This window comes from Hylobates moloch, unplaced genomic scaffold (genome assembly GCF_009828535.3).
Source record: "Hylobates moloch isolate HMO894 unplaced genomic scaffold, HMol_V3 SCAFFOLD_19, whole genome shotgun sequence".
NCBI lineage: Eukaryota > Metazoa > Chordata > Mammalia > Primates > Hylobatidae > Hylobates > Hylobates moloch.
In genome coordinates this window covers 46,030,907-46,175,085 of record NW_026652294.1, presented here as the reverse complement: position 1 = coordinate 46,175,085, position 144,179 = coordinate 46,030,907, and the positions used below count along the sequence as shown (strand labels likewise).

The 144,179-nt window shown below is 41.1% G+C and overlaps 3 protein-coding genes, 1 non-coding gene and 1 pseudogene across 26 annotated transcripts in view; 4 read left to right on the top strand and 1 right to left on the bottom strand.

The window, feature by feature from the left end:
* LOC116458374 (uncharacterized) overlaps window positions 1-4,587 on the bottom strand; it is a 13,165-nt gene extending 8,578 nt beyond the window's left edge. Inside the window, 1 exon segment of the mRNA XM_032137994.2 lies at window positions 4,488-4,587. Coding sequence (XP_031993885.2) covers window positions 4,488-4,587 — 100 coding nt within the window.
* Window positions 4,588-4,593: 6 nt separating this feature from the next.
* On the top strand, window positions 4,594-24,854 carry ZNF286A (zinc finger protein 286A). 3 transcript variants are annotated; one of them, XM_032138078.2, is made up of 7 exons: window positions 4,594-4,644; window positions 5,003-5,234; window positions 6,023-6,111; window positions 10,221-10,335; window positions 11,996-12,088; window positions 19,874-21,128; window positions 24,251-24,854. In XM_032138078.2, exons 2-6 carry the CDS (start codon window positions 5,198-5,200, stop codon window positions 21,103-21,105), a joined length of 1,566 nt encoding a protein of 521 aa, XP_031993969.1. In that variant the 5' UTR covers window positions 4,594-4,644; window positions 5,003-5,197; the 3' UTR covers window positions 21,106-21,128; window positions 24,251-24,854. The 3 variants fall into 3 exon arrangements, with proteins under 3 accessions (XP_031993969.1, XP_031993968.1, XP_031993970.1); XM_032138077.2 differs by having other exon boundaries at window positions 4,609-4,644; window positions 5,076-5,234; XM_032138079.2 differs by having other exon boundaries at window positions 4,621-4,644; window positions 4,916-5,234.
* Window positions 24,855-36,561: 11,707 nt separating this feature from the next.
* Window positions 36,562-133,716, top strand: LOC116458447 (coiled-coil domain-containing protein 144A). 21 transcript variants are annotated; one of them, XM_058431244.1, is made up of 21 exons: window positions 36,562-36,658; window positions 39,197-39,337; window positions 39,616-39,690; window positions 39,864-39,937; window positions 45,335-45,405; window positions 49,162-49,410; window positions 51,476-51,549; window positions 52,781-53,620; window positions 55,662-55,783; window positions 65,515-65,548; window positions 65,833-65,974; window positions 74,625-74,838; window positions 79,144-79,327; window positions 79,883-80,011; window positions 82,011-82,964; window positions 84,532-84,669; window positions 95,906-96,199; window positions 96,794-97,014; window positions 98,445-98,655; window positions 106,483-106,525; window positions 108,014-108,646. In XM_058431244.1, the coding sequence occupies exons 4-21, from the start codon at window positions 39,882-39,884 to the stop codon at window positions 108,154-108,156; spliced, it is 4,119 nt and encodes a 1,372-aa protein (XP_058287227.1). In that variant the 5' UTR covers window positions 36,562-36,658; window positions 39,197-39,337; window positions 39,616-39,690; window positions 39,864-39,881; the 3' UTR covers window positions 108,157-108,646. The 21 variants fall into 21 exon arrangements, 13 of the variants coding, with proteins under 13 accessions (XP_058287227.1, XP_058287226.1, XP_058287228.1 ...); XR_009211035.1 differs by lacking the exons at window positions 36,562-36,658; window positions 39,197-39,337; window positions 39,616-39,690; window positions 39,864-39,937; window positions 108,014-108,646 and adding exons at window positions 42,828-43,278; window positions 116,478-116,592; window positions 116,876-117,011; window positions 117,727-120,430; window positions 122,363-125,255; XR_004245326.2 differs by lacking the exons at window positions 36,562-36,658; window positions 39,197-39,337; window positions 39,616-39,690; window positions 39,864-39,937; window positions 108,014-108,646 and adding exons at window positions 42,828-43,278; window positions 116,478-117,011; window positions 117,727-117,797; window positions 120,272-120,430; window positions 122,363-125,255.
* Window positions 44,151-44,258, top strand: LOC116459585 (U6 spliceosomal RNA). Its single transcript, XR_004245623.1, has one exon. It is a non-coding gene; the product is annotated as a U6 spliceosomal RNA (small nuclear RNA).
* LOC116458449 (torsin-4A-like) lies at window positions 60,765-62,033 on the top strand (annotated as a pseudogene).
* Window positions 133,717-144,179: the final 10,463 nt, after the last annotated feature.

The window sequence follows — 144,179 nt, the reverse complement described above, 5'->3', positions numbered from 1 at the left end:
TGTTTTGTATTTTTAGTAGAGATGGAGTTTCACCATATTGGCCAGGCTGGTCTTGAACTCGTGACCTCAAGTGATCCACCCACCTTAACCTCCCAAAATGCTGGGATTATAGGTGTGAGCCACCACACCCGGCCTAAAAACTAAAAATAGAACTACCATATGATTCAGCAATCCCATGACTGAGCATTTATCCAAAGGAAAGGAAATTGGTGTATCACAGGGATACATGCACTTCCATGTTTATTGCAGCCATATTCACAATTGCAACTTAAGTGTCCATCAATGGATGAATGGATAAAGAAAATGTGGTATATATACATAATGCAACACTATTTGGCCATAATGAAAAATGAAATACTATCATTTGCAGCAAGATGGATGTAACTGAAGATCATCATGTTAAGTGAAATAAACCAGGCATAAAAAGACAAGTACTACATGTTCTCAGCCGTATGTGGTAGCCAATAAAGTTCATCTTATGGAGGTAGAGAATAGAGTGATGATTGCCAGAGGCTGGGAAGGATGTGGAGGGTGATGAAAAAGGGTTGGTTAACAGGTACAAACACACAGTTAGATGGAAGGAATAAGTTAGAATGTTTAATAACACAGTTAACAACAATATATCGTATATTTCAAAATCACTAGAAAAGAACATTTCAAATTTCCCCAACGCAAAGAAATGATAAATGTTGAAGGTGATGGATATCCCAAATGCCCTGACTTGATTATTACATGTATTATGCTTGTATCAAAATATCACATGTACCCCATAAATATGTACAAACATTATTTATCAATATTACATTTTCTTCTTGTAATCAGTCCTGCTATTGACAAATCAGATTTATTTATTTAATTATTATTTGTTGAGAAGCCACAAAATGCCAGGCACTGTTTTTTTTTCCACATTGATACTTTTTTTTCTTCTCAACAATCAAAATACAAAGTTAAACACAATCGAGCCATTGTTTTGGTTATGCATAATGTGTATGCCTCCAAAAACAGAAGAAAAATAGGAAGAAGTACCCTCACTAAAGGTTCCCTGACAAGTCTTCCGGCAGATCCAACGAAGGGAGACTCAGGAAAAATCACACTTAGAAAGCTGCCCAGTGAGGTATTTATGCAAAAAGAGTGGTTCTGGAATTAAGAACACACTTTTATATTTCTGTATTTCTCAAAGAGGTCAGAAAAGTAAATCACACACATTGAATTTTATTATTTTCTAAAAGAGGCCTCTGCCCCTTTAGAAAAATGAAATGAGGGGAGACAGCCCATGGTGGGGGTTTTCATTGGAAGAAGTCCTTGGCCAGAAACCGTCCTGAGTGTTTAACTTCTGCCTTTCAGGAGAGAGGTCTGAATTTTATCACCTGGGGGGTGGGATGAAGGTTGGGGACTGAGCTGGAGGTCTTTAGGCTTGGTCAGATGACAACACAAACCAAGGTGTTGCTCAGGCTCCATAGCTGTGGATGGCTTTTAGGGTGTCAGATGTTTGGGGAGACAGAGGGAACAGAGCACTGCAAAGATACTTTATTCCCATCTACACCCTGAACGAATTTGCTGGAAGTATTCAGCTTCAGGTCATGAATTTGACCTGCTGTAGAGGTGTAGGTTTTTTTTTTTTTTTTTTTTTTTTTTTTGAGATAGGGTCTCACTCTGTCCCCAGGCTGGAGTGCAGTGGCGCGATGGTAGCTCACTGCAAGCTCTGCCTCCCGGGTTCACGCCATTCTCCTGCCTCAGCCTCCCGAGTAGCTGGGACTACAGGCGCCCGCCACCACGCCCGGCTAATTTTTTGTATTTTTAGTAGAGACGGGGTTTCACCGTGTTAGCTAGGATGGTCTCGTTCTCCTGACCTTGTGATCTGCCCGCCTCGGCCTCCCAAAGTGCTGGAATTACAGGCGTGGGCCACCGCGCCCGGCCGAGGTATAGGTTTTTTCAGGTTCTCTCATCAGCAACCCACCGGAAGGTAAGTGTGGGGAATGCACCAGTTAGTTCCCACTGTCTGGACTGATGGAGATCTGACACTACCTGGTACTATTCCAGGCACTGTTTTTAACACTGAGAATTTTTTTTTAAATTGCGATTGTTTTCTTTTGTAGGTGATCTATGTTTTGTTTCTGGAAGGCTTTAGAATGTCTTCGTTAGATTTCACTGTAATATGTGGTGTCTTTTCTTTTTTTTTTTTTTTTTTTTGAGACGGAGTCTTGCTCTGTCGCCCAGGCTGGAGTGCAGTGGCGCGATCTCGGCTCACTGCAACGTCCCCTCCCGGGGTTCACGCCATTCTCCTGCCTCAGCCTCTCCAAGTAGCTGGGACTACAGGCGCCCGCCACCACGCCCGGCTAATTTTTTGTATTTTTGGTAGAGACGGGGTTTCACCGTGGTCTCGATCTCCTGACCTCGTGATCTGCCCGCCTCGGCCTCCCAAAGTGCTGGGATTACGAGCGTGAGCCACCGCGCCCGGCCTTGTGGTGTCTTTTCATAATTTTGTTTGACTCTCTATGAATACTTTAGATATGAAGTCTTTAATTTTTTTATTTTTCCATAATTCTTGATTATTTCTTAAAATAGTTCCTCTTCTCTGTTTTTCTTTCCTTCTGGATTCTCATAAAATCTAGTCAGCCTCCATACTGCTTAACATTTCTTTCATATTTTTCAACTTTTTCTCCCTTCCTGATATCTTCTGGAAGTGTAGAGTTCCCTAGCCTGATATTGTAGCCTCACTAGAATATTCTGGATATTCACTTTTCAATTTTACACATTCTGCTACCCAATATAGTATTAACCATCATATTTTGACACAGTTTTGTTGTTTTTATTTTTATGACAAGTTCTTGCTTGATATTTCCTGTATCCTCCTTTATCATTCTTAGGATAGCTTTTTAAAAGTACATGTACAGGCCACACACCTCCTAGGACCAACTGTGCCATTTGTCTTCCTGTGGGTTTCAAATCAACTTTTCAATAGTTGCTCAATCCAACAATTTTCCCTCTTCCAGACAATCCCCAGATTGGATTTTGACAAAGAAGATCTTCTTTTATGTTAGAAAGTGGAATTAAATTTTCCTGCGTAACAATATGACCACATACTTAGTGGTGCAAAATAGCACACGTTTATTATCTCATAGTTTCTATAGGTGAGAGTCTGAACACAGCTTAAGTGAGTCCTTTGCAGCCAGCTATCAAGATGTCAGGCAAGACAGAGTTCTCATGGGAAGACTCTACAAAGAATGATTCACTTCCAAGCACACAGAGCTGTCCAAAGGGTTCAGCTCCTTGCAGGTTGTGGGACCAAGGGCCTTCGGTTCTTGCAGGCTGTTGGCTGGAGGCCATCCTCAGTTCCTTGTCATACGGGCCTCCCCAACATCACCACACCGCTTCATCAAAGCCAGCAAGAGAGGAGTCTCCTAGCAAGACACACGTTAGACTTTTATGTCACCTTTATTGTACTGTATTGGTTATAAGCAAGTCCCAGTCCATACACAAGAGGGGATTGCACAAAGGTGTAACTACCAGGTGGCTGAGATAACGGGAGTTACAGATCCCTTCTGGGAGCTGGAAATCATCTTTCCTTGAAGTTTCTAAAAGCCACTGAACGGTTTGAAGCAGTAAAGTAATAGCATATTCTTGTTTTAGAATGAGCACTAGCCAGAAAGTGTCGAGAACAGATTGGTGGTAGAGAAAACCTTAGTTAGGGAATCCAGTTATCAGGCTGCAATGGCAATCCTAGTGAAATGGTGGTGGCCCCAACTAAGGTAATGCTACTGGGAATAGAGAAAGATGGAAACAATGGAGTTAAGATATAATGAATAGGACTTGGTTATAAATAGATGGTGAGATTAAAGAGTTAAGAATATTCAGGCTCTGGTTTGTGCAAATGAGTGAGTGGGCAGTAATGTCATTCACTGAGAAAAGGAGGGCAGTCTAGACACGAAGCTGGAGGTGGATGGGTTAGTCCCCTAACAGAATTGGAGAGACTGAATAACGCTCCCTTGAAAGAATCACCTTTTATGATACATTTAAACTAATGTTTATGTCTGCAAAGAACCTGTTGCTTAAATTTGTTAAAACAGGTTCAATCTTTTCAACTCATTTTAAATACATGAATTTTTAGGATTACAAGTAGTCTGTGGATACAGGAACATCCGACTGAGTGTACAAAGAGGGACCTGCTCTTCCTAAAAACATCCTTCGTATGTTTTGAAAGCAAAAGGATGAGTTCTGGGAGCACAAAATACGGATAAAAGCTATTTATTTTAACGTATTTTACACCGGAGTAATTTGGGTTGAACTTAGCAGCCCTAAGCACTGTGCCGCAGGAACTTGTGCAGACAAAGAGCGCGGACGGACCCTGACTCAGGTCCGCGTCTCCGCTGCTCCCTCCCTCCCTCGCCCCGAGGATTAGACACAGGAGATGCTGCCTCATACTCTCCCGAGACGGACGGAGCTCTTCGATCCTCGGATTCTCCCAGCCACACCACGGGCGCTCCCACCTGCGGAGAACCGGAGTCTGGCGATGCCAAGGGTCTTCTGGGAATTGTAGTTCCGGGCGGGATGAGGGCGGCACGCCTGGCTCCGCTCCTTCTTACGCATGCGCGACTCCGAGCTGGCCAAAGAAGTTCGTACCCTTTGTGAGGCCCGGGATGGGAGGTGAGTTGGTTGTGGTGATGTCGCTCGTCTCCGCTCCGCCTCGGCGGTGGTTCCCCGGGTCGTTCTGTGCCGAGTCGGGGCTAGAGTGCGCGTTTGTTAAAGGGGCCTCGAGGGCAGACCATGAGCCCTGTCCCTTCTCACTCTGGCCTGATCGTCTCTTCGGGGGGACGCGGTTGTGCGACGGGCGGGGCGGTCGCGGGGTCCTGGGCCAGTGCCCCGAGCGCGGCAGAATTTGTCCAAACTCCTGATGCCCCAGCGTCACCTCTTCCAGGCGCCCAGTTTCCCCAGGGACAGCTTCAAGCGGTAGGGACAGACATCTGAGGACCCAGCCTCAGGGATGCTGTCCCCGGGCTTCCAGGCTCCAGCGCCGTAGGACTGAGGCAGACTCCACGGTGAGAAAGAGACCCGATCTAACCCAGGCCTTTCATCAGAGCCCAGGAGGAAAGGCAGGAAGTGGGACCACGAGGCCCGGGAGGCTTCTGATTCGTCTGGCCAGGGAGATCTGAATTGGGGTGAAGAGCAGAATCTCCAGAACAAGGAGGAGGTGGTGATCATGGAGACAGATTTGGCTGAAATGCCTGAGAAAAGAGGTGAGAATTGCGGACGTGTTGAACTTGTGGCGTGGAAGGACGAAATTCCTGCTCCTGAAGGGAAAACGGTCGGCTCAGGGGAGGTGGCTCTTGGCTGGCTGTCTCCATTGTCTTGGGGATGGATGGGCTTTTTAAGTGAGACTGAAGGGCTTGGTATGGGAGCACCGCCCTTTCCATGGCAGCTGGGCACACAGTGGACCCTTCAAAGCTACCCCCAAAATGTGAGTGAAATGTTAACTTCTGTGGCAAGAATCCACCTCTTTGGTTGTCAAAAATGTTTTGTTTTACATAGGAGAAAACAGGCATAGTAGTTAATGACTGACTTCCGTTCTACCTGACCAGTTTCATGAAGGTTGTGCTGTGACCTCCTACACCAGAATTCCCCCTGGGGTGGTTGTTAGATTTCTGGATTGTACCCCAGGCTCAACTAATGCTTATTACTTTGAGGTGGGGGTCCAGCAATCTACATTATAAATAAGCTTTCAGAGTGAGAACCAATGAGTATAGATTAAGCTGGGAAATTTACTGACATATTCTAATTTCTAGATCAGAGGATGCCATCTTACAGAATGTGTTATGATTATAGCAACTGAATTCCAGCCCAGAGTAGTAGCAATATTCCCGCACATCTTGGGACGAGGGTCCTGGGAGGAGGTCGGTTGTTTTGGGGTACCTTCAGTTTCTGTGTTTGTAGGCAGCACGTATAGTATGTTGAAGCGGTTTTTAGACTTTAAATCTGAGTGGCAAGTTAAGCCTAGGTCTCATCATTGCTGCTTTCTTGTCGTTAGCTCTGTCTTCCCAGGATTCTCCCCATTTCCAAGAGAAGATCACAGAAGAGGGAGAAGTGGCTGCTCTGCACCTCACGGCCAGATCCCAGGTAAGTGAGTCTGCTGATTATTGGAATTACACCTTGTTTCTTAGAGTACGGATGCACTCCCTTCTTTGTGATATGGAGTTTCTTTATCCACTAAAGCCCATCTGCAGAGCTGAGTTCTAAATCTGAGAGACTAGTCAGGAGACTAATGGACTCAGAAGAAAATGTTTTCTACTTATAACACTGGATGGATTTCTTCCCTATTTAGTGTTTATTGTCCTTCAACAGACAAGTAAGCAGCATTTCCCTTTCTTAGCCTACTGTGCTCATTTCTGTGCTTGGTAATGTGAGAAACTATTTTAAATATAATGTGGTACATACCTCTTAAAACTTGTTTCTCTAGAGGAAACAGCATGTATGTGACTTTAAGTAGCAATTTCAGAAAGCGCTTAAATGCTGAAGTCATTGTAAAAATAATAAGTCCTCACATAGTTCAAAGAAATACTGGAAAAAGAAAGCCTATGAAGGCATAATTTAAAGAGTTACAGTTAGAATCCAGCCCTCTGAGATGATGAAAGCTAAAGTATGATCACGTCTGCAGCAACTTACTTTTATATTATCGGCCCCTCTCTCCCAAAAGGTAAATATGACAAATATTATGAATGTTTGGCTGGGCGTGGTGGCTCATGCCTGTAATTCCAGCACTTTGGGAGGCCGAGGCAAGTGGATCACTAGGTCAGGAGATTGAGACCATCCTGGCTAACACAGTGAAACCCCGTCTCTACTAAAAACACAAAAAATTAGCCAGGCCTGGTGGCACACATCTGTAGTCCCCGCTAGTCCGGAGGCTGAGGCAGGAGAATCACTTGAATGTGGAAGGTGGAGGTTGCAGTAAGCCAAGATCGCACCACTGTACTCCAGCCTGGGCAATGAGGGAAACTCTGTCTCAACAACAACAACAAAAAAATTTGAATTTAGGTGGTGATTGTACTGTATCAGTGATTATTGCATTCATCTTTCAACTTTTGTATGTTTGAAACTTTTATTAAAATAAGTTAGGGCTGGGCATGGTGGCTCATGCCTGTAATCCCAGCACTTTGGGAGGCCGAGGCGGGCAGATCACCTGAGGTCAGGAGTTCAAGACCAGCCTGACCAACATGGTGAAACTTCGTCTCTACTTAAAATACAAAAATTAGCTGGGCATGGTGGCGCACGCTTATAATCCCAGCTACTCCGAAGACATGAGAATCACTTGAACCCAGGAGGCAGAGGTTGCAGTGAGCCCAGATAGGGCTACTGCACTCCAGCCTGGGTGAGAGTGAAACTGTCTCAAAAAAAAAAAAAAAAAAAAGAAGAAGTTGAGTAGGCAAAAAGGAGCTTTCCATGATGTATGTGGCATACCACAACCCAGAGATTCCTCCGTCAGCCTTTCTCTTTGCTTCTGTAATCCAAGGTGTAGAAAATAGATACTGCACGTTCATAGTGTTTGTAAAAGTGACTTTTCAGGGTCCTTTATGTACTTGCCTGTCTCCATTGGCTTCCCAACTGTCTTACATTAGTCATGAAGACTTTATTAGTCAAGAAGCTTTAAGTTGCAGCTGATAAAATCAATTCAAATGGGTCTAAGTGAAAAGAAGTAACTATTGACTAACAAACTGAAAAATCTAGGTCTGGCTAAATATAGGGCTCAAACAAGAATGTTAAAACCTATTCTTCATTTTACTGACCTTTTCTTTTCTCTCCATGGGTTTTATGGCCAAACAGGTTTTTCTCCTAGTGTTAGCCTCTAACGAGTTTAGGCTTTCATCTTCCTGTGTTAAAGGAGAGAGAAAAAGGGCAGATTCTCTTCTAGTCATTCTTCCAGAAGTGCTGGGATTGACTCTAATGGAGTATTAGGCCCATTCCTGGATGAGATATTGGCCAAATCTAAGTGTAATTCTCTATAGAATATACCTACACACACACATACACACACACGTGTACACGCGCACACATCCCACCCAAGAGTCAAAGATGGCGTCAATACTACCTGAACTACACAGATTCAAAGTGGCCAGGCATAGTAGCTAGGGGAAAATTAGGGCACAGTTACCAGAAGCGTGAATATATATTTCAATACTTTGATATCAGCTTCAACACTGTTAACAGCATCAAGGTGATTGAACCTATTATGGAAAATTTTAAAAACTCTCTTTGTTCTTTGTGCGTTTTATTAGATTTTTAAAATGCAATATTGGAGCTTTTTTTCTTCTTAGAATTTGCCTGGGCTATTTTTTACCTTTGATTTATTAGATTTTTAAAAATATTAAAAGTTTTAGTTCTTCTTCAGTGTAACAAAGTGAACAACACAGACATACAGAAATGTAAAGGTAATGCTACTTCCCCCTCAAATTCAGTCCCTGCCTCTCTCTACTATGTATATTTTTTCACACTTTTTGTTGTGCTGGCACTACTGTATTCATACATACGGCATACTATATTTCCTTCCATTTACCCACCAGTACCCAACCTAGCAATAATATTTTGTTTGGATGGCCTATTCTGTATATAGGATGTGGCTTTTTAAAAAAACCTTTTTATAAGGAAATTTGCTCATTCACATATAATACATGTGTTTCAAACTTTTCTTGCCATGTGATTTTTATAATTCTGTTTCCTATGCTTTATTGTTTCCTCTTTTGTAGTTTTCCTGTGGTTTGTGCAATGGTTTGCATTTTTTGTTGTTCTGGCTTTTTCTTCTAATTGTGGGGCACTTAATCCCCACTGAATGTTGATTTAGTTATGTATATGCAGATTCTAGGCTAAAGGTCATTTTTCCTCATAATGTCTTTTCTACTTAGGGGCCACTTAGTGATTTTTACATATTATTTTATCTTAAGGGAATAATTCTCTTATTTCTTAAATCTTAGATTATTTTCCACATAGTAGCTTTACTTTGAGATAATTTTAGACATACGAAGTGTTGCAAATAGCACAAAGAACTTGTATATGCTTCACCCAGATTTTGCAAAAATTTATATTTTACTTTGCTTTGTTATTATTTTTTCAAAATCAGGACATTCACATTGGCATAATACTATAACCTACTGACCTTATTCAGATTTTCCAGCTGCCTTATTTTTCTCTTTTTAAAATTTCTGCTTTTATATTGTAAATATTTCTCTTTTCCTTTGTTTTTTGTTCTAACTTGATTTGTGTGCTCTGGTCATTTATTTACATTTTTAAAAAATGAAATGAAAGTGTTTAAAGCTACAGAATTTCCTCTGAGTATAGTTTTAGCCATTTGGCATTTTTTTTTCCTATTTTATTTCATTATTTTCATATTTTGATATATTTTCTCAGTTATTATAAATTATTCTGTTCTATTTTTGGAATGTACGGAAATTTACTTTGTTACTTTTTGCAAATGCTACATGAATGTTTAAACAGAAGGTGTTTTCTATCCAGTTAGAGCATTTGATTCATATTTATTTCAGTAACCTTGAAATATTCCTGTTGTCTATGGGTTTACTTAAAGGTGCATGTTCAATGCAGATATGTATCTGTCTCCTTGTGGTTTTTGTATTTTTTGTCTTATAGAAGTATAATCTTATGATATTTTATACATAAGTATTTATGAATTGTATGTCATAAATTGGAGCTATTTTCCAATTTAATGCTCTTTGCTTTGAATTAATTCATGTTTAACTGGATTGGTTTTTGCTGTCTTTTCTTTCCATGACTTCTCCATTTACAAGTTCTGTATTGCAGTTCATCTTGTGATTGGCTAGATTGACTCTTCAATTTTTTATTGAGGACTCAGAGAAGCATTATGTAGACGTGACTTTTTTTCTCTCTGCTTATATTTTATTTTAATCAAACTACATTGTTGACTCATTGGTTCATATTTTAATACTTTATTCCCCAGAAAAATTGTAGTCTCTCAATGGAGAAACCAGAGTCATCTTTTGGTTCTCATATTGAATCTAGCATAGTGTGCCTGGCACATAATTGATAGTTACCCTTTACATAAAATACTCCGAATCTGACGACCATTAGAATACTTGTCATTTATCATAGTCCGTTTCCCTGTTAAGTGCATCTCAGGCTTTTGCTTCAGGGCCAGCAGAAACTGGGGGATGAAAGAGAAGTTGTCAAGGGAAAGATGTTGAAAAAAATGTTTTATGTCTTAGGAAACGGTGACATTCAAGGATGTGGCCATGGACTTTACACCAGAGGAGTGGGGGAAGCTGGATCCTGAACAAAGGGATGTGATGCTGGAGAACTATAGGAACCTGGTCTCACTTTGTAAGAATGGATTGTGATTCTAGAATCTGCTTATGGGAGCATCATTACTTTAATGAAAGTGAAATAGCTTAACAAAGCCTTCACCTTTGCATTCAGGAGTCAAAAAGTGTTAATTCTTTTTGGCCTGTGTAGAAAATCTGTTTTTGCTCTAGATTCTTGATGAAATGTCTATGCTTGTTTTATATCAGGATTCTTTGGGTTTAAGTGACAAAAACTTAACTCACACTCTTATAGGGGAAAAAAATCTTGATTTTTCAGGGATCCAAATATATTATCAAGAATTTCCTTTATTCATTGATTTATTTTTAATCAATTGGCTTGGTTTTGCTCTGTATTAGCTTTATTCCTAGGATTTCCCCATGTGGCAAAGATGGCCAGTGGCAGTCCCGGGGTTACGTTATTCTTCCAGTTAGATAGCTAAGCTAAAAAAGAAAATGCTTCTTTCCTGAGAGTTTCAGCAAATAAGGTCACAGGCCCATCAGTGAAACAATCTCTAGAGCCAGTGAAATTGAGTACTCTGTGGCCAGTTTTAGATCCTGGGCCTACTAGCATGCACACATACACACATGCATGCATATGATTGTATGAGGGGTGGAGGGGACTGTTAGCCCCTCCCAAACCTCATGTAAAAAAAATCCCCTAAGAAAGTGACTTCTAAGGCTGGGCGCAGTGGCTCACACCTGTAATCCCAGCACTTTGGGAGGCCGAGGTGGGTTGATCACGAGGTCAGGAGATCGAGACCATCCTGGCTAACATGGTGAAACCTTGTCTCTACTAAAAATACAAAAAATTAGCCGGGCGTGGTGGCGGGCGCCTGTAGTCCCAGCTACTCGGGAGGCTGAGGCAGGAGAATGGCGTGAACCCGGGAGGTGGAGCTTGCAGTGAGCCGAGATTGCGCCACTGCACTCCAGCCTGGGCGAAAGAGCGAGACTCTGTCTAAAAAAAAAAAAGAAAAGAAAGTGACTTCTAGTAACTGAAGAAGGAAAGGAAAAACATTCGAAGATGAAACTTCAGTTACCACTGTTACAGTTATGTGGTGCTGCCATTGAGGTCCCACTTTTTCCTCCTTCCCTGAGGTAAGGACTAATTTGCAACATCTCTCTGAAGTTTCCTCACACAATGAGGAAACAAAGAGAAATTCCTTTCTTTTCTAACAGTTGAAAATACTTATATTTACAAATCCAATTGAACTCTTTACCAGGCCCAGACTCTTGCTGCAGATATTTTAAGCTTCATTTAGAGGTCCACCCTCCCTTACTTCAGCTCTTCCTGTAATACTTTGTCTTTGTAGATCAGGAGGTTGAGAGCATATTCTGGTTTAGATCTTTATACCCATTACAAATAACTAAGTCCAGCAGGACAGTGGCCATGAAAGTTGGGCGTGGTGGCTCCCACCTGTAATCCCAGCACTTAGGGAGGCAGAGGTGGGAGGATAGCTTGAGCCCAGGAGTTCGAGACCTGCCTGGGCAATATAGTGAGATCCCATTAACTTTAAAAATAAAAAATAAAAAGTAAATTTTTATAAATTAAAAAAATAAGAAAGAAAGTTGGAATTCACTAAGGAATATGTAACAATTCAACCTGCTGGAAGAAAACTTCCACAAATAACTTACTCACATTACATTCTCCTTTCTGTCTTTTTCTTTTTTTAAATGAATAGGGCTTCCAGTTTCCAGACCTGAGAACCACAACTTGGAGCATGGAAAAGAACCATTGAAGCTTGAGAGAAAAGCCCCCAAAAGCAGCTATTCAGGTGAGCCAGATAGATGGGAGTCTTCAGAAATGATAGCCCAGCAGGACAATGAAGAACTTTTCAGTGCTTAAGAAAGTGCCTGTGTGCCCTTATTTTTTAATTTTTTTTAAATTCTAAAACATTTAAAATATATACAGAAGTCCAGAAAATAAAATAACATTCATGTATCCATCACTGAGATTAGACGTACCAATATTTTGCTTCGTTTGCCTCTTTCCTTTCTTCCTTTCTTTTTCTTACAATATAAAACTAATAATTGGCCGGGCGCGGTGGCTCACACTTGTAATCCCAGCACTTTGGCAGGCTGAGGCGGGCGGATCACGAGGTCAGGAGATCGAGACCATGGTGAAACCCCGTCTCTACTAAAAATACCAAAAAATTAGCTGGGCGTGGTGGCGGGTGCCTGTAGTCCCAGCTACTTGGAGAGGCTGAGGCAGGAGAATGGTGTGAACCTGGGAGGCGGAGCTTGCAGTGAGCCAAGATTGCGCCACTGCACTCCAGCCTGGGCGACAGAGCGAGACTCCGTCTCAAAAAACAAAATAAAATTTAAAAAAACCTAATAATTAAACAGTTGGATGAATTTTCACAAATTTAGCACATTCATGTAACGATTGCCCAAATCAAGAAAATAGCCTTACCAGCGTCTCTAGAAGCACCCTTGTGCCCTCTTTGAGGCCCCTCCCTCCTCCCAAGGGTAACCTTATCCTAACTTACAGCACCAAGTTTTGACAGTTCTTGAACTTTCTATAAATGGAATCGTATTGTATATATATACTCTTGTGTCTGGCTTCCTTCACTGAACATTAGCTGTGAGATACATCTATGTTGTTGCATATCATCGTAATTTATTCATTGTCATTGTTGTATAGTTTTTCATTTTGTTAATATACCAGTTTATTCTTCTGAAGATGAGTATTTGGATAGTTTCCAGTTTTTAGCTGTCTGAGTAATGCCGTTATGTACAGTTTTTTAATGCCTTTTGGTGAACAAATATATGCATTTCTTCTGGATATATACATACAAGTAGACTTGTTTTATCATAGGATAGATGCATACTCACTTTTGGTAGATAGTGCCAAAGAGGTTTCTAGAGTCATTGTACCAATTACATTCCCAGCAGCAGAGTATGTGCGTTCTAGTTGTTCCACATGCTTGTCAACACTTAATATTGCTTGTTTTCATTTTAGCCATCCTTTTGAGGTGTGTGATATCTTTTATTTTTTAAGAAATAAAAAATATCCTATATTCAGTTAAAGCCCTTTTATTCTCAGCTGGGTGTGGTGGCTCACGCCTGTAATCCCAGCACTTTGGGAGGCCAAGTTGGGTGGATCACCTGAGGTCAGGAGTTTGAGACCAGCCTGGCCAACATGGTGAAACCCTATCTCCACTATAAATACAAAAAAATTAGCTGGGCATGGTGACAGGCACCTGTAATCCGAGCTACTTGGGAGGCTGAGGCAGGAGAATTGCTTGAACCCAGGAGGCAGAGGTTGCAGTGAGCCGAGATCGTGCCATTGCACTCCAGCCTGGGCGACAGAGGGAGACTCTGTCTCAAAAAACAAAAAAAAGAAACCCTTTTATTCTCTTTCTCCTCTAGAAGTAACCATTATATCTTGAAATTGGTGTGAATCATTTCGGTGTTTGTGTATGTGTGTGTATACACAGAGACATATACAGATGTATATAAAACAATATGTATGTTTTATTGTTACACTTTTTGTTATGTGGTCTGATTTTTTAAAGTTCACATTGTATTTTGATATTAACCTATGTTAATATATATGAATTATGTTTATGCATTTTAACTACTATGGAGTAATAAGTCCACTGTATGAATAAACTGAACAGTTTATTTTTTTGCCATTAGTAACAGTTGCAGTGATCATCCTTTTTTTGATTCCTTATGCTCATCTTGAGAGCTGGTTTAGGGAGATAACTGGAAGAAGAATTAGTAGGTCTTAAATCATCACATGTTTAGCTTTACTAGGAACTGCCAACAGTTGAGTTATCAGACTTGTTAATTTTTATCAATCTGACGGATGCAAAATGATGTTTTAAAATTTTCATTTCTCTGAGTGATAAATACAAGTTTGAGCATTTCATGTTTGTTGGCTATTCAAGTTTCTTCTTGTGAGTTACCTGTTGATACCCTTTGCCTGTTTTTTGAGATTGGGCTGTTTATATCTTTTCTCTTGATTTGGTGGAGTTCTTCATATATTTTAGGTACTAATCTATGACAGAAGTAGCATTGCAAGTTAGTGAGAAGAAATTGGTTCTTCTAATCTTTGGCTTATTTTATTTTCTGGTGTGTTAGGCATATAGAATTAAACATTTTTAATAACAGACTTTTTTTAAGTATTGCTTTTTGTGAATTGTCTATCTACTTTATCCCAGTGTCAGAAAGATTATTTTATTCCAAAATGTTCAATTTTGTCTTACAGGTATTTATTTTTGTATATGATGAAATGGGAAAACTCATTTTGTCTTTTTCCATGCTGAAAGCCAGTAAGTCCAGCATTGTTCATGGAATAATCTTATGTTACTGATTTGTAATGCTAGCTGTGGTAAACCCAGTTCCCCTGCATACTTAGTTCTGTTTCTTGTCTCTCTGGTTTACTTGTCTGTCTATGTCCAATACCATACTGTTTTAATTACTATACTTAGTATTATGTATAGCTCATAAAGAAAATCCTTCCTGGATATTCTTATTTTTTAAAAAATTATACTTTTGAATATTGAAAGAGTTTTAAAATCTTTCCCTGTGATTATGGATATGTCTGTTTCACCTCAGAGAGCTATCAGTTTCTGTGACTTACCCATTCACCACCCATCTCCCTTTTTTGGGGTATTGCAGTTTTCATAGTGATCTGTTAAGAGGTCCTTCTATATGAGGTTTTTACCTTTTGTTATATTACAGATATTTTTTCTAGTTTTTGACTTCCAGTTTTGCTATGCATTTTGATGTACAAGTTTAATTTTTTACAATCTTTTTTTTCTGCCTTTTCAGTGCTGCTTAAAACGTTTTTCAGTAACCCAAGGTTATATATATATTTGCCTCTGTTTCCTAGTATATTCTTTAATTTTTTCTTTAGATTCTTAATCCATTTGGAATTGCTTCTTACTTCTCTGAGTGTATCTTCTTAGCCTTCTTTTTTGAACAATTAAATATTCTAATTGCTCAAAATTTGATTTTAATCTCCCTTCCTTTTGTATACCTGGAGTCATAAACTTGAGTACTTATATGGGCCAGGAGGTAATATCACTGAGTTAAGCAAGCAAGGTGGAAACTGGTGAACCAGAGGAGTACAGGCCTCAACTGAAAGGAGTAGCTCTAGCTCAAGGGCTGGCAAGCTTTTTATGTAAATGGTTAGATAGTAAATAATTAGGCTTTGTGGGACATGGTCTCTCTGCAGCCATTCAATCTGCCACAGTAGTATGAAAGCAGCCCTAGAAAATACATACATGAATGGGTATGTTCCAGTAAAAATTTATTTAGCAAAGTAGGCAGCAGGCTGTAGTTGCCAATCCCTGCTCTAAATGGTGGTTGTCGTTCAGTATGCTTCTAGTTTTTTTCAAGAGAGAAACCCTAAATTTGCATTTATCTGTAATCTCCTTTTTTTTTGAGATGGAGTCTCGCTCTTTCGCCCAGGCTGGAGCGCGGTGGCGCCATCTCGGCTCACTGCAAGCTCTGCCTCCCGGGTTCACGCCATTCTCCTGCCTCAGCCTCCTGAGTAGCTGGGACTACAGGTGCCTGCCACCACACCCAGTTAATTTTTTTGTATTTTTAGTAGAAATGGGGTTTCACCGTGTTAGCCAGGATGATCTCAATTTCCTGACCTCGTGATCTGCCTGCCTCGGCCTCCCAAAGTGCTGGGATTACAGGCGTGAGCCACTGCGCCCAGCCATAATCTCCCTATTTTTAACTGTGTGTAACTAGTTTTAAAAGTTTGTATAAACAGTATGGCCCAAAGAAAATGTGTCTAAGGTCCAATTTGGCCAACTGATCAACTGTTTGCAGCCTCTACTTACTACTTCATTAGTCTCATCATTCCCACAACCAGTTACCTTCTATCAAGATGAGTCCCAAATTGGTATTCCCATCCTAGAGCTCTCCTCAGGGCTGTTCTCAACATCTTAACTATTTGATTCCTTTGTTTGCTTATGTCAACGATACTTCAATACAACATGTTTAAAACTGAATGCCTAAAATAAGTCTAAATTTCCCATCTCCCCAACAGCATCCTTTTCCAGTAATTGTTTTAATGGTAGTTATTGTCATCAAATTGTACGTGGCGGAAATCTATGCACAGTCTTTACATCTCCCCCTCTCTCCTTTATCCAATTCATCACTGTATTTACCTAATTATATTCTAAGTATTTCTTCACTGTTAATTTTCCTTTATATATTTTTTGTTTTCCTAGATTACTGTGATAATCTTTCTGATTCTGCCTTTGCCCCCATATACTTCATTCTCAACATTGTAGTGAGACTGATATTTTCATAATCAAATCTGATCTTGTCATCACTCTGCTTGAAACATTTGAATGGCTTCTTACTGCCTTCAGGGTAACAGACAAAATCCTGGAGGTCTGCAAAATCTTGTGAAATCTGGCTTTTACTCGTTATCCCAACCTCATTTCACAGCTACTCTTCTTCCATCTCTGTGCTCTAGTGTAGCAGTTCTTAATGCTTTGGCATCAAAGGACCTACTATAACTATAAAAATTATTAAAGACCCTAAAGATGTTTCATTTATGTGGGTTATATCTACCAATAGTTACTATACTACAAGTTAAAACAAAAATTTTAAGCTGTTAGCTAATTCATTTAAAAATAATTGGCCGGGTGTGGTGGTCCACACTTGTAATCCCAGTGCCTTGGGAGGCCAAGGTGGGTGGGTCGATTGAGCCCAGCAGTTAGAGACCAGCCTGAGCAATAAAGTGTTACCCCATCTCTTAAAAGAAAAATACAAATAAAAAATTATAAACCTGTTATGTGTTAGCACAGTATATTTTTTATGAAATAACATCTATTTTCTTTAACCAAAAAATATTATTAAGAAGTATGGCATTGTTTTACACTTTTGCCAATCTCTTTAATGTATGACATAATAGAAAGTAGCTATATTCTTACAACTGCTTCTGAATGCAACTTGATATGACATGTTGTTTTGGTTGCCTCGCATGGAGAAAATCCAGCATCACACAGATATAAGTTGGAAAAGGAAGGAGTACTTTATAGTCTTTTCAGGTAATTATGGCTATTCTTCTTTGAAACAGCTCCATAACTGAACAAGTGGTACCTTCTGAAAGATTAGGTACAATGTAGAATCTGAAACCACATCCATGAATTTTTCATATATTGAAAATCTATCAATCTTTTGGACAATATTGGTTCACTAAGTTATGCAAATCTTTTTTGTTGGCACTTTATATTGTGCAACATTTTTTAATATTATAACTTTTAGTATCACAACTGACCTTATCAGAAAAGCCTTTAAGTTTTAGGAAGCCATCAAGCTCTTGGTGGTAAATAGAAGTTTTCCAAAACTTGTAATTTCTGACTGAAAGCTCAGATTTTATAAACAACTCATTGTCCTTGATACGACAGGTTCACTTCGTTCATTTTTGAGAAACTGTCTGCCAGATACCCAAGTTAGATAACATAGTTTGCCATTCAGTCATCCTTTCAGGTAAAATGGTGGTCTGTGAAACAAGTGGCTGGTTTGGCTCACAACTCAAATGATTGCATGGTGTGTTTCCTCAAGACGACCATTGTTGTTTGGTATAAACAGAATTGCCTTATGAATATTTCCTGTTTCATTAACCCTGAATATTAAAAAGGCACTTCAGGGGTTAAAATTCAATGAAATTAATGTTTATGCTTCCTTAGACATTTTTAAATAAAACTGGCCTTTTTTTTTTAAACCAAGAGTACATGATGGGGAAGAATACAAGGACGACTAGTAAGTTTAGTATTGTGTTGATTTGTGTGAAGTTGTAAGCAAGTTTACCATTACTTTTACGACATCATTGAAAATGCTGACACAATGAAAAAGGCAAATAACATCTAAATGTTATTTTGAAAGCAGTTTTGAACTTAACAGTTTCCCAGGGGTTCATGAACCATACTTGAGGATCTTTACCTCTACCTACTTACACAAGCCTAATATCAATTTATGTTTTGTTTATTTAACAAGCACTTAATGTGGCACTTAATGCTGCGTCAGAATTTTAAGTGCTTCATAGATATTCGCATTTAATGCTTATTACGGTAGGTATTGCTATCATTCCTTGCCAGATGGGTACTGTTATTGCCCCCTCTTAGTAAGGAAACCGAAGTAAAGAGGTTAAATAACTTACCCAGTATCACACGGCTAGTAAGTGGCAGAACTACAATTCAGAGTTTGCTTGTGAATGTTAGATTAAATTTTTTCTTTCTCTACATGTATAGTGACTGTTTTTTCCCAGTGACTAGTTCAGAGCCTAGCACATGGAAGATATTCTATAAATATTTGTTGAATAAAATGGTTAGAAGATGAATAGATAGATGAATGAATATAATTTATTTGAGTGTATGAAATGAGTGACTCATCTAACTTAATTTTCTTCTAATAGTTAATCAGTTGCCATGGCATCATTGGAAAAACAAATCTATGTTTTGTTCACTGACTGAAATACCACCTTCATATTATCTTTAATTCTTACGTATACTTTATTTCTGTATTTGCTCTTCTATTTTACTCCTCTGTTTATTTCTTTGAACTACACTGCTTAAAATATTTTGTCTCTATATAAATTAGCTTTATATTGGATATAAAAATTCTACTATATTTATATTAGGTATATTTAGAGAGATTAAGCTTCCATCTCGGCCTTCTCTCCCTTGTTCTGATGTTTTCCCTATAGGTACAAATTTTTATTAGTTTTCCATTTATCCTTTTTTTGTTGTTGTTTTTTAAAATGTAAGCAAATAGTATATGTATTTGTACCCCTTTTTTTCTTTGTAAAAAAGTAGCAAACTGCATGCTTATTTACATCTTGCTTTTGCTTTTTAAACTTAATATGTCTTGGTGGGCACCTTAAAGCAATATGTGAAGATCTTTGTCATTTTTTAAGGAGTTGCATAGTACTCCATTGTATGTATCCACTATATGTTCAGTCATTTCTGTATAGTAGGATATGTGAGATGTTATCAGTCTTTTGCTACCTCAGTTAGTGTTTCAACAAATAGCCTTGTGCATATATCATTTCATATACTTGTCATTATGCCTTTGGGAGATCATAGGAGGTTTTTGATCAGCAAAATGTTATAAAAGCATTGTTAGGAAGATTAAACTGGCAGTGGAATACATATTTGGATGTGAGTAGGATTGGAACAGTGAAAATTTAGAAGCCATAACTGTACTCTACACTAAGATGGTTGTGTGCCTAGAAATTTATTACAAGTAGGTATTCTATAAAAAGTTATTTCTTCCCATCCTGATCTGTGTACTCATTGTCTGCTCATCTGTGGATATATTGCTTCATCAGCATCTCTACTCTTATATTTCTTGTCACCTTTCCCCTTTTCTGACTCTCCTGGATAGGATGTACTCATTTTCTCTGCATATTCTGAGCATTTGTTTCCCTCCATTTGTTTCTCTTTGCAAATCATCTGAAAGAGTCAAATCCACTTGCTCCTTGAAGGCATGCTTTTCACTTTCATTAACTCTTACCTATTACAGAACTGCCTTTTTGTTGAGCACAGAAAACGAAGGAAATTTGCATTTCCAATGTCTTTCAGACGTGGAGACTAGACCACAGAGCAAGGATTCAACTTCAGTGCAAGATTTTTCCAAAGCAGAATCATGCAAAGTTGCAATAACAGACAGACTGACACGGAATAGTGTCTATGACTCCAACTTGGAAGCAGCCCTTGAATGTGAAAATTGGTTAGAGAATCAGCAAGGAAATCAGGAGAGACATTTGAGAGAAATGTTCACTCGCATGAATCCACTCTCTGAGGAAACAGGCCATGAGCATGATGTATACTGGAAAAGCTTCAATCAGAAATCTGTCCTTATCACCGAAGACAGAGTTCCTAAAGGATCTTATGCCTTCCATACACTTGAAAAAAGCTTGAAACAAAAATCAAACTTAATGAAAAAGCAGAGAACTTATAAAGAGAAAAAACCTCATAAATGTAATGATTGTGGTGAACTCTTCACCTACCATTCAGTGCTTATTCGACACCAGAGAGTCCATACTGGAGAGAAACCCTATACCTGCAATGAATGTGGGAAATCTTTTAGCCATAGAGCTAATTTAACTAAACACCAGAGAACTCATACTAGAATTCTCTTTGAATGCAGTGAATGCAAGAAAACCTTCACAGAAAGCTCATCCCTTGCAACACATCAGAGAATTCACGTTGGAGAGAGACCTTATGAATGCAATGAATGTGGGAAAGGTTTTAATCGAAGTACACATCTTGTGCAGCATCAGTTGATTCATACTGGAGTGAAGCCTTATGAATGTAATGAATGTGATAAAGCTTTTATTCATTCATCAGCACTCATTAAACATCAAAGAACTCATACTGGAGAGAAACCTTATAAATGTCAAGAATGTGGGAAAGCCTTTAGCCATTGCTCATCCCTAACTAAGCATCAGAGAGTTCATACTGGAGAAAAGCCATATGAATGCAGTGAATGTGGAAAAACTTTTAGTCAGAGCACACATCTTGTTCAACATCAGAGAATTCATACTGGAGAGAAACCCTATGAGTGTAATGAATGTGGGAAAACCTTCAGCCGGAGCTCCAATTTTGCTAAACATCAAAGAATTCATATTGGAAAGAAACCGTACAAATGTAGCGAGTGTGGAAAAGCCTTCATTCATTCATCAGCTCTTATTCAACATCAGAGAACTCATACCGGAGAGAAACCCTTTAGATGTAATGAGTGTGGGAAAAGCTTTAAGTGCAGTTCATCTCTCATCAGACATCAAAGAATTCACACTGAAGAGCAACCCTGAAAAATTACTGAATGTGAAGAAATGTAAGTTGGTTTTGTCACTATATTAAATACTTGAGTGTTTAGGTGGAAGGCTCATCCATAATATGCATGTGAGGACCAATTCTGTATGCATCTAATTTCATTTGTGTAATACATAGTTTTGAGCCATAGGCAGGTTCCTTATGTCCGTTAATTTGATAATTACAAAATCTAGCCAGCGATTTCAAAATTTTAATCTCCGACCTCCCAAACAGCTATTTGTGGAAATTCAAGAAGTCCCTGAGAGTGGGTAGCAGTACAAACATTGTGAAATCCAGTTTTCCCCTTTCTTGGTTATGTCAGAGCTTTGTTGTAAGCCTCTCGCTTTGCAAGGAAATTCTTATCAGGTAGGTTAGGCTGAGGGCTTACATCCTTATCATCAGGAAGACACAATGTTGTTATTTATTACTCTTTGAGTCCCAAGTAGAGATCTAGATACACATATGGTGTAATTCCTGTAGAGTGTCATTTCTTTTATATTAGCCATAAAAACCAAAAAGGCTGAGTTGAAAGTCCTTAGAATTCCCTTCCTCCCTCAACAAGCTGCTGTCTAATTTGATGACCATAACTAGGATGTATAATATTTACAGACAATTCTAAGTTATGTTCACATGGATTATGTTCATCATTGATTTTGTTTTTTGTTTTTTGAGATGGAGTCTTGCTCTGTTGCCCTGGCTGGAGTGCAGTGGCGCGATCTTGGCTCGCTGCAACCTCTGCCTCCTGGGTTCATGCCATTCTCCTGCCTCAGCCTCCTGGGTAGCTGGGACTACAGGCGCCCGCCACTATGCCTGGCTAATTTTGTTTGTATTTTTAGTAGAGACGGGGTTTCATCATGTTAGCCAGGATGGTCTTGATCTCCTGACCAAGTGATCTGCCCGCCTCGGCCTCCCAAAGTGCTGGGATTACAGGCATGAGCCACTGCGCCTGGTGTCATCATTGATTTATATCATTGTTGTCCCTCTACTGCGGAGACCTTCTTTCATTTTCCATTTCCCTGGGAGTTTATGTGAAGTAGTGAATGGGTCAAAATCTTAACAGTGGTTTTTGATCAAGTCCCTCCTTTCTTATCCTTGGCACTGAATGAATCCTTGGTTTTCTATAATCAAAGAGTCAGGGAGACTTCCTTTGTCTACATTATTCAGCTTTCTGTAAGCTATGCTGTGTCCGTTTGAGAAAAAGCCCCAGGGATATTGAGGGTCTGAGAAGTTGAGTGGTTCAGTGTGTTATTATATTTAGGGTCCCAGTAAAGAAGAACTGAAACAATTGTGAGACACCAAGGCATACTTCCCTGTATGAGTGGAAAACAGGTACGGAAAATAACTCACAGGATAGTCCTCAACTGACTTGCTTGAGGATAAGCATCTTTCCCTCATGAAGAAGTTGCCATTTCTCTGGCCTTCATATTCACCTACTTTTTGTTGTCATCTGTATTAGTTCAATCTCACACTGCTATAAAGAAATGCCTGAGACTGAGTAACTTATAAAGAAAAAAGGTTTAATTGGCTCATGGTTCTATGGGCTGTACAGGAAGTATGACTGGGGAGGTCTCAGGGAGCTTTTACTCATGGCAAAAGGCAAAGCCAGAGCAGGTATCTTCACAGGGCTGGAGCAGGAGGAAGAGAGAGAGGGGAGGTGCTACACACTTTTTATACAACCAAATCTCATGAGAACTCTATCACGAGACAGCACTAGGGGGATGGTACTAAATCATTCATGAGAAACTACCCACATGGTCCAGTCACCTTGCACCACGCCCCACATCCAACATTGGGGATTACAATTCAACATGAGATTTGGGTGGGGATACAGATCTAAACCATATCATTTCTCAAAAAAAAAAAAAAGAAAAGGCACAGGAAAAGGAACTCACCTCTTTTATCATCTTAGTATTTAGTACTAATGGTTTAGAGCAGGAATTGACAAACTGTGGCCTGGACTCATGGACCAACTCTGGCCCACCACCTGCTTCTCAGAAGAAAATTTTGTTGGAACTCAGCCACATTTACTCGTTTACATGTCCTTGACAGCTTTTGTGTCCAGTGTCAGAACTGAGTAGCTGCAGCAGAGGTTGTGCCTTTGGGCTTTAATATCACAAACAGAGCAGCTCATAAACAACAGAAACTTACTTCTCACAGTTTTGGAGGCTGGGAAGTCCAAGATCAAGGTGTCAACAGATTTAGAGAAGGTCTGCATCTTGGTTAATAGAAAGCATCTTTCACTGTGTCTTCACATAGTAGAAGGGGAGAGCTCTGGTATCTTTAGCCCCTTATAAGGGCACTAATCCCATTCATGAGAGCTCATGACCTAATCACCTCCAAAAGGCCCCATTTCGAAATACCATCAGTTAAGTTTCTTTCTTTTTTTTTTTTTGAGACGGAGTCTCACTCTGTCGCCCAGGCTGGAGTGCAGTGGTGCAATCTCCGCTCACTGCAAGCTCCGCCTCCCGGGTTCACGCCATTCTCCTGCCTCAGCCTCTCTGAGTAGCTGGGACTACAGGCGCCCACCACCACGCCCGGCTAACTTTTTGTATTTTTTTTAGTAGAGACGGGGTTTCACCGTGGTCTCGATCTCCTGACCTTGTGATCCGCCCGCCTCGGCCTCCCAAAGTGCTGGGATTACAAGCGTGAGCCACCGCGCCCGGCCTTAAGTTTCATTATATGACTTTGGTGGGGATGTAGCCCATAGTAGATTGTATGTCCCCGAAAGCCTAAAATATTTACTATTTGGCTCTTTACAGAAAATATTTGCTTGGCCCCTGTTCTAGAGCATTCATCAGGAAGTGGGATAAAGGGTTTAAACCAGTCAGAGAAACTAGGTGGAATGGAAAAGTTGAACTTACTGAGAGATAATTGGGGTCAGAAAAATAAAAGAGATGGGAAATGATGCATCAAAATACTCCTACCTCTAGGATGTTACTATGTATTGTCAGGAGAATTCAAGTTATTGGAACTTGCCAAATTCTTGAGTGAAAAGAAATGCATTTGAGGACCAAAATTTGACTAAGGAAAGAAGACCAACATGGGCTTTCCAAAGTTGAGTTTGAATTCTGCCACCCCGACTAAGCAGTCATGTGACCTTGAAAAACTCCCTGCTCTGAGTCTCAGTTTCTTTATCTGTATTAGGTTTCAACAAAGAGAATAAATCATTGGCTTCTCATGAGGTTGTCCTAAGGATTAAACAAGACAATGCATATAAAAGAACTGGCAGACAATAAATATAGAGTCCCCCATTCCTGCTTGGTGCTCTCTTTCTCTCCTTCTCTACATAGAGAAGTGCCGGAGCATCCATCAGTAGAAGTTACTTAAGGGTGGCTGTGTCTTCCACATCATTTGTTTACCCATGAAGAACTGTGACCATCCTGTTCTCTGGCTTATCATAAAGATGGGACTTGACTTCTTTCTGCTCTTGCTTCCATCTGGTGCTGTTTTCTGCACAGCCTCCTTGAGACCTTCCAGAACCTTCTTTTTTCCTAGTTCGTATCACTTAACCAGTAGCTATCTGGGATGGTTCCAGAGGCTGAAGTTTGCAGTTGAATAGCATTTTAAATAGTGTTAAGGGACTTGGGATCTCTGGCCCTTTGCGTTTCAGTATTTGTCCTTTTTATGCCTGGTGTTTAACCTGCCACATGTTTGTACTGCAACATGAATCTTGGAAATTTTAATGTTATGCATTTCAAATGTTTTTGGTTATCTGTAAACTAAATGTGCCCTTATTGACTCACTTGTCAATAAAGATGTTTGTATATGTATTGTCAGAAACTCTTGTAAATTACTTTTAAATTCTTCCTTTTTTAAAGCGTATTTTAAGATGTAATGAAGGACCAACCAAAAAATATCTCCATATCATTCAGGATACCAATCCGATTTCTAACTGTTCATCTGGCTTCACAACTTCTGGACAGATGGGATGGGAGATACCTTCAGCAGCCCAAGTATCTGCAAGAAGGTTAAGGAGTAGAGGAAGATAGTTTCTAACAAGTAGTGCTGAGTCCCCAGGCCAGGTTTAGGCACTACTCAATAGGGCTAATTGGGGTGAAAGGGAGGGAATAACTTCGAATAAAAAGCACAGTTAATATTAGGCAAAATGGGCCAGGTGCGGTGGCTCAAGCCTGTAATCCCAGCACTTTGGGAGGCTGAGGGAGGCAGATCACCTGAGGTCGGGAGCTCGAGACCAGCCTGACTAACATGGAGAAACCCCATCTCTACTAAAAATACAAAATTAGCCAGGCATGGTGGCGCATGCTTGTAATCCCAGCTACTTGGGAGGCTGAGTCAGGAGAATCACTTGAACCCGAACTCAACCCCGGGGAGCCAGAGGTTGAAGAGAGCAAAAATAGTCCCATTCCACCCCAGCCTGGGCAACAAGAGCGAAACGCCATCAAAAAAAAAAAAAAAAAAAAAATTAGGTAAAATGTCATAAAAATCTGATTTTGTGTAAGTTTTCAATTATATCTGGTTTGGGGGAAGACAATGTAATATCACCCAAAAGTATAAAAGTGATAATGTAAGAATACTAAACATTCAAGTTGATTGGCAATTAACTAGATCAATTATCTATTGAAAATCTGTCATAGTTTTTATTTTCTTAGATGTGTTCTCACTTTTAAAAATATGTGTTTATCGGCTGGGTGCAGTGGCTCACGCCTGTAATCACAGCACTTTGGGAAGCTGAGGTGGGTGGATCATGAGGTCAAGAGGTCGAGACCATCCTGGCCAACATGGTGAAACCCCGTCTCTACTAAAAATGCAAAAATTAGCTGGGCGTGGTGGCGTGCACCTGTAGTCTCAGCTACTAGGGAGGCTGAGGCAGGAGAATCGCTTGAACCCAGGAGGTGCAGGTTGCAGTGAGCTGAGATTGAGTCACTGCGCTCCAGCCTGGCAACAGACCAAGACTCCATCTCAAAAAAAATAAAATGTGTTTATCAGAAGATGACTCAAGTTGGAAGCCTACTTTCTTCCCTTCCTTGTGTAATTCTTTCTGGGCCCCAACTAGGCAGTCTTGGGACCGCTGTCCCTCTCCATAAGTTTTATTGACAAGGCAGAAGGCTATTCCCCTGTAGTAATATATATAATGTGGCATCTGGTCCTACTGTGTAGTTTCCACTGATACCCTCAAAAAATTAGCTGTTTTCACTGAATTGTTTTTTATTTTTTTCATGATGTAACCTCTGTTTATAAATCCCTTAGATTGAGTGGACTATATAAAAACATGGTGCATGCTTCACCTCCCTCCCACTCCCACCAATTCATAAAACACATCATCATCATGTCAGCAAAGTTCACATACCTGGGGCAATCCGTGTAGTCAAACTAGAGATTCACGCTTTGCTATTAATAGATGAAGGACTGTCCGCCTCCATCTCTGCTCTGGCTTCCTCTCTGTTGGCTGTGCTTTCCTTAGTCTCTTGCAGCGACAAATAGCCTACTGGCACTTGGAAGTTATATTATGGTTCTTGGCATTCACAATTCCAAGGAAAGTACCGCTTTCCAAATAGCTCCAGCAAAATCCCTGAGGCTGCTTCTCCACTTTGCTTGAGTCATGCTGATCACTGAGCCTTTTATAATACCACCCTGGAAATGGGGTCCTTTCATCGACCAGGCTTGAGTCTATGTAAAACCCTGGAGGAAGAGAGGGTGGAGTCCATCCCACTGATGCAATTTGCACTGTGGGTGGGAAAGGGGTGCTTCCCTAAAATAAATCCAAAGATGCTTTGCAGGTAAAACAAACACTGCTATTGAAGTTAACTTCAGCATGAATAAGACAATCTGGCCTCCTGCTCCCCATCTATTCCCCCCAAAAGAGCAGTTTTTCAAAGATCAAACAGTGATAACATTGACAGAAGCCTAAAACCTAAGAAAGTTGGGTGCTGTAGCTCATGCCTGTAATCCCAGCACTTTGGGAGGCCGAGGCGGGCGGATCACGAGGTCAGGAGATCGAGACCATCCTGGCAACACGGTGAAACCCCGTCTCTACTAAAAATACAAAAAAATTAGCTGGGCGTGGTGGCTGACGCCTGTAGTCCCAGTTACTCGGAGGCTGAGGCAGGAGAATGGCGTGAACCTGGGAGGCGGAGCTTGCAGTGAGCCGAGATGGTGCCACTGCACTCCAGCCTGGGTGACACAGTGAGACTCCATCTCAAAAAAAAAAAAAAAAAAAAAACTAAGAAAGTATTTCCAACATTGATTTCATAGAGTTTCTGTGAAGGTTACGTGAAATTATATATGTGAAAGGGCTTTGTTGCAGATTGCTGAGTCATATTTTGATGATAATTTTCTATTCTTTGATGCCAGGCTCTAGTATACAAAAAGCATGGACCTCTCACCAGGGTGCCAGTTCTTAATGCTAACTTGTGCCACCTGTCCTTTGTGGCCTGGCAGGGAGTCTTTGCTCATCAGTAGTGATTTAGGGACCCGAGATGGTATAGGGCAGCCACCACCATAAATATTACTTTTGCCATATCAAAAACATAATTTTCTGTATGGTTGATTCAATTCCCAGTCTTGTGACCTATGCATCTCATGTTGTAGTGACTCAAACTTGCTGGGTTATCCAGGACTGTAATTTTTTTTTTTTTTTTTTTTTGAGACGGAGTCTCCCTCGTCACCTAGGCTGGAGTGCAGTGGTGCGATCTCGGCTCAGTGCAAGCTCCACCTCCCAGGTTCACGCCATTCTCCTGCCTCAGCCTCCTGAGTAGCTGGGACTACAGGCGCCTGCCACCACGCCCGGCTAATTTTTTGCATTTTTAGTTGAGACGGGGTTTCACCATGCTAGCCAGGATGGTCTCGATCTCCTGACCTCATGATCCGCCCACCTCGGCCTCCCAAAGTGCTGGGATTACAAGCGTGAGCCACCGTGCCCAGCCCAGGACTGTAATTTTTAAAAACCCATGGTGAGATCTGGCTTCAGATATGACTGGATTCAGATATTCAGAAGATGTCATCAGCTCATTGTCTTGCTATCTCAGCACCATTTAATTCCATCTGAATTTATAATTAACACTTTATAATTTATTATAATAACTATCAGAATGAAGGAGAGTAAAATCCTGTATTGGAGTATAACACATGATTATTTCAAAGAGGAGTTGGTCAGTGTTCCCCTGAGAGTACGAATGCATTATATACAGTGTGGATATCTCCAGGGCCTTCCAAACATCAGTAAGTATACAGTTTCTGAAACATTTATTTTTAGTAACATCTATACAAAATTAAACTAGGGAAGGTTTCCCTTCTCTTTGGTCTGACACCTCTTCCCATAAACAGAGCAGCTCTTACAATCATTTTGAATTAATTAATAACTATAGGACATACCAAACAAACCCATGTATTTCTTACATTTTCGTGTTTATGAGTGCCATATCATAAGCTCCAAGATAAGGGTCTGTTTTGGCTTTGTTCATTTATATAAATGTATATATATATAATGAAAAGCATAACAGAACAAAGCACAAAACTGTAGTTCTGATGAGAGACAATTTCTACTATTTGGGCAGATTACACAGAAGGTAAAGAATGATCTTTCCCTTTCTCTTGTTGAACAAACTATCACTTAAGCAAAGATAACCAAAGTTTTAATCTTTTTAAATATAATATTTTGAATTAAAGATTTCATAAAGATTTTAATGAATAAACCCATCAAAATCAAGCCAACTTTTGTCAAAATTTTAATACATTTTCCTTCTTCTTTTCAGAATTCACAGCTATTATAAAGCACAAGTAAAGTTCACTTTCCCCCAAACCTTCCAGAACTTACAGCATCCTCTCCAGTTTTATGCTTTAACTATCTTTTGCATTCTGCAACAACCACACATTTCACTCTAAGAGAAAAATAGTCCTGTTTTCTTTTGATAAACAAAAACATCACATTTTCTTTTTACATGTTTAGGGATCCCCAAGACCACCCCCAGGTTCAATGATTCACTAGAAGGATTCCCAGGACTCAGCATGTTGTCATTTTCTTGGCTGTGGTTTATTATAGTGAAAGGACACACAGCAAAACCAGTAAAGAGAAAAGGCTCACGGGGCGGCAAGGTCTGGAGGAAACAAGGAACAAGCTTCCCCGAGTCCTCTCCCAGTGAAGTCACACAAGACTTGCTCATTTCCCCCAGCAAGGAGTTGTGACAGGATGTGTGAAATGTGATCTATCAGGGAAGCTCAGTAGAGATTGAAATCCCAAGGTTTGTACTGGGTGCTAGTCACATAGGCACTCTCTGTCTAGCATGTACCAAAACTCCAGACTTCCAGAAGGAAAGGCGATGTTCAGCATAAGCTGCATTGTTTTTACAGACAGTTTAGGAGCAGTGATCCACTTTAATTCTGGAATTAGTGGGAACGATCCCAAAGTTATACTTCCCAGATGCCCGCCTGTGGCCAACCTTGTAGGCAAGTCTTTCTAAAGATAGCAGGCTCGGGCTTGCTATGTTAACTTTTCTGCACAGTTTCGTTGCCACTATTGTTTTCATACAGCCTCCCAGCCACTCATATTAATCACAAATTTGCTGACCAAAGAAATTAACTGGGATGTGGATAATCAGAACTCTCTACATTAGACAGGCAACTTAGCAGATGAGCAAAACTCACAAACACACATAAAATGACCTCCTGCAGCCACACATCCCTTTTATACCTTCTTAGCACACACATTTCCTAGCTCTGTCTACTGAAACGGGCTAAAAGCAATGACACCTCAGTTGCAATGAGCCCAGATCTTGGTTTCTGATATTGTTCTCTGCTAAAAGGAACTAAGGCTCCTCAGAAACATGGCTGATTGCAGGTCTGAAGGAAGGAAACTCCAAGAAGATCCTAGAACATCTTATTCCAGAAGAAAAAAAAAAAATTAGTACTCAAAAAAATGATGAGGGTAGGTCACAAAGACACAGGTAGCAGTCCTCACTGACTAAATCCGGAACAATTTGAGCAGCAAAACAAGAAAATGATGAATTGTAAACCATTGAAAAGTAGTAGTCCATGAGTTCACATTGATAATAAGTAAATAAATGAACGATAACAGAGGACCCTTGCTTACCGCAGAATACCCTATGCCAATGGGTAAATGCAAAGGGAATGTTGGAGCTGGAAAACCATCATTTTGTAGCCATAACAGTAAAGACTGATTCAAGCAAGAATAATCAATGGATGCTAAATCTAAGGGGAAGTTTTGATGAGGAACAGGATATTTGCATAGAATTGAAGTATCTTTTCCAGAGATTGCATGTTATGATTAGCAATTGCAAGGCAAAAAATAATTATATAGTGGAAGAACTGGAAAAAACTTTGATTTCATGATCAAAATTAATATAATGAGTAAGCGGCACATGGACATTATGTGCCTCAGATGTGATACCATGAGAAGGACACAACATAATGTGTGTACTATTCTGGCTGGGAATGCATAACTGGAATCTAATCATGAGGAAATATTTGACAAACTCCAAAATGAGGACTATTAAAAGGAGTGCATTCTTCAAAAACATTAATGTCACACAAGACAAGGAAAAGCTGAATAACTGTTCCAAATTAAAAGAGACTAAACATCATAACAACCAAATACAATACAGGATCTTTGACTAGGTCTTGTGTGAGAGAAAATCTCCTAAAGACATTACTGGTTCAATTTTTCAAAACTGGAATACAAGCAATAGAATAGATAAAAGTAATGTATTGATGTTAAATTTACTGCAGTTGATAACTATATCATGGTTGTGTAAAGTAAAAATAATATCCTCATTATTGAGAAATGCATATTGAAGTATTTATAGAGGTAAAGAAGAGTAATGTATGAAATTTATTCTGAAATGATTCAAGAAAAATTTGTATATAGAAAGAGCAAATGATAAAACAAGCAGGATTAAACGTTAACTGTGGGTCAGTCTAAGAGGAACCTGGCTATCCTTTTTAATTCTATTGCAGTCTTTGTGTAAATTTCAGGTTACTTCCAAATTTAAAAAAAAGTAAGTGAACACATATATTGACCCAAAGTTAGACCCATTCTGTAACATGAAAATACAAGGCAAAAATATATATAATACAACTATGTTAAAAGACCCTTTTTTCTATCTTACCTAAAACTTAACGTCTCCAATGATTATCCATTAATAAGCTCTTTTTATTTTGTTTTATTATTATTATTATTTTTTGAGATGGAGTCTCACTCTGTAGTGCAGGCTGGAGTGCAGTGGCGCCATCTCGGCTCACTGCAACCTCCAACTCCTGGGTTCAAGCGATTCTCCTGCCTCAGCCTCCCTAGTAGCTGAGATTACAGGCGCCTGCCACCACGCTTGGCTGATTTTTTTTTGAGACGGAGTCTCGCTCTGTCGCCCAGGCTGGAGTGCAGTGGCGCAATCTCCGCTCACTGCAAGCTCCGCCTCCCGGGTTCATGCCATTCTCCTGCCTCAGCCTCCCGAGTAGCTGGGACTACAGGCGCCCGCCACCACGCCCGGCTAATTGTTTGTATTTTTAGTAGAGACGGGGTTTCACTGTGTTAGCCAGGATGGTCTCGATCTCCTGACCTTGTGATCCGCCCACCTCTGCCTCCCAAAGTGCTGAGATTACAGGCGTGAGCTACCGCGCCCGGCCGATTTTTTATATTTTTAGTAGAGATAGGGTTTCACCATGTTAGCCAGGATGGTCTCAATCTCCTGCCCTGGTGATCCGCCAGCCTTGGCCTCCCAAAGCGCTAGGATTACAGGCGTGAGCCACCGTGCCCGGCCTAATAAGCTCTTTCTTTTTTCCTTTTCTTTTTTTTTTTTTGAGGCTGAGTCTGGCTCTATCACTCAGGCTGGAGTGCCCTGGCGCGATCTCGGCTCACTGCAAGCTCCGCCTCCCGGGCTCACGTCATTCTCCTGGAGCCATTCTCCTGTCTCAGCCTCCTCTCCTGTCTCCTGTCTCAGCCTGTAGCTGGGACTACAGGCGCCTGCCACCACGCCTGGCTAAATTTTTTTTTTTATTTTTAGTAGAAACGGGGTTTCACCGTGTTAGCCACCATGGTCTTGATCTGACCTCGTGATCAGCCCACCTCGGCCTCCCAAAATGCTGGGATTACAGGCGTGAGCCACCGCGCGCAGCCAAGCTCTTTCTTAAAGGGAAGATATTTGCACCTTTAACTAACAAAATCCCAAAAGTTTATGTCAAGAATTTATTTTTAAAAACTTCTCGAAGATCATTTAGAAAGATTGATACCACATCGGAAAAAGTATAAAAAATTGCATAGACCCCTGAAAATATGATTATATACATTTTCTTTTTTTGTTGTTTTTTTGAGACGGAGTTTCGCTCTTGAAGCACAGGCTGGAGTGCAATGGCGCAATCGGCTCACTGCAACCTCTGCCTCCCAGGTTCAAGCGATTCTCCTGCCTCAGCCTCCCGAGTAGCTGGGATTACAGGCGCCTGCCACCATGGCGAGCTAATTTTTTTGTATTTTTAGTAGAGACGGGGTTTCATGATGTTACCCAGGCTGGTCTCGAACTCCGGACCTCAAGAGATCCGCCCACCTTGGACTCCTAAAGTACTGGGATTACAAGCATGAGCCACCGTGCCCAGCCTGATTATATACATTTTCAATAAACATTTATGAAAGTGGTATCAGGCCCTTTAATAATCAGATGACCAAAATAAATAAAAACAAAATAACATTATCCACTAACCAGAATATATAAAAGGAAGACTGACAAAATCAAGTGTTGGAAAGGACATCTAATTAGAACTCTCAAACTTGTGGTTGGGTTATATATTAGTCAAAAAAATCTTTGGAATTTAAATTTAACTGATAAATTGTATGTATTTGTGCTATACCACATTTTACACACATATATACACAAACACACACACACAGACGCACACTGTAGAATAGCTAAATCTGTGTATATGTATGGCCACAGACATACATTGTAGAATGGCTAAATCAAGCTACCTAGCATATCAGTTACCTCAGATACTTATCTTTTTTTGTGTGGTGAGAACATTTAAAATCTGCTGTCTCAACAATTTCAAGTATTACCACATTGTTATTAACTGTAGTCAACATGTTGTACAATAGAGGTCTTGAGCTTTCCCTCCTAGCTGAAATTTTTAGTGACATGCATTGCATTTGAACATATGCAGTTACTATGACCAAGCTATTTTATTTGTAGGGCTGTGCTTAACTAAAATATCTATACATGTGTACCAAAAGAAATTACAAGAATATTCATAGTGGCTTTATTTCTAGTAGTCCCAAAATGAAAACAAACCAATGTCCATCAACAGTAGAATTGATAGATGTGCCATATTCATACAGAGCACCACCGAGCAGGGAAAAGAAATGAACTGCTTGGGCCAGGCACGGTGGCTCACGCCTGTAATCCCAGCACTTTGGGAGGCCAAGGCGGATGGATCACTAGGTCAGGAGATTGAGACCATCCTGGCTAACACAGTGAAACCTCATCTCTGCTACAAATACAAAAAAATTAGCTGGGCATGGTGGCAGGCGCCTGTAGTCCCAGCTACTCGGGAGGCTGAGGCAGGAGAATGGCGTGAACCTGGGAGGCAGAGCTTGCAGTGAGCCGAGATCGCACCACTGCACTCCAGCCTGGCCGACAGAGCGAAACTCGGTCTTAAAAAAAAAAAAAAAAAAAAGAACTGCTTCATAAAACCACCTGAAGGAGTGTCACAAATGTAATGCTAGGCCAAAGAAGCCACACACAAAACCATTCCTACTGAATGGCCCTCCATGCATCCATTTATGAAACAGACAACACTAATTGGGGCTGCTAAAAACCAGGTGACTGCTTTGGCAAGACAGATGGGCAGTGGTTAGGGAGCAGATCTTCAGGAGAGGGATTTCCAGATTGTTATTTTTATTTCATTTTCTTGGACTGTGTGGTAGCTCCAAGCAGGTGTCCTCTTTGTGATAAATCACTGAGTAGTAGAATAATAGGATTCCTGTGTATATTATACTTTAATAAATGTATTTGAATTCATTTTTGCCATTAGTACAAATAATATAAATCATAATAAATCTTTGCAATTTTAATATTATTTCTAGTTGATGAAAAATAAGTCACCCGAAGGATTCCGAACTTGGGTATTTCAATATAGAACTTATGTGTTCTAACATATATTTCTAGAGATCCAAAACTATCTGATTAATGTCATTTGAGTGTAAAAAAGCACAGTTGTGTTTACAATTTGCTCTCTAATCTTTTACTTGAAGTTAAGCTAATTATCCCCATCCATCAGTGAAACTGCTTTCATAGAAGAGTCCAATCCATGGCATAAATGACAGGAACTTTGGAAAAGTCATTTCTTCTTCATTATTTATGTAAAAACATTAAATTTCTTAGAAACATAGGCTAGCAAACTCTCAGTTTAGTGTTGCTTTCATTGCTTTCTGTAGTCTTGTTACCAGAGAAGATTTTTATGTTCCAGAATTGCACAGAGGGAAAAATTGACTATTATGATTACCACTGTGGCCATCAAGACAAGGCACTTGATTCCTAGGATCCCAGCAATGACCCTCCCTGGAGGTGATGGGAATTAAGAGACCTGCTATGGAAATTGTGGGGGCTGAGTAAACAGTCTCTACAAATCTTTCTCTGTGTCTGATACTTGAAGTCCACAGGCAGTAAACAAGGGAAGATTACAGAACAGGCAGGGAGGGATTCCATGAGCAACAGCTGGAACCCCATAAAAATAAAGTGAAACCCATGTTCATGAAGCTAAACACAGGCCAGTAACCCAGCAGTCAGAGAAACTAAAGGAAAAATCCAGGGAAAGGCAGAGCAATTACAGGCTTAGCTGCTGTTTCATGCCAATGAGATAAGTCAGCAGATCAGCAACAAGTGTGTGTATGTGTGTGTGTGTGTGCGCGCGCACGTGGACACTTGCGACAAAATTCAATTCATTTTATTCCAGTGTGTGAGTGTGCACATGTGTGCATGTGTGGACTCCTGTTGACCCAGTTTCTGCTCTGTGGCCAGGTCCATGACCCTGGACGACCCCAGGTGTGCCCTCGATGATGTCTGCAGGGATGGAGCACTGCCCCTGCCATTGGGTATTGCACTGTGTGATGCCATCCTCAGGGCCCTCAGGGTGATGGAACCCAATAAGCTTCCTTAGGCTTTCCTTTTAGCTGGACAGGAAATAGATGATGTTCCATTGTCATTTTGTTTTCTTTCTTTCAACGGATTCTGTGACCATCTTCCTCTCCTCATTGACTCTGCCAGAAGGGGATTCCTGGTGGGGCAAGGGTAGCTGGTGGGAAATGAGGTACCAGGAAATTAGCAAAGGGTCTTCTGGCCAGCTGGGGACAGTTCTCATGTGGTCCCCAGCCCAGTCTCGAGGGTTCTGGGCCGGTCACCCTGCAGCCTCGGTGCTGTGCCTCTGGATCCAGCCTCCGCAGGAAGAACCCTGGGAGACCCAGCAAAACGGGGTGCCTGGTCTGACAAACATCCCACTGTTCCTCTGGCTCTGCGGCTCAGGAGTAGGCTGAGATATCATGTCCAGGCAGTGCCAGGCCACCTCATTGCCCCCTTTGAGGTGAGCCCAGAGGGCTTTTGGGGGCGAGCATGAAGCACCCAGTGCCTGAGGCCAGGCACCCAGAGCCTGAGGCCGACTGTCTCTCCCTGTGTCCTGGAATGGGGGCCTTGACCCGAGAAGACCCTCAGGGGATGGCCTGTGGGTGCTGATGCGGGGAGGGGAGGTCTGTGGACTGAGGGGGGTCATTGGCAGGGGACATTGAGCACCGCGGCTCAGGGTTCTGCTCAGTGGGGTCAGTGGGAACGTAGTCAGTGAAGGCCTGGTCAGTGGGGGCCTGGTCAGTGGGGGTCTGGCTGGCAGAAGCCTAGCCAGGTGGCCGCTAGGTGACGTCAGGCAGGGTTTGTCCTTGGAGTCTCCTTGCCACCATCTGTAGTGGGAACGAATCATGGCACTCCGGAGGGCTGCTGGGAAGAGGAGGTGAGCAGGTGTGTGGAATCCAGCCCTGCCAAACAGATCTAGCACTTTACAGCGTAGCTGAGTCCCCTGCTAGGGAGGGGACCTGCCCTTTGTCTTTTGCCCCCAACCGTCAACCTTCTGCCCCCTACCTCCATCTGCAATCCCAAGAATGCCCTGTATGGGGAGGTCTGAGTTTAGGGAGCACCCGTGGATGCTCTGATGATGGCCATGGGTCCCGAGAGGGGAGAGAGTGACAAGGGTGACCCAGTGTCCTGGGTGCACATATGAGTGGGGCAGCCGGGCCTAGCCAGAGCAGTGACAAACGCATGCACACATGTGTTCACCCACATACACGTGCATGCTCACATGCACAAACACTGCACACACGCATGTTGACACTTCAGGGGGTGGAGGGTGCTGACTCTGGTCCCGGGTGACCCAGGCAGGGGCCCATTGTGATGGGTGTCATGACCTCACAATGTCACTGGTGCTGAGCACTCTCCCACCTGCCCGCCTGCCGTCTCTATGTCAGGAGCTCCTGGAGATAAGACCTAGAGGTGTCTGGTTCTGAGAAGAGGAAGTTTTGCTAAGTGAGAGACACAGCTGACTCAACTGACTCAGGTGAGTGTGACCTGCTCTGTTCCCCGCCTGCTGACCTGGGGACAGTCATTACCTGATGGGCAGTGCTAGCCTCTGGGCAGGTGCCGAGGAGGGTCATCCCTGAGCACTCACCAGGTGCCTGTTCTGCACTGACCTGGTGGACTCTGTGGGGTGGGTGCTGTCCCCAAATGTACCCATTCCACAAGTGAGATGTCTAGGGTCAGAGAGGAGGTGACTGGCCAAGGGACCCAGATGTGATCCTGGGCTGTGCTCTCAGCCCTGCCCTGTGCATGCCCTGACCTCTGTGGCCCTAGATTCCAAATCTGCCCAGGGTTTTCTGGCTCCTGATGGGGCAGAGTCTGGCCCTAAAAGAGCCACTGGGATGGAACTCCTATGGGTGTGGTGGAGGGAGGTGCTACTCAGTCCAAGTCTGTGTCCTAAGCTGGGTCTCCGCAGGAGGAGGTCTCACCAACTCAGACTTCACGTGCGGTCACTGAGGGTCTCCGTGGGACCCACTGGACACATGGGGTCCCTTGTCTGGGAGTAGGGAGCCCTCTGCCTGTGGGCAGTTGTGGTGGAGGACCTTGAACACTGCTGCTCTGGGGCCTGGGCAGGGAGGACTTGGACAGTGGGGACCTGTTCGGGAAGGCCTGGTCACTGGGGGACTGGTCAGTGAGGACATGGTCAGCGGGGAATTGGTCATCAGGGGCCTGGTCAGCAGAGGCTTGGTCACTGGGGCTTAGTGAAAACCTCGTCAGTGGGGACATGGTCAGTTGGAGCCTGGTCATCAGGGGCCTGATCAGTAAGGACCTAGTCAGAAGGCCTGGTCACTGGGAAAACGGCCAGTGAAAGCCTGGCCAGTAGGGGTCTGGTTAGTGGGGGCCTGGCCAGATGGTTGCTGGGTGACCTCAGGCACGGGGTTTCTCCTTAGAACCTCCTTGCCTCCATCCATAGCAGAAATGAGTCATGGCACCCTGGAAGGCTACTGGGAGGAGGAGGTGAAAAGATGTGTGGAATCCGACCTTGCCACTCACACCCAGCATTTTACAGTCTAGATGAGTTCCCCCTAATGAGAGGCCCTGTCCTGTGCCCTCTACCCCCTAGCCCCCATCTGCATCTTCAGGACTGCCCCGTGTGGGGAGGTCTGAGGTTGGGGAGGACCCATGGATGCTCTGATGCTGGCCACAGGCCTCAAGGGAAGGTGACGCTGATTAAGACTTGATGAGTACTTGGGTGCACATGTAAGTGGGACAGCCAGCCCTGGCCAGAGACGTTACTCGTGCACACACATGTTCACCCACATAAACGTGCATGCTCACCTGCACAAACACATTTTGACACCTTAGGGGCTGGAGGACACTGACTCTGGGCCCTCTTGACCTGGGCAATGGCCCATTGTGATGGCTGCCATGACCTCACAATGTCACTGGTGCTGAGTGACCGCCCACCTGCCCACCCGCCCACCTCTGTGTTGTGCAGCATTTGCACACAAGACACACACAGGTGTCTGGTTCTGTGCATAAACGACTTTTCTAAGTGAGAGACACAGCGGCCTGAGCAGACTCAGGTGAGTGACCTCTGGGCAGATGCCGAGGAGGGTCATCCCTGAGCACTCACCGGGTGCATGTTCTGCACTGACGGCGTGGACCATCCTCTCCTTTGTCCTCACAGCGACTCTGTGGCGATGGGTGCTGTCCCCAAATGTAGCCATTCCACAGGTGAGATGTGTATAGAGTCAGAGAGGCGGTGACTGGCCCAGAGACCCAGATGTGACCTGGGCCGTGCACTCAGCCCTACCCTTTGCCATGCTGGACTTGAGCTTTGACCGCTGAGGCCTCCCTACCCTAGATTCCAAATCCTCCTGGAGTTCTGGAATTCAATGATGCAGGGTCTGGTCCTGGAAGAGCCACTGGGACAGAGCCCCTGTGGGTGGGGTGGAGGGTCCAATTCTTGGTCCAAGTCTGTGCCCTAAGCTGGGTCCCCACAGGAGGAGGTCTCACCAACTCAGACTTAAGGTACGATCACTGATGGTTGCTGTGGGACCCACTGCACACATGGGGTCCTTTGTCTAGGAGTAGGGTGGGGAGCCCTCTGCCCTCGGGCAGTTGTGGAAAATGAAGGAGCCCTGGAGGGCTGCCCGGAGGGTGATGATCATCTCTCCTGGTCAAAGGGGCTTGGGGACTGGAACCCTCCTGCAGCGTCCCATTCTCTCTGTCTGATCCTCTAGAGGCCTTGCCCTCCATTTGCCCCGAGTATTCCTGGAGGGGACAGTCTCCCTGGGTGTTCTCTAGGACTAAGGCCCCAGCGTTCTCTTGTTCTTTCTTGGTGACCCAGGAAAACAAAGTCCCCTCCTGTATTGACAGCTGGAAATTGTGGTGTCCACCGTCCTCGACCTGAGACGGGGTCTCCACGAGCACAGAGGCTGCTCTGGAGTCAACAGATATCTTTTCACCAAACCAAACTGCTTGGCTGGTGTTGTTCCTGAAGCGGCTTCACCGGCCAGAGTGAGTGAGAATTGGGGTAGAACGGAGCAGTCACCAGATGTCTTGCTTCCTACAGAAAATTGAGTATCTTCCTGGTCCCTGAACGATCCTATAGAGACATCCAGTCCCTGACTCCACCTGCCTCCAGGTGCCCAGAACAGCCCATCGTGGGGACTTCACCCTCAGCAAGTGGACACCGTTTGTCCTGCCGGGGCAGGTGTGTGTCTGCCTTGGGGTGTTTGGGGACAATAGGCCTCTATGTGCAGGTCCCCATGTGCTCAAATCCTCAGGAGGGAGCCCACCACTGGTTGGAGGCAAGGACTTCAGAGATCCAGTCAGGGGTGGGGCCACTGAGTCTGGCCCCTTGTCCTCTGGGAGGGGTAGTGGAATGGGGCTCACCAGACTGGAGTGTGTCTGGGAGTGCAGCGCACGTGGTTTGGCTGTTCTCTGGAGCTCTTGGGTGCGGGAGAGCCTTGGGATGACTTTGCCTGGCAGGATGGAGATGGATGAGGACCCGGATAACCTGCCTGCCCGGGGCAAGGCAACATCATCATCACTAAGTATGAGCAGGTACAGGTTGGGCCGCTCCCTCGAGGGAGGCAGGGCCTCGCCTCTCCCGCTGTAACCTGGTCACAGGGCCCTGGGCTTCCTAAGATCACAGGGTGGGGAGGGGCTGCCCACCTCCCTGGGCCTCCCACACCTCTCACCTTGCCCCCCCTACCCTGGCCTCCTCTGGGTTTCAGGGACACCGAGCTGGAGACATGGGGCATGAGCAGGTTGATGTTGGGAAATACACCAATCACCTCGGGATTGTGCAGTAAGTCCTCTGTCCCCCCAACCCCAGCCACCAGTCTCACCTCAGGGATGGGTTTTGTTTTTAGAAAGGCCTCTCTGAAGCAGGACATGTCTCCCTGGCTGGGCCAACCTCCTCTCCAGGGTGAGAACTCCTCCCAGGCTCTCCTGCATGTCCAGCCTGTGGTCAGGGTTAGGGCACAGCCTCATGATACATTTAGGAAGCTCAGGAGAGGGGGTAGGGAGAGAGAGGGGACTACAGCAGGCCCGTGGGCTCTCAGCACTGTCGTCTCCAAGTAAGCCCGAGAGGAGGGGGCAGCCTGAGGATCTGGCCCTGTTCCCTTGGGGCCTGCCTTGGTGAGATCTGAGGGTTGTGGCCATAGGGCAAAGGGGCACCTGGCCTGGCCTTTGGGCAGTTGTATAGCAGATCTCTGAGGGCTCAAGGGGCTCAGCCATGAGGAAGGGGCACAGGGACTGTGAGGGCCTTGGCCCTGGCCCTGGTAGGTTGTGGAAGAAGAAGGGCAGGGCCCTGGCCTGGGCTTCTCACTGAGGCCAGGGTGACAACAGAGCATGCAACTGAAGGCCCCGGGAGTGGTGCAGGGAAGGGACCTGGGCCTGGTAATGGGAGCCCAGCCTGAAGCCGGCCCCTCAGGACTCACAGGATGGAGAGAGAGAGGAGCCTGGGGGAGGGGGGCAGGGTGAGCTCCTGAGACCTGCCACTTCTGGAAGGTACCTTGAAACCTTTGCCCTTGGCTGGGTGTGGTAGCTAGTGGCTGTAATCCCAGCACTTTAGGAAGCCAAGGCAGTAGTATCGTTTGAGCCCAGGAGTTCAAGGCTGCAGTGAGCTATGAGCATACCACTGCACTCCAGCCTGTGCGAAAGACCCAGACCCTGTCTCAAAAAAAAAAATAAACAAAACCCAAAACTTTGCCCTTGTTAATCCTCCCTTCCCCCCTCCCCCAAAACAACAACAACAACAACAACAACAACAACAAACCACAAAAAATAAACATTTGTTCTAGGGCAACCTGGCACTCAGCCTTTTGGGGAAAGATGGGAGTTCTAGGTAACAATGTTAACACCTAGAACTTGATTCACTTTTAGATTTCACAGGCCTTTATTTGATTCATCGTAGCAAAAGGAAAGCCTGTGAGAATGCAAGGGAGCCCCTGGCTGCTTTGCTGGAGCCCCTGGGAGGCACCCCACACCTCTGCCACTGCAGTCTGTGTGCTCCCAAGCAGCTGATGGCCTTCACACTAGGGAAACTGCAGTCCTCGTCACCCATGCCTTTGTCCTCCCATTCCTTCACACTCCCATTCACACCCACACAGGCTTGTCCCCCACAGAACTTGATAGGAGGTCACATGTGTGTGAATTGCCTGTGTCTGCTTTGCAGGGTTGAGCAGGCTGAGGGTGTGCGCCTCTGGGGACGCTGGGCTGACAGCAAATCCCGACAATATTTCAGCTCTAGACTGACTGGGCCTTCAGTGCTTCCCCAGGCCTCTGACATAACATGGGAAAAAGAAGCCCTTAGGGGTGGGACGTGAAGGCCCATTTATAATTAACAAAGAAGAATGCAGTTGCCCCCGCACCCTACTGGTCACCTCAAGTTGGTCAGAGAGATGGATTTGAGACTGAGCTCCCATCTCCTCGGCTCAGCACCTGATGAAAGCCTTCTTCCTTTGCAATACTCACCTCAGTGATTGGCTTTCTGTGGGTGAGCAGCGCAGGATCTAGGCTGAAGCCCTGAGGCTTCAGTGACAAAATCTGTTTTTCATAATGCGATCTGTCTTAATTGTCCTCAGGAATTAGTATTTGAGTGCTCTCTAGATTCTCCTTTGTCTGTCTCCCTCCCTCCCTTCCTTCCTTCCTTCTCTCTTTCCTTCGTTCTCTCCTTCCTTCTTTTCTTTCTTTTTTTGAGACGGAGTCTTGCTCTGTTGCCCAGGCTGGAGTTTGGTGGTACCATATCAGCTCACTGCAACGTCCACCTCCCGGGTTCAAGCGATTCTCCTGTCTCAGCCTCTGGAGTAGCTGGGACTACAGGCGCGCGCCACCACGCCCAACTAATTTTTGTATTTTTAGTAGAGACAGGGTTTCACCATGTTGGCCAGGCTGGCCTCGAACTCCTGACCTCTAGTGATCTGCCCACCTCGACCTCCCAAAGTGCTGGGATTACAGGTGTGAGCCACCGCGCCCGGCCGTCACTTTTCTTAAATCTCACTGGTGCTCGCGGGCTGAAGGGTCAGGACCGACGAGAGGCGAGCAATCCCGGTGGCACCAGGCATTCCCCACCCGCCCGGGTCGCCAGCAGAACGGACCCTAGGCAAATGCGCGCGGCGGCTGCGGCACAGGGCGGTGAGCGGCTGCTCGGCCCCATCCTAAGGCAGCAGAATGCCCAGAGCTGGTCCCTGGCTCCGGGCGCAGGCCGAGTAGGAGCTGGGCGAACGGAGGCGTCGGGCAGGCCCTTCCAGCCGGGCGGACAGCCCGCTCTCACCCAGCCATCCGACTCCGCTTGCGTCCTGGCAGCGCGGACCCTGGGGCAACTTCGCTGCGGTGGCCAAGCCCGGGGCGGAGCTGGCCCGCACCCCTGAACCGAGCAAGCCTAGGAGCAGGTGCGCCGGCGGCGCTGTGAAGCGGCACTCATGACAGGTAGGCTGGGCGCCGCCACCCGGAAACCTCCGAAATACCACCAGCCAGCCCAGGCCGGCGCTGGAGCTGCAGCGCCACCTGCAGGCCAAGGAGTTTTTTTCTGGGAGGCTGGAACTGCGGATGCAGTGAAGGCACAGGTTCGGTGACGTCACAGGTACGCAGGCGCACTGGTGTGTAACGGATTGGCTTGGCCTTACCCGCGTGGCTTGGCCTTACCCGCGAGGCTTTGCGGTGGTTGCTTGGTTTGGCGGTGGTCGCTTGGCTTGGCGGTGGTCGCTTGGCTTGGCGTGGCAGTGATCGCTTGGCTTGGCATTTCTGGCTTGGCGGTGCTCTTTTGGCAGATTGGAAACCGCGGGCTATCCTGCTGGGAGGTTGTGGCCGAGGCAGTAGCTCGCTACTGATGGCCTCCTGGGGTGGAGAAAAGCGAGGAGGGGCTGAGGGGTCTCCGAAGCCGGCAGTCTCCGCCATGAGGAAGACCCCTAGCGTCGGGAGCCAGGAGGACCAGTGGTCCTCGGACTTCTCCTCCAGCTGGTGGACAAACAGCGCCAGCAGCGAGAGCAAGCACGATGAGGGCGCCTTAGACCAGCCCCAGCATGACGGCTGCCTGGAAGATCTTGGCGAGCTCCACAGAGCTGCGCGGTCGGGCGACGTCCCTGGGGTGGAGGGCATCCTGGCTCCTGGAGACACTGGCGTGGACAAGAGGGATGGGAAGAAGAGGTAATGGCCAGGCGAAGGAGGCGGGCGCGCCGTCCTGTCGAGGACACTGGCTTTCTGGTGCCCGCAGGCCCCACGGCACCCGGGATGGGGAAACGTCAGAGGGGTCAGGGGCCCAGGCCTCTTAGTGAGACGGGATCAAATATAAATGATTATCACTATTGCAAAAGTGTTCGTCTACTTTACAGGAGTTTCCTTTAAAAATATTGCACTTCCCAACTGTGTTTATCCATTTTCTCAATTTATTCATCAAACATAAGCTGAATATCTATTATACAGCAGACATATTCTACTGAATATAATTAGAACAAGATGTGTTTTTCTACCTGCTGGTTAATTGTTACGTTAACAGTAATTTTATTAGAACAAGATATGCTGTTACCATTAGCCAAAAGATTATCATAATAAATATTCTGTATGCTGAGGACCCTTTTCTTAGATCATGGAATGTCCCATATTATCCTTTCCCAGATTTGTGGCAGGAAGCCATCACCAGAATTCTGAGTCTCAAGTATGTTAGTTGGATTTAACAGAGCTAAGCCTCATCCGTGACTCATGATATCCATGTATAAAAGGAGAGCTTTGGCAGGGCGCAGTGGCTCATGCCTGTAATCCCAGCAATTGGGGAGCCTGAGGTGGGCGGATCACGAGGTCAGGTGATCGAGAGCATCCTGGCTAACACGGTGAAACTCCGTCACTACTAAAAATACAAAAAAAATTATCGGGCGCCTGTAGTCCCAGCTACTCAGGAGGCTAAGGCAGGAGAATGGCATGAACCTGGGAGGCGGAGCTTGCAGTGAGCCGAGATCGCGCCACTGCACTCCAGCCTGGGTGACAGAGCGAGACTCCGTCTCAAACAAACAAACAAAAAACTTGCTTCAGCAGCAAACATATACTAAAATCGGAACAAAATGGAGAGAAATTAGCATGGCCCCTGCCTGCATAAGGATGATGCACAGATTTTTGAAGTGGTCCCTATTTTGCGCAGTCACTAGAAGTTCATTTGACTATTTGCTGACTAGCTCCAAAGAAACAATGTGAGTCAAAGCAAACTGAGTATCACCTAATATTAAAATTGTGATTTTTCACTACAAAAATATTCAGTAAGGTGATCAATGGAGCTGAGTAACGGGTGGGATGTTGTGTGCAAATACATTGTTAGTATGTATCTCAGAAATGAGAGAATGTCAACTTGGATCTCTTTCATGGAAATGAAAAAAAAAAAAGTAGAATATTGTTTTCCATGTCAGTTGGAGATGAACATGGGGACTGAGCATCGTTCTAACAAAGATCTGCCGATTCAGAGTTGGAGTCTGTATGGAACAGTAGTCCAAGCTAGGTCTTGACATCTATTAGTTTTCTCCCCTTGGTGTGATTGATGAGCTCAGTAATAGTGGACAGTGATGTTATCTAGTTTGATGAAATAATATATTTATAAGTAAATTTAGTTACAAACTATGAAATAGCTGTGATGCCCCAAATTATAAGCCACAAAAAATAGAACTAATAAAACTAGAACTTAATAACAGTTTTGGAAAACTGCAACATTTGAATATTAGAACCTCTGGAAAAAATACACATTGGGTTTTATTTGTGATTCCAAAACCATTTCGGCAATAAAACTGAAAAGCAAATTATTTCATTGCTTCACTGTTTCTCTGAGCATTTACAAAACGTTATCTCGTTAAATCTTTAACAACCTAGTGAAATAAGGCAGTAAAATCCTTGCTTTTTAGAAGAATACATTGAGCCTAAGAGAAGCGACTTGTCAGAGAACAAATAGGTGCTGGTAATAGAGCTAGGACGCTTTCCATTATGCCAAGCTAATGTGAATTAATTTACTGAGCTATACTCCCTTCAATTCATGAGTACTTCATCTTTTTTTCTTCTTTAGAAGCTTAAAGAGAAGTTGGTAGAACTCACAAATTGAAGTATATGGGATAATTAAAGTTCTGATATTAACTCTGATATTGTTTGAAATACTCTAAAAATTTAATATATATGGTATTTTTCATTTGTTTTAAAATAGTAATTTCATTTATTACATTTTTATCCATAGCATTCAGCAACTAGTTCCTGAATATAAGGAAAAACAGACACCTGAAATTCTTCCTCAAAATAACAATCCAGGTAAGACTTATGATAGTGAATTATTTTTGGTGGTCCTACCATAGATAAAAAAGAAGTAAGAGTAAGGAAGTTTTGATCATGAAAGAGCAGTTTAAAAAAATCTTTATTTCTTTCTTGGTAGGTTAGATTTCTTGGTAGGTTAGATTTCACAATTATTTAAAAAGTTAATTGTAGGTCATTTATTTTTTCAAACAATCTGGTCTGAAAAAAATTTAATTATGGTCCCTAAAATCCTATGTGATATATTTGTATAAATAAGAAAAAGATATTTTTAAGTTAGTAAGTTGTGTTTTCTTTGTAGTCACATTATAATGAATGAGACTTGTTATGAAATTGGAACTTCTGTTTAATTTTTAAAATAAATGACTTATGTTTAGTAAATGAATATCAATCACAGTTGACCCTTAGCAACATGGAATTTAGGGATGCTTGATTCCCTCTGCAGTCAAACATCTGTGTATAACTTTTGACTCCCCCAGGAATGTAACTACTAATAGCCAACTGTTGACCAGCAGCCTTACTGATAACATAAACAGTCAATTAAGATATGTTTGGTATGGTATATGTATTAATATGCCGTATTCTTACAATAAAGGAAGCTAGGGAAATAAACTGTTAAGAAAGTCATAAGGCAGAAAAAATACGCTTACTGTTCATTACATGCAAGTGGATCATTATATAACTCTTCATCATAGTCTTCAAGTTGAGCGGGCTAAGGAGAAGGAGGAAGAGGAAGATTGGTCTTCGCTGTCTCAGGTGGTAGAGGTGGGAGAAAATCTGCTTATAAGTAGACCCCTGCAGTTCAAATCCATGTCATTCAAAGGCTAACTATATTACACAGTGATTTATGTCACTTAAAAAAAGAAATTAGTTTGAAAACTGGAAACTCAGCATACCTTTCTGGCACCATAAACAAATGGCAGTAAGAACTGTGAAATGGCTAGGTGTGCTGCCCACACCTGTAGTCCCAGCAAGTTGGGAGGCCTAGGCAGGAGGATCGCTTGTGTCCAGAAGTTCCAGACTAGCCTGGGCAACATAGTGAGACCACATCTCTACAAAAACAAATAAAAAATTAGCTGGGTGTTTTGGTGCACACCTGTAATCCCAGCTACTTGGGAGACTGAGATGGGAGAATCGCTTGAGCCTGGGAGTCAAGGCTGTGGTGAGCTGTGATCATGATCACAACCTGGATGACAGAGTGAGACCCTGTATCAGAAAAAAACAAAAACAAAACCCTGCCAAACATACCCAATGTGCACTAATACTAATGGGAAATTATTTTTTAAAGATACTTTCTGAGTGCAGAAGTCAGAAAAGCAATTCCTTGTTGAGAAGAACAGGTCATGTTACATACTTATAAACCAACAAAGTGTCACTATTATTGACTTTCCCCCTAATCTGAAATCGAATGAGGTATATTTACTTCATTAGAACAAGATGTGTTCTTCTACCTGCTGGTTAGTTGTTATGTTAACAGTAATTTTGTTAGAACAAGATATGCTGTTACCATTAGCCAAAAGATTATCATAATAAATATTCAAATAGCCCAACTCTAGGCTCAACAAATTATAATAAAAGTATGAAAACGTTTCACAATAACAAAAAATGCTTCTGTGCTACCAAGATGTGATGCCTAATGCATTGGACAATCTGAACTGTAAGAGGACACCTTTAATTTAGTACATATTAATCAAAGAACTTCTCTAAGTTAGGTTTTGCATGTTATGGGAGACAAACATGAAATAGACATAGTTTTGGTCTTTGAGGTGCTCATAATAGAATAGAGCTTTCTCTATTTAATTTCTGTTTTTTCAACAGAATTTTCAAGGAAATCATTTATTCATTTGTCCACTTAACAAATAATTATCAAATGTCTTTTAGGTACTAAGCATTTTTTTTCTAATGTTACAGAATACAAACATTCAAAAATACTGTTGGGGCCAGCCACAGTGGTGCATGCCTGCAATCTCAGCACTTTGGGAGGCTGAGATGGGAGGATCACTTGATCCCAGAAGTTCAAGACCAGCCCAGGCAACATGACAAGACCTCATCTCTACTAAAAAAAAAAAAAAAAAAATTATCTGGGCATGGTGCCAAGTGCCTGTACTTCCAGCTACTTGGGAGGCTGAGGTGGGAGGATTGCTTGAGCCTGGGTGTTTGAGGCTACAGTGAGCTATGATCATGCCACTGCACTCCTGTCTGGGTAACAGAGTGAGACCCTGTCTCAAAAAAGAAAAAAACGAACAAACCAACAAAACCCAGGAGCTTGTTATTATCATTGTCATTTTAATTATTTGCTGAATTATTTATTCAGCATGAATCTCTGTACCTTCTCGATTTTGCTGTGAATCTAAAACTGCTCGGAAAATAATATTATTAATTTTAAAGCACATACTCACTGAACTTGCTATTACCCTAAATTATAAAAAGACAGAGTCACCTTGAAAATTGCAAATCACCAAAGATCAAGGTAACAGAATATGAGTACTATCTCCAAAATTGAAGCATATAAAAACACATAAAGCAATTAATTTTAATTGCATACTTAGACAAAAAGATTCACAAAAATGATTGAATATCTAATCTTATTTCATAATTGTAAACAGGGATTTAGTACAATATGAATCAAAACTGGTCCATCCATGAAAATAAAATGAAAGACAATTTTTATTCTAATTTTAAATCAGAACTTATTATGCCTACTTTATCCCACAATTTTACTGAAAGGTTAATCAGATAAGAAGGACAGCTTATAATTACTTAATATTGCCATAGTAACTTATGTACCAATACCTGTTAAGTATTCACCAAATGTCAAAACTGTAAGCAGCCTTGCTATTTAATATGAATGATGCAACTGAAACCAGTACCATGTTATGGTCTATCATATTATTTGCTATTATATTACATAAAATTTTAAGATAAAACCAAAAATTTAGTCAGGGGCATAGCTGCTGGGCAGCAAAGAGGCAGAAGGATGATGTGGGCAGAAGATGGTGTGTTTGGCAGAAGGAGCAGCGAGTGCAAAAGTAAGATGCTTGAGTGAACTTTGCAGGGTTTATGAGCAGTTCAGTTTTGCCAGTGCAAAACGTATGAGATGTGAATGGTTGCGAATGAAGTGAATACCTAAGGCAAGCTCATGACGGACTTTTTTTTGAGACAAAGTCTCACTCTGTCACCCAGGCTGCAGTGCAGTGGCATTCTCTTGGCTCACTGCAACCCTGCCCTTACAGCTCTTATTTTGCAAATAAATGTATGAAGTTTATCCAAGTATTTGAAAGTAAATTCTGAAGATAGTGGTGCATTGAGGAAAGACCATCTCATTATAATTAAAATAGTTTTAAAAGTGTATTTATTATGTTTTTATAAATCCTGTGTCTCTACAATACATACATACAATGCTGTCATGTATATTTAAGCTTAAAATGGTTAGACATAAATTCTGTTTTAAAAAATTTATATCCATGAAGAATCTTAATGGAAAGCAAAATATATAATAGAGATTGCTGAGTGAATGAAAGTAAGTAATAGTAAACAGTAAAAATGTAGAAAAGTGAGAGATGATAGTTAATTAAACTTACCTGAATGAATTGTAAGCATAGGACATGTAAAATATAATAAGCCTGAATGCGTAGCGTGTTGTGGGAGAGAGCAGGATGTGGGACTGTTTCTGTAAAGAAAGCATGTATACAAGTTAGTCGAATTATTGTGTTATTTACATCCTAAAAATGAAAACTTCATTTTCAGATTTTTCAGATTGGCATCCTACTAATTTGACCCTTAGTGATGAGACTTGTCAGAGATCCAAGAATCTGAAAGTTGATGATAAATGTCCATCTGTATCACCATCAATGCCTGAAAATCAGTCAGCAACCAAAGAATTGGGACAGATGAACTTAACAGAACGAAGAAAGATGAACATTGGAGTTGTACTTCTCTTAGGGAATGATACTTCCCATGACCTGTGCCAATCACAGCTACCAGAAAACAAAGAGAGCAAAGAAGGTAACAAAGAAGCATAGAGAATTCAGTCGTAGAGTGCCTCTGCTTGGCTGCATAGTGCTATAGTTCTGACTTAAAAAAACTTTTTCTGGTGAAATGTGCTTTGTGTTTACTCACCTTTTGCACTGAACAGAATACCTTTTGGCAGGATATTTGTATTCTTCCTTTAACCAAAGCAACATCTAGATAACAGAGAATTAGGGGAAAGCATGATTTTCTTTAGGAAGTAGGATTATATTTAGAATGTAGGGACTAAGTATGTTTAGGGACTAACATAGGATTATATTTAGGATAACTTAGTAGAGACCTAAAGATTGCTGACTCAAACACAATGTGGTTTCTTTGCTTTATTTTTACAGCTCTGAATTCACAGCTGTTAGTTACAACTATATGCACTATAACTTAAAAGACACCTTCCCACGCCTGTAATCTCAGCACTTCAGGAGGCTGAGGCGGGTGGATCACGAGGTCAGGAGTTTGAGACCAGCCTGGCCAATATGGTGAAACCCCATCTGTACTAAAAATACAAAAAAAACTAGCCGGGCTTGGTGGTGAACGCCTGTAATCCCAGCTACTCAGGAGGCTGAGGCAGGAGAATCGCTTGAACCCAGAAGGTGGAGGTTGCAGTGAGCCGAGATTGCGCCACTGCACTCCAGCCTGGGCAATAGAGGGAGACTCCGTCTCAAAAAACAAAAACAAAAACAAAAAAACACCTTCCAAAAGCAAATATTAAGTGACTTCCTATCGTTTCTATGACTTTATGTATTATATAATTGACCTTTCAAGTCAGTAATTAATGAGACTTATTGAGAATTTGCTGCACAGTATCTCCTTGGCTGCGTCCACATGAGCTACCACCTTGCGTTAATAAATGTGTTCGCTAGGGATGTTGGTTTTGGCATTGACAGTGTTCTATCACCAATGCAAATAAGACCAGGGACCACTCTTGAGAATATTAATGTCCAAGCATCTTAAAATTATACATAAGGCTTTCATAATGTGACTTCTGCTCAGCTCTCCATCTTTAGCCCTTTCCCCCGTGTGCCCTTTCTCTGGCCTTACTGAACTGCTGGTCCTGTCCTGCTGACCCATCCTTTGATTGCAGGCAAACACATACACTCTTTCAGGCCTCTTTCTGCCTTTCGTTGCTGCCTCTCATGCTCTCACTCTTTCCTGTCCCCTACCCCTTCTAATTAGGCTAGCCTCACTCTTTAAGCCTCAGCTCGGGCAGGATCTCTAGAAAAGTCATCTCTGACATGCTTTCTTTTCACTCTTTAAATCCTAGTGCCTAGCACATAGCAAGACTCAATACATAATTGCTGAGTAAAATAGATAATGACTCTTCGTACAAAAATGATTTTCAAGATTGTTCCCTACAGTCAAGGAGCAAAGGGAATAGATGTGTAAAGCAATAATTGACAGTTCGGGTGGTGGAGATGCAGTAGAAAAATCAGTAAAGTTCTAGGGCAGCCCTAAGGAAGATACCTGTTTACCTGGGGAAAGATAGCCAAGATGAGGGTCAACTTCACCTAGCAGTCTGTTTTTTATTTTATGTATTTTATTTATTTATTTTTAGCAGTCTGTTTTAAAAGACGAAAACATTAATACATTTGTCAGAATAATACAGGGAAACATTTCAGATGTTAGGAAGAGGTTGTACACCAATAAAGGTGTCCACAGTCATTTTGGAAATCATTAATAAGGTACTATTATGAAGTGGAGAACAGTATGCAGCATTGCCTAATAATATTGCTACTGCATTCCAAAATTTTGTTTTGTTTGTGATGGCTTTGTTCATTGATGTTGGGTGGATGAATCCGTGAGTGAATCTTCAACATGATTGTATATCTTTAACCTGGTGGCATCTAGTGTCTCCCAGAAAGTGGTTTGTTGAAGTTTTGGAGAATTAGAAGTATTTCTTAACTAAGTATTCCACCAAAGATCAAGCTTCATTTAAACTCTCAATTTATGAAATAAAATGAAATGTAATTTAAAATCTATTTTTATAAAGACTATGTCTTTTATCTAACTGTTCTAAGTAGTTTAACTGAACATTTGGATTTTGCAGCAGAACAAGACTTGGAGCTGATATCAGGGGAAGCGCAAGAAAGACTTAAAGGATGTGAAAATAAGCAGCCACAGGTGTGGAAACATTTAAACTAAAATCTAAATTTCTGGTTTAATAGTCTTTTTTTTTTGCTTTAATAATATAAGCTAGCCCAAATGAAATTACCTCTCAGACTAGCCTTTGAGAATCAATAGATCCTTACTTAATATTTAATTTTAAATACATTTAAACTAGTTATAAAACACAATATTGTTAGAATCTATCATAACTTATAGCTAATCTTTACCCTTGGAGTAGAGGCAAACATTCCAGAATTTTGTTTGCTCTTCCATTCTTACAATATCCTTACAGGATAAAGAAGGTAATGTCAATTATTGACTTATATTATTAAGCAACAGAAATTACGAACAATTTAACAGTGATGGCCACTGAGTTGGATTCATGGTAAAAGAGTAATCATGGCCAGTGGCTCAAATTTTGCAGTTTTATATTGCCAGTTACTAATGCCTAGGTTAAAGATGTATTCTGCCTTGTGGCCTTTCATTGACTTCACAGTCTACATTCAGTGAGAGTGGGGTTATGAAATCAACCCAACTGCCTATTAAGGGAATCATACCTTACAGAATGGGATCTTTGGTGTTAGGGTACAAACAATAACTTTCTAACTTTTTAGATGCAGAAACTTAGTAAGAACTATCTTTAAAGTTTTAGTTAGTGTTATTAGGGGATCGTAGTATATATTAGAACTGAACTGAAGAAGATAGTCTAGATATATAACCCTATGATGTTACAGTATATAATTTGAACGAAAACTTAAGAACTTGCTTTTCTTTCTGATTGGTGTTGATTCGGGCTCCTAATAATTTACAGATTGCCTACACTCCAGTTAGTAATCTATAGAAAGAGTACTTTACATGTACTGTAGGGGCTCACTTTTCAAGTGAGGAAGCCTTTGTAACACTAGAAATCATCTGCTAATTCATTTTTGGTAGATTTAACACATAATGAATTAAGTTTATTCCAAACAAACAGTGGCAAAGTTAAGTTTGCTGGTTCATATTTTTCTCCTCCTTTCAGCTAAGACAATTTTTTTTTTAACTTCTTAGTTACAAGCCAGTGATATGGGAGTAGCTAAACCTAGATGAAGAAGTTTAACAGTTAAATTTTCATTTTAATTATTTGTGAATTTTTCTTTGTTCATACCTGTTATTTAGAGGCAAAGCTATTTTTAAAACATGTAGCCCAACAGAGAAGACACCCAAGAAACAAAGCAAGCAAATTAATCTTCCACTTTTGCATCTGCAGAAAACGTCTCAAGAACCAGAAATGGCTAAGGATTGTGATAGAGAGGATATACCAATATATCCAGTACTTTCTCATGTGCAAAAATCTGAGGAAATATGGATTGAACAAGGCAAATTAGAGTGGAAAAACCAATTAAAACTCATCACAAATGAGTTAAAGCAGAGGTTTGGTGAAATTTGTGAAAAATACAAAATTCCGCCTTGTCCTGAGGAAGAGCCACTACTTGATAACTCTACAAGGGGAACAGATGTAAAGGATATTCCCTTTAATTTGACAAATAACATACCTGGTTGTGAGGAAGAAGATGCATCTGAAGTATCTGTCTCACTGGTATTCGAGACATTTCCTGAACAAAAAGAACCCAGCCTCAAAAATATCATCCATCCATACTATCATCCATACTCTGGGTCCCAGAAACATGCTTGCCAGTTATCTTCTGAGCCTCATGTACATGAAAATAAATTAGACTGTGACAATGATAACAAACCAGGCATTGGACATATTTTTAGTATAGATAAGAACATTCATAGTGATGCAGGCACTAAGAAAGCAAGGAACCCAGAAGTGGTTACAGTTGAAATGAAAGAAGACCAAGAGTTTGATTTGCAAATGACAAAAAATATGAACCAAAATAGTGACAGTGGCAGTACAAATAACTATAAAAGCCTGAAACCTAAATTAGAAAATCTGAGTTCTTTACCACCAGATTCTGACAGAACATCAGAAGTATATCTACATGAAGAATTACAGCAAGACATGCAACAGTCTAAGAATGAGGTCGACACATTAGAAGAAGAGTTCCTGACTTTGAAGAAAGAAAATGTTCAACTTCATAAAGAGGTAGGGTTTTACTTGCTGCCACTCTTTGTTTTTTCTCTATCAATTATCTGGTCCATTCTGATTTTCCACTTAGGAAAAGCATATGAAAAGCATACAGTTTGGTTGTCTACATCTGTAATTGTGTGTAGAAACAGATGATTTCTAAGTAATGGGAGTTTAGGAAAATTTTCTCATAATCTTTGTTTCTTAATCGACTTAAGTCTCTCTGTCAGTCTTCCAAGTGGCGTATGGATTGTGAAACTCATTTAGCCATATATCATGTGACCTTCAGAACCAGGAGAGGCGTCAAGAAAATCGATAAAGGAAATGTGATGAGCTTGAGGGCTTTTTCCTTTTACTGACTTAAAGATGAGTTGTGTCTGACAATAAGATGGGAATACAGTAGAAAGGAACCAATGACTAAGAAGAGATATAAAAATGTATCTAGCAGGCATGGTGGCAAACACCTGTAGTCTCAGCTACTTGGGAGCCTGAGGCAGGAGGATCATTTGAGGCCAGGTGTTCTGGGCCGTAGTGTGCTATGCCGATCAGGTGTTCACACTAAGTTCGGCATCAATATGGTGACCTCCTGGGAGCAAGGCACCACCAGATTTGCTAAGGAAGGGTGAACCAGCCCAGGTCGGAAATGGAGCAGGTCATAAGTAACTCCCGTGCTGATCAGTAGTGGGATCGTGCCTGTGAATAACTACTGCATTCCAGGCTGGGCAACATAGTGAGACCTCATCTCTTACTAAAAAAAAAAAAAAAAAAAAAAAAGAAAAGAAAAGTATCCAGCCCTGAGAGCTGCAGCAAATATTCCTGGCCACTGAATCTGTTTATTGTGCTTTTCAGGTTTATCTGTTTAACTCAAACTGTTGGAACTTAGAATTGCATCATGACCACTTTAAATATTTTTCAACAACAAGTATATACACTTTAATATATTTGTTAATATAACCACTCTCCACTGTTTCTGTTGAATCAGACCTTTATGTTGCTTAATAAAGTACAGTAAGTTTTGGCATATATATTTTTTTCCATATAAGTAGCATAAATGCTCAGCCAAACACTTAGTATATGATGCCAAAGTAGAAAGCTGAGTCTTCTACATTGATTAGGGCAGTTCTCCCACCCTCTACTAAGGCATTAAATTATTTTGCCCAAGTCACACTTTTAACCTATCTGATTAATTTGCTGAATTTGTCTGATTCAGCATTATGGAATTGTATTGTCTCTTTTGGTGCCACAAAATGCTAGGTAATGGCACTTTAGGGGTTTTGGATCAAGCATTTTAATCTTTTTTGGCTTTAGCCCAGTTATCAATAGACAGTGAGCTAAAGTGGATTTTATACTGTATATCCTCCAGCTATAAACTTTTATGGCTATTGAATGTGAAATTTGGGAAGCATCTCATTTTCAGAATTCCACCCTAGCTCAGCAGTTTCACTCTGCTTTTTGTGTTGTGGCAGACTTGTATTTCAGTAAGCACCTTCACCTTTTTGATATACCAGGATTCAAATGAAAAAAAAAAAAAAAAAAAAGACAAAAGTTAGTGGGGGAAAAGAATAGCTTAGTGCAGAAAAGGGAAAGCTTCCTTTCTTTTCCTGAAACCCCACAGTGTCGTATCCTCTCAGTCTGGCTGTTTAATATGAAAGTCAAGTGGCAAACACAGAAGAAGACATGCTTTGTGTCTTTGTCTTCTTATTTCCATGTTTGTGCCAGTCAAATGAGGTAAAACTTCATAATACATAGTGAAGGGTGGTTGGGATAAAAGCACAAAATTAAGACGGGCCCTGGTTGAAATTTTGGAAAATTCCATCTCATTCATTGAAACAGAAATGAAGCTGACTTTACAAAAATGTTGATGATAAAATTATAATAATTATAATTATATGATGATAGTTCCAGATGTGGTAAAATTAAAGTAAGCACCAAATATTTTAATGACTAAAATTATGATAATTAAACTGAGTAAAGTGATGAAATCAATGAAAACATAAAAAAGTTCTTTGTATTGAATAAAGCAATAACAATCATCCTGAACATCAAACTCTCACTCAAGGTTGAAGAAGAAATGGAGAAGCACAGAAGTAATAGCACAAAATTATCAGGAACCCTAACTGATGGTGCTACTGTTGGCAGTGATGATGATGGACTAAATCAGCAGATTCCTAGGAAGGAAAGGTAAGCCTATAGCAACGTTTAACAGGAGACAATTGGTCAGGCGCGGTGGCTCACACCTGTAATCCAGCAATTTGGGAGGCCAAGGCAGGTGATTCACCTGAGGTCAGGAGTTCAAGACCAGCCTGACAAACATGGACAAACCCCATCTCTATTAAAAATACAAAATTAGTCGGGTGTAGTGGTGCATGCCTGTAATCCCAGTTACTCAGGAGGCTGAGGCAAGAGAATCGTTTGAACCTGGGAGGTGGGGGTTGCAGTGAGCCGTGATCATGCCATTGCACTCCAGCCTGGGCAACAAGAGTGAAACTCCATCTCAAAAAAAAAAAAAAAAAAAAAAAAGCAAAAACAGAAACAAAAAAAAAACAGGAAACAATTATGTGCTATGAAATGAATCCTAATTTGGGCTAATATTCATGATGAAAAAATTTTATACTTTTACTAGGATATTCAGCCTTCTTTGGTTATCAGAAAAATGCAAACTAACAATGAGACACCATGTTTTCCAATCATGTTGATATTTTATTTAAAAAATAGGAAGTATTGGCAAATGTGAAGAAAAAGGCATTTTCATACACTTGTTAAGTGAAATTGATGAATCCTTTTTGCAGGGTAATTTAGTAGCATGTATCAAAATTTCAAATATGTCACTTCTTTAACCTAACAACTTCACTCTTGGGACGAGATCCTACAGGAAAACATGACTTGTGTAAACACATACGCATATGTGTTAAGGACATTTATTACATGTAGTATGTGACATACAATAGGCTAATAGGTTAAATATATATAATATTAAGTATATATGATATATTTATGTTATGGATAGTTATATATGTTACATATAGACTTATGTATAAGGATATTTATTATAGCATTGTAATATCAAAAAGTTGGAGATAGTCTACATCCTTAGCAATAAGGAAATAGTACAATTGTCATACCCCGAAAATAATGTAGCATGCAATCATTTTAATAAGTTGTTAGACCAGGAGTGTACTGATTATTTCACAATTAAAGTCTATTTAAAGCCGTTAGTTTGATGACACATCTTAAGCCAGTTTTGTTGGAATTCTCGTAATATCTGCTGAGTTACAAAAGGAAGCTAGCTACATGCTACATTGACACTGTACCTTGTTAGCAACAGAATTCTAGTTACTAATTTTTGTTTTTTGTTCTCAATGCGTGAGTGCTGAAATAACAGATCCTCAAATTAATCTGAATATTGCCAAGGGATTGCACATGGGGATTCATATTCCGTATAAGCATTTCAATATACTGGGTAAAACTTACTAAAATACAACAGAGGATCTTAGCTCTACTGAATCAAGAATTGGACAGCTCTTTTTGTAAAGTGCCAGTAAATATTTTAGGCCTTGTGAATTATAAAGGGAATAAGTGTGGCTGTATTTCAAGGAAATTTCCTTATGAAAACAGGCAGTGGGCTGGATTTGGTCCACAAGCACCAATTTGTTGATCCTTGTGCTAAAACCAAGGTGCTGTTATGCAGTGAATCCTCTTTTTAAAGGTACCCTACATGCATGCCATTATCCTTCCTTTTAAAAGATAATGTATTTCGGTAGGAAACACACCATATTTTTCAACAGTAGCTTCATATAATTTAGACAAATTTGATTTACAAAATAAGATTATTTTCTGCACTTGTCTCCTTTTATTCTTGTTGTAGAATTCCATATTTTGACTATTACTTTGTATATTTGACGAGTATAAAATATTCTAGAGTTAGATGATTTTTATCAAGCAAGAAATACTTCTCCTGAAACTTTTAGTCTTCCTTGGTCTTTATGTATAAGCATGAGCAAAATGATAATCAGCTTATATAATCTAGAAATGTTCAAGAGGCCTTTTGGTTTTATAAGTTAATGAATTTTTATTTAATACCTTCATCTGGCATTTCAAAAATGCCATATAGATATGATTTTAAAAAAATTTTAAAGGGTAAAAATATAGTATATATTGAATTGAAAAATACAGCTATAGTATATAGCTGAATTGAAAAATACAGCTAAACAAGAAGAAAATTAGATCATCTACAGTCATGCCCCTAGGTATGTTGGCCTTGAAAGAATGGTTTATACTCATGGATTCAGATTTCTTGTCCATTCACTCTTGAGCTGACACCAGTAATTTTCACTCCCACCACTCTTCCAAGATTGTTGTTCTCAAGTTTACCACTGATTTGTAAATCTAGACATTGTTTCTTAGACCTCATTTTATTTAACCTGTCAGCAATATTGGACCCAGTGGAAAACTCTCTCCTCCATAACAGTGTCTTCACTTGGCTTTCAGGATCTCATTCACCTGGCTTTTCTTCCTGCCTTTCTAGTCCATCTATCATAGTCTGTTTTGCTTTCTTCTCATATCCCACCTTTTACACATTGATATGTCCCAGGACTGATATGTCCCAGGACTCAGTCCTTAATCTTCTTTCTCATGACTTTTACTACCTTGTGTGTGCTAATGATTTCCAAATGCATGTCTCCAGCCTAGATCTCTCTCCTTAATTCCAGACTTCTATACCAACCTGCCTACTTGACATCTCTGTTTGATTGGTCACGAACTGTTGGGTATCACAAACTTACCAGGTCCAAGATTGGGGTACCAATATTCTTTCTCATACCTACACCTCACATAGTCTTTCCTACTTGCATTAATGGCAACTCTTGCAGTTCCTCTGCTAGAAACTAAGGGGTCGTCCTTGACTCACCTCTCTCTCTGACACCTCACATCTAATCTGTCAGCAGATCTTGTCAGGAGTACCTGAAGAATATATCCAGAAGCCAGTCATATCTTCCATTTCCAAGCCACCACCATCTGCTGTCTAGATGCATGTAATAGACTGTTAATTGGTCTGGTTTTTTTTTTTTTAAAGAAACCTCTTTTCATTAATCCTGAACTCAGTGGCCATATTTAAAACATAAGTCAGATGATGTCACTCCTCTGCTCAGATCCATCTGATTGCCTCCCATTTCACTCTGAGTATGTGTCAGGATTCCTCCTCATACCTAGAAGGCAACACACGATATGCCCTGTTCTCTCTCTCACTTTAACTTCTGTTTCTTATTCCCTTTGCTGTGCTTCAGCTACACTGAACTTCTTGCTCTTCGTTATCTATCACAGTTGCTTAAACACTCCAGGCACACCTTTGTACTAGGCAGTTCCCTGTGTCTGGGATGCCTTTTCCTCAGATAGCCTCCTGGCTTTCTTTTTCCATTCCTTCAGTTCTTTACTTAAAAGCCCCTCTCTCAGTAAGGACTTTTCTGGCCATCCTAGAATTCCCACTACCCCTCCTCTCAAACCTGTAAACATTTCATTTTCCTGCTTTAGTTTTTCTCCTCTAACACTGTATATTTTGCCTAATCTGTCTACGGTTATTGTGTTTATTTCACTCCCATCAGTAGGATTTTTGTGTGCCTAGAAAAGGGCCTAGCCTGCAATAAGTAGCTACTCAATAAATATTTATTTATTTATTTATTTATTTATTTTTTTGAGACGGAGTCTCGCTCTTTCACCCAGGCTGGAGTGCAGTGGCGCGATCTCGGCTCACTGCAGGCTGCGCCCCCCCGGGTTCAGGGCATTCTCCTGCCTCAGCCTCCCGCGTAGCTGGGACTACAGTCGCCCGCCACCTCGCCCGGCTAATTTTTTTTTTATTTTTTTTATTTTTAGTAGAGACGAGGTTTCACCGTGTTAGCCAGGATGGTCTCGATCTCCTGACCTGGTGATCCGCCCGCCTCGGCCTTCCAAAGTGCTGGGATTACAGGCGTGAGCCACCGCGCCCGGCCAATAAATATTTATTAAATGAGCAACTGAAGTTTACCCTTCGGTGTATTGTTTTAGACAGATTGATTCTCAGGTAAAAAAAAAAAAAAAAAAGAAAAAAAAGGTTTCACATGTGTTCATTCTAACACTTTTTCCTGGAAATTATATGCATTTTTGGATTTTTTGGCTCTTTGTAATAAGCTACATTCTTTGTATTAACAGTTTTCCATTTAGAGAGAAAAGCTCAATATTGTGGTTACTCACTATTCTTTTACTAATAATCATGATAGTTTTACTTATGATAAAATGGATCAAAGGAATTACATAGTTCATTGGTAATTTATAAAGAAAATTAAAATATAAGGGTAGTAAATTTAATGGACTTAAAAATTGTTTCCAATCGATTATGAACCTTCAGTATTTGAAGTTAAAAGACCAAGTTGGAATGTGCTGCTTTCTATAAGAGAGCTATGCTCATCAGGCACTCTGTATTCTGACAGAGCAGCTGTTGACCTTACATAGGGTTGTGGGAGGAGCGGACTTGAAGCATTGGCAGACTCCCAGTGGCATAAGAGGGTTGACATCATCTGGAGAAACATGGCTATCTGAGTGAGGCTGCTGTGGGTTGGTTAACACTCCCAGGCTTGTGGATTGGAGTGAGTTTGTGTTTGATTGGCTGTCCTTCCAAAGCAAGTGGCCCACATTGATATTGGTTGGTGAGAGAGGCCAGTGGTCACTGATGATTGAGTTCACCTGGTGCCTGGACGCCTGCATCCGAGAGCGGTTGTGGACAGCAAGAGGACGCGGGAGCTGCAGGGGTTTCTCGATGGAGTCAAGAAGGGCCAGGAGCAGGTGCTGGGGGACCTGTCCATGATCCTGTGTGACCCCTTCCCCATCAACACGCTGACACTGAGCACTGTCAGGCACCTGCAGGAGCTGGTCGGCCAGGAGACGCTGCCCAGGTACAGCCCCGACCTCCTGCTGCTGCTCCGGCTGCTGGCGCTGGGCCAGGGAGCCTGGGACATGATGACAGCCAGGTCTTCAAGGAGCCCAAGATGGAGGTAGAGCTCATCACCAGGTTCCTCGAGCAGCGCATGGCCTGCGAGATGGGGCTGTACTGCGTCCTGCACATCACCAAGCAGAGGAACAAGAACGCGCCTGCTGCCGAGCCTGGGGAGGGCGACCTCTGCGGAGCGCCGTTCCTGCGCCATGGACCGCGGCCAGCCCAGCCTGGAGCCTGCTGCCGCGGCCCCCCGAGCCTCGGGCCGGTGTGTCATCGCGCCCGTGCGCACTGTGCTCCGCCTGCGCCGCCGGGTGTGTGTCCTACGCAAACGACACCTCCTGCAGCCGGGTGAGGGGCCCGACGTCGGGACCGGGGCGCCCAGGCCGGGCTGCAGCCCCCGGGCGCCGCGCGCGGACCTGGACCGGCCGCAGTTCTTCACCTTCGACGGCCCAGCGGAGCTACCCTCCAGGACGCCACGCAAGAAGCGCAGGCGCAGCCGCCTGGTGCTTTACCCGGAGACCTGGCGCAAGTATCGGCCGTCCGTGGAGCACAGGAGCCGCGCGCAGCGCTGCCTGCTGCTGCTAGTCGCCATCGTGGGTTTCCAAGTTCTCAACGCTATCGAGAACCTGGACGATAACGCGCAGCGCTATGACCTCGACGGGCTGGAGAAAGCGCTGCAGCGCGCGGTGTTCGGCTAGCCCGCTGCCGTAGCGCGCATCGTGGCGCTGATGCGGGACTACCTGGCCACGCATGTGCACAGTCGTTCGCTCCTCCTGGCGCTGCACGGGCCCAGTGGCGTGGGCAAGAGTCACGTGGGCCGCCTGCTGGCGTGCCACTTCCGCTCGGTGCTGGAGGAGAGGGCAGCTCGTGCTGCAATACCATGCGCCGCACCACTGTCCCGAGGCGCGCGCTGCACAGGACTGCCGCGAGGAGCTGGCGCGGCGCGTGGCCGACGTGGTGGCGCGGGCCGAAGCGGAGGATAAGACCCCACTCTCGGCGCTGGATGACGTGGAGCTCATGCCGCGGCCGCTGCTGGACGAGCTGCATGGCTTCCTGCAGCCGCAGCGCTCCCACCACTTCCACAGCGCCATCTACGTGCTTCTCAGTGGCGCCGAGGTCACGCGCTTCGTGCTGCAGAACACGTTCAGCGCGCTGCCCCTGCGCTCCAATGGCTGCCGCAGTGCCGAGGCCGCAGCGGCGCAGGTGAAAGAAGACCTGCGCGCCAGCCTGCTGGCTCTGCTGTCCCGGGAGCATCCGCTGTGGCAGGCCGCGGCCATCGTGCCGTTTCTGCTGCTGGACAAGTGGGATGTGGTCAGCCGCTTCCGGGACGAGATGGCGGGCGAGGGCTTCTTTCCTGACCAGGCCCGCGCGGAGGACCTGGCCGCGCAGCTCAGCTTCTACCGCGTGGCTGGCCTCGAGTTTGCTGTCACCGGCTGCAAGCAGGTGGTGGCCACGGTGAACCTCCTGTAGTGGAGGCGCAGGACGGGACGTTTGGGTTAATGGCGGCAGTAGGAGGGCGACCAGGGACCTTGTGGGCTGGTGCAGGCCCCTGAGGTTTCTAGTGAATTTGTGGCTGCCCGGCTGGTGGGTGCGGATCAGCTTGGAGCTCTGCTTCCAGGTCCACACCCGCCTCAGAGTCCCGAGTCTGTCCCTGGGGGCGGCAGGACAGCAGCCACTTCCCTCCCGAACTCGCCCATTGCCCTGGGCGTCCTAGGCATGGTCTGGTGCGTTCTCCCTGTGGCCCCAAGAGGTGGGTTCCCATGGTACAAGGATGATCTCAGGGCCAGCAATTCCCGGAATCACACAGGTGGGACGTGACCCCGCCTCTTGGGCGTGGTCACGTGTTGCTCAGTGCTGGGGTGGGGTTCTCATTCCGGCCCCCCTGGAGATGACCCCAGAGGAGGCCACAGCCAACCATGACAGTGCTGGGGTCCTGGCTGTTTTCTCCACCCACCCCACCCCTCACTCAGGTCGTGTTTTCAGGAGCTCAAGGCTTGCGTGTCTTGACCCTAAGGTGAGGGGAGCGGAGGCGTCGCAGGCAGCCTCTCCCCCTCTTTCCTGGACCCCCCAACCCCGTGCCCGCCAGCCCTGGCTTGGGCTCACTGGGTGACCGAGAGCCCGCGGGGCAAGCGGGAGGTGCCTAGGCCTCTCCCCATCCCCCTCTTCTCCGCACATGGGACCCTTAGCCCGTGGCGATCCCCTTGGTCACCACGATTGCACGACCTCCCTTTCCCTGGGGCCTTTTGTGCCCCGAGTTCCGCCCACCCGCACCCTCTGCGCAGAGCGCCATCCTCACGCCAGTCGACCCCACACCCCACACTCTCCTCGCTCCGCCTCCCGGAAGCCCTCCTGGACGCCTCCCGTGGATGGGCCCACCGCGCCCACGGGTGCTTTAGGGGAAGGTGCTTTGGGCGCTTTTTGCACCGTGTCCCCTCGGGGGCGGCGGTTGCCTCGGGACGGTTCTCGCCTCCTCCCGCAGCCCCTGTGTCTGGGACGCACCCGGCAGCCTCACTGCTGCCGCCTTGTGGCGCGCCCGGTCCAGCCGGTGGCTTCTGTGGTCGCCGGGGGCGGAGCGCGCAGCTGGGCCCTGAGTCCCCCAGGCCGCCCCTAGCCTCTGTCCCTGCCGCCGGCCCCTCTGCAGTCCCAACCCGGGCCTGCCCGGGAGGAGTGCACGGGCGGCGATGACCGGTCCCGAAAGGGGTTCAGAGGGCAGTGAGGAGGTTTCACGCCGGTGCGGGGCGCAGTCGAGGTGGCGGCACCGCGAAGGTGGAGGCGGGGCGGCGCCAGAAGCCCCGAGTCGAGCGCACACGGCGCGCGCCCCTGGCAAGTGGGAATCCTCCAGCCCCGAGGCCTGAACTCAGCCCGAAGACCGTGCCCGCCAGCGCCGGTGTCCCTGGAGGGGCCCCGCTAGCTCCCTGAGCAGAGGTCCTGTGGGTCCCCGGAGGGTGTCCTATTCTCTCCCCCTCCTCGCATCCATTCTCGACCTGGTGGTTGGTGTCTGTGGTCCGGGGCGAGGGCCGTCTAGTGGAGACGGGGATTGAGGACGCTTGAAAGTCTGGGATCTCTGGGCGCATGGCAGCGGCTCCCCCGAGCTCGAGCTCGGCAGGCACGCAGGTCCTGGGCCCAGGGCGGGATCGCTGGCGAGAGGGCTGCCCCGTCCTGCCCAGAGGGTCCTGAGGACTCCCGCTGCTCCTGGAGTCTCGGGGAGGGGTCTGGCTCCACGGGGTGGGGGTGGGGGCTACCAGGAAACCTTTGCCTCCTGGGGCTGTGCAGGACCGGCTAGCCGGCGCCGGGAGCCAGGGCTGAGTTCAACCCAGGTCTGTCCACCCCACCCCCAGGGCTAGGGGAAGGAGCTGGGAGAAGGAGCCCCACCTCTCCCAGGCGAGTATCTGTTCCAGAAACCCACACAGAGGGACACCCAGCTCTGGTCTGGCCTTCGTGTTGGCTTCAAGGTGGTAACGAGAGAGCTGCAGAGTGGGGTGTGTTTGCCAGTCCCTCCATGGGTGAATATTGGGGTGCCCACTGCTCCCCAGGCAGGACTCCCAGGACTGTCACCTCCCCTTCCCACAGAGCACCCACCTGGAGGTGTCACCTGCCGGCAAGCGTGGGCCATTCATCCACCTGTCAGTCAACAACACCCACTGAGCATCCGCTTGTATCGAAAGGTCCAGACCTAAGGGGAAATTTTATCTCTTTCTTTCTCTTTCTTTCTTTCTTTCTTTCTTTCTTTCTTTCTTTCTTTCTTTCTCTTTCTCTCCTTCTCTCTTTCTCTCTTTCTTTCTTTTTTCCACACAGAATTTTGCTCTTCTTGCCCAGGCTGGAGTGCAATGACACGATCTCGGCTCACTGCAACCTCTGCCTCCTGGGTTCAAGCGATTCTCCTGCCTCAGCCTCCCGAGTAGCTGGAATTACAGGCGCCCGCCACCACGCCCGGGTAATTTTTTTGTATTGTTGGTAGAGACGGTGATTCACTATGTTGGCCAGGCTAGTCACGAACTCCTGACCTCGTGATCCGCCCACCTCGGCCTCCCAAAGTGCTGGGATTACAGGTGTGAGCCACTGTTCCCAGCCTCTTTTTATTTATTCCTAAAATATTACATTGAGGCCAATTTCTGTGCTTAAGAAGAATATGCACCAAGTGCTGGGGTGGGGGCTGGTTATAAATGAGGCCACAAATCATGCTTGTTAATAAATTGTGTGGTTCAAATCTGAAAAAAAAAAAAAAAAAAAAAACACTTGAAAATAAATGTTACCTTCACAGCATGTCATGAAGCACATGTTTTTGAGGCAGAATTCTTGGGTTTGAGTTCTGGGTCTGCTACTGAGCAGCTGTATGGGCTGAGGACAGTCACTTGGCCCTTCTGTGCCTATTTTCTTTCTTTATAAAATTCTTAATATGTTACTGACCTCACAGAATTGTTATGAGGATTATATGAGTTTGACACATGGACAGTGCTCAGAATGATGCACAGTACCTGCATAGTAAGTCCAGAAAAAGCTAACTAATATCATCCTTAAAAAAGGGTTTCCCTTATGTAAGAATGTGAATAATATTTTCCAAATAGGTTTTAGTGCCCGTAAAAGCTTGTTTTTATTGAAAAGGACAACAATGAGAAGACCCTGGTATATTTATTTTTATCACGTAATGCAGGTAACATGTTTTTTTCTTTTGGTTTTACTATGAGAAATCTTGACCTAAATTTAATTCTTTGTAATGATATTAGTAGTAGTAAGTTTCTTTATCCCTTAATGTTGCTGTTTCTGTTTATAGTTTAATGTCTGTTGTAGAAAATTACTGCATTTTACATTACCTGTAAAAAAATTACCTATACACTTGATGAATAGAAGTAACACAAATACAGACATTTTATATGATAAAACAGTTGTATTAGATATTCTTTGTATTTTACATCTTTGCTATTTTTCTAAAAGGAATTGTTTTTTTTTTCAGGCCTGCAGATAAAACATCTAATGAAAAGAATGAGGTATTGTAAAAAAGTAAATGATCTAAAATATTATTTTTAAAACACAAGTTCTAAAAGGTAAAAATGAAAAAAACAAGATGTTTTGTTGTAAAGCTGTTTGCTTAGAAAAAGTGATTAAGAAACAGTAACCATTGATAATGATACCTTTTAAGAACAATCTGTTGCTTTAAGAAGTACCTGTATTTTTGCTCATACCAAAAAATGGAGAAATACCGCTTCTGTACATTTAGTACATGCTATAAATCTTTTGAGGACATTTTGAAACAGTATTATTTATCTTACAGGTCAAAAGCCAAATACATCCTGAGGCTGACTTTGCTGACTCAATGGAGCCATTTGAAATAGCCTCAGGGGATTGTGAGTTGTCTCATTCTGTTTATGAGAATTTTATATTGCTAATTGAACAACTTCGAATGGAGTGTAAAGGTAGGACCATTGCATAAATGCAAGGCCTTTTGATGTATCCTGCAGTAGTGTGTGTATACATTGCTGAGAACTGACGTGTGATAGTGAAGCTCATCTCAGAAATATGCTCAGTGTTAAAATAGAGAACTAACTTATACTCTACACCAAAGAGCTATGATAACTCCACTGTACTTTTCTCAGTGCGAGTGGCACTCCCAGTCTTTTTGTTGACTCTGTTTCTCTCCTATTCCTTCCCCCAATGTAAGGTTACCATTTTTTTCTCCACCTGGAATACTGCAAGAATCTTAGGAATCTTAGAACTGTTTTCCCAAATACCCCACCTCCTAAAACCATGGTCTACTCTGCAATCATAATGATAAATTGTTAAAAATTTGGATCTGATCATGTTACTCCTTTGCTTATCACTCAGCTACTACTTCTTATTGCTATAAGGTTAGAGATCTGAATCCTCTAGCTTTATCCTGCATCATTTTTACTCTTCTCTTTCTCTGTGTCCCACCCTGTGTCTTAGATGTTTGTTCCAGCACTGATAGCTTCAGTGAGGTATAACTGATATATGATAGACTGCACGTATATAAAATATACAATCGTGTGCACATTTGAAACCACCGTAATCAAGAGAGTTAACATGTTCATCATCCATGAAAGTCTCTTCTTGTCCCTTTGTATTTCTTTATTAAGAAACTGCTAAATTGTTTTCCAAAGTATTTATATTGATTTTGCATTCCAACCAGAGGTATATGACATTTCTTGTTGTTCTGTATCATCACAAGGTCTTATTATTGCTGTTTTTAAATTTTGAAATTTTAGCCATTCTGATGGGTGTGTATTATGCATATCATTATGGTTTTAATGTGCATTACCCTAAGGACTAATAATGTTGAGCATCCTGTATATGCTTATTTGCCACCTGTGAACTGTCTTTTCCAATCTGGGTAGCTTATGAACATTTAAAATTGAGATTCGATTCAATCAGCTTTTTTACATACACCAAAGATAGTCAAACCTTTTCATTTTCAAACTGTTATCTTACTAAACATAGTAAATATTTGAAACTTGTGACAAAATGGTCTCTGTCACAGCCAATCAACTCTGCCATTGTAGTATGAGACCAGCCATAGACAATAGATATGTTAAAAAACACAGCTGCGTTCCATTAAAACTTTATTTGCAAAAATAAGAAGCTGCCCCGCAGGTTGGATTTTACCCATCCCTATTATGTAATCATGATTGTGAATAAAGACAGTTTTACTTCTTCTTTTCAACTCAGGTAGCTTTTATTTCCTTTTGTTTCCTAACTGCACTGGCTTCAGTACAATGCTGACTAAAATAGTGAAAGGAGACATTCCTGTATTGTTCCTGATCTTACAGGGAAAGCATTCAGTTTTTCATCATGACACATGTTAGTTCTAGGTTTATCAGAGATGCTCTTTATCATGCTGATGGCGTTCTCTTGTATTCTTTGGTTACTGAGAGGGATTTTTTTTTTAAATCAGGACTGAATGTTGTATTTTATCAAATGCCTCTATCTACTGAGATGATCATATGGTTCTTCTCTTTTAGTTTTTAATGTGGTGAATAACTTATATTTTAATGTCAAACCAACCCTGTATTTAGGGATAAACCCCACTTGTTTATGATGTATTATCCTTCTAATATATCATTGGATTTGATTTGCCAAAGTTTTGTTTAGAACGTTTTAAAAGACAATTTTTTAGAGTAGTTTTAGCTTCACAGCAAAATTGAAAGTAAGGCACAGAGATGATCCCTGTACTCCCTGCCCCCACACGTGCGTAGCCTCCACAATTATCAATATCCTCACCAGAGTGGTACACTTGATCTCATTGATGTTCCTGAATTGATAATCATAATCACCCAAAGTCCATAGTTTATATTAGGGTTCAGTCTCGGTATCTTATATTCTGTGAATTTGGACAAAGGTATAAGGACATGTATTTATCATTTAGTATTATCCAAAGTAATTTCAGAGCTTTAAAACTCCTTCGTGCTTCATCTGTTCATCTTTCCTGCCTTCGCTCCCCAACTCCTGGCAACCACTGACTTTTTTTACTGTGTCTATAGTTTTGCCTTTTCCAAAATGTCATATAGTTGGTATCAGACAGCGTGTAGCCTTTAGACTGGCATCTTTCACTTGGTAATATGCCTTTGTGGTTCCTTCATGTCTTCTCATGGCATGATCGCTCATTATCGCATGGCTGTACCAGAAGTTGTTCACTTACCTAAAGGAGGATATCTTGGTTTCTCGAGAAACTGGTTAAATTTTTACGTCCATGTTCATGAGGGAGTTTTCTCTTTTTGTAATATCATTGTCAGATTTTGGTTCAGGGTAATGCTAGAGTGACAGAATGAGTTGTATTTCTCCTCTGTTTTTTTTTGAGGGCAGGGGGAGAGGTCATGTAAAATCGTTATATTGCTTCTTACATATTTGGTAGAATTCACCAGCATAGCTATCTGGGCCTGGAGTTTTCTTTCTAGGAAGGCTTTACTTATGCTTTCTTTTATAGATATAGGACAGTTCATGTTATTCCTTCTTAAACTGGATCTTGGTAATTTTTGTTTTTCAAGGAAAGTGTCCGTTTTATCAAAGTTGTCATGTTTAGTCACATAAAGCTCACCTTATTATATTGCTATTCTTTTAGTATCTGTAGAATCTATAAAAATGTCATATTACTATGTTTCTGAAATTAGTAATTTGCATCTTCTTTTTTATGATCAACCTGGCTAGAGTTTTATCACTTTTATTGACCTCCTCAAAGTGTGTGGTTTTACTGATTTTTTTTTCCCTATTGTTTTTCTGTTTTATTGGTTTCATCTTTGATGTTGTGGTCTGTTCGGCCTGCTATAACAAAATACTATAGACTGGGTAGCTTATAAACAACAGAAATGGATTTCTCACAAAAGTCCAAGATCTAGGTGCTGGCAGATTTGGTGTCTGGTGAGGGACCAATTCCTGATTCATAGATCTCTTTTTTCCCCCTTTGTCCTCACATGGCGGAACAGGTGAATGAGCCCTCTGGGGTCTATATATAAGGGCAGTAATCCCATTCATGAGGGCTTGGCTCCCATGAGCTAATTACCTCCACAAAGCCCCACCTTCTGATAACATCACCTCTGTGAGCTACACTAACCAGAACAGCATGGTACTGACATAAAAACAAACACATAGAACAATAGAATAGAATAGAGAACCCAGAAATGAATCCACTCACATACAGTGAACTCATTTTCAACAAAAGTGCCAAGAACATATATTAGGGAAAAGACAGTCTTTTCAGTAAATGGTGCTGGGAAAACTGGATATCCATATGCAGAAGAATGAAACTAGATCCCTATCTCTCACCATATTTAAAAATTAAATCAAAATGGGTTAAAGACTTATATCTAAGACCTCAAACTATGAAACTCTATGAGAAAACATTGGGGGAAACTTCCCAGGACACTGGTCTGGGCAAAAATTTCTTGAGTAATACCCTACATGCACAGGCAACCAATGCAAAAATGGACAAATAGGATCACATCAAGTTAGAAAGCTTCTACACAGCAAAGGAAACAATCAACAAAGTGAAGAGAAAACCCACAGAATGGGAGGAAATACTTGCAAACTACTCATTTGACAAGGGATTAATAACCAGAATATATAAGGAGCTCAAACAACTCTATAGGAAAAAATCTAGTAATTTGATTAAAAATAGGGAAATGATTTGAATAGACATTTCTCAAAGGAAGAAATACAAATGGCAAATAGGCATATGAGAAAGTGCTCAACATCACTGATCATTAGAGAAATGCAAATCTGAACTACAATGAGATATCAACTCACCCCAGTTAAAATGGTTTTTACCCAAAAGTTAGGCAATAACAAATGCTGGCAAGGATATGGAGAAAAAGAAACCCTTGTACACTATTGGTGGGAATGTGAATTAGTATAACCACTATAAAGAACAGTTTGGAGGTCCCTCAAAAAAACTAAAAACAGAGCTACCATATGCTCCAGCAATCCCACTGTTGGGTACATACTTCCCAAAAAGGAAATCAATATGCCAAAGAGGTATCTGCACTCCCATGTTTGTTGCAGACTGTTCACAATAGCCAAGATTTGGAAGCAACCTAAGTGTCCACCCACGGATGAATGGATATAGAAAATGTGGTACTTATAAACAGTGGAGTACATTTGCCATAAAAAAGAATGAGATACTGTCATTGGCAACAACATGGATGGAACTGGAGGTCATTATGTTAAGTGAAATAAGCCAGGCACAGAAAGACAGACATCACATGTTCTTGCTTATTTGTGGGATCTAAAAATCAAAACAATTGAACTCATGGAGATAGAGAGTAGACGAATGGTTACCAGAGGGTAGGAAGGGTAGTGAGAGAGTGAAGGGGAGGTGGGGATGGATAATGGGTACAAAAAAAATGCAACGAATAAGACCTAGTATTTGATAGCACAACAGGGTGACTATAGTCAATAATAATTTAATTGTACATTTTCAAACAACTAAAAGAATATAGTTGGATTGTTTGTAACATGAAGTATAAATGCTTGAGAGGATGGATACCCAATTTTCCATTATGTGATTTTTTTACACGTTGCATGCCTGTACCAAAATAGCTCATGTACTCCATAAATATATATATACCTTTTTGTTTAATTAAAAAAAAGAAAGAAGATAGAAAACAGTGATTCCTGGAAACCATGGATCCAACCTGGAAAGTAGTGGCAGGAATCTTAGGAAGAGTTATACAAGACACCTAAGAGAAACTAATCTAGACTGAGCAAAAGGTCAGAAGACGCTTGGAGTCTCCTGGGTCAAAGGAGGATACAGAAAATCTATATGATATGTTTTTTTCTAATAAGGATAAGTAAAGGCAAATAGTATAAGGAAAAAGGCAATTAGGAACCCCAGTAAAAACAAAAACCTACAGAAGAAAGGAAATTTACTGATTTAACACATATTTATTGAAGGCCAATAAAGTGTCATACACTCTCTTAGGGGATAGACATACAAAACAAATTAAGACACTGTTTCTTCTCCTCATTAGTACCTCTGTGCTTCGTTTGTCTATATATACATCTTCATTAGTGTGTTTATCATCGGTAATGCCACTGTTTATATGACAAGCTCCCCTCCCAGACTATGAATTCCTTGTAAGTCGTATTCTTATTCATTTTTGTATCCCTGTGCAAACTGGGGTACATAATTTTCAACACTTAATAAAATTGTAGACTTTTTTTTCCAAAAAAAAAAAAAACATCACCTCTGTGATTAAGTTTAAGCATACTAGTTCTGGGAGGATGCAAATGTCAGACCATAGCAGATGCTTATTATATCATTTCCTCTGCTTGCTTTGAGTTTAATTTGTTGTTGTTCTTTTTTAGTTTCTTCTCTTTTTTTAGTTTATTAAGATAAAAGTCAAGACCATTGACTTGAGAGTCTTCTAATATAGACATTAAGTGCTAAAAAATTTTAAGTACTGTTGTAGCTGTGTTCCACAAATCCTGATATGTAGTATTTTCATTTTCATTCAGTTCAAAATACTCTCTAATTTCTCTTTGCATCATGTCTTTGACCTAGGGTTATTTAGATGTGTATTACTTTGTTTTAAAATATTTGAATATTTTGATGAGATATTTTGTTACTAATTTGTGATTTCATTGCCATGTGGTCAGGGAACATACTTTGTATGACTTAAATCTTTCTGACTTAGTTCTTTCGTTAAGATTGATTGCAGGCCGGGTGCAGTGGCTCACGCCTGTAATCCCAGCACTTTGGGAGGCTGAGGCGGGTGGATCACGAGGTCAGGAGATCAAGACCATCCTGACCAATACGGTGAAACCCCGTCTCTACTAAAAATACAAAAAATTAGCCAGGCGTGGTGGCAGGATGAGGCAGGAGAATGGGGTGAACCCAGGAGGCGGAGCTTGCAGTGAGCCGAGATCCCGCCACTGTACTCCAGCCTGGGTGACAGAGTGAGACTCCGTCTCAAAAAAAAAAGATTGATTGCAGAACCTAGAATGTGGTCTGTTTGGTAAGTGCTCACGGGGTACTTGAGAAGCGTGGTGTTGTTCAAGTGTACTCCATTCTTGCTGATTTGCTGCTCCCTTGTTTTATCACTTATTGAGTAAGTGATATTCAAATCTCAGACTGTACTTGTGAATTTGTCTATTTGGTCTATTGATTTTTGCCTCATATATTTTGAAGCTGTTATTAGGTACACAGACATTTGAGATTATATGTTCTTGATTAACAGAACTTTTTTATTTTTTATTTTTAGTAGAGACGGGGTTTCACCATGTTAGCCAGGATGGTCTCGATCTCCTGATCTTGTGATCCACCCACCTTGGCCTCCCAAAGTGCCGGGATTACAGGCGTGAGCCACTGCACCCAGCCGATTAACTGAACTTTTTAAAGTCATTAGGAAATGACTGTTTACAGCTAGTAATTTTTTTTTTTTGCTGTGAAATCTACTTTGGTATTAACATAGCCATTTCTTCTCAGGCTTCTTTTGTCAACTCTTAGCCTGGTATATCTTTTTCCATTCTTTTGAACAATTTATGTTTTTACATTTAAAGTGCTTTTTTTTTTTTATAGGAAGCATGGAGTAGGTTCTTGCATTTTTATCCAGTCTGACAATCTGCCTTTTAATTGAGATTTTTAGGCCAGTTCCATTTATAATGTGCTTATTGATATAGTGAGGTTTGTCTGTCATCAAGCTGTTTGATTTCCATTGGTCCCCCCAGTTCTTTGTTCTCTTCTTTTTCTGCTTTCTTCTCAATTAGTCCAGTAATTTTTATGATTTATTTTTATCTCCCTTTTATGGCTTATTAGCGATAACTGTTTTTTTCTATCTTAGCAGTTGCACTACAATTTATAGTATCTGATTTTAACTTATCACAGTCCACCTTCAAAAAATATTATGGCATATCATATATGGCATAAGAAAATTATGAATGAAAACCCAAACATTGTATGTTCTCACTTGTAAGTGGGAGCTATGCTATGAGGATGCAGGGGCCTAAGAATGATACAGTGGAGGTTAGGGACTTGTGGGGAAATCGTGGGAGGGGGGTGAGGGATAAAAGACTACGGACTGGATACAGTGTATGCTGCCTGAGTGATGGGTGCACCAAAATCTCAGAAACCACCACTGAAGAACTTATTCATGTAACCAAGGACCACTTGTTACCCCAAAACCTCTTGAAATTTTTTAAAAAAGAAAATTGGAATAGTATACTTTCATTTCCTCTCTCCCAGCCAGATACTTCTGGATTTGTAGGATTATAGTTTTCTTTACATTTAGAAAGTTTTGGCCATTCTTTTTTTATTTTTCTGTCTCTCTTTTTCCCTCTTTGGGGACTTATTCCTGCTTGAAGTTTTTGCATAGTTCACTGATGTCTCAAATTTATGAATCTTCTCTTTGGTGATGTCTAATCTGTGTTCACTTCCATCCATTTTAGCTTTCATTCCTCACATTGTAATTTGAATCTCTACAAGTGTAGTTTGCTTTAAAGAAAAATCTTCCATGCCTCTGCCTGTCTGCTTGAGCTTAATTTTAATATACAGTTGAGTTCCATGTGAACAGCTTGATCTTTCTGATCTTGCTTTTATGATTTGGTCTAATTTCCTGCTCCTGAGGCAAGATCTTTGTGATGACTCTATTCATTGCCATGCGAAGTCTGAGTTTTCCCAGCATCACTCATGGGAATGGACACTCTTTTTGGCACATTGTAAGCACCAGACATGTTTCTTTCCAGTGTTTTTTGGATGTTTTCTTCCCCTTGGTCTGGGGCAGTTTTCTGGCACACATGTGCTGTTTGTTACTCTGCTAGATACCCAGGAGGTATTTTTGCAGATCTTCAGTGTTCTTTCCCTGTACTCTGTCTCCTTTCCGGTGTTCTGTTTTGTGATCTCTGTCTGCCTTGGCTTTACCAGACTCTCAGCTTCATCATCTCATCTCAGGGAATCTGGTGGACTCTATGTCAGTTTTTTCTCTCTGTGCAGTAGCCTGGAAACTCCGTGAAGGCAGGGAGCTGGAGTGTTGGATGAATTTCCTTTGTTTCCTGTCTTACGGGAATCATTGTCTTCATTACCTAAAGTCCACTGCCTGGTAAATCATTGTATAATATATTTTGTCTGTTTTCTTTTTGGTTGTTTCAGGCAAGAAGGTAAATCAGTACTTGCTGTCCATCGTGGCCAGAGGCAGATTGCAGCAGAGCTTCAGCACCTGCTGTCGACTGGCAAAAATGCTTTTCTACCCCTTTGCTTAACTGCTTCCTTCTCACCCTTCATTTCTCAGTGTAGCCATCTCTTCCTCAGGGAAATCTTCCATGGGCCCATTATAGATCAAATTCTCCTATGTGATCATAGAACTCTGTTTTCTTACACCATCTATCGAATTTATAATTGTCATTTTTGTTGTGTTTGTTCCTCACTTCACTTAAGGCTAAATGAGAGTAGAGGTCTTGTCTGTTTTATCTGCAGAGCTTAGTAGAATGTCTGCCACATTGTAGGCACTCAGTGCTTATTTGTTCAATGTATGAAGAAGACAATGTTAAAAATGCACAGTTTTTTAATACCTAAAAAGTACTCATATATTTTATTTCTACCTTGTTTTCTCCCTGACACAGATTCTGTTAGCCTACCAAGAATCCAAGGCATATTTTGTTTGTGGGAACGCATACTGAAATGTAACAATAATCACCGTGACCAACTTACAGTAAAAATTAAACAAATGGAAAATATGGTCAGTGTACTACAAAATGAGCTATCTGAAACAAAAAAGACAAAATTACAGTTAGAACTTCAAAAAATCGAATGGGAGAAAGAGCTGTACAATTTGAGGTACGACGTTCTAGTTCTAAAGAAATGTTTATACTAAAGACAATATATCAGAATTTTTGTAATTGCTGACTTACCTTCTGCAGATTAACGGGGGAGAAACCTTTTTGGTCTTGTGGAATATGAAATTCTTGGAAATAATAAAACAAATGTATTAACTGTGAACTCTTCTAATAAATAAATAAATGTATATTCTTTGCAATCGAAATGGCCATATAGAAGTCCACCATATAAAATCTTGTTATTCATTTAACAAATTGTAATTTGGGTTTTAAAATTATCTTGTATTTATAATTAATGATGTAAGGAACGTCTTTTATCATTACTATTATTTGTAGACACAGGGTCTCACTCTGTGCCTGGGGCTGGAGTTCACTGGTGTAATCATACCTCCCTGCAGCCTTGAACTCCATCCTCCTGCCTCAGCGTCCTAAATAGCTGGGACTCCAGGTGCACGTTCTCATGCTTGGCTAACTTTTTAAGTGTTTTGTAGAGATGGGGTATCACTATGTTGCTCAGCATGATCTCCAGTTCCCAACCTCAAGCATTCCTTCTGCAAAATTGGCCTCCCAAATCATTAGTATGACAGACATGAGCCATCATGCCCAGCCCAGAACATTTTTTATATAAATGTTTTTCTACATTCCTAAACTGTTTGCTTTGAATAAATTCTCCAATATAGAATTATTGGTTGAAATATAGGAACTTTTTAAAAAGGCCTTTGATCAATATTTCTTAATTTTTCACAAGAATGTTTGTGTTAATTTATAGTTCAAGCAACAGAGCATGAACTGGTCACTTTTCTAGACGCAAAGTAATTTTCAAAAAATTTATACAGTTTTATTCTTTCTGAAAACTTTTTTTTAATTTCATGGCTTTAGGGATACAAGTGGTTTTCAGTTAAATGGATGAATTGTATGGTGGTGAAGTCTGGGATTTTAGTGCGCCCATCACCCGAGTAGTACACATTGTCCCTCAGTAGGTAGTTTCTCATCCCTCACCCTCCTCCCACACTCTCCCACTTCTGATTCTCCGATGTCCATTATACCACTCTGTCTGCATTTGTGCGCCCATAGCTTAACTCCCTATTATGAGTGAGAACGTGGTTTTATTTGGCTTTCCATTCCTGAGTTAGTTCACTTAGAATAATGGCCTCCAGTCCCTTCCAAGTTGCTGCAAAAGACATTATTTCATTCTTCTTGTGGCTGAGTAGTACTCCATGACATATATATACCACATATTTATTCCATTCATTGGTTGATGGACACTTAGGTTGATTCTGTATCTTTGCAATTGTGAAATGTGCTGCAATAGACTTACGTTTGCAGGTGTCTTTTTTGATATAATGATTTCTTTTCCTTTGGGTAGATACCCAGTAGGGGATTGTTGGATTGAATGGTAGCTCTATTTTAGTTCTTTGAGAAATCTCTCTACTGTTTTTCATAGAGGTTGTACTAATTTACATTCCTACCAGCAGTGTATAAGCATTCCCTTTTCACCACATCTGCACCAACATCTATTGTTTTTTGAGTTTTTAATAATGAGCATTCTGGCTGGAGTAAGGTGATATCTCCTTGTTGTTTTAGTTTGTATTTCCGTGAATATTAGTGATGTTGAGCATTTTTAAATATGTTTGTTGGCCATTTGTGCATCTTCTTTTGAAAAATGTCTGTTCATGTCATTTGTGTACTTTTTGATGGGATTATTTGCATTTTCTTGCTGATTTGTTTGTCCTTTGTCAGATGCATAGTTTGCAAATATTTTCTCCTATTCTGTAGGTTGTCTGTTACTCTGATGATTATTTCTTTTGCTGTGCAGAAGCCTTTTCTTTTCTTTTCTTTTTTTTGAGGCAGAGTTTCACTCTTGTTGCCCAGGCTGGAGTATAATGGTGTGATCTCAGCTCATAGCTACCTCCGCCTCCCAGGTTCAAGTGATTCTCCTGCCGCAGCCTCCTGAGTAGCTGTGATTGAAGGCATTGCCACCACGCCTGGCTAATTTTGTATTTTTAGTAAGACAAGGTTTCTCCATGTTGGTCAGGCTGGTCTTGAACTCCTGACCTCAGGTGATTCTCCCACCTAGGCCTCCGTGTCACTGCACTCCAGCCTGGGTGACAGGGTGAGACTCTGTCTCAAAAACAAACAAACAAACAAACAAAAAATATATATATATATTTTGGTTTTGGGTTAAATTGATGAATTGTATGGTGGTGAAGTCTGGGATTTTAGTGTGCCCATCACCTGAGTAGTACACATTGTACCTCAGTAGGTAGTTTCATATATATATATGTGTATATATATATCCGTATATATATATATACGGATATATATGAGAGATATGGAATAAAATAATCATCAATTACTGTCCATTTTACTTCTTATTTCATGCATATTTAGAATAAAACTGGGAAGTCCTAGCCAGAGCAATCAGGTAAGAGAAATATGTATATATATCCGTATATATGTATATATATACGGATATATATATATACACGTATATATACACACACGTATATATATTTTTTTTTGGTAGAGATGAGGTCTCACTATGTTGCCCAGGCTGGTCTCAAACTTCTGGGCTCAAGTCATTCTCCTGCCTTGGCCTCCCAAAGTACCAGGATTACAGATGTGAGCCACATGTTAGGCCTAAGCCATCTTGAGTTAATTTTTATATATGGTGAGAGATAGGGATCCAGTTTCATTCTTCTACATGTGGCTATTCAATTTTCCCAACACCATTTATTGAATAGGGTGTTCTTTGCCCAGTTTATGTCTTTGTACGCTTTGTGAAAGGTCAGTTGGTTATACGTATTTGGCTTTATTTCTAGGTTCTCTATTCTGTTCCATTGGTCTACATATGTACTTTTATACAAGTACCCCCCTTTTGGTTACTTTAGCCTTGTCATATGGTTTTAGATCTGGTAATGTGATGTCTCTGGCCTCCTTCTTTCTGCTTGGGATTGCTTTGGCTATTCAGGCTCTTTTTTGATTCCCTGTGAATTTTAGGGGTACTTTCTCTAATTCTGTGAAGAATGACAGTGGTGTGTTAATAGGAATTGCATGGAATCTGTAGATTGCTTTGGTTAATATGATCATTTTCACTATATTGATTCTCCTAATCTATGAACATAGGGCATATTTCCATTTGTTTGTGTCATCTATGATTTCCTTCAGCAGTGCTTTCTAGTTCTCCTTGCAGAGATCTTTCACCTCCTTGGTTAAGTATATTCCTAGGTTTTTCTTGTTGTTGTTGTTGCAGCTATTGTAAAAGGGATTAGGTTCTTGATTAGATTCTCACCTTGGTCATTCTTGATGTTTACTAGTGCTTCTGATTTGTGTACATTGATTTCGTAACATGAGACTTTTACTGATTTCATTGATCAAATCTAGGAGTCTTTAGGGTTTTCTAAGCTAAAACAGAGATAGTTTGACTTTGTCTTTTCCAATTTGGATGCCCTTTATTTATTTCTCTTACCTGATTGCTCTGGCTAGGACTTCCCAGTTTTATTCTAAATATGCATGAAATAAGAAGTAAAATGGACAGTAATTGATGATTATTTTATTCCATATCTCTCATATGCAGATAAAATTAATTCCAAATTCATTGTTGAAACACATATTATCTTTTACTTTTAAATTAAATATTAGATCCTGTCTTGTTCCAAAAAGGAATTTTAAAATTGGTCATAAAATACTTGAGAATCAAGAAGATAAGTTGAAAGTGTTACCAAAAAGAGAAACATAAAAAGGATGGGGTAACAGTTATAGACAGCTTAGGCCAGTCTTGGATTATAGTAATCTGCAGATACATGTTGTGTGAATGACATCTGAAGGTGTTAGCTTACACTGTAAATCATTTTTATGACTACACATACACTATTTCACGAAGATGAAAATGCATTTCTAGTGAATTTCTAAACTTGTTTGTAAACAGTAACTTATTTTAAATTAGCTAACTCTAAATGATCTGTTCTAATTAATTTTCAACTTGCATAATATGAAAAAGAAGTAGTTTTCAACTTGTAACTTTACTGAAAAATTTCAAATATGCTTTTCCATAATATTTACCAGGGTTACTAGTAACAGAAACTTACCAGTTGATGGAATATTTCTTTCCTCACTACCTCTCAAATATATATGTCCCTTGGAAGAGATCAAAGTGAGAAATTAAAAACGTGAGAACTAGAAAGGAAACGAGAGCATAGGAGTTTTTATGAGGATAATAAACCCACATGGGAAGAGCCAGATCACAAAATAAACTTTTTTATTTTTTAACAAAACACATTTTAATGTAATCCGTGTTTAACTGCAGACTTGCCTTAAAACAAGAAAAAGTGGCGAAAAGAAATGCCGATATGTTGTATAATAAAGATAGTGAACAGTCAAGAATAAAAGAAGAGGAGTGTGGGAAAGTTGTTGAAACACAGCAACAACTTAAATGGAATCTGAGCAGACTTGTTAAGAAATTGAGGACAGTAAGAAATAACTTGGATCTGGTAAATTAATCTTTGGTGTAAACTTCATTTTTCTAACTTTATGTTTCATCAGTATTACTTATAATTTTTTGGCTTCATGTACATCATTTAGGTTTAAAACAAACCAAAACTGTTATTTCCTCTTAAGAATGAACTATGACATTTATAGATAAAATTATTTACTGTAAACCTTGGCATCTATTAGATGCTTAGTCTGTGTTTTTAGAATGGAGGATAAGTTGAGTTTAATCACTAACATAGCTGTTCATTTACACTTTTTTTTATGTTAAAATACAGGCTAAATAGCTTTGAAACTATAAGGACACTAGTTAAATGTTTTGAAAGAAATTTTATTTCACAATGCTGTATCTTCCCATATTTAAGAACTGTTTTTCCTCTTTGACAGATTTAGCTGTCATGTATGCAATTAAGATTTGAGTGATTCTTGAGGGATAAAAGTTCTTGTGTTTTAACAGGCTACTTGCTTTTAACCGTTTTATAAGAGAGGCTCTGCTCTTAACCTTTTAGATTTTCTTTTTCAGTGCTATTAGACCAAAACCTCCATGTTATCTCTAGGTTGTGCAGGAGAGAAACGATGCCCAGAAGCAACTTTCTGAAGAACAGAATGCCAGAATATTACAATATCAGATTCTGACGAGTAAACAAAAGGAACTAGAAATGGCTCAAAAGAAAATTAATTCTGAGGTATTTTCTTTAGTCATTTTCAAATATGTTTTTGTATGTGAATATATTTTTAAAAAACAACTCTGTGCAACTTGGAAAGTACAATGGATTTTTGAACTCACACACACACACACACACACACACACACACACATTTGGGGGTGGTGATAGTGGTTCTGGCATTTTTGGCTCATTGAATAAAGTCATGTTCTTAATTCAACTCCATTTGTTTGCAAGAGTCAAGTAGTGACATTCACAGTGGCCTTATCCAAAGGAGAAACATTTGTTATTTTTCATAGAATTAATGATCTTTCCACAATCTCAAAATCCTTGCTACTAACAACAGATGTTCTAGTTTTCAGACATTATTTCATCTTCCTAATATATTAATGGAGAGGTTAGATTATTATTTCCACTGGTAGTAAGGATGAAATGTATAGCCAGTTCAGAGGCCATACTTCAGATGCCGTTTCCCTTACTTTTGAGGAGAGTAACAGTTTGCTCCAAGTAGCATCTCATTTCAGTGCAAAGAGCTTTGAAAACAATGATATGCCATAATATAAACTTGGTGATAATTTATTGGTAAGTGTTTTGTTCTTAGAAAAATAGTTCAGTGTTTGGGAGACTGAGGCGGGTAGATCACGAGGTCAGGAGATCAAGACCATCCTGGCTAACATGGTGAAACCCCGTCTCTACTAAAAATACAAAAAAAATTAGCCAGGCGTCGTAGCGGGCACTTGTAGTCCCAGCTACTTGGGAGGCTGAGGCAGGAGAATGGTGTGAACCCGGGTGGCGGAGCTTGCAGTCAGCCGAAATTGGGCCACTGCCCTCCAGCCTGGGCGACAGTGCGAGACTCGTCTCAAAAAAAAAAAAAGAAAAGAAAAATAGTTCAGTGTATTTCCCCGTTTCATGCTTATTTCTGTTTCAGACATTATAAAGAGGAAACATAAGTTATTGTAATAACAGATAATCTCATGATTTTCTAAGAAAAGCTCTGTAACTTCTTTTTTACCACTGGTGTTTTGAAATAAGCCTCTTTTATATTTATATATTTACGACACAGAAGTAATCGTGGTTTGGTGGAAGAGCACTAGAAGTAAAGAAAGGGGACCTAGGGAAAATCCTGCAACTTGCATATTTTTTGACCTCTCCTTTCAAAATTGTGATATAAATGAGTTCAGTGATATATGTACACGTGCTTGGTACAAGGCCAGGTACAGTGGCTCACGCCTGTAATCCCAGCACTTTGGGAGGTCAAGGTGGGTGGATCACTTGAGCCCAGGAGTTCCAGACCAGCCTGGGCAGCATGGCGAAACCCCATCTCTACAAAAAGTACAGATAAATTTAGCTGCGTGTGGGGGCGTGTGCCTCTAGTTCAGCTACCCAGGAGGCTGAAGTGGGAGAATCACCTGAGCCCGGGAGGCTTGATTGCGCCACTGCCCTCTAACCTGAGTGATGGAGTGGAGACCCTATCTCGAAAAAAAAAAAAAAAGCCTAATGTAATGCTTAGATTTAGCATTTATGAATAAATGTAATTCTTATATAACTGATGAGAAAAATGTTAGAAAAATCAATAGCTATAGAATATTCTCAGGAAAAAAAGAACGTTGGAACATTTCCCCTGTCTGGATATATGCAAAGCTACAGCTTTTACTATAGGGTGGTGTATAGGTGAGATGTCAGAGTGTAAAGCCAATTTTTTAATGTAGTCAAATTTATTAATCTTTAATGCCTTTGAGTTTGTTGTAATTTGGAGACAGTCTTTTCCAATTCTGAGATGCTTAAAAATTCTCTAGTTATTTATATTTTACATTCATGGATTCATTGTCTTCAAATAAACTTATGAAGTTTTGGGAATTTATGCTCTATGAGGTTTGAAGTTTCGATAGAATATTTTTTTCCAGTTGGATATCCACTTATGGCAATCTTTTCATTGTATACATATATAGGTTATTCTTTAATTTCAGAGAAAATCATAATATGTCATTTTATTGAGTGCTACTGAATGTTTCCTTTCTTAGATTTCTCATAGGCATCAGAAAGAAAAGGATCTCTTTCATGAAAATTGCATGTTGCAGGAAGAAATTGCCTTGTTGAGACTGGAAATAGATACAATAAAAAATCAGAACAAGCAAAAGGAAAGGAAATATTTTGAGGACATTGAGGTTGTGAAAGAAAAAAATGATAACCTTCAAAAAATTACAAAACTAAGTGAGAAAACATTAACAGAAACAATACTCCAGTACAGTGGACAGCAGAACAATCTGACAGCTGAGAACAAAATACTCAATTCTGAACTGGAGAATGGGAAACAGAACCAAGAAAGACTGGAAATAGAAATGGAATCATACTGTTGTAGACTGGCTGCTGCTCTAGGTGACTGTGATCAAAGTCAGACAGCAAGAGACCTAAAACTTGATTTCCAGAGAACAATACAAGAGTGGATTCGTTTACAGGACAAAATGAAGGTTGATATGTCTGGCCTACAAGCTAAGAATGAGATTCTTTCTGAAAAACTTTCTAATGCTGAAAGTAAAATCAACAGCCTGCAAATTCAGCTCCATAACAAAAGAGATGCTCTTGGAAGACAGAGTTTGATTTTGGAACGTGTGCAAAGAGACCTCAGCCAAACACAGTGTCAGAAGAAAGAAATTGAACAAATGTACCAAATTGAACAAAGCAAACTGAAGAAATACATTGCCAAGCAGGAATCTGTAGAGGAGAGATTGTCTCAACTACAAAGTGAAAATACGTTGCTTCGACAGCAACTGGATGATGCTCACAAGAAAGCTAACAGTCAAGAAAAGGCAATCAGTACTATCCAAGACCAGTTTCATTCTGCTGCCAAAAATCTTCGAGCTGAGAGTGAAAAGCAGATTCTTTCACTACAAGAGAAGAACAAGGAGCTGATGGATGAATATAATCATTTAAAAGAAAGAATGGATCGATGTGAGAAAGAGAAAGCAGGAAGAAAAGTAAGTATTAAGAAAGATAAAATATTTTTCAACCTTCCTGAAAGAAAATGTAAAGTAATATTTGGTTATGGCTAAATGTTATATCTAGTTGAATATAAAATATATAGATCACAAATGTATTTGCTGTATCAGCCTAGAAATGTACCAGTGAAAAAGAAGTTAAACCTGAAAGATGCTTTACTTTGCATAAAGAAATTGTGTCACCTATGAAATTTTAAGTTCAGTTACAGTGTTAATAGGTACAGACTAATACTCATAATGTAGTCTTATGCTGCTGAAATGATCATTGCAATGCCTTTATGTGGCCATGTTTTAATACCATGATGAAGCAGGTAAACAGAAATGCTCATACCTGACATGAATATTTTGAAATTAAGATTCAGTGAGGAGGGTTGCTTTGACCGTTAATTCCAGATTTCCCAGGTGAACTGAAGTATACTACTGTATCTCATAATACTTTTCCTTCAGTGGTTTTGTAATGTATTTAAGTTGGTATAATTTTATTTTTATTCATATCAATTTGACTTAAATCTGAGACGATTTCAGTCTCAAATTACTTGTTATGACCTCTCAATTCTTTAAAGGCATTTACTTTTTTTTTTTTTTGAAATGGAGTCTTGCTCTGTAAGTTTTGTATTTTTAGTAGAGACGGAGTTTCACCATGTTGGCAAGGCTGGTCTCGAACTCCTGACCTCAGGTGATCCGCCCGCCTTGGCCTTCCAAAGTGCTGGGATTACAGGCGTGAGCCACTGTGCCCGGCCTAAAGGCATTTTCTTTTTATTAAATCATAATTTGGGACAGATGTGAATTTCAGCAAAGCCATGTTACATTTAATCTTACCACTGGTGTTTATAATTTACTTTGAATGTTTTTACAAAGAATTTGCTCATAATTTTCATTTCAAGGCTCACTGCCTATCATTCGGATATAACTTTGACCAGTGCAAAAGTAATTGTGGCTATCTGTGATTTGTTTGGCATTGAGCCCCATTTTCAAACTAATCAGAGGTGGCAGCATTCACATATAGCAGGAATGGACTGAATAGGTGAGACAGTTGTAGGAGCTGAGGTCAGGAGGGAGGTAGAGGCCAGGTTACCTAGGGCCTCAAAGGCCATTGGAATTTTACTTGTATTTTGAGATAGGAATCTTTTAGAAGGATCTGAGCAGGCAATTGAATATGCAAGGAACTCTGAGGTTGATTTGAGCTTCTAATAAAAAATGGAAAACATTTTACAGTGTGGGATGTACCACCAGCAGCCCCACCCACATACCAATTTCTTTTTGAGACTTCAGTAGGTTGTTAAGCATTGCAGATGTTTCAGGGAAGAGTGAGTAGTGGGCTGAATTTATTGCCTAAGTTCACAGAAAACTGATTTGGCAGGAAGATAACACCTTCTTTGTCCTTAACTAAATTCAATAATAAACAAGAATGTATGCACATGAGGAAAAGAAGGTGAATCATATATGTGTTGATATTTTTCAAAGTATATATGTTAAAGTTAAATCTTACTACCATAATTTAATAATAAGGTGATTTATAAATCAGTAACAAAAAATACCTTCACAGGTAGTTATGAGACAACTCCAACAAGAATGGACCGATCTCCTAAAACAACAACCTACATCAGAGGCTACCTCACGTTGTCACATTAATTTAGATGAGACACAGGATTCAAAGAAGAAATTGGGTCAAATCAGAAGTGAAGTATGTATGAAACATAACATGTCAACAGTTAATCTATAGGTGGTGAAATAATGTCAGATGTTTTAGGATACTAATTGCAGTGGATAGCTTTTTTTTGTATTTTTATTATAAGTCATTTTATTACAATTTAATTATCTTTATAATACACTTGTTTCTTAACCTCTGGCTTTCATTCTGTCCTTTTCTCCTCATAAGTACGTACATTTTAAAAATAAGGATCATTTCCAAAGATCCTTAGGAAAATTGGGAATTATTCAGTATGCCTCACAGCAGTTGAGAGGCTTTTTTTTTTCCTGTGAAGTAGTATTTTTTTAGTGATTTCTCTATTGCCATGGTGAGGCAAGCCAGATTAAATTATAGGATAACGTTTAATAGAATGTTCCAGAAAATTGTCTTATTTCTTATCTTTACTTTTGTGAATGGGTACAGAATCTGTGTATATTTATTTCATGAATTTTAGGATAACTTGTACAGAAAGGCCATAGTACTGTTCTCCAAAATGCAAATGTTTTAATTTACAAACTACTTGAAATGTTAGGTACTTTCTTCATTTTCCTTTCATTTTAAATATATTGTGCTTTTTTTACAAATCATGTATAGTATGTACATCCAAAGTAGAGAATTAAGAGATGTATCTAGATTCTACCACTGAATTTTTAAAAACAAGTTTACTGAGAGATAATTCTCATACCATACAGTTTACCCGTTGAAGGTGTACAATTCATGGTCTCTTAGTATATTCACAGAGTTGCGTAACCATCACCATCATCAATTGTAGGACATTTTCATGACCCTGAAAAGAATCAGCAATCTATTTTGTTTCCATAGATTAGCCCATTCTAGACACACATCAATTGGATCACACAATATGTGGTAGTCTTTTGTGACTGGCTTCTTCTACTTAGCATAACATTTTTAAGGTTCATTGTGTTGTAACATGTATCAGTATTTAATTTCATCTTATTGCTGAGTAATTTTCTACTGTATGGACATACCACTCATTTATTTTTATTTATTTATTTATTTATTTTTTTTTTTTTTGAGACGGAGTCTTGCTCTGTCGCCCAGGCTGGAGTGCAGTGGCGCGATCTCGGCTCACTGCAAGCTCCGCCTCCCGGGTTCACGCCATTCTCCTGCCTCAGCCTCTCCGAGTAGCTGGGACTACAGGCGCCCGCCACCACGCCCGGCTAATTTTTTGTATTTTTAATAGAGACGGGGTTTCACCGTGGTCTCGATCTCCTGACCTCGTGATCCGCCCGCCTCGGCCTCCCAAAGTGCTGGGATTACAAGCGTGAGCCACCGCGCCCGGCCAATACCACTCATTTATTTAGCCATTCATCAGTTGATGGACCTTTGGGTTGTTTCCATGTTTTGGCTATTATTAATCATGCTGCTGTGAACTTTTATGTACAAGTTTTTGTGTTTGTATATGTATTCCTTTCTCTTGGGTGTATACATATGAGTTGAATTTCTGGGTCATATGGTAACTCTATGCTTAACCTTTTGAGGAGCTGCCAGTCTGCTTTCCAAAGGGGTTGCACCATTTACATTCCCATCAGCATTGTATGAGGGTTCTAATTTCTCCACATCCTTGTCACCATTTTTCATATTTTTGATTGAAAAAGGATTCCAACCTAGAGATATGAAGTGGTACCTCACTGTGGTTTTGATTCACATTTCCCTAATGATGAATGACTTTAAGCCTCTTTTTATGTGCTTATGAGCCATTTGTATATTTTCTTTGGAGAAATGTCTATTCAAATCCTTTGCCCACATTAAAATTGGGTTGTCCTAAATTTCTGAATTTTAAGAGTTCTTTATATACCCTAGGTGTAAGTCCCTTATCAGATATGTTTCCAAATATTTTCAATGGCTTTCCTTTTTATTTTCTTTTTTATGATTTATTATGTTTTTTTTTCCTTTTTTATTAAAAAAATCCAATTATAGCACAAATCTCTCAGCAGGGGTCAGTGTGGAATAAGAATAGCCAAAGTTAATGGCCATGACACAGGCAAGATTAATGCCTAAAGGGTTTCAAAAGTTGTGTGATGCAGATTTCATTAACATTTTAATTGTAATGTATCTTCTTAATCTTCTCTCACCCTAATGGCTTTATATACCTCCCCCCCCCAAAAAAAAAACAGAGAAAACTGCTGACAACAACAAAAAGTATCAATATACAAAATTTAACAAAGGCGCTTAGCTGTGCAATGGAAATGAAATTAAATGAGCAAAACTCTGTTAAAGCTGATTTTTTAACAGCACAAAAGTCAAGAATTCAGCAAAGATGGTACTTCCCCTTTCTTGGCACACACTCCTCTTCTTGAGCTCAGGCCACAGATACCAGCTCAGTATACTTGAGCAGTGTGCTTGAATCCTGGGGGTATTGAGACCAGGTTCATGACTTTGTCTTCTGGTCCCATGGGGTTGGGCATTGGCTGTGCTGGGGGTGGGGGCTGAACTGCTCCGAGGCCTCTGGCAAAGCACTCAGATGGGGCAGTGGAGGCTGTGCTATGTGCTTACCCCTGCGTGAGTAGCTAGGCAGGGGCCTTGGGAGGGGCTGGTGGACAAGAAGGTACACAGACCAGATATGCTGCAGTCCCGTGGTAAATGCAGCCCTACTGTGTTCTGGCCTGGCAGTAAGCAGGAGCTAGAGTCACTCAGAGCAAGATGGAGAGCCTTGGGGGATGGGTGCCTATGGTCATGTTTTGCTGCAGCTGTACCAGGTGCAAAACCTTCTGGGCTGTATGCGGGTTTGAGCTCTGCCTTTGCCTATTCTCCAGCCAGTACCTCTTGCCAGTTCAGATGTCTGTGTGGGTCCAGGGATCTCTGGGAGCTAGTATCCCAGAGTTCCTTGGTGGGAGTGTGGTGCTGCACAGTTCCTTCACTCACCCCTTCCTTAGTTTCTGGATTGGGGAGCAATCCTAGTGCTTAGTGATTCTGTGCAGGCTTCCCAGATTTCTTCCTCTTCAGCCTTGATGCCTGCATTACCTATCAAATTTCAGTGTTTTCTCTCCAAAGACCTGCTCGAAGTGTGATAATTTACTTAATATTTTGGTTTCTCTCTCACAGAGAGGCATTTCCTGGCTGCATGTGGTGACCATCTTGTCTTCCCCTAAAAACATCAAAATTGGTATTTAATAGAGCTTGCATTCAATCTGTAGACCACTTTCAGTAATAAGGTTATTTAACCAATATTCTTCCAGTCTGTGAGCATGCAATATCTTTCCATATTTGTGTCCTCTACAACTTCTTTCATCGGTGTTTTGTAGTTTTTTTTTTTTTTTTTTTGTAAAGATCTTTACAAAATCTCTCTGGTTAACTTTATTCTGAGGCATTTTATTATTTTGTAGCTGGAGTAGTGGGACTGCCTTCTTGATGTCTTTTTATGCTAGTTGATTAGTAGTGTATAGAAATCTTACACATGCTATTGGCATTATTTTTGTATGCTGATTTTGTGGTCTGCACCTTTGCTGAATTCTTTAGTTTTAACAGGCTTTTTTGGTGGCATGTTTATGGTTTTCTGTGTATGAGATCAGGTCATGTGCACAGGGAGACAATTTGACTTTCTGTTTTCCAATCTGGATCCCCTTTATTTCTCTGACAATTTTTGTATCTGTGTCCTTCAGGGATATTGGCATGTAGTTTTCTTTTGTTGTTGTGTCCGTGTCTGGGTTTGGCCTTAGAGTAATACTGACCTTTAGAATAAACTAGGAAGATTTTGGAATAATTTATGAAAAATTGGTGTTAGTTTTTCCTTAAAAGTTTAGTAGAATTCAGAGTAACTTATCCAGTTTTAGACCTTTCTTTGTTGGTAAACTTTATTCCTGATTCAATTACATTACTGTTATTGGTCTGTCCAGGTTTCCATTTCTTCTTGGTTCACTCTTGCTGGTTATGCATTTCCAGGAATGTATCCATTTTCCCTACGTTTCCAGTTTGTTGGCATGTAGTTGTTCATAATAGTCTCTTATGACCCCATGTATTTCTTTGCTATCTCCTTTTCTGTTTCTCTATGTACTTGAGTTTTCTCTTTTTTCTTGTTTAATATAGTTTGCAGTTTTGCTGTATTACTCTACCTCATTCAGTTCTGCCCTGCCTTTATCATTTCTTTCCTTCTACTACATTTGAGTTTTGGGTCTGTTCTTGCTCTTTTGGTTTCTTCAGGTGTATTTTTAGGTTGTTTATTTGAAGTCTTTCTCTTTTTTGGATGTAGCTGTTAATTGCTATAAATTGCCCTCTTAGTGCTTCTTTTGTCACTTTCTATAGGGATTGATTTTTTCCCCATTTTCATTTGTTTCAAAGTATTTTAAATTTTCTTTCTTAATTTACTGATTGGCCCAGTTGTTCATTCAGGAGCATGCTGTTTAATTTCCATGTGTTTGTACAGTTTACAAAGTTTTTGTCGTTATTGATTTCCATTTTTATTCCATTGTGGTTTGAGAAGATATTTGATATGAGCTTTTAAACCCAATATATGGTCTATTCTGGAGACTGTTCTATGTGCTAATGAGAAGAATGTGTATTCTGCAGCTTCTTAATAAAATGTTCTGTAAGCGTCTGCTAGGTCCATGTGGTCTATAGTGCAGGTTCATTTCGATGTTTCTTTGTTGATTTTCTGTTTAGATGATCCCTTCAATGCTGAAAGTCAGATGATGGAGTCCCCATCTATTATTGTACTGGAGGCTATCTGTCTCTTTAGTTTCAGTGATGTTTGCCATATATATCTGTGTGCTCAGGTATTGAGTATATATATATATACCTTTATGACTGTTGTATCCTCTTGCTGAATTGATCCTGTTATTATTATATAATGACCTTCTTTTTCTCTTTTATTTTTTTTTAAATTAAGATCTATTTTGTCTGATATAAATATAGTTACTCCTGTGTGCTTTTGGTTTCCATTTGCATGGAATATCCTTCCATCCCTTCACTTGCAGTCTATGTGTCTTTACAGGTAAAGTGAGTTTCTTGTAGGCAGCATATTATTTGGTCTTCTTTTATAATCAATTCAGTCTATCTCTAGCTTTAATTGGGGAATTTAAATCATGTATATTCAAAGTTTTTATGATAAGTGAGGACTTACTCATTTCATTTTATTAATTGTTTAGTGATTGTTTTGTCTATCATTTGTTCCTATCTTCCTCTTTTATTGTTTACCTCTACAATTTGCTGGTTTTCTGTAGTGATAATGTTTGATTCCTTTCTCTTTTTCATTTCTGTGCCTGCTCTACCAGTGAGTCTTACAGTTTTTTGATTTCATGGTGGTAGACATTGTCTTTTTGCTTCCAGATTGAGGACTCCTGTAAGTATTTCTTGTAGGATCAGTCTAGTGGTGATGCATTCCTTCAGGTTTTGCTTGTCTGAGACGTTATTTCTTTTTCAGTTTTATGTATTTATTTATTTATTGGAGACAGAGTCTCACTCTGTTGCCCTGGCTGGAGTTCAGTGGCATGATCTCAGCTTACTATAACCTCTGCCTCCCAGGTTCAAGCAATTCTTGTGCCTCAGCCTCCTGAGTAGCTGGGACTACAGGCATGAGCCACCATGCTTGGCTAATTTTTTGTATTTTTAGTAGAGATGGGGTTTTGACATATTTCCCAGGCTGGTCTTGAACTCCTGAGTTCAAGCAATCCCCCCACCTTGGCTTCCCAAAGTGCTAGGATTACAGGGATGAACCACTGCACCTGGCCCCTCTTTTTCAGTTTTAAAGGATAGGTTTGCTAGTGTAATATTCTTGATGGGCAGTCTTTTTCTTCCTGCATATTAAATATATCATCTCATTCTCTCCTATCCTCTAAGGTTTCTGCTGACAAATATGCTATTTGATATGGATTCCCTTGTATGTAACTTGGTGTTTTTCTCTTGCTCTTTGTATTTGACTTTTGACATTAGACTCTGATGTGCTGCAGAGAAGACATTTTTTATTGTATTTCTTTGGGGATCTTTGAGACGTCTGTATCCAGATGTTTACATCTCTCACAAGACTTGGGAGTTTTTCAGCTATTATTTCATTAGATAGGTTTTCTGTGCCTTTTCCTATCTCTTCTATTTCTGCAACTCCCAATATCCGAAAAAATTTTGGCTCATGATGGCCCATGTATCACATACACTGTCTTCATTCTTTTTATTTTCTTTTTGCTTTTTGTTTGCCTGACATCATATAAAGACCTCTCTTCAAGTTCAGAAATTCATTCTTCTGCTTGATCTAGTCTATTGCCAACATTCTCAGTTGTTTTTATTTTATGTATTGAATTCTAAGTTCCAGAATTTCTGTTTGGTTCCTTTTAATGCTATCTTTTTCATTGTTGAATTTCTTATTTAGATCATAAATTGTTTTCCTGATTCATTTGTATTACCTATCTTTCCTATCAGGAATCTTTCCTGATTCCTTTGTATTATTGTGTATCTTACTATGTTTCCTTAAGATCATTATTTTGAATTTTATAGGTTTTGTTTTCTTTGGGATCTATTACTGGAGAATTACTCTGTTCCTTTGGAAGTGTCATGTTTCTTTGATTTTTCATACTTCTTGTGTCCTTAATGTTGACAACTGTGCAGCTGGTGTAACAGTCACTTCATCTAGTTTTAGGGGTTGACTTTTTTCTGTAGATGTATCTATGTTGTTGGTTGAGTATGGTGCTCTGGCATTGATGATGGGTGGGTGCATTGGTGTAGTCTCCATATACTTATGCTTTCTTCTGCTGTAATCAACATCAGTGTCTGTAAGTTCCTCAGTGGCTTACAGTGTGGTTGTTAGTAGCAGGGGATGCTGTGGTGAGGCCTTGATGGTGATGGGGAGGACAGCAGGCCAGTCCTCAGGCACATTGATGGCATACATAAGGATGTATGTGTGATTGGCAGCACCAGGCCATGCATCCCAGTTTTTAGTGGCAGTGGTTACCTGAGTGGGCTGGCCCTTGGGCCTCCAGGTGGTGTGTGGTGGGATCAGAGGTGGCGGTAGCAGGCCAGCCCAAAGGACCTTGGTGACACTTGTGGCACTGGAGATGACAGTAGCAGCTGGGGGCCGGACCTTGGATCCCTTGGTAGCATGCATGGGCACTGGGTAGTGGTGAAAGCAGGCTGCATGGGCATTTCCCTGGCCCCCTATGAGGAACATTTAGGTGGGTACCTAAGGCAGTGTGTGGAGCAGGCTTGTCCACAGGTTCACTGAAGACACGTGCAGGAGCCTTTGCCAGTGGCTGGTGAGGCAGCCCTGTCTTTATGCTCCTGGATGCCATGTTCAGGTGCCTGTGGGGCAGTAGGACTCTCCTTGGTATTAGTGGTAGACGGGGCCTGGGTAAAGACACACAGGCCTGGGTGGAGTGGGCTGCTCCTCAGGGTCCTGGACAGTGTATGTGAGCACTGATAGCAACAACAGCAGCAGCAAGCAAAGTGGCCTTGTCTTCAGGCTCTCATATGGCTCACATGGGCACCGCCCCTGGTGGATGTGGCAGGGTTGTTCTCAGGCTCCTGCATGGTACACTTGAGTGGGCCAGTCCTCTGGCCTCCTAAAAGTAGTACAGGTGTGCACAGCACTACCACTGAAGGGGATAGGGCTGCTGTTGGTGGCAGTGGTGTCAGTCAGGTGGCTTCTAGGCTCTAGAGAGCACACACTTAGGATCCCTTTGATCTAGAGTAGTTTCCCTGGTAGGCTATTAGGTGACCATCTATTTCCACGGTATATGGTGCTGTGGGGCTAGGGATATGGGGGAATTGGTCCTGGCTTTGAGATGATCCTGGCTGGGCTGGCTACCTCAGTTCCCTTTCCTTCTGTCATCAGAGGATCTCTATCAATTTCCTGCTGAATTCCAGTATACTCTCTTTGATGTTTTCCTCAAGGTGTGGTTGCCTACTTGCTGTTTTGGTTTTTCTTTTGGAAAGAGGTGAGTGCTGGGTATTCCCAGTCAGCCATCTCGATGACGTCTCTGTCTATGCTGTGCATATTAAGGAATGTATAGACATGTTTTAAAACCTGCCCAATTGACCCTATAACTATAATTTAAAAGATTTCTACCACTGGAAAAACACACTAATTTCTAATTATTACCTCCCACCCCACACACAGGTTTTATTTAATATGGCAGCAGGCTCAGGCTTAAAGTGCAAGACCCTAACCTCCCACCACACACACACAAGTTTCATTTAATATGGCAGCAAGCTCAGGCTTGAAGTGCAAGATCCTACCATCTTTATCACATCCAGTAGGGATGCACCCTGGGTTGTGGTTTCTGTGGTATAACCCCTTGAGTGTATTTCTTGTCAACACAAAGACTTAAGAACTAAAGGGACAAGTTGCCTACCACTCACCCACCCAGCATTCTCCTAAACTGCCAGAGACCCTCCTATTGAACAGAGAGAAAATGAGAGTCACAAAGGAAATACTAGACCATGGCAATTCTGAAATACAGCCTGATGTGTGCTTCCACTTACTTGATTTGGACTTCATGGGAACCATCCTCTGGCTTTTTGTGGTACCTTCTTGGCTCTTTGTTGTATCCTTTTCATAAGCAATGACCTGTGTTTTCAGCTAAGTAGTTTCTTCAGCCGGCTTCCTCCCTGTAGAACTTCTTAGGTCCTAAGGCCTCTTTTCATTTTTACTGTCTTGGTGTCTTTTAAGCCAAGCTAGCAAGCAGTGCTATTGTTACTGTAATTCTCTTAGAGTCTCTTGTGAATTTTACTTGAGTTCTTGGCATTGGAAAAACCACTTGTCCAGATCTCTTTGAGATAAGCACTTCACCTTATGCTTCCTGTGAAGGAAGTACACTGTTTTGTGTAGTAGGACAGTGCCTTAAGGTGCGTATACCCTTAAGATCTTTAAGGGAATTTGAGGCACCAGCTTAACTCTTTCTGAGGTCTTTAAATAGGGTCTTACACTGACAGTCTTGGCTTCACCTTCAGACTTTCTCCTGGCAGCACCCTGGATTTGATCTTATCTCAGAGGCCATTTATCTCAGCAATACAGGTGCTCCTCAGATTAGGATGGGTTTGTGTATGGATGACATTTGCATTTGTTATGTCTGATATTTGCAATTTATAGGCCATCATAAATTGCAAGTATCAGAAGTTGTGAGTGGGTTTTCCGTTTATGATAATTTCCATTTACAGTTACTTTATCCTGATGTAACCACCCCTGTAAGCCAAGAGGCTTACACATATCATTTCATTACTCAACACGTATCATTTTCACAGTATTATAAAAAGTCAGAAAATGGTGAGTCGAACCATGCTAAGTCAAGGACTGTCTATATTTGGGAATCTGACATGTGGAGAGGCTATAAAAAGGAAACAGATACTTGAACCCAGAAACTCCTGGTTCCTTTATATGTAGTAGTCTTTCTTTAGCTTATCTCTTGCATTGGTTTTTCTTTCAGCGGCTGTGTAGTAACAGTGCCCTTTCCTTCAGGTTCCAATATCATTTTCTTCACTATCCTTGAAGCCCTTCCTACCAGCTTCTTCGAGGACCATCAGGCTTCCACTAACAGTCTCTTTAAAACTCTTCTTGTTTCTATGCTTATTCTTCTGTAGGTCCTTTCAGCTTCTGCTTAGCTCCTGGTCCAATGGTAATCCTACATGTTTTAGTAGTTTTTGTTGTTTTGTTGTTGTGCAAGTGTCAATATCTGTATCAGTTATTTCTTGGTATATAACAAAACGCAGTGTCTCAAAACAACATCTATTTTGTTCAGTCTGCAGTTTTAGGCAAGGCTCAGTGGGGCCAACTCACTTTTTCTTTACTTGGCATCAGCTGAGGTGACTTAAAGCTGGGGACTAGAATCATCTAAAGGCTTGTTTATTCACCTGTGCAGCATTCGAAGCTGGCTTTTGGCTGGGACGTTAGGTAGGGAAGTCAGCTCGAACACCTACCTACGTGAGGATTCACGGTGTGGTTTGGGCTTTCTCATAGCATGTTGGCTGCATTTTAAGGACAAGCGTCCCTAGAGAGAAAGAGTCAGGTAGAAGCTGTGTGACTTTTTGTAACCAACCTTAGAAGTCACACAGCAGTTCTGCCACATTGTGTTCATGAGAAACCAGTTGTCAATGCCAGCTTGTATTCAGGAGAGGGAGTGTCATGGGAGAAGTGGCAAGCAATTTGTAGATGTTTTAAAACCACCACTTCATTTACCTTTATAAAATAAAAAACAATCATAATTATTTCCTCTAAAGGAGGAAATTTCCAACTCAGCACCACTGAAATTTCAGTGCAATTTTTTGTTGTCGTTGTTTAATGTGCTCCCTTATTTTGTATAAAGTAACAATGGATTACAAGATTGTGCTACGGAATTAAGGCATTTTTCTTCAGAAAAATGGTATGGATCATGCCATTGAACTTTTATACTGGGAGATGTGATTGCTTCTTAACTCCAAGTATCATTACTCTTTGAAATGTAACTCAAATTAGCGTAAGACATTTGCAGTTCAGCAAAAGGCTTATGGTATTGGAATCCTTTTTTTTTTTTTCAAAATGTATTATTTAGAGTCTTATTTTCAGAGTCTTATTATGGGAGCCATTTATTGACTCAGGCCCAAATAATTCAGTATGATACCCCTAAAACTTCTTTGCAAATTATGGAGAATGAGAGTGGGTTAAAGGAATAAGAGACTTTGTGCTAAAGGGGTGACTTAGAGCCATTTTAAGGAGGAAAGCCATGAAACAGTCATAGGAAAACAGAAGTCTAAGATCAAGTCCAAATGTTGTGTGGCAAAGATGATGAAAGTAAAGGATATATTTTTGTGAATTCTGGTGGTTTTAACTTTGTTTTTAATTTTCTGAGTAGTCCAAGGATCTGTATTTTATGAATCTACAACAGTATAGGTAACATTTTATTGCAACTGAATTTATTTCAAAAATTATTAGTTTTGGCTGGGCGCGGTGGCTCACGTCTGTAATCTCAGCACTTTGGGAGGCCGAGGCGAGTGGATCACGAGGTCAGGAGATCGAGACCATCCTGGCTAACACGGTGAAACCCCGTCTACTAAAAAAAAAAAAAAAAAAAATTAGCCAGGGGTGGTGGTGGGCACCTGTAGTCCCAGCTACTCCAGCTACGCAGGAGAATGGCCTGAACCCGGGAGGTGGAGCTTGTAGTGAGCTGAGATCCCACCACTGCGCTCCAGCCTGGGCAGCAGAGTGAGACTCTGTCTCAAAAAAAAAAAAAAAAAAAAAAAATTATTAGTTTTCTGTTAGACCATTCTCAGTCTACCTTCTTCATTACCAAACTATATTGTTTTACTCATGCAGGTTGACCTTACAGAAGCACAGGAAACTGTACCTTCACGATGTCTACATCTGGATGCAGAGAATGAAGTTCTTCAACTTCAACAGACATTATTCTCTATGAAAGCAATACAAAAGCAATGTGAAACACTACAGAAGAATAAGAAGCAGCTGAAACAAGGAATAGTAAGCCTCAAAAGTTATATGGAGAGAAATATGTTAGAACGTGGTGAAGCTGAACAGCATAAACTGTTGATTGAAGAAAGAGCAAGGAAGGAGATGGAGGAAAAATTAAACGAAGCCATTCTTACCTTGCAGGTTGGTTTGTTTATCTGTAATGTGCTTTCATTCATTTCGCTGCAAATTTTATTTTGGATATATACATTGTACATGTTTTCTCTACTTTCCTTACAGCAATTTGTTTGGTAGACTTCTAGAAGGAAGGTGGTATTTGTTTCTCCATTTAAATATTTTCGTTTCCATCATTCTTATAACTAAATTGATCTTCCATAAGAATAATTCTCACTAGAGAATCATTTAATTACTAAAGCCAGTTGGCATAAAACAAGACTAATAGAAAAAGTAAAAAGAAAATTGTGATTTAGAAATTATACCATACTTTTGAGCTGCTTTTAAGTTACATTGTTCCACTTTTAAAATTTTAACTTGGTTCTGTCATTCTTTGGAGAATTGTTCAACAATTCAGACTCAGATATTAATTCAGTTGGTACTGATGATAAATATGTTAAGCTTGAGCTTCTTTCTTTCTTCACATTTTTCTTAAAATTGTTCTCTGAATCACATACTTAAAATTTTTCTCTGAATCACTGACTCCAAACAAAAGGAAACAAATACACCGTAATTATTCAGGTTATAATTACTTTTAAATTGTTCTCTTTTAATTTATTTTAGAAACAAGCAGCAGTATCTCAAGAACAGTTAGCCCAGTTAAGGGAGGATGATACTACTTCAATAAAAACGCAGATGGAACTCACAATCAAAGATCTGGAATCTGAAATCTCCAGAATAAAAACTTCGCAAGCCAACTTTAATAAAACTGAACTGGAAAGTTATAAGAGACTCTACCTAGAAGAAGTAAAAGTTAGAGAATCCTTGTCAAATGAACTGAATAGGTAAGTCAATACACAGAATCATAGAAAATAAGTTAAGCTCATTAATTTGCCTTCAAAAGCATAACTTTTAGTGAGACAGGTTCATGAGATTTGTGGGAAGTGAAAGCTAACTAGATTATACAATTTTGGAAAATTGTAAATTATAAATAGTAAATGAACTTAACCTTTAAGTAAAATTGAAAATAGTAAATGAACGTAACCTTTAAAATCTTAGTCCAGGACAGTTCCTGTCTCTCCTGTTTTTTTGGTTTTATGTGGCTTCTCCCCACCCCTTAATATTCTTATATAGTTAACTTGATCTATTAGGGTTTCAGCTAAATATTTACGAAGCTTCATAATTTAGACAGTGATACCATTATAAAAATTGCTTGTCAGTATTCCCTTAATTCAAAATATTAATGGATTTCATTAATTTCTGGAAGATGACAGCTGAAAACTGAAAGGGTCAAGTACGACTACTCTGGGCACATTCTGTCACTCAGTAAATTCACTTTGCTTGATTGTGATTGTTAGAGGGTGCCTTGAGAAGAAGTGTCCTGTATAGTTTTTCCAATCCACATAAAGGCACACTTGTGAAGCAGAGAATGATTAACTAGGGTTGAAGGGAAGTATAACTTACTAAGTGATAAAAAAATAACACCTTGATCAGCCTGAGGGGGTATGTGGAAGACAGAAAGGGCAGGCCTCACCTCTGATATATGGGCCACAGTGTTAGGAGCTGATTGTCCTCGATGCTGCTTTAGTTCTCTTTGATTTCAGCAGTCTTATTCTCCCCAAGGAGAAGTCACCTTGAACAATTCCTCAGTGCCAAATGCTCAATGTTTTCCAGATAATGGGTGAAATATACAAGGGCGGTGAAAGCAATTGTTTGAAAATGTCTTTGAGAGATAGTTCTTTAGACAATCTCTAACTGGTTTACTAAATACAAGTATTTCTAGCTTTTATTTTTACTTTTAGTTTTTTTATTGTATATATTTAAGGAGTACAACTTGATGTTTTGATATATTTATATGTAGTGAAATGGTTATTTTGTCAAGCAAATTAATATCTTCATCATTTCACACAGTTACCCTTGGAATACAAGTAATTCTAATGGCATCCTTAAGAATCGTATAAGTAGAGTCGTTCCAGATGGGCAACAAGTGTTAACTATGAAGCCATACATCACTGATAGTCTTTTCTGTCGCCTCCCTCTCTTTGAACTACTTGTTTGTTAGAAATCCTTCTAGAAATATATGTACTTCTTTAGAACAATGTTAAAACTATAATTGGATACAGTAGGCATGCTCTAACACATTTTCAGAGTGAAAACACGGCTTATGGTATATTCCATTTACTCTTAACGGCAACTTTTAGAACAATCGAAGTCATTTAGGAATCACTTAGGAAAAAATGAAATACGAAGCATTTGTCTTTTGCAATCTTCATAGAACTAATGAGATGATAGCAGAGGTCAGTAAGCAACTTACTGTGGAGAAACAGCAGACCAGATCCAGATCTCTATTCACTGCTTATACTACAAGGCCAGTCCTAGAGTCACCTTGCGTTGGAAATTTTAATGATAGTGAAGGTCTCAACAGAAAACATATTCCAAGAAAAAAGAGTTCTGCTCTTGAGAGCATGGAGAGCTACTTGTTGAAGGTTAGCTATCTTTTTTCCTTTGGCGTTCAGATTTCTGATATAATTCTTGTATGTTATTTGGTAAAATACTCAGTTACTTAATTGTCTTGTGTATGGTAAGTAAAAGTAATAATTACCTGTGTTAATAAAGAGAGGAAACAGAAATTTTACAGTTATTTTTAAGTCTCTGGAGCTCTCATTCATAAGAGATTACTCCTTTGTTAACTTTATTCAATAAATGTAACCTAACTGACACATTTTAAATTTCTTTAAAAACTGCATTTAAGTTAGATTTTAACCAAAGGTTTACTTTGATGTGCTTTGTCTTAATAATTGATTTTAGTTTGTCTGGGGTTCACTTTTAATGGGTTTAGTGTGCCTGGGGTCACTTTTAAAGTTTTTCTGCATCATCTCAGGTTTTCTACCCCTCATCATATGTGAATGATTGGTGTCCAAACACTAACCACCCATGTATGTTTATTATTTAAAAGGATCCAAGGTGAATACTTTTATATGTTATAAACCTGCAACACTTGATTAATCTGTTCTTTAAGTTAAAAGTTTTGTGATTTTCTTACATGAGTACATCTGTAATTGCTATTGCACTTTAGTGTTTTAATCCCAATTTTAGTAAAATGTGTCTATTGCTATGCAATTGTACAGTGGTTTTGAAATAGTTAAATCAAATAAATATTTGAATTTTTAAAGTAAAGCTCACATAAGTTATGTCTGTCTACCTGGCCATAACTTGAGTGATTGATGACTAAGACGGCAATGATATCTAGAGTCAGTCCTTCAATAGCAAATGTGACCAAGCAGAATCAATTCTATTCTTAATACCCCAAATTCCATGTAAAGCTGCACATGGACATTTCCCCTGGACATGTAACAGGAACCTTTTAGTCCAACCATGTGGTTTCACTCAGAGTAAGAGTCTATTTCTGGGGATTTCAAAATGGATCCAAGAATGATGAGCTGTATCAACTACAGAGTTGGTAAGGAAAAAACAAAACAAAATGTAGTTCAACTATGCTTGACCCAGATTAAGATATTTATCTAACATTTGTCCATTTTTCTACTGAGGGAAAATTACAAAATCTGGGCACAGTGGCACACACCTGTAGTCCCAGCTACTCCTGAGGCTGAGGCAGGAAGATCACTTGAACCCAGGAGTTCAAGGCTGCAGTGCGCAATGATTATTCCTGTGAGTAGCTACAGCACTGCAGCACTCCAGCCTGGGCGACATAGCAAGATTCTGTCTCTTAAAAAAAATTACAAAATCCATAAAACATTTGTTTGAACAAAAATAAATAGTTTTCTTTGTGTATATTGTTGTTTTTGAAATTTTCAATTGATGCACATTGGCTTATAGTTTTGATGTTTTTATGATCTCCTTAGCGCACAGAAAAGTAGCACAGGCCCATATGGATTGAGCCTCAACCTTGTTGTGTTTACCTGGCTATTTCATGTCCTAACAAATCATAGAAGAGCAAATCCAAGGTTTCTTAGATAGCATTGTGGCTAAATAGCTTAAAAGGGAATGCATTAAATGATTGTTTTAATACATAGATTACAAGAGCCCAGCTAGCTGATATTTTTAATCATATTGTTCGCTTAGGTTTTATTTTTCTGAAAAAAATGAGATGATCAGCGTCCAAATGCCTCAGTCACGAAATTGTACCACTGGGTACTAATGGGAAATGAATGTTAAATACGTCTGTAAATGGTTAAGCAAGATGCAGATATAATGTTCTCATTAGTACTATGAACCCCCCAAATTTGAGACAAGTCTCAATTAATTTAGAAAGTTTATTTTGCCAAGGTTGAGGACACGCACCCGTGACACAGCCTCGGGAAGTCCTGATGACATGTGTCCAAGGTGGCTGGGGCACAGCTTGGTTTTATACATTTTAGGGAGACATGAGACATCCATCAATATATTTAAGAAGTACATTGGTTCACTCTGGAAAGGCGGGACAACTTGAAGCAAAGGGAGGAAGACTGGTAGCGGGGAGGGGCCTTCCAGGTCACAGATAGGTGAGAGACAAGCAGTTGCACTCTTTTGAGTTTCTGATTAGCCTTTCCAAAGGAGACAGTCAGATCTGCATTTATCTTAGTGAGCAGAGAGGTAACTTTGAATAGAATGGGAGGCAGGTTTGCCCTAAGCAGTTTCCAGCCTGAGTTTTCCTTTTAGCTTAGTGATTTTGGAGGCCCCAGATATTTTCCTTTCACAATACTTGCCAGAAAAACAAGGTAATGTATCATTTTACAAGATGGTGCTGAGAGAGTATAAAAAGCAGATGTAGGCCGGGCACTGTGGCTCAAACCTGTAATCCCAGCACTTTGGGAGACCGAGGTGGGTGGATCACCTGAGGTCAGGAATTCGAGACCAACCTCCAACATGGTGAAACCCCGTCTCTAATAAAAATACAAAAATTAGCTGGGCATGGTGGTGTGCACCTGCAGTCCCAGTTACTTGGGAGGCTGAGGCAGGAGAATCGCTTGAACCTGGGAGGCAAAGGTTGCAGTGAGCTGAGATTGCGCTGCTGCACTCCAACCTGGGTGACAGAGCAAGACTCCATCTCATTGGTGGGGGAAAAAATAAATAAAATAAATAAAAGCAGATGTGATGCAAGGGAAGATTTTTGAGGAACTTCTTAAATTTCTGTTTTGTGGGGAAGGGGGGTGTTCATTTTTTAGTATTTCTAGGTAAGTAGAAAATTTGTTTGTTTTAAAGTTAATGTTAATGTAGTAGTTCCAAAGCATACCTAATTTCCTTGTGGGGCATTTTTTGCCCAATCATGTTAGATTTACTAAAAGAGATTAAAAAGCATGATTATATCAAGATATGAGTGCCGAGTGCGGTTGCTCACACCTGTAATCCCAGCACTTTGGGAGGCCGAGGCAAGTGAGTCACTTGAGGTCAGGAATTTGAGACCAGCCTGGACAACATGGTGAAACCCTGTCTCTGCTAAAAATACAAAAATTAGCCTGGCATGGTGGCGGGCGCTTATAATCCTGGCTACTCGGGAGGCCGAGGCAGGAGAATTGTTTGAACCCAGGAGGCAGAGGTTGCAGTGAGCCGAGATTGTGCCACTGCACTGCAGCCCAGGTGACAGAGCAAGACTCCATCTCAAAAAAAAAAAAAAAAAAAAAAAAAAAAAAAGATACAAAGGCATGTCTCCATAATCACACCTTGGAAGAGTTCTTATATAGCTGTTGTCTACAGAATTTTTAGAGTTACGGAAAGAAGGTGTCTTCTAGAGTTGCTAGGAACTTTAGTATTTCCTATAGGAAAACATCAGCTAATACAAGGAGGAGGTGGTTAACATACCGTCTAAACAGATTTGTAAAAAAAGGTGGGGGGTGGGGTGGGTTTCTGGGTGGGGCGGGTTTCTGGGTGGGGCATTACACAACAGGATATTAAGAAATTTTTAGCTATGATTTTCAAAAGCAAAATGTTAAAAACAGCACTAATATTGGATCTGTTTATACATCTCCTTTATTTGCAAGATTTTAACACTTTGGACTATTCCTACTGTGAAGTGCTATCGTACTCAGCATTTTCTCTAACCTCAAGAAAAATGGTTATAATTTTGTATGAAATCACACACCAGAGAAATAATATATTATAACTGGTTGTTGAAACAAGTTTTCTCTACATTCATGACATTTAGCATTTATTGCATCTCTCACCCCATTATATGAAGTCTAGAGTCTGACTGTTCCCAGACCAAACTGAGAGTCGGGCTGCTATTTATCATGGTCCAGTAATGAGATGCAGATGAATTGGGGAGGAAGAGAGGTTTTATTTTCTGCAAACGGTTACAGGGTTACAGGGAGGTCCTGGAAATTATTACCACACCAATTCAAAATTACAAAGTTTTCCAGAGCTTATATACCTTCTAAGCTGTATATCTACATGTAAGTGTGCATTCGTCTATAGACATAAGTGATTAACTTCTTTTAATCTGTAACTAAGGTCTAAGTCCTGAAGACCTTCCTCTGGAGCTTCAGTAAATTTATTTAATCTAAATGGGTCCAGGTGCTGGGGTGATTACCCTTATCTTGTCTCCTGCTAAATCGTGGAGGTTTGGGAGTTCCATTAGACCCCCAATAAACTTATTTGTGAAGGCCTGAGGAGTTTCTTCAGATCCCCAATAAAACTTGTTTAATACCAAACAGGTCCTATTAAGAACTCCTTCATTATTTTGTCATACTTTAAGGCCCAGGAAAGGCCTAGGCAAGACTCTTGGTGGGCTTTTGTTACATTCCAGCCTGTATGAGGGCACTGGCTCTTTCAGCTTTTAATATTTAACTTAACTACTCAGTCAGTGCCAAAGCAGTTGTTATGGAGGCCTGCGTTAGTGAGACCTGGCCTGCCACATAGCCTTGCCACTTAACACCATTGTAGTGATAATAGATTGCTATGCCTATGTTTTACTAATTTTTACTTACAGTTTTCACATTCTAGATTAACCCTGGGATCCTTTGTCCTGTACATCAGAAGTACTTTTTATGGTTTTATTGGCTCCTTATTTTCCAGCCTGTAATCTCAAGTATAATTTAGCAGTAGCCTGTCAATAAGTTATTCCTGAAGAGTGAACTTTGTATTTATTGGACTTCGCCATTGGTACTGATTTCACTACATTTCTTTAAAAAAATTTTCTAACTCCTCCCCTCTTTAAAGTAGAGGTAGTTGTGAAGAATGTATGGTAAGATTAGAAAAGTCAAGGAAGAAGAAACTATTTCTGTAAGTGTTATACACTCATCTTTCTTGTTCAGGCTGTGGTGGATAAGCAGCAAATGGTGCTCCTCATTCCCTTCTGAGTTCAGAACACAGGAGTCAGATAGATGAACATCGACACACTAGCTCTATTACAGACTCATGATAACTAACGAGAGGATGTGGCTCAGATGTGCAGCCCCAGTATTTTATCCCAGATTAGGCACTAACCTACAGAGTTCTAAGTGGAGAAAACAAATGCTTGACACCCATTGCAGGTGCATGCTGCTTACTGCAGAGATGACAGCAGACCCGAACTCATGTCACTGTGGGCAGACACATCTTTTGAAAGAGACCCCGAGCCAAGCAAGCACACTGTGTGCTTTGCCCAAATTCACCCATTAGGTAGATCTGACATCCTCTCAAGAGGAAGCTATAGGTAGAGAGAGTCTAAGTCATCACTTGAAACCTGAGGCCAGGAAAATGAAGGTTCTCCTATCATTTATGGCTGGATTTCAGTGATAATTGAAATTAATCCCATGTCTTTGTATGTACTAATTAATGATGAGAAGTTGGACAGACGTATGCTAGATGGTAAAGAGAAATCTGTTTTGTGTTTTCAGTTTTTCTATAAATAACTCACAACATGGATAATTGACTTGTTGATTGATTTTCCTAAACCACGTCTTATTTGGAGGAGAATGAATAGTTCTTTTAAGGAACAGTTTTCTTAATTTCTGCTTGCTTGGTTCAACTAAAGATTTTCTCCTTCAAGTTTTCTGTTCTGCAGTTTGAAAAATGTGTTCTTTATAAATTGAGTGTCTTGACTGGTACTAGCCAGAAGTTACGATATTAATTGTTCTTTAAATTTGATTCATAACTTACAATTTGGAGAGCTACTATTTTTTGTCTCATGCTTAAACATTATAGAGCATCATGACAGTTTATAGATGCATTTTCTCTTTTTTGTTGTTGGTGTTGTTTTTGAGACAGAGTCTCACTCTGTCTCTCAGGCTGGAGCGCAGTGGCGTGATCTCTGCTCACTGCAACCTCCGCCTGCCGGGTTCAAGCGATTCTCCTGCCTCAGCCTCCTGAGTAGCTGGGACTACAGGTGCACACCACCACGCCTGGCTAATTTTTATATTTTTAGTAGAGACGGGGTTTCACCATATTGTCCAGGCTGGTCTTGAACTCCTAACCTTGTGATCTACCCACTTCGGCCTCCCAAAGTGCTGAGATTACAGGCGTGAGCCACCACACCCGGCTTCTCTGAGTTATTTATTTATTTATTATTATTATTATTTTTTTTGATGCGGAGTCTCACTCTGTCGTCCAGGCTGGAGTGCAGTGGCACGATCTTGGCTCACTGCAAGCTCTGCCTCCTGGGTTCACGCCATTCTCCTGCCTCAGCCTCCTGAGTAGCTAGGACTACAGGCGCCCGCCACCATGCCCTGCTAATTTTTTGTATTTTTAGTAGAGACGGAGTTTCATTGTGTTAGCAAGGATGGTCTTGATCTCCTGACCTTGTGATCCGCCCACCTTGGCCTCCCAAAGTGCTGGGATTACAGGTATGAGCCACCGCGCCCAGCCTGAGTTATTTTTAAAAATCTGTATTTCTTTTCTGAATATGAAGGAAGCTGCTGGCATAGAATAACTCCAGGCTCAGTGAAAGATCTGAAGCCCACTCCTACCTTGTAACTAATTGGTTTTGTGACCTCAGGCAAGCTGCAATCTCTCTGAGCCTGTTTTGTTTGTTATGTAAAATTAAGGACTTTGACTAAATCAGTGACATTCATACGTTTAAGTAAAACTCTTTTTTTAAGAATAGAACTTTTTAAAATTGCATAAAACCACATTATAGAAAACAGAAGTAGTGCTGCCTGACTAAAGGAAGGATCAGTGCTCTGAAGCTGTGACTTTCTTATCCCTTAATCCTTCGGCGTCCTCTGTGGAACCTTAGATTTCTGTGGGACATAGCTTGAAAAGGATCATTTCTTGAATTATTACTTTTATAAGGCCTGGATGGTAATGCTGTTGTCGTGTTACTTACTCTATAAAGCCTATCTATAATGTTTTTGTCACAGAAATGTTATGGAAAGGAGTCTCAAAATATTGGTAAACCTGTTAGTAAAACAAAAAAATTGACTTGACACCTAAAATTTGTAAAGGCATTAGATATCATTATCCTTATCACCACAAACTATCTCAGACCCTGTTCTAGGCATTTAGTGAGAGAATACTTATTCTAAAAAAAATTTAAATAAGAGCACTCTAGATAGGGACACTGGCAATAAGTTTGAAATATTCCCACACCTTTCATAATTAAGTAGATAACTATAACTTGTCAGATGCTTAAAAAATGGGTACTAATTTCTGAAAAGAAATCAAAGTTGCAGTTAAATAACTCTATATTGTTTTCTTAGTTTTTAATTCTGGACACTCATGAATCAAAGAAACTAAGATTGAAAACACTGGCTCCAACCTATATTTATCCTTGTTTTCATGTAAATTTTCTGAAATCTTTGTGTCCGTATGAATAAAGAAGTGTTAATCATAATAGAGAGCATAATATTTTTAATCTTTTGCCAGTGGAACTTTCACATGGCATTGCAACAATACTGCGTTCTTCAAGTATGTATTAAAGATTCTGTGCTGAATTAATAGCAAAGAACATACTTTGAAATTATTATTTTCTAAAAGTGGAGAATGGAGAGTTCATTTTAAGGAACTATTCATTAAAGTGAAAAACTGATTAGACCTTGATAAAGGGCAGAGTTTTGATAAGAATGGGAAAGTAATGCATTCATTGCAAAATATGACTTGAATTGTTTAACCTCTGTACTATAAGGGAAAACATCACACTTTTGAAATGACATAGATCCAACACACCAATATTAATTGTACTTTTGTGAGATTAATCTAAACAGCATAACACATATATGTTCTCCATTATCTAAGCTTAAAATAGGTAGGAATTTATATGTTTTTTTTTTATTTAAGCAATCTTCAAGTTAGGTCTAGTTTGTAAAAGTATTATTTAAAGGCCACATTTTGTAATTGATGCTCCTTACCATGATAATGTCTCTTCTTAAACATTGTAAATAATATTTGACTTATTTCAGATGCAGCAGAAGTTGGAAAATGATCTAACTACAGAAGTAGCAGGTATGTTACCAAAATTTATGAATTAAATTTAGATTAAGTAAAAATATGTGAAATAAACTGTGAACGACATCCCTTTCCGTTCTTGGGCTAGTAGATACTACATTAAATATTCTTTCTTGTATACATCTAATGAAAGATGTGAAAACTTGAACATGTATAATGAAGAGCATACTTATGCCTCATGAATTCATCACGTTCCATAGCTTAAAAAAAATAACTCAAGAAGTCTGGCTCTACTCTTCACTTCTGCCATCCCTATGGAATTGTCAGCCAGCACACAGAAACTGTTCTCAGAAAACAGAGGCATCATCAACTTCTCAGGGTTATGGTAGTGATTTTTAAGGCCAAAACATCCCAGTCTCATCTAGTAACCTATTCAAGCAGTTACAGTTTATAAGCAGTCGCTTGGGAGGTAACACTTTAAATCTCCAGTCATTTACAGTGTCATTGGTTTACTTTTGCCCTCAGGTAAAGTTCCAAATTCCTTAACATGGAATATAAACACCCACGTTCATTTGGTTCTTGTCAAGTTACTCAGGCTTATCTCTCACCACTTACTGTACTCTGCCCCTTTGCTCTAGGATCCAGCCAAACTGGACTGCACAGAATTCCCCAGTGCTCTTCCTTCTCCTCCAGCTCTTTGCACTTGCTTCTTTGCTCTATCTGCCAACCTTTTTTTCTCGTCCTTCAGGTATCCACTAACCATGCCTCCACCAAAAAGCCTACAATATCGAGACAAAACTGGGATAGGTGTCCCTCTTGAGTTCCAATAGTGCCCTGTTGTATACCTGTCAGGGTATCTATGACTTGGTATGGAAATTGCCTAGTTGTCTGCTTTTTCAGGTTATAGCATGTGATTGCTGAGGGGTGGACTGTATCATCTTCATCTTGTAACTCTAGGGCATAGCCTAATACCTTAGCACATGGTTGTTGAATAAATAAATGAAGAATGAGAAAACCAGAAGCTGTGATACACAACCACAATGATCATTAATTCAGTGTGCAACTATGGGCAGATTCTTATCTAATAATAAGTTAGCATTGTAGTCATACATACTTTTCATTCTTGTTAACACTGAAAAAGCTCTCAACTCTTTTTTACTGACTTGCACTTAGTTAACTATGAAATATATAGAATATAATTCTTTGGCCAGGCATGTTGGCTCACGTTTGTAGTCCCAGCACTTTGGGAGCCTGAGGCAGGCAGATCACTGGAACCCAGGAGTTTGAGAGCAGCCTGTGCCAACATGACAAAACCCTGCCCCTGTAAAAAATACAAAAACTTGCCAGGCACAGTGGCTTATGCCTGCAGTTCCAAGTACTTGGGGCTGAGGCAGGAGAATTGCTTAAGCCTGGGAGGACGAGACCGCGGTGACCTGTGATCACACCATGGCACTCCAGCATAGGTGAAAGAGTGAGACCCTATCTTAAAATAATAACAATAATAATAGTAATAATAATAATATAATTCTTGCCTTTTGTTTTCAGCTGCTACTAAATATGAACCTGGATCCTATATAGCTTCTCCTCTAGGATTTACACACAAGGAAAATCTGAATCAAGATCCAGTTTTGGAAGCAGCAAAAGAATATGCACAGATTTTAGCAGAAAATACGCAGTCTGAAAGATAAGGCAATTTTATTTCTGGGCTATTCACATGATATTTTGTTTCCCATTAAGTATATGATGTGAACATTTTTACTAAAGGGAAATATTCTATATTATACATGATGAAAATTTGTATAGTATTTTAAAGAATGTTTCTTGGCCTCTTCAGCTAACTTTTAAGTGGATTTTGCAAATGAAAACCAGTATTACTGAGTTTATTACTAAAAATACCAAAAATTAGCCAGGCATAGTGATGGGTGCATGTAACCCCAACTACTCAGGAGGCTGAGACAGGAGAATTGTTTGAACACGGGAGGTGGAGGTTGCAGTGAGCCGAGATCGCGCCATTGCACTCCAGCCTGGGCAACAAGAACAAAACTACGTCTCAAAAACTAAGTGAATGAATGAAGGCATGAATGAAATGCAGCTCCTGCTCACCTCTCCATACAGTGTTTTTGAAATGAATAATGCCAAAAGCTCTCCCTAGTGTTCTGTGACTCAACAACGTTCACTCAGGCCGGGCGCAGTGGCTCACGCCTGTAATCCCAGCACTTTGGGAGGCCGAGGTGGGCGGATCACCAGGTCAGGAGTTCGAGACAAGCCTGGCCAACATAGTGAAACCCCATCTCTACTAAAAATACAAATAATTAGCCTGGCATGGTGGCAACGCCTGTAATCCCAGCTACTCAGGAGGCTGAGGCAGGAGAATGGCTTGAATCCGGGAGGCAGAGGTTGCAGTGAGCTGAGATTGCACCATTGCACTCCAGCCTGGGCCACAGAACGAGACTCCATCTCAAAAAAAAAAAAAAAAAAAAAAAATCACTCACTAAATATGATCTGTGTGTTTTTTTTGTTTTTTTTTTCCTTGCTTCTCCCTACTACAGGACAATTAAATGAGCATGTGCTCTGGTTAGATGCCACAATTGAGAAATTAACTCTGACTGGTTTTCTCAGGAGTAAACCGGTAAATTCCACAAAAGAGTAAGCCTCCTGCAAGCTTTGTCCTCCCCAAGGGCCTTGAGTCCTGGAGGTATGGTTTGATTTGACTTTTTGAGTTTTGACACTTATTTATTCTCAAGTATCGTGAAGAAATAACTTTTTACAATTTTCTTTTCCTTTCCTACCACCACGATATTAGTTCAGATCCTTGCCTTACATTAAGGCTGTGTAAATAACCTTACCATAAATCTACATTAAGGCTGTGTAAATAACCTTACCATAAATCAGAGGACTTCAGATAGGAGGGGAATTTGATAGCCGATCAATATCACACCCCTTCTCCTCACCTCTTCTGAGAAAACCACGAAGCCCAGAGCTATAAAGTGACTTAGATAATGACACCAGAGGGATAAGTAGAACCCAGGCTCCTGGCCTTCTGGCCTGTCTCCTGTTTCTACACCCTGCCTTTCATTTTGAGGCTTAATCTCTCATCTCTTAAGGCCACTTCATAGTCTGTCTCTTTTCTATGTTAATAAGCAGAACTAGGCTTGCTCAAGAATATAGGAAATTGCACATTTATAAGACATCAGATTGATTGTGAGCTGTGCAAAGCAAAAAGATTACATTTCCTAAAGATCTGTTTCCACTCAGTCCCGGCCAGGCCAAGCCAGTAGCTCACATTTTGTGGCCATTTCCACCATCCTGTGGCGAAGGCCTGGTACTGCACACATGGCTTGAAACAACCCCCAACAAGCAGCAGGCTGCAACTGGCTTGAAGGTATTTATGCAAGTGGATTTTGACCCACGTTTTTTTTCTATGTCCATGAATGGAGCTGTATCGGCCTGACTTGAGCATTATTGTTGCTGAGATATAAGGAGGTTGCAGAGGAAGTGGAAGAGGGAAATGCCTCTAAAATTCATGACTTTTATTTCATGAGAATCATAAAAGGCCATTGAGAACCATCCTAAGAACCTGCTTATTATAAATCATGCCCTTTAGAAACTAGTTTGGAATCTCTACATCCCTACACCTGTCTCTGAGCTCCACATGTGGAATCTTCCCAGACCCCATGACCTTCATACACATTTCACCATTTCCCAGAGCCAGATTTTTATCACACAACCAGAATCCCGATTCTCAGTTGGATTAACAACAGATCAAAAAGATGTTTTTTTTAAAAAAACCCATATTGGTTCATAGTCTCAGAGGTAACACAGTGATATACACAGGCCTATGCGATTGTTTATAGTGGCTCTGGTACCATCTAGAATTTCAGGAAATTTAATTTATAGATATTGTAGAAATATAGAAGATGAAAACATACCTTACATGAATGTCACCCCCTTTCAAGTTGTGAACTAATTATTACGATATATGAGTATATGTCATAGGCAGAGCATCTATGAATAGATTTAAAAGTCTCCCAAATCATACCAGTTCATCTACATTTACTGGTATACACAGTGATCATTAGGAATGGCCTGTGGTTCATGTGAATGGATACAAGAACTCATAAGCGAGGATGGTTTCTTCCAGAAGAATCAAGAGTGGCTGAAAAAGTAAGACCATTTGTTATTTCAAACAACAAGAGGTCCAGAAGCAATATGTTTTCAAAGTTAGCTCAACATTGTCATTAAGGACCCAAGCTCTTTTTTTTTCTACCCCAGCTCCCATACTCAGTGTATTAGCTTGACCCTCATGGTCACTTGTAGACACAGCAAGGCCCTGCTGAAAAGAGGGACATTTGCACCTCTGTGTCTCTCTTATTAGAAAACAATACCTTTCCCAAAAGTCTCCAGCAGACTCGTCCTGGGTTCCCATTGGCCAGGATTGGTCACATGCTGTGTCTTAGTTGCAAGAGAAGTTGGAAAAGTACTCCACGGGTATCCCTATTGTGGGAGGTGGGGCCTGCCTATAAATAGGGGGATGAGTTGTTAAATGACTGTACAGTAGAACACTAATTACACTACCAATAAGTGTTACCTTTTCATAGCCCAACCAAATAGTTACAGATTGTCTCTCTTCATTCTCAAGTGATCAGTATTGCAATTTGAACTCTTTCCCTGTAAGCATCATCTTACTCTCTATTGTATGGAATACTTTTCTCTCTCTACACACACGTACATATACACACATACACAGTGCATATATGTACGTATATACACATACATATGCACTTATACACATATACGCATGCATACACATACATATACTCACATACACACATACATGTACATACACATACATACCCATACACACACATACCCATACACACACATACATGCATACCTACACACATATACACATGTACACATATACGCATATACATGCACATACACACACACACATGGCTTCACTGTGTTCATTTAGCCAGCAAATATATATTATGTCTATTAGGAGCCAGACACATTGCTAGATGCTGACGATACAATAGTGAATCAGGTGGGCATGGCTTCCACCCTCACAGAACTTATGTCCAGGAAGGAGAGATATCCAGGGCATAGGTAATGGCAGGTTGTGATGGAGCGATGAGGAATGAGATGGAAGGGGAGTGGCCTCATGTAGAGTACTGAAAGGCCAGGTGGGCAGCCAGGGTGCCCTCCACCCCTCCTTGGCCTGAGGGCACACTTAGTGTTCACCTTCCCTACCCCAGGCAGTGGGGAAGCTCTGTGGCTCTGAGCACTGGGCAGTTGGCCAACCTGGGGAGTGCAGATGAGAGCCAGGAAGCTTTGGGTGACCTTAGGAACAGCAGGAGGGACAGAGATCGATAAGCAAATTTGGGAGGTAGAAGAGATGAGAAGAAGTTAGAGCGCAAGAGGGGAGAGGAGTAAGTAGACCGAGAAGAAGGAGACTTTGTAAGAAGGGCAGTGTTTCCAAAATAACTTGACACTGGGATTTGACAGCACAGGAGGGATGAGCCAGAAGTGGGGGACAGAGTGGCCTGCCCATCCTGGGACTGGGCCTGAAGACAGCTAGGTATGGCCTTGATCTTCTGTTCCAAATAGTTCCCCCAAACAGGCAACCTCCTAGCAGCAACCAACACCTCTTTTCCGTTGGGATTTGAGGGAACAAGCGCTCACTTGTTCCACCCAAGGCCCCTTCAACCAAAGATAACATACAAGGAGCACATGAGGTTGAGCTTTAAGAATGGCTGTAAGCACTGACAAGGAATGATTTTAGGAGCAGGGGTAAGAAGGCCTTTTGCCCAAAGCATACCTTCTCTTAAGCTTGCAGCCCACTGAAATTGTTCAGATCAAGCCATGGCTTTTCATTACTTAAAGAAAAATAAAAGAATTCAAGATTCTGAGGTCTGAACAAGATCCTTTTGAGATTACCTCCAGATAATCTTGGGCCTGGGGGACTGGACCAGGAGAAGCTTGTAGGGATGGGAAGGAGTAGCCTGGAGCCATTGGACTGGAAGAGTGCAGAGCTGGAGACAGGGATATCTGAGAGGGAGCTTCCCAAAACAGAAATGTTAAAATCTTAGCCATTAGTAGAACCAACTCCACCATCAACAGGTAATGTTCCATGAAAAGAAGAGTTCAGTTCTAAGCCCACAGGGCTGAAGCCAAGAACATCAGCTCAGAACCAAGGGGAGGGAACAGAGCTTAGAGTATGTGGATTTCATATTTAAACTGGATACTCATCCACAGCAAAATACCAGAAACCCAGATGCTGGGAATCATTAAGCGCATCAATTGCCAATTGTTGTCTTGGTTTCACTGAGATTTTACGCTGGGTAAATTATCTAATTTCTCTGACTCTCAGTTTCTTCTTTCTTTTCTTTTCTTTCTTTCTTTTTTCTCTTTCTTTCCTCTTTCTTTCCTTCCTTCCTTCCTTCCTTCCTTCCTTCCTTCCTTCCTTCCTTCCTTCCTTCCTTCCTTCCTTCTTCCCTTCTTTCCTTTCTCTCTGTCTCTCTTTTTTTTTTTTTTCGAGACGGAGTCTCACTCTCTTGCCCAGGCTGGAGTGCAGCGGCGCGATCTCGGCTCACTGCAAGCTCCACCTCCCAGGTTCATGCCATTCTCCTGCCTCAGCCTCTTGAGTAGCTGTGACTACAGGTGCCCGCCACCATGCCCGGCTAAATTTTTTTTGTATTTTTAGTAGAGACGGGGTTTCACCATGTTAGCTAGGATAGTCTTGATCTCCTGACCTTGTGATCCGCCCGCCTCGGCCTCCCAAAGTGCTGGGATTACAGGTGTGAGCCACCGCGCCTGGCCCAGTTTCTTCTTTAAAATGGGGCCGTGGACATTCACCTAGTGAGATCCCTCAGCCCCTACTCGGTTACACATTGTGCGTACACAGTGAATGAAGGCGTTACAGGTATGCAGGTTGTGGGGTTGTTGGATGTTGTAGCCACTGCTTTGAGAAATACTAAAGTTTTCCAGACCGAGGAAAAGGTTATCTATTTGTCTACAGCTCTGGAGCTTTCAGCTAGTGCTTCTGGGTTCAAAATCTCTTAGCTGTGTCTCCGCTTAATGATAACTCTCCAGGGATTCTTTACAATTCCATGAGGTTGCTCGCCTTACGCTTGTCAGCATCCTTGCTACCTCAATGAGCAGTTTTCTTCTGTGAAAAAGAAATGAGGTTTTCAAATTCACCTGAACATGAAAAGGGGCAGCCCAGACCCCCAGGGAATCGCCTAATTGGCAGCTCAGCCCCTACCCCCAAGTCCCCACGGGCCTGCAGCCCATCTGCTCCTGAAGTGACTCCAGCCCCTGGACTTCTTCCCAGGTCCTAAACTACTTAAAAACTCCTTAGACAGAATGTTTCTTCTAAAACAGATTATCATCCATTTCTCCCCCATGAAAGGGCTCCCTTAGTTTTGATTTTTTTTTTATGATGAATGATTTCTATCGTGTGTGTGGGTGTGTGTGTGTGTGTTTGATGAATGGATTCTATCGTGTGTGTGTGTATAATGTATAATGTATTAACATAGAGGAATCTCCCTAGTTTTCTCATAAATGAATTATATAATGTAGTTATATATAACTGGAAAATGTATAATTATACAATATATGTAGTTATAATTAGCTATATGCCTCCTCACAAGAATGAGAGCTCTTTGAGGACAAGGATGTGTTTTCTCCATCTCTGTTTCTATAGCTAAGTTTTAAAATACATGCAAATTAAAATGAATGAACCTGTCAAACTTGCTGTGAAAATGCATATCTATTATAAATTTTTTAAAAGGACATTTAAACAGTTTTTAAAGTAATAAAGCCATCAGTTTTCTATAACAAATCAGGAAAGAAATGATTTAGAGTCTTCAAGTTATTTCTAGCAGGTCACAAAGTTCAGACCCATAAAGAAAAAGATGAATAAATACGAACACAGAAAAGTCCTTAATATTCACATTATCAGAAAAATGAAATTATAAACAAAATCAAAGGCAAACAACAAACTGAACAAAAACAAGAGCGATACACAGGAGGACCAGGTGGTAATTCCCTTCATTTGCAAAGCATTTATACAAATCAATATAACAAGGTGAACAAGCAAATGGAATAATGAGCATGGGACACAGCAGCTTACAGAAAAGAAGAAATACAGTGGCCATTCATGATCTAAAATGATCTAACTCATTCCTAATTAGTGAGTTGAAAATAACAACTACATACAATTTTCAGCATTCACATTGGCATTTTAAAATTTTGCTAATACACCTTGTGAATTAGATTGTGATAAAAGAAGTACTCTCACACGTATACCTGCACAACTTCCAGAGGGAAATGCAGCTGTTTCAATCTGTGTTTAAAATGCACATACCCTTTGGTCCAGAATCTTACTGGGAGAGATAGTCATTATGGATATGGTTTTTTAATACCATCAAATATAAAATATACAAAAGATTCTTCTTGCAAGCATTGTTTATAAGCAACGAAAGGCTTAATTGTTTGCTTTTTTGTAGCTTATGTTGAGCTAATGAGTTTCATAAAATTAAACCAAGTTGTAGGAGTGTTCTGTGCTGGAAAACTTGGTAACTGGCACATAGATTCATCACAAAATTAACACTTTGTTACTTAAGAAATAGCTATGTATTGGGAGTCCGAGGTGTGTAGATCACCTGAGGTCAGGAGTTCAAGACCAGCCTAACCAACATGGTGAAACCCTGTCTCTACTAAAAATACCAAAAAAAAAAAAAAAAAAATTAGCCCAGTGTGGTGGCATTTGCCTGTAGTCTCAGCTACTCAGAAGGCTGAGGCAGGAGAATCCCTTGAACCCAGGAGGCAGAGGTTGCAGTGAGCCAAGATTGTGCCATTGCACTCCAGCCTAGATGACAAGAGCAAGACTCCATCTCAAAAAAAAAAAAAAAAAAGAAAAAAGAAAAAGAAATAGCTATATAGATGAGAAAGCAGTAATTTAATCACCATAAAAAGTGAAAACTACTAAAATTCTGAAAAATCTGCCCTCACCATTGCCCTTTATGAATTACAAGCTCTTTATTTTAGCCACAGATGACTCTATACCCTTCCAGGAAGACTCCAGCACTTTCATTTCATAAACTCACCCATTTGTTCTTGCTGTTCCCCTGTTCAAATGCCCTTCCTCCCTCTCCCTATCATACTCCAGTTTGTCTGCTAATTGAAATCCAACTCTGTTCTTCAAAGAACAACTCATATGCCACCTCTTTCTTGGGGATCAAGCCTTCACAATATTTGACAGGCAGTTCTCTATCAGACTCATTTAATTCTGCCTCAGACTACAGTTAATTAACTGGCAGTGGTTGACAGCACTGTCCATGTCTTCTGGAATTCTCCGTAGGATCCGGCACAGTTCTGCACAGAGTGGATACTTAGTAAATGAAAAATCACTGTGCTTCTCCCTGAACACAGAAAAGGAGTAAAAGAAATAAAAATGGGGAGATTGGTACAACTGGTTTGGTGGCAGAAGCAAGGATCATAATGCCTGTCAAAACCAGCAACTCAGCCCTTTTGCGGGAGGCGGGGAAGCCCTGATTTGTAGCATTTACCGGTCTCCGTGGTGTAAATACTCCCCACATCATGGCTGATTTCCGATTACCAACATGCAGACACAGAACTCGGAGTTGGGAAGAGATGCATGCAATTGGCTCTCTTGAGCTGAGCTGATCCAGTGCAGCAGTGTTCTGGTGCCCGGTTGAAAGTTACATCAGTTATTTGCATAGTGCAACACATGTTCATACCAATGAATCTTAACTTTCAATCAAATAATAAGGTAAGTTTATTGACATACATTTTACATCTTCTTATTTTGGGGAATTCAGGACACACTACCCGCAAAATATGGCACCTTGACATCTTGAATCTTTTCTGATAAAGAAACTCAAGAAAACTGCACAAGTAGGAAGGTCACTGTGACCCTCACGCAGCCTTTCTCCCCTGAAGTAGGTTATAAAACCTCCAGAGGATTTTCTGACTCTCCCAGAAGCAGGTCACAAGACCCTCATGTGAGAAGTGCCCTCCCTATACCTGGAGGACAGGAGCGTCCTTCTCTCTGAAGACACAAAAACAGAGAGAAGAATCTGCACAAACAGGTCTTGGTAAGTTCCTGCCAGTTTATTACACTTAGCTCACTCCCCTTTGTCCACAACTTTCCACTCTTCATCAAACCTACTATAAAAAACACTCAGGTTCAACTGTTTCTTTGAGTTTTCAATTACTTTTGAAGGCACCTGAGTGATATAAAATTTATATTAAATAATGTGTATGCTTTTAGCAAACTGTCTTTTGTTATAGGGGCCTGAGCTAATGAGCTTAGCATGGTAGAAAGAAAGATATTTTCCTTCCCTACACTATATAATTTAAACAATGTGTTTTTGTCAGATCTTTTTCTTCACTCAGTGTCTAACTTCTTCCCATTTCTGGAACTGCTCTGAAACTCTCCTATTCACAATCCTGTGGCTGAGAAGAACCAAGAGACAGAAAGGCATGACAGAAACAAGACACTTAGTGTGGCCAGGTGTGGTGGCTCACGCCTATAATCCCAGCACTTTGGGAAGCCGAGGTGGGCCAATCGCTTGAGTTCAGGAGTTCGAGACCAGCCTGGGAAACATGGCAAAACTCTGTCTCTATCAAAAATACAAAAAAATTAGCCAGCTGTGGTGGCACGAGCCTGTAGTCCCAGTTACTTTGGAGGCTGAGGTGAGAGGATCACTTGAACCTGGGAAGCAGAGGTGGCAGTAAGCCGAGATTGTGCCACTGCACTCCAGCCTGGGTGACAGACTAAGACCCTATCTCCAAACAAATAAACCAAAAAAACAACCAGTTAGTGTTTATTAACATATAGTTCCATGCAGCTATATGCTGCACTCTACTTTTCCTTTGCTTCCTCTCCTCCTGGGTTTGAGGCGGAAGGCAAGCAAGCTGGGGAAGAAGGCAGAAGAGAGGACATATGGAAGAGACAAATACACCTAGAGTGGACTCGCAAGGCTGTAATCTATACACCTAGAGTGGGCTACACCTAGAGTGGTGTTGCAAGGCTGTAATCTATACACCTAGAGTGGGCTTGTAAGGTTGTAATCTATACACCTAGAGTGGGCTCGCAAGGCTGTAATCTATACACCTAGAGTGGGCTCGCAAGGCTGTAATCTGTACACCTAGAGTGGGCTTATAAGGCTCTAATCTCTCTCTGTCATTTCCTTGCTGACGCTGAACTGTGTGTCTCATGTGACTAGAGATGAAACAGGAAAGGGAATGCGTCGGAGCCTTTTTTTAAAACTACAAACTGTTTCTCACTACCCTCTGGGTAAGTAGAATATTCTTAATTCCACTCATGCTACCTATGATGGCCGTTCTCTTATAGACATCATGTTTTTAGCATGTTATTCCTAGCGAAATCCTCAAGGAGTGTAATAGTAGGTTGCCTGGTTCATTCTGTTTGAGCATTATGAACTCAGAATCAATATTTGAATTTTTAGAGCTTGCTGTTTTCAGAGTCCTGTGTTACAGGCATCTGATAAGAATGACTGCATAATTCTCCTAACTTCTATAATAATTTTCCTCGAGTATGATCTCGGTATACAGACTTAATGCTTACGACAGGTCCACATTATTTGAGTAAACTGACTGAAAACCAAGAGCTGATTGAGAACGCCTCTTAATCTAGCAGCTGCGTTATCAATTTGTGAGCATATTCACATTTTGGTCTTTGAGGGAGAAAATACAGTAAAAAAAAAATGAGGTCAAACTGGGATTTTCAAGCTCAGTGATTGGCTCTAAATGAAGGCAAAAGAATCTTTGCCTTTCAGTTGTGCGGAAAATCTGCCAGGGGCTAAACTTTGTTGTTAGATTGGCCTAAGCAAGCAAGACAAGCTAGCTGAGATGGGATGGAGAGGGAAGGAAGAAAGAGAAGGGAAACGTGGCTTCCTGTGGTTTTATGAGGGTCACATCAGCCTTAGGAAGTAGGGACAAGCAACTAAACATATGCAAATGAAATGCAACTTTTCAGAGGGAATTTGTTAAGTTACTTCATTAGCACTGAGGCCAAGGGCAGTCCAGAGCTAATGCAAAGTAGATCTGACGGTTTCCCTTTGTTTGCATCGAGGTCTTCAGGGCAGTGGGAGTTAAGGGGTGAAAAGGCGGACAGCCATGTCCTTGAAAGGGAGCAGAACCTGTAAGCTCTCCCAAGCCCTTTTGGCTTGAATGCTGGCTTTTGTCTCCCGAGGGCCATTGCTCTGCTCCCCGAGAGTCCAAGTAATGAAGCACTTGATTAAGACCTCATTAAAAGTTCATTGACATTCATCATGACTGGAACCATCACTGCAGCCCAGAGAGATGGAGGGAGGACGGGGCCAGCCTAGAAGCATAAAACCTGGGTTTAAATACTCTTTCTGCCACTTCACAGCTTGGTTTTCTCCCTGGTACATTTTTAATCTCTTGGTAATGCCACTTTTCTCATCTCTAAATAACTCCAATTCTGTGCCACTGTGAGAACGTGATTTGAAAGCCTTAGTATTTTGTGTGTCCTTATTCTTTTTTTTTTTCTGTTTTTTGAGACAGAGTGGCTCTGTCACCCAGGCTGGAGTGCAGTGGTGCAATCTCGGTTCACTGCAAGCTCCGCCTCCCGGGTTCACGCCATTCTCCTGCCTCAGCCTCCTGAGTAGCGTGGCGCCCGCTACCACACCCTGCTAAATTTTTTTGTATTTTTTTTTTTTTAGTAGAGACAGGGTTTCACCGTGTTAGCGAGGATGGTCTCGATCTCCTGACCTCGTGATCCTTGGCCTCCCAAAGTGCTGGGATTACAGGCGTGAGCCACTGCACCTGACCTGTGTGTCCTTATTCTTGTTTTCCACCCCATTTGCTGTCTTCATCTGGTTGTTTCAGGCTCTTTAGGATCTGCCGAGGGCATGTATTTCTTGCATCACGCGCTGTGAAGCGCCCTGAGACTGCACAGGCCTCTGAGAAATATAGACAGGTTATAGGGAAAGCAAGATGCTCTAGCCTCTGGCAGATGTCCATGCAACCCACCCAAGCCCCACAAAGGAAACAGTGCAAGCAGCTGAGAATATCTCTAGCCTGTTGATCAGACCCTACCCAACTGACATTCAGAGGCATACAGATAGTCAGGTGTGCCCCTTTGCACAAATTCTAGCTCCTTCCATGAGAACCAGGAACCAAGCACAGCAGCAAGTCAGTGTTCCACAGAACACTCATTCTTCCAGACTGTTGTCATTCTACCATTGAGGGAGGATGGAGCTGAAAATTCTGGGCAGCTTCCTCCAACGAGCCCAAGAATCTGAAAGGCCACCCTCACACCCACGTACTACTCACCAGACACAGCCAGTGCCACTGAACAGCCACAAGTTTTGTTTTTGTTTGGTTTTTGAATTCAGACCTTCTTTTTGAGGCTTGGAGTTTCCAAGATGGAGTAGGGAACCCTCTTAGGGGCCTACGGGCCCACCAAGCATAATGATAAAGGAAAATCTTGAGTTCCTTCAAAAGAAATTCCAGGTACCTAACTAGCCCTAAGAAGTAAATGAACAACTTGATAAGCAAGAAGGTGACAGTGGCCTAAAACAATAGCCAAGTAAATGAGAGCCATGAGTGAGGTATAGAAATTGATTCCCTATAGAAACTAAAGATAACATCTTAACATATATCCGTGAATTGTTTTCCAGAAGCCCTGACCCCTACCAAAGGTTCCCCTGGCACATCCACCTGAGACAAAGAGCTGAGGACTGAATTCTGATGACCATTCTTTGTTCTAAATTCCTTCCTCAGAGGCTTGGAGCCAGTCACATCCCCAGGCCAGACCTCAACATTCCTTCCTGCTAACCCCAAGTTTTTAGACAAAGCTTCACTTCCTTAACCAGTCACAAATCAGAGTCTTCCTCCTGCTGCAGAGAACCTTGGTGTGAAAGTTCTGCTTTATTGTGCCAGGTGAGCGGACCCCAGTTCAGTTCAGTAACAGAACTGAACATTCACAAGTTTTGTTTTGGTTTGGTTTGGGGGCTTTCACTTTCTCTTTGAGGCTTGTACTTTCCAAGGCCATACCCTAGGAAGCCAGAAAATGACTCCATCCGCTCCAGACCCTCCTGCAGATTCTCTGAAGATTCTATAAGAATTTTCATTCTCCTAACATCACCTCCAACCTCAAGTAGCCTCTCATTCTTCCTTTTTTACCTAGAGTTGATATCTTCCCTTGTTCTGGGCAAGGGAAAGAATCTTTTCCTCCCAATATTATTGAGGTATAATTGACAAATAGAAATTGTATATATTTATGGTGTGGCACATGATGAAATACACATACATTGTAAAATGACTACCACAATCAAGGTAATTTACACATCCATAGCCTGACATAGTTACTGTGTGTGTGTGTGTGTGTGTGTGTGTGTGTGTGTTAAAAACACTTAAGATAACTCTGTAAATTTGAAGTCTGTAATACTTGAAATTCTTGGCTATTGTTGTCATGCTGTTAGTTAGATTTCCAAAACTTATTCATCTTACAACAGAAAGTTTATATCCTTCTTACTTCATCAAAGATTCTAATTTCATCCCAAATTCTTCCTATGCTCTGGTGGATGGTATAAACTTCATATCTGATTCCTCCACTTAAAGCCAAGTTTCTGAAATATTCAAGCTTTTTTATCTTTTGCAGAATAGCCATGCCTTTTATTATTTTGGTTATAGATTTATAAAGCTTTGCTTCAGAGCTCAAAAATCAATGGAGCAAGTCTTTGTTCTTGCTGATTTTTCCCTAGCCAGAGGCAATATTTATACAGCCTCCCAATGGCTACGTGGCTGTTTAGGGGTGACGATAGTGGCAGTGGCTGGTGACAAAGATTCTTGGCTTGGCCAAACTTTAGTCAGCCTCCTGAACCTTCTTCGAGGGCCATCTGTGTACTTCCATGTAAGATTCAGCCATGGCAAAGAACTCTGCTAAGTCAGTTTAACAAGAGGCCCTCATCCTCAATATCTGATCACCCTCAATATCTGATTAGATTCCTCATCCTCCACTAACACCCAGGTGATATCGGGTCACCTTGGTCTGTGTTGAGCAAAAATGCTCTTAGGTCAGTTTATCCAGAATCCCCCTTACCCCGATGTTCCTCTTAGTAACTTTCTTTTTTTTCTTTTTGAGACGGAGTCTTGCTCTGTCCCCCAGGCTGGAGTGCAGTGGCGTGATCTCGGCTCACTGCAACCTCTGCCTCCCGGGTCCACGCCATTCTCCCGCCTCAACCTCCCGAGTAGCTGGGACCACAGGCGCCCGCCACCACGCCCGGCCAATTTTTTTGTATTTTTAGTAGAGACGGAGTTTCACCGTGTTAGCCAGGATGGTCTTGATCTCTTGACCTCGTGATCCACCCGCCTCGGCCTCCCAAAGTGCTGGGATTACAGGCGTGAGCCACCACGCCTGGCATCCTCTTAGTAACTTTCTACCCACTGACTCTACTCCTTGGCTGTAAATCCCACTTGCCCATGCTGTGTTTGGAGTTGAGCCCACTTTCTCTCCACCACTGCAAAATTCTACTGTTGTGGTCCCTATTTCTATTGCAATGTTCCTGAATAAAGCCTTCCTTGCTGTGCTTTAACAGTATTATTGAGTAATTTGTTTTTCTTTTATACTGGCAAAAGAGGGATTAGAGGTAAGTGGAACTGGTATCTATTGGTTAAAGCCAAGAAATTAACACTGTTCATTCTTCTCCTCCCAAATTCAAAATGAAAAAAAAAAAGACATGTGTCAAATGGAGATAATATTAGCTTGATTATTGATAAAAGTGGGATTGAATGACAGAGCCTAGATGTACAACCACATGGACTTGCTAATTCTTTGCCCTGGGAATCAAGCATTTTCTCCTCTGGTCACAGGTCCAGCCTGAAGCCTATGGGCCTTCCCAGGTGCAATGCTCCATGGAGAAGCAAAGGAAACTTACACCCTGAGGAGAGGCCGGTTCCAAAAGAGATCCAGCAGGCCTGGCATCCTCTTTGACACTTACCAATTAAGCATGTCATCAGGGAGAGAAGAAGGTAAAACAAGGGTCCTAAGAAAAACCAAACAGAGATTGTTAGCAGGGGTTGGGAAGGGTAGCAGGGAGCAGGGGATAAAGTGGGGATGGTTAATGGGTACAAAACACAGACACAATGAATAAAATCTAGAATTTGGTAGCACAATAGGATCACTGTAGTTATTGATAATTTATCATATATTTTAAAATAAAGAGTGGAATTAGAATGATCCTAACCCAAGATAAAGGCTTGAGGTGATGGAAACCCCAATTTCCTTGATTTGATCATTACTTATTGCATGCCTGTATCAAAACATCTATGTACCCCATAAACATATATAACTACTATGTACCTATAACAGTTAGTTTTAAAAAGAAAATTAAATGGAATTGGAAACACATCCCATTTAATACAAAGTCATTACTTACTAATAGTATTATAATAAAATTCTGAATTCTGTTTGCTAAGATCTTGTTTCAATAATTTTGCATCTATATTCACAGCTTAGATTGTTCTCCATGTGTGTCCTTTGTGCTATACTTTTCCAGTTTTATTCAGGTATTGTGGTTTCATGGAGTGCCATATGACTCTGGTTTACTCCTGCAGACCTCCGCCCCCTTCCTTTCTTGATCCCCTTTCTGCCCTAGGACGCTGACTGCCATGAACCACATTGAAACTAGTGTCCCAAAGAGTTAAAGACACAAAAAACTAACAGAAATTCTTGAGTTTGCAAGACAGCAGATAAGAAGAAAAAAAATTTGCTGAAATGCTGAAACTCCCTTGCTTATGAGATAACAAAACTGGCTGAAATTGGCCGGAACCAATATGGCTGACTGGAGTTTGTGCAGAACAAGCTTGCTGACCTCACAGCCTAAATTTCCACTGCATGTTTCATATTAACGGCCCCTGAATTTGCACATGTGACCCATGAGGAGGCATGAAGGGATAACTGTGTGTACATGAGGACATATGAGACCTCCCCTTTCCTTCCACCAATCACCTGCTAATCCCAGAATCCACCCATTAAACCTTGGCTAATAAAAGTACTGCCATAAAGCCAGCATAGGAAGACAGATTTGAGCTGGACTGCTGTCTCCTTGTTGGTCTACCTCCAATAAAAAGCTTTTCTTGTCTCAAAACCCCAGTGTCATAGCACTGGCTTCTAGTGCATAGGGCAATGAGCTCTTTAGCTGGGTAACCACATCAGTGACTCCCTTGACCTATGGCTTCTGGTTGGCTTTGACCAATGAGAAACTCAGGAAGAAAATTTCAGGGTGGAAGGAGAATGAGACTGGAGCATTTTTTCTTCCAGCCCCTTCTCTGCAAGGTCAACAGAAGCTGTCTGAGTCCCAGGAGCAAATATCGCAGCTGCTGTCCGGCCTTCCTTCCAGGTTCTGAAGGAAACTTTCCCCTACCCCTTCAAGCCTTGGGTTGGTAATAGAACTGCACTACCCAGCTGACATTTCCACACCCTTCCCATGCCGTTATTGCCTAACGTGAGTGTGACATCTGTTGCCTGCTGGGAAGCTGACTGACACACGTGGTTAAGCTGACTTAACAAAATGAGCTGGAAAGCTTGCTATTTTTATCTATGCTCTGGAGCACATTAAATATTGCAAGAATTTCCTATTCCTTGAAGGTCAAAGAACTGATCTCTAATGCCCTCTTAGCCTGGTATTTTAGGAATAAGATGGTTCTTTGACAAATGTTTAAAATTTTTCTCATGGTGTTTTTTTTATTTAGGTTTCTTCTTCCTCAGTCAAGTTTAGTAACTAATATTTCCTTTAAAAATCACTCATTTCCTTAAAAGCTTTATATTTTTTAGCATGGAACTATTTGCATAATTCTCTTTTCCTGTTTTCATCCATTCAGAAGAACTTTCAGAATAATAAAACTTTGCATGACACCCAAAAACTTTGTAAGTAAATAAAAAGGAAAACTAGTTTTGTTCTTATGCAATTGATTCGTGAGGCATAATATTTTTTTGTTATACTTGGCCACCCAGAAACTATGTACTACTTTCTTAAATTTGGGGACAACTGCATTGTTTAATCTGCATTCCCCTAGGGAGAGGTCAGAAATTCACTCTCCCAGACTCCCATGTAGCTAGGGCATAGATACGTGACTTAAGCATCACCAGTAAGATTTATTTACAAGAGACTTTGGGACTTCATGATGCAAAGTCACAGGCACCAATTGAGAGCAATTTCTGGTGCAGGTAGTGAACACAACATCTAACTTTCAGAGGCTACATTGGCTTTAAATGCCCAGATTTAAGTAACAAGTTGAGGTCTCTATGCTTAGTTGTGATAGTAACAGCATCTCCATGGAAACTCTCAAATGCCTTAAACTGGTAGTTGTAACTGTCTCCATAGCCTTATTCCCTGGCCCTCTTGGAGAATGGGTGAGGTACCTGATTGTTAATGGGCTAACTGCGTACCTCCCGAAATTCATGTTGAAGCACTAACCCCCAGTATCTCAGAATGTGATTGTATTTGGTGACAAGGACTTTAAAGAAGCCATTAAGGTAAAATGAGGCTGTTAGGGTAGGGACCTACTCCAACCTGACTGGTGTCCTTGTAAAAAGAGAAAGAGACACCAGGGATGCCCACACACAGAGAAAAGGCGATGTGAGAATAAAGCAAGGAGGTAGCCTGCTGCAAGCCAAGAAGAGATGCCAGAGAAAACACTGAATCTGCTGACACTTTGATCCTGTACTTCTGACCTCCATAATTGTGAGAAAATAAATGTCTGGTGTTTGAGTTACCTATTTTGTGGTATTTTATTATGGTAGCTCTAGCAAGCTCATACATTGATATTGTTCAATATATTTATTTCCCGCTTGAATTTGCTAAAATGAGCTTTGTCGTTTGGAACTAAAAACACTGATTCTGCACATTATGTAATTGTAGGAATGGTTTCCATTTCTGGTATGGCTGAGTTAGTTCCTATTGGACTAGCCCTCCTGCAGATGACAACTATAAACTCTGAACAAACTTTTAAAATTTGATATTTAAAACATTTTTCTAAATTCCTCCAACTACTTAAAGGCATTGGAGAGAAACCAAAAGTAGGCATGTACCAGAAGGGCCTTGACACTTGATAAATGGGAATGGCACTGGGTGTTTCACGTTTTCACAACTTTTAGGCTGAGGCCAGGCCCTAATCTTTACCATATAGGGGTGGCTGAAGCTTTAATGAAAAAGTTGCTGATTTTTTCTGGTACAAAGAACTATTAGAAAGAGTTTGAGGATACCACAAACCCTGGACAGTGAGGAGGGAGACTTAGAAAGGACAGAGCCAGGCGGGGCGTGGTGACTCATTCTTGTAATCCCAGCGCACTTTGGGAGGCTGAGGTGGGCGGATCACGAGGTCAGGAGATCGAGACCATCCTGGCTAACATGGTGAAACCCCGTCTCTACTAAAAATACAAAAAAATTAGCCGGGCATGGTGGCAGGTGCCTGTAATCCCAGCTACTCGGGAGGCTAAGGCAGGAGAATGGCATGAACCCAGGAAGGTGGAGGTTGCAGTGAGCCAAGAACACACCACTGCATTCCAGCCTGGGCAACACAGCAAGACTCCATCTCAAAAAAAAAAAAAAAGGAAAGAAAAAGAAAGGACAGAGCCATAGAGGGACCACCAAATCCTGAATATATACTTAGATCAAATTTCTGGCTAATCCCCTCCCTATGCATGTGTGGGACAGACCCCAAGCAGCTTAGATAAGAGTAAAATAACTGAACTGAAATTCACGTTGCTGCCCAAGAAACATAATGTTCAGTTTTAGTCTAATCAAATCAATTGCCCACTAAAACAAACAAAAATCAATCCTCTTAAGAAGAATATAAAGGAGTCCAGAGTTTCCACAATACATTTTTAATGTCCAGGTTACATTTCAAAATTATATGACAAATTCATAAAACTGAAAATGTGACCCCTTCTCAAGAAATAAAATAATGGAGAGTTTGAATTAAGATGTTAAACCATCATTATAATTATGCTATAGGAAATAAATAAAAATATACTCACAACGAATGAAACAAATCATTATTTCAGTAAAAAAACGACAATAATAAAAGGTCCACATGGAGGTTCTAGAACTAAAAAATATAATATTTGAAATAATTATATAAATACATATATAAGAATTCAGACACATACACAGGAGTCTGAAATAAGAAAGAAACAAGAGCAGCAGTTCCCACAAGGAAAATATTTTCTTTCATCCAGATTAAAAGTCCTGATTGGCCGGGCATAGTGGCTCATGCCTGTAATCCCAGCACTTTGGGAGGCTGAGGCAGGCAGATCACAAGGTCAGGAGTTCAAGACCAGCCTGGCCAAGGTGGTGAAACCCCTCTCTACTAAAAATACAAAAATTAGCAAGGTGTGGTGGCACGTGCCTGTAGTCCCAGCTACTTGGGAGGCTAAGGCAGAAGAATCACTTGAACGCAGGAAGTGGAGGTTGCAGTGAGCTGAGATCGTGCCACTGCATTCCAGTCTGGGCGACAGAGCAAGACTCCATCTCAAAAAAAAAAAGTCCCGATTATCCAGAACCTAGGAAAAAGCACCTTGGCCATGGCCCTTCAAAGACCGCCAGATACTTAATGAGAAGGTAAACAGAAGAGGCAGAGAAGAGGTACTGATCTATTAGAAACAATTGTTCCCACAGTTGCCTTATTTTGCCAAGATAGAACTTTTTGAAGGTGATCTTCTACCATCACTATCACTTTGTTTAAAAAGAGAAACTTATAAGTAACAAGAATATAATTTCAGAATATATGACAGTCTCCCAAAAAGGACAGATGACAACTTTGCATTGACATCTAAAAAGGGAGGAAGGAGGAAGAAGAAGATATATTTGAAAACTACTAACACAATTCAAAATGTTATTTAATGGTACTGTACCATACACAATTGTTTTCTTGATACAAATCTTTCCATTTAGAATCTATATTTCACATTGCAGTGTATTTTGATACTTCATTTTTGTCTTAATCCAGTTAAAATGTGAAAATCCAATTTCACATTAAGAAAAAAACAAAATTCCTAATATCATTTTACTTAATTTAGAATATTCTGAGTTAGCAGAGATATCTCAAGAAGAAAAACTTAACTTCTTCTTGAATCTTTTTACCTATGGGCTGGGAAGAAATCAGATGACTGCAGGAATGATTCTGATGGTAAAGGCCACAGAAATGGGGCTAAAGATATGTCCCGATCGGTCGCATCACACCTATGACCCAGTGTAGCCCAAGGCCCAGGACACTAATGTGAAGCCAAAGGAGTTTACTGCATGGGTGAAAATTTTGCTTTGGAACAGCCATGGGAAAATAGCTAGTATACATTGATCTAGTGCCCTGAGGAAATACAACTAGGTTCTCACTTGGTCAGTGGGGTATCTGAAATCCAAGCTTGCATCTCAGAATTCAGTCTGGCCATCAGGGTTGGCTAATACTGATGAATTAGAGTCTAACCACTTCTGGTCCAAGAGTGCTTCAAAGTTTCCTCTGTGTCATTCATAGAATTCTTTAATATTCCACCCAAGCCTGGGACAGCTCCTAGTTTTCCAATATCAGCCAGGCCCGCTTATCTGCTCAAGAAGCCTACATATAAAATTTGTATTGTACCAAGCCTTCTGAAGTGGATAATTCCTTAATTTGGAAAAAATATATAGATAAACGTTCCTAGATCAGTTCATCATAACATTTATCTATTTTCTCATCGTTTTTATGTGTTCTAATTTTGATGACTTTCAGCACAAATCAAAACATTGTTTGCTGCCTCCATTTTTGAAATTTGACGGTGGTTTCATCCTCATGCAATCTCACATTGTTTTCTCTTCATAATGCACATTTTATAGCTGCAGTGTCACCTTGAGTCTCATAAAAATACCAGTTGAAAGACAGAGCATTGTTTTATCCTCATGTTCGTTCTTTTCTTGAAGCTATAGCTTTTCCAATGGCTATGATTTATGTTTTTTCCTAACCTTTCAAAGGAGGTTGATCTAGTATTTGGAGTAGAGATAGATTTTTCTCAGAAATTGCATAGTTACCATTTTAATATTTTATCATTCTGAGGACATAATGGCTTAAATTTACTCTAGCATCATTTTGTCAGATTCAAGACCCAGCAGCAGGAAGAATAAGGGAGCTTACTCCTTTCTTCACAGAACTCCTCTTTCATCTTTGTTGTGGCAATTGGAAGATATGTAGCCAGTGGGCTGGTGGCCCACTACCATGCCTCTTTATTGGGGCACATCTGTGGCAGCTCCCCTGCTTCATGCCAGCCAGGACCACCCTGGGAGTATGCATCACAGAGCACTTCCCACTGTGCGACCTCCAACATGAGGTGCTTTTCCTAGAGGTGTAGGTAGCATTTGCATCCAGCCCATCCCTGCATGGCCACAGGGCCCAATACCCACCCTCTCCACTATCCCTTTCTGATCTAAATTAAAAGGTATCAAAGGATGCTTTAGATCAGAAAGGCATTTATTTCTTAAATGAGCCATTCTTTTTCACACAGGAAATATATGTTAGTTTAAACATTCTCCTAATGTTGTATATTGAACACATTTCTTGTATATTGAACACATGCAACTGAAAGTGTCTAGTGTCTAGTGTGAGGTCATGTACTAATATGGATACACATTTTTCGTTATTTTTATTTTTTGTAGAGACAGAGTCTCACTATGTTGTCCAGGCTGGTCTCGAACTCCTGGGCTCAAGGGATCCACCTGGCCCTGAAATGGGAAAAGTTCCCTTATCCCCCTCGCAGGGTGTGCGACAGAGGGAGTGGCTTGCTTCTTCAGTGCCCCGCTGCTGAAACCTCTAGGGGAGCATACAGACGGGAAGGTTGTGGGGCTCTGACTCCACAGCAGTGTCTAGGGGTGGATGTTTACAGCTCCTGAAGCCTCAGTGGGCACGTGCTACCATGTGCTCTTTTAATTTTGCCATCTGTAGGTGGCTTGTGTTAACCAGCTCAATTAGACCCTCTACCTTGTTGCAAGGACAGAGAGCTTTCTGTATCCTGGGTTCTCACCTTGGTGTACTGGAATAATTGGATCACACCTGGGCTTGGAGAATGAGTACAGAGTTTTATTGAGTGGAGGTAGCTCTCAGAAGATGAGGGAAGGCAGAAGGGGGATAGAGTGGGGAGGTTTTCCCCTGGAGTCAGGCTGCTCAATGGCCTGGGCTCTCCTCCAACTGCCCCAGCGAAACTCCACGATTCTGCTTCTGCCAGTCGGTGGCCTGCCAGTGGGCTGGTGCCTAGTGGTGCATTCCTCTCAACGTCCAGCCACTTGTGTGCATGTCTGCTAGGGTCTCGGGGGTTTTTATAGGCACAGGATGGGGGCATAGTGGGCCAGGGTGGTCTTGGGAAATGCAACATTTGGGTGCGAAGGCAGGAGTGCCTGTCCTCACCTAGGTCCGTGGTCACAGGCCGGGGAGTGGAGCCCTTATCAGGGACCATGCCCTCTTCTACCCAGCACTTCTCTGCCTCCCTTCCATATCACCTTGATCTCCCAAAGTGCTGGGATTACAGGCATGAGCTACCATGTCTGGCCCAAAATTTTCTTAATTTTTAAATAGATATGATAACTTTTAAACATTGAGACTTACGTGCATCCACCCATAAAGAGTTAAATGTGTGGGATCAAGCCACCATCTTTACTCAAGTATAAACTGCACTGCACATAGGATTCGTCTGACCAGCAGACTTGCCTCAGGAAACCACTCCCTTGTTCCTCATCCGTGTGTTTTAGTGGGGCTCACGTCATGCTCACTACCACAGAAGTGAACACATGACCTACATCTCACCAATCAGTTGTCCAGTCCCCACTCACATTGGTCTGGAGATGAACACGTGATCCAGAGGGAGCGTCTTCCCTAGAACTTGGCTTTATAGGAGCTATGAGAAAGGATGGTCCTCCTTCTCAGGGGTCATGGGCTGTACGGACCATATGGGCTGGTGGCTGCTGGAGGCCATCTTGCAGCTCTATGGCAGGAAGCTATCTGAGAAAGTTGCCAGGCAGAGGCAGTAATTTCCAGGATATGAAGAGAGAGACAGAATCCTGACACTGATGTTACTGGCTCTGTTACCATATGTGCCTGATGCCAGATCTTTCTTGGATATTCCATTTACACTTGTAATGTAATTGCTAATAAATTATCTACCTCATTTAAGGTACTTTGGGCTAGATTTCTGTCACTTGCATGCAAAGTTGTGCTGACCTTTTTATAACTGCAGCCTACCTTCTTCTCATTTCTCTTATCTCCTCATCAATGAACATTTTTAATAACTGTTTCATATTCCACCTGATTTATGTGAATTACATGTTCTACTCCATATTTCCTATGCTAGCTGCCAATCACTATGAACAAAATAACAAGAAGGGGTGGATTGAATGAAACTAATATTTACTGAACACATGTGTCAGGACAAATACTGGGCCCTTTATCTCAATTACCTTATTTAATTTTCACAACAATCCTTTGTTATTAATTCCCACAACCACTCTAAGGTTGCTAATATTTTCACAGTTTTATGAAAGAAGACCCCCAAAATTTCTAAAATGAATTCTAAAATCTTTTTGCCATAATCACTTGCTTCCTCTTCCCTTCCCCCTTAATTTATCTCACAGGGATGAAATGTAATAAAGTCAGGTTAACATGACGCAGTGCAGAACACTACATTGCCACCCTTAGGTTTCATGAAAATCTTTGATCTTTTGTACTATCTTTCTTTGATAAAAATACATATGTTTTTGTATATTAAAACTTTTTAAATTGGGATATGCCTATGACTGATTATACATTTGATGAATCAATTCCTTTTTCTTGAGGAGTTCTTATCCAGTCAATGGCACATTATACAGTAGAGCCATGTGACAGTTAAGGAAACAAGGCAATGAACTCCTTCTACTGAAGCCAGATTATGCTGCTTATTTATGCCTCAGAGTGAATGAGTTCATCTGACGGTTTCTCAGCTCCCAGTCAACAGATATTAGGCACAGAAGCCTTTGGAGTGGAGAAGGGAGTGATACATCTCCTAACCAGGGCATTTCCGAAAGAAGTATTTAATCACCATCATTTGCCCAAAAAGTGCTGTGAAAATGCCAGGAGACTGAGAACTCAGAGGTCAGAGAAGGTTGTGGGCTCTGGGAGGTGTGCAAAAGTGTTAGAAGGGCTGCTAGACAGAGGAAAACAGAAGACAACGCACCTATGAAGTCATCACGGCTCCAGGCCAGTCCTGCCCTGGATTTTCTTTTGGGCATTCTACTTGATATTCGCATGAGAACTTGAATTTACAGCACCTGAGATTTTTTCTATAAATATTAGCTGTCATTTACAGATGGAGGCTTTTAAAAAGGGATAAACGTGAACTCCAATCTATGAATGTAAAACCCAACATTTTGTTGTTCTCTGGCTTTATTCCATGTGTCTATGACCAAGGTATTTTTCTCTCATTGGTCATAGTCCATGGCGTAATGTCCTCGCCTTATATCACTATCGACTCCTACATTAACTTAATGACTATTTTAAATAGCATCCTTTCAATTATCTCATTTGATTCTCACTGTCCTGTTGCAAGTAAGGAGGGTAAGTTTTATTATCCCCCTTTTTACTCAGTTGACTTGCCCAGAGTAGACTGTCAATGACTATTTATTGAATACATGAATACATAAAAATGAAGACACTGATTCAGAGACACGTGTGTGTGTGTGTTATTTGCCCTAGGTCACACTGGACATCAGAAGAGGAATCCAACCTTGCTGGTATCCAGCCAGAATATTTTGCCTGCAAATAATAGTCTTTCCTGAGCCTCAACCTGCCAGTCCTCCTGGTAAAGGATCAAAATGACCCCAAGGTGAACGATGCAGGAATCAAATGGAGGAGAAAGTAAGTTCTTTCACAGCTCTGGGTCTTCAGAGCCAAGTCACGTACTGGGAAATGCCGGTGACACAGATGATGACTCTCAGCCTTGTCACCAGGCTGATAGGAAGGAGGGCAGAAGTCTCCACTCTAGAGAACTGAATCTCTTGATCTTCTGGGAGATAATACTTTTAATTTTCATCAGTGCAAGAGTATGTCTCAAACCAGAAGGGGTTTGCCTAATTCATCATGCTCCCAGGCCACACAATGGGACCCCTGACAAGCAGAACATTGGAGAGGGAAAGAAATGGACATCATGAATGCTCATGAATTGCAAATGCTTCTTCATTAAAGGATGTTGTCTTGCTTGGGACCATCTGCTTGATATAACTGGGTCCAGGTCCTCGGGCTGGAAACATCTGCCACTTTAATAATTTTACCTCTTAATTAAAGCACAACCAAAAGGAGGCCAAACATAGCTATGACCCTGGACATATCAGAGTTTAGGCACATAGACTGGAGAACACACTCGCGTTGGTTCTATGTGACTGAGAACACACAGGCGTGCTGTTCACTCAATGCATGCACTCCCTACCCAGATGAAACAAATTTAGGTAATTGAATCCTCTATCCCATTGACTTGAAGTACTATTTCAAAGGCACTTTGTCTTGAGTTTAATTGATCTTCCACTGGTAGGGCCTCCTGACCAGTTGTCTTTAAGCTACTCTGCCCTGCAGCATCTTGGTCAAGTAGTTAATGATCTACAAATAAACACTTTAATGCACTAGGGGAGATACTATTTAAAGAAACCCCACAGCTAATCCTTTTATACCACAAAGAATTCTTTTGTAATGCAAACAGTCACCCTTTAATTGGTCTATTTTGTAAGTTCAGCTTTTCATATCAATTTTCACATACATCATCAAAGAAATAGCGTGTAGAAACACTCTAGTGTGTACACAGTAAAGCAATAGACAAATGGTAGATGACAGTAGTATTTCTCAGTTAGGGAGACACCCACACCATTTTGAACTCAGGTCAAACTATAAGCATGCCACAGAGATTCTGAGTCTACATCTATCTTTCCTTCCCCCACACTCTGCACTCCATTAGTCTGAAATCTCTCGAGAGCTTAGATGCCTACATTTCTTTTATTTCTCATGTTGTCTTATATTGGGTTATGCTCCTTGAGATTCTGCCAAAGTGACGGGGCAATAAAGTCCCATCATTTGTTCATTCTTTATTCATTCAACAAATACTTATTAAGCATCATTTTGTGCACTGGGAATACAGCCACAAGCAAGACAAGGTAATTTCCCCTTGGCGCTTTGTTGAAGGAGAGTAAGGAGAAGTAAATATATGAATAAATACAGAATGCTCAATAAAATGTCAGTATTGTTATCTATGATGACAAATAAACCAGGGGATAGAGATGGAGATGCAATTTTAAATAGGTTTTGTCATGGAACTCCCCTCTTAAGAAGTGTCGCGTAGACCTGGCATGGTGGCTTATGCCTGTAATCCCATCACTTTGCGAGGCCGAGGTGGGTGGATCACCTGAAGTCAGCAGTTCGAGACCAGCCTGGCCAACATGGTGAAACCCCATCTCTACTAAAAATACAAAAATTATCTGGGTGTGGTGGCAAGTGCCTGTAATCCCAGCTACTCAAGGGGCTGAGCCAGGATAATTGCTTGAACCCAGGAGGCAGAGGTTGCAGTAAGCCAAGATTGTGCCATTGTACTCTAGCCTAGGTGACAAGATTGAAACTCCCTCTCAAAAATAGAAAAAAAAAAAGTATTAAGTAGCATAAAGCTAAGCAAAAAGCAAGAGGAAGGAAGGCATGGGAGTATCTGAGTAGGGAGGATTCCATGGAAAAGAATCAGCAAGTGGAGCAGCCCTGGCATAGAAACACATTTGGTATCTTTGGGGAACAGCAAGATGACTATTATGTACAAACCAGAATGAACGAGGGCAATGGTGGTAGGAACTAAGATATAAGAGGTATGTAGGGGCCAGGTCATGTGGAGTTTTGTATGCATAGTAAGGACCTGGTCATAAGAGGTATTTACATAAGGGAAAGGAAGAATACCACGTTCCAATGGACTGGGAAACAGAAGACCATCATATTCTGTTCAGCTCCTTATTCTCTGGAGAAAAAAGAATGAATGCTTCTAAAACCCAAGGCAGCATTAAGAGCCTCATCCTAAAGTGTCAGTGAGGACCCTAAGGACCCTTAGAGATCATGGCCCAACATCCTCGTTGAACAGTTGTACCCTGAATAAATTCTGGGATTCTATGCAGTTCAAGCTCAGGGAAATGTGCAGCCATCAAAGGTAATTTTTGAAAAATCATTTAAATATTTATTTGAAATGTGAAAGTTGTCAGAATTGAAATAAAGTCACTCATGTTAAGAAACCCCTGACAAATAGAGTCAGGGAAGGCCACAAAGAGAGGGTTCTTATGCTTATTTGCCTGTTAATGAAAAAGACTCTATAAAACCTCACCTTACATAAAGGTCATCACAATTTCATACAAAAAAAAAATACTTCTGCAAGGACATCTGTCCAGCAGCTCTCTGTCCAACCTCAGACTGGCATCATCCTTGTTATTGATCCTTGTAGCCAAGGATAATTATTTTAAGACAAATACGTAATCCTCCTCACTTTTTCCTCTAAAAACTTTTATCTTCCTTTACCTCGGGTTACCTCCCTGAATACACGCATAGTTTACAATGGCATGTGTATTGCCACTGCAATCCTCTATTCTTAAACATCTTTTCTTTTAGAGAGTCTCTCTGTGTTATTTAGACTGACAGAAGAATCATAATGGAGATTAAATGTACAATTCAGTCAAGACTACTTAAAACTCCTCTCTTTTCTTCTTCTATTCTTCTCTCTCTTCTGTTCTTCTCTTCTCTCTCTTCTCTTCTTCTATTTTCTCACAACCCACCTTTGCTTTATTATTGTTTCTGCTTTTACTGTTCTCTCACCTTTGTCCCCAAAAGTATCAGACACACTGAGCTTGTAGATTCAACTCTTTCTTCCTTTACACAACCATCCCACGCTCTGCCACCCAACTAGAATTCAGCCAAACACTAGTCTAGGTGCTGCTGTGAATGAATTTTGCAGATGTAATTATTAACATCCCTAACAAGACAACTTTAAGTACAAGAGATTACCTGGGTGGGCCTGACTGAATCAGTGGAAGCCACATAAAAGAAGAGATAGGCAGTCCCTGATGAACAGACTCCAAAGAGCAGTTGGATCTACAATTGTTCTTCTCTCACTGGATCTTCCCTTCTTGACTCTCTGTAAACAACTGCTTTGGCCTGTGTCTCTGAGGTGCTAGCCTGTTCATTATCCCTTCTTGACTGCCCAACCTGTGAATTTCAGACTTGCTTGGCCATCCTCACAATCACCAAGCCAACTGCTTGTGATTAAGTCTACTTGTATCTAAATAAAATTTTAGCAAAAAAAGCCAACAATATATAAAAGGGATAATACATCATGACCAAGTGAAGTTTATCTCAAGAATTCAGGATTGGTTTAATATTTGTAAGTCAATCAATATAATCCTTCATATTAACAAACTGAAAATGAAAAATCACCTAATCATCTTGACAGCTGTCAAAAAGATTTGACAAAATTTACCATCAATACCTGATATTAAAAATGCTTCTAGCAAAGTATGAATAGAAGAAAATTTCTTCAACCTGATACAGGACATCTGCAAATGATGTATAGTAACATCATACTTAATGGTGGAAGACTGAATACTTTTCTACTATGGTCAAGAAGAAGCCAGAGATGTATGCTCTCACCACTTCTATTTAACATTGTTAGTGGAGGTCCTAGCCAATGCAATAAGGCCTGAAAAAGAAACAAAGGCATCAAGATTATAAATGAAGAAGTACAGTGTTTACTCATAAATTACATCATCATCTACACAAAAAACCTGATGGAATCCACAAAAAAAGCTACTACATGGGGGAAGCAGCCAAAATGGTTGAATAGAAACAGCTCTGGTCTGTGGCTCCCACTGGGAAGAATGAAAACAGCAAGTGAGTTCTGCATCTTCAATTGAGGTACCCAGGTTCTCTCATGGGGACTGACCAGGCAGTTGGTGCAACCCATGGAGAATGAGGAAAAGCAGAGTGGAGTGAGGGCTTACCCAGGAGCTGCAAGGGGCAACAGAAACTCCCTCCCACAGCCAAGATAGGTAGTGAGGGATTGTGCTACTCCACCCTGAAAACCATGCTTTCCCCACGGAGCTTTGCAACCTTTGGATCAGGAGGTCCCTTCATGAGCCCAACACCACCAGGGCCTTGGGTCCCAAGCACAGAGCTGTGCAGACTCATGGCAGTTGCTTGAGTGGGCAGCCACTCAGGCAGGCACTGAGACACAAGAGTCTTTGCATACTCTGGCTCTGGGAACTCCAGTGACACAGGAGATCTGTCCACACCCCTGGGAAGGAGGCGGAAACCAGAGAGCCAAGTGGCCCCATTCAGCAGGCCCCACTCCCACAGAACTCGACAAGCTAAAACTCACTGGCTTGGAATCCCCCCTGACCAGCACAGCAAGCTGGAGACTGCCTAAGAAGACCAAGTTCTGGGGGGCAGGGAGGGGTGGCCACCATCACTGTGGCTCCAGTTGGCCATTTTTCCCACTGCCAGTGCCAGCAAGACTGAGCAGTTTGGACCAGGAGCAATTCTCCACAGCACAGCATAGCAGCTGTGACAGTTCATGTCCAGACTGCTTCTTTAAGTGGGACCCCGACCCATTCCTCCTCACCAGGAAGGGCCTCCCTTCAGGAGTTTTAAAATCCCCAGCCAGGGGTTTATGGACAAATCTCTGATCTCCCTGAAAGGAGCCCATAGGAGGAGGGGTGGCAGCAGTATCGTGGATCAGTAGTCTTAGTCTTTTCTGCCTTCCAGATCTAGAGAGTCAAGGCAGCCCAGACAAGGGGGATTCCCCCCCAGTGAAGCAAACCTGCTCTGCCACAGGGCTGCCAAACTGCTTATTTAAGCAGGTCTCTGATCCCATCCCTCCTGACTGGGTGAGACCTCCCAACAGGGGTCTCCAGACACCTCATACAGGACCATTCCAGTGGGCATCAGTTTGGTACCCCTCTGAGACAGAGCTCCGAGAGGAAGCGGCAGGTTGCCATCTTTGTTATTCTGCAGCCTCCACTGGCGATACCTCCAGGGGCAGGAGGAATCCAGGCAAATAGGGTCTGGAGTGGACCCCCAGCAAACTGCAACAGCTCTGTGGAAGAGGGCCCTGTCTGCTAAAAGAAAAACAAACAGAAAGAAACATCAATGAAAAAGGCCCCACAAAAACCCCATCCAAAGGTCAGCAGCCTCAAAGATCAAAGATAAATAAACCCACGAAGATGAAAAAGAATCAATGCAAAAACACTGAAAACTCAAAAAGCCAGAGTGCCTCTTCTCCTCCAAATGATTACAACACGTCTCCAGCAAGGGCACAGAACTGGTATGAGGCTGAGATGGATGAACTGACAGAAGTAGACTTCAGAAGACAGTAATAACAAACCTTGCTGAGCTAAAGGAGTATGTTCTAACCTATTGCAAAGAAGCTAAGAACGATGATAAAACATTACAGGGACCATTAACCAGAATAACCAGTTTAGAGAGGAACATAAATGATCCGATGGAGCTGAAAACACAACATGAGAACTTCACAATGCAAACATAGGTATCAAAAGTCGAATAGACCAAGCAAGTGAAAGGATATCAGAGCTTGAAGACTGTCTTGCTGAAATAAGGCAGGAAGGCAAGATTAGAGGAAAAAAAAGAATGAAAAGGAATGAACAAAACCTCTGAGAACTATGGAATTATGTAAAAAGACTGAACCTGTGACTGATTGGGGGTACCTGAAAGAGATGGGGAGAATGGGACCAAGTTGGAAAACACCCTGCAGGATATCATCCAAGAAAACTTCCCCGACCTAGCAAGACAGGCCAACATTCAAATTCAGGAAATCCGGAGAATCCTGGTAAGATACTCCAGAGAAGATCAACCCCAAGACACATAATCATCAGATTCTCCAATGTTGAAATGAAGGAAAATATGTTAAGGGCAGCCAAAGAGAAAAGCCAGGTCACCTACAAAGGGAAGCCCAGCAGACTAACAGCAGACCTCTCAGCAGAAACCCTACAAGCCAGAAGAGGTTGGGGATCAATATTCAACATTCTTAAAGAAAAGAATTTCCAACCTGGAATTTCATATCCGGCCAAACTAACCTTTATAAGTGAAGGAGAAATAAAATTTTTTCAGACAAGCAAATGCTGAGGGAATTCATCACCAGCAGGCCTGCCTTGCAAGAGCTCCTGGAGGAAGCACTAAATATGGAAAGGAAAAACCATTACCAGCCACTACAAAAACACACTGAAGTACACAGACCAATGACACTATGATGCAACTACATAAACAAGTCTGCAAAATAATCAGCTAGCATCATGATGACAGAATCAAATTCACACATAACAATATTAACCTTAAATGCAAATGGGCTAAACACCCCAATTAAAAGACACAGAATGGCAAGCTGGATAGAGAGTCAAGATCCTCCAGTGTGCGGTATTCAAGAGACCCATCTCACATGCAAAGACAGACATAAGCTCAAAATAAAGGGGTGGAGGAAAATTTACCAAGCAAATGGAAAACAGAAAAAAAGCAGGGGTTGTAATCCTAGTTTCTGGCAAAACAGACCTTAAGCCAGCAAAGATCAAAAAAAAGACAAAGAAGGGCATTACGTAATGATAAAGGGGTCAATTCAACAAGAAGAGCTAACTATTCTAAATATATATATTCTAAATATATATGCACACAATACAGGAACACCCAGATTTATAAAACAAGTTCTTAGAAACCTACAAAGAGACTCAGACTCCCACACAACAATAGTGGGACACTGTAACACCCCACTGTCAATATTAGAGAGATCACTGAGACAGAAAATTAACAAAAATATTCAAGACTTAAATTCAGCCTTGGATCAAGTGGACCTGATAGATATCTACAGAACTCTCCACCCCAAAACAACAGAATATACATTCTTCTTGGCACCACAGGGCATTTATTATAAAATTGATCACATAGTTGGAACTAAATCACTCCTCAGCAAATGCAATAGAACTGAAGTAGTAACAAACAGTTCTAATTAAATTAGAACTCAAGATTAAGACACTCTCTCAAAATCACACAACTACATGGAAATTGAACAATGTGCTCCTGAATGACTCCTGGGTAAATAATGAAATTAAGGCAAAAATCAAGCAGTTCTTTGAAACCATTGAGAACAAAGAGACAATGTACCAGCTAAAGCTGTGTTAAGAGAGAAATTTATAGTACTAAATGCCCACATCAAAAAGCTAGAAACATGCAATATAGAGGATATAAAAAATACAGCTTGACCCTGTATTTTTCCCTTAGAATAATTCTTTCCATAAATAAGACTTTATTTTTATATATAAATTCGTCCTATAGCTGGTCTTGGATCATAAAAGTTAATGATATAGTTGATAAAAATCTAGACCACACATTTTTGTGGTCTTTTGTCACCCCAGACCACACACACAAAAAACATTCTCCAAGTGGATGCTCAGGTCAGATTATGATGCTTTTAAACAAAGACACTTACTGAAGCTTAGAATGTAAAGCACACAACTATTTGCAGCAGCAATAATCTTTCAAAAATGACTAAAACAAACTTTTAAATATAAGGCATATAAAACAGACTATTAAGGATAGTTTTCCAAACTGTATCTAGAAATCCAGGAAAATATGTATTGCTTTGTAATAAAGTTAAATAAATATTTTTTCTCAGTTCTATAAACACTATAAGAGGTTATAGTTTTATTTGGTTCCCATAAGTTAAAAACTTTGATTGCTTTTACATAAATTCCTCCAAATTCTTAGCTACTCTCAGATTTTTATTAATGTCTTTTCACAAAACACAGAGATTATCTCTAACTTCCTTTCCAAAATGTGCTTTTTCATTGGTTTTAACAAGTATACTTAATTTTCTAGCAATAAACATGAATTAAAATTTAAGGTTCAAGGTAGTTCTAGAAAAAGGTAGACACTATTTCTGTTACACAATTTGTTATTTCTTCAAACTTCCTGTAGTAGCAAGATAAATCGTCAAATAACCTGTATGAGATACAAAACTTTGATAGAAAATATTTGATGAGTATCTTGATTAAAACCTAGAATATGTATACATTAGTAAAATAATCAGCTATATTACAGCAATCTCTGTTGGCTCAAACAGGTTGACCTCAATCCAAGTTTACTCTTGATTATCACTCCATTGGCTGATGGAGGAAATTCAAACCTCAGGGTTTGTTTTTCCCAGGACAGATAGTAGTGATAGTGCATTATATTTTAGTGAGAAAAACAAACCAGTAAACCTTGAGAAATTTTAAAAAGCATAGTTGAGGCATATTTTTTCATAATTATATACTTACCTATTATTGCCCATGGAAAATATATGTGTAGAAGTATTTCTTCTGTTATTTGTTATGATCTTCTTAATTTGTTCCAAAGATAATACTGCCATACTGCATTCCCTCTGGAAGGAAACAAAACTCACTCAAAACCAGCAGTGCTGCTATCAGATAAGTAGATGTCAATGTACACTTACAAGAAAAACCTAAAAAATGTAATGTGTTAATTCAGCCCTTTTCTTTTTTTTGTTTTATTTACTTGTACTTTTTTAAATTATACTTTAAGTTCTAGGGTATAAGTGCACAATGTGCAGGTTTGATATATAGGTATACATGTGCCATGTTGGTTTGCTGCACCCATCAACTCATCATTTTTACATTAGGTACTTCTCCTAATGCATATCTACCAACAGGTCACTCTCTGTGGGTTTTAATGATCTTTAGAGTCCTCCAGGTTGGAAGCTCTTCTCTGTAGTCTAGTTTTTTTGGTAGCAGTGATAGTAACCATAATTGCTTACAATGCGCCAGACACTATTTTAATAGCTTTGCATATTAAATGCATGTGCATAAATACATATTATCTCATTTAATCCCCTCAGCAACCCCCTACGGGAGTTTATTCTCCCGGTTTTACGAATTTGGAAACTAAGACACAAAGCAGTTAAGCAGTTGAGACGCTTGCCAAGTGGGCCTGACTTCAGCTGTGAACTGAACCCAGGCAGCCTAGCCAGAAATCATAGGGCCCAATCATATCACAGCTGCCTATCTGAGAGAGCTATATACTAGACTATAAAAGATTTGTCACAAACGCCTGCGTGCTGGCAATGCGCAAAGGCGTGACCAATAACGGTGTGGCTTTCCATCTGTGAGCGTGGGTTGGGCTGGGTGAGAGGTCTCCCAGATTCCTGCCATGCTTGCTACCTGTCCTGGGAAAGCCGGCTTTGATCTGCCCCTGGAGCCACCAGGCACAGCACTATCTGTTTATCTAGCTCTCCACCAGGCATCTTGCCTTAGACTCTCCTGCTGTTGCATTTTTACTTCTCATCAAATCTGCATCCAGTGACCCGAGTCCTGCATCAGTAATCAGAAAAATCATGTTTTGATTTTTTCTTTTGTTTTGTTTTGTGTTCCTAGTCTAGACTCTGTTTCTAATAGAATACAAATAGCAACATGTTTGTTGATTGTCTGGGTTTTAGAGGACTTAAGCTCAATTGAACAAATGTGTAGTGAGTTTCTACTCTGAGCCTGACTATGTGGCCAGGGGTTATAGCAACAAATGAGAAGCAGATTCTGCCCTTAACAACGAAAAGGCTACATTTTTTAAAAAGGACTTATCTCTAAACTCTCCGTTCTGGATTAGGAAAAAGCTTTCTTGATGGTCTGGGTCCCTTCAGTTTCTCGATGTTTTCAATTCTTTCAAAGAGCTGCAGCCAGTCTAGTAGCTGTAGAATGCTGCTTTCATCGACAAGCGGGAACGTCTTTCCTCCCACCCTAGGACTAAATCGGACCTTTAAATCAGGCCTTCTCCCTTACCTTGGGGTAACCCAACCCAAGTGAATTGATTTGCTCCCTGCATTGTTAACCTGTGGGAATTAAGCTTGTCTACTGTTGTCTCTTGGTCCACACCCCTTCTTTGTAATTGACCTTCATCCAGAGTTCTTGGTAGGCTTAGGCAGCCATATTTTAATCACATGGTTTTCTTCTTGGCCACGGCTGATTGGTTCTGATTGATCACCTGACCCAGCCCATAGGCTGAACTGAGCCAATCGGCTTCTTTGTCCTTGAGAGTCTGACTTAAATAGTTCAGAGAGTGAACGAGGAAGGTTGGCCGTGGAATAGGAGAGTATTGTGGCATTAAGATGTCAAGCTTGCACCAGGTAAAATCCTAATGAGAGGGAGAAGCCAGAGGATGAAGCCTATGTACAGAAAAGAGCAGAAGTAAGAGACCATCCATGAGGCATGATCGAAAAAGAGGAAAGGAGAGAGGGAGGAGGGTCGGTGCCCAATTTACCAGGTGTCTTTTGAATCCATGTCTTAGCCTTGGATGTTTGGTGCACCTTTCAATAAACTCCCAATTTATTTGAGCAAGTTTGGTATGGCCTCAGTTTCATGCAACTTAATTGATTAGAATATCAAAATATTTTGCCCATACTATGATTATCACAGAACAATAAAAGATAGATATTCTGCCTATCTCCAACAGATGGTCATGTCTTTTTTTCATCTTTCTGTCTCCACTACTTTCCCTTGCCTCTGTGCCTAGAGCATGGCCTGTGCTCAATAAAAGCTTGGTGAAAGAATGAAGGAATGTTCATCTCCTCTAAATTTCTCTGCCTGGCTTTCCAGCCTTCCCCCATCTGGCCCCATATCTAACTTCATTACCCCTACTCCTCACTCCACACCCTCCACTGTGGTTAAACCAGTCTCACCAAGGCATCCTGCTCATTTCTCTGGGCCTTTCCTCATGCTGGAATGCCCTCCTCCCTCTTCTTCACCTACGTATCCTTCTTAAATCAGCCCCCTCCTTCTTCATCCATTCTTCAGGTATTTACTGAATGCCCACTATGTGGCAGACGTTATGCTAAGTGCTGGGCTACAGTGGGGAAAAAAACAGATGTGCTTTCTGTAGCCATGTTGCTTATTGTAAAAGGGGAAAGATGTATTCGTTTTGAAGAGAAACCAGAGTATATGTTGCTTATTGTCTTACAAACCTTCTCTGTGACGCTTCCTCCAAGAGCTGCACCACCCCCCACCATCTCCTGCTCATCTTTCTCCTTGCTTACCTCGTTTAATTCTTACTAACTCACATCACTGTTTGTTAACAGTTTCTCTTGAGTTTGTTTTGCCCACCAAGCCTCCTCCTATTAACTGAATTTTATGTGTCTTCAGGGCTGAATCTTGTACTTTTTCTATTTATACTTACGTGGATCAGCAACAGGGACACAGTGGGCACCTAAAAAATAACTCTTCACTGCCTGCCTGCTTGATAAAAAATGTCTCTTGCCCTCCTGGCCTGGTAAATGAAAGGACAGAGAGGTATTTGTCCGTCTTTGCAATTCCAGGAATAAACATCAGCCTGGATTTCAGCTGATCCCCATAACCCTGGCCATAAAGCACCATCTAAAGCCAGGGTAGAGATGAACAAATAGAGGTTGTATTTGTTCTGTTTAGTCCCGGGTACTCTGGGGGAAGGCTTCACAGACCTCCTCACCACAAACCCATGCTAACAAACAGGAAGCCACTTCTCTGGCAGTCTCCTGTACACTGTCCTTTAACCTGGGAGCCAGCTCCCTTGTCTCTAGACCTTCTGAAAGACGCCTTTCAGCTCTGTGTCTTTA

Bases quoted from the DNA above. Each gene is read 5' to 3' on its own strand.
- ZNF286A (XM_032138077.2), top strand. The intron at 10,336-11,995 runs GTAAGAATGGAT...TTAAATGAATAG, and splicing joins TAGGAACCTGGTCTCACTTT to GGCTTCCAGTTTCCAGACCT. The intron at 12,089-19,873 runs GTGAGCCAGATA...AATGTCTTTCAG, and splicing joins CCCCAAAAGCAGCTATTCAG to ACGTGGAGACTAGACCACAG.
- LOC116458447 (XM_032138069.2), top strand. From the start codon at position 42,962: ATGGCCTCCTGGGGTGGAGAAAAGCGAGGAGGGGCTGAGGGGTCTCCG. The intron at 51,550-52,780 runs GTGTGGAAACAT...TTGCATCTGCAG, and splicing joins GTGAAAATAAGCAGCCACAG to AAAACGTCTCAAGAACCAGA. The intron at 53,621-55,661 runs GTAGGGTTTTAC...CTCTCACTCAAG, and splicing joins ATGTTCAACTTCATAAAGAG to GTTGAAGAAGAAATGGAGAA.